At 38.3% G+C, this 144,179-nt stretch overlaps 4 protein-coding genes across 5 annotated transcripts in view; 2 read left to right on the forward strand and 2 right to left on the reverse strand.

The window, feature by feature from the left end:
• Positions 1–12,059: 12,059 nt before the first annotated feature.
• spsb4a (splA/ryanodine receptor domain and SOCS box containing 4a) lies at positions 12,060–83,487 on the forward strand. 2 transcript variants are annotated; one of them, XM_039654789.2, is made up of 3 exons: positions 12,060–12,533; positions 28,628–29,509; positions 82,400–83,487. In XM_039654789.2, exons 2-3 carry the CDS (start codon positions 28,804–28,806, stop codon positions 82,525–82,527), a joined length of 834 nt encoding a protein of 277 aa, XP_039510723.1. In that variant the 5' UTR covers positions 12,060–12,533; positions 28,628–28,803; the 3' UTR covers positions 82,528–83,487. The 2 variants fall into 2 exon arrangements, with proteins under 2 accessions (XP_039510723.1, XP_088987266.1); XM_089131140.1 differs by lacking the exon at positions 12,060–12,533 and adding an exon at positions 25,379–25,533.
• LOC120465157 (GTPase IMAP family member 4) lies at positions 45,396–47,500 on the reverse strand. Its single transcript, XM_039654790.2, has 2 exons — positions 47,348–47,500; positions 45,396–46,332 (listed from the first exon to the last, which is right to left on the reverse strand). The coding sequence occupies exons 1-2, from the start codon at positions 47,373–47,375 to the stop codon at positions 45,566–45,568; spliced, it is 795 nt and encodes a 264-aa protein (XP_039510724.2). The 5' UTR covers positions 47,376–47,500; the 3' UTR covers positions 45,396–45,565.
• Positions 83,488–91,930: 8,443 nt separating the features above from the next.
• Positions 91,931–103,210, forward strand: LOC120464935 (complement C1q-like protein 2). The gene is made up of 4 exons (XM_039654535.2): positions 91,931–92,041; positions 96,658–96,925; positions 102,403–102,528; positions 102,664–103,210. The coding sequence occupies exons 2-4, from the start codon at positions 96,664–96,666 to the stop codon at positions 102,942–102,944; spliced, it is 669 nt and encodes a 222-aa protein (XP_039510469.2). The 5' UTR covers positions 91,931–92,041; positions 96,658–96,663; the 3' UTR covers positions 102,945–103,210.
• Positions 103,211–104,002: 792 nt separating this feature from the next.
• Positions 104,003–144,179, reverse strand: part of clstn2a (calsyntenin 2a) — a 232,097-nt gene continuing 191,920 nt past the window's right edge. Inside the window, exons 8-17 of the mRNA XM_039654681.2 lie at positions 143,144–143,265; positions 123,342–123,504; positions 119,406–119,572; positions 119,006–119,154; positions 111,566–111,774; positions 110,932–111,099; positions 109,464–109,609; positions 108,737–108,860; positions 107,395–107,582; positions 104,003–106,457 (exon numbers count right to left, since the gene is read on the reverse strand). Of these exons, the coding sequence (XP_039510615.2) occupies positions 106,254–106,457; positions 107,395–107,582; positions 108,737–108,860; positions 109,464–109,609; positions 110,932–111,099; positions 111,566–111,774; positions 119,006–119,154; positions 119,406–119,572; positions 123,342–123,504; positions 143,144–143,265 (1,640 nt within the window). The 3' untranslated portion in view covers positions 104,003–106,253. The remainder of the gene's footprint in view (positions 106,458–107,394; positions 107,583–108,736; positions 108,861–109,463; positions 109,610–110,931; positions 111,100–111,565; positions 111,775–119,005; positions 119,155–119,405; positions 119,573–123,341; positions 123,505–143,143; positions 143,266–144,179) is intronic.

The following is a 144,179-nucleotide window of genomic DNA, read 5'->3' on the forward strand; positions in this document are numbered from 1 at the left end:
ATCTGCTGGCCCCCGTCTGCTGGCCAGGCAGGTAACAGGAGCCTGTGTGTCTCTGAATATTTCAGAGAAAGACAGCGAGAGAGAAGAAGCAGCAGATAGAATTAGCAAATCAGCCATCCCATCCGCTACTCTCTGTACGTGGGCCCAGGTTTGAATTACAAGGGGCCGGCACTCACAACACATGGCTGCTATTTGGCTTAAACAGAACAGAGCCTTTGTGGTGATAACACTAAAAGAAAGGAGAGTGGAATAACACGAACACACACATTCACCTAATTAGCCAGGTTCTGTTCTGCGGTCTGATAAGCCCTCAACAATGCCTGACTGGAACAGAAGGTTTGTTTCTGTTCCTCAGTCGAAGTAATGTTATTGCAAGGTTACGAAGGGGGCACAGAGTTGCTTTGTTCAAAACGTTGCAAGCTGCCTACTGAGCTTGCCATTTAATTGATTGTAGGCGCACTCCCAACACAAAACATATTCCAAAAGGTCATAAACACAAGTAAACTGTTTTCTAATGCATATAAAATGCAGTAAAACAGTCATGCTTTGAAATATTATCAATTTAAAATATTTCTTAATACATTTTATAAGTAATTAGTGTTCTTTTACTGAATTTTCAGCAGCCATTAGTACAGTCTCTAGTGTCACATGATCCTTCAGAAATCATTCTAATATGCTTATTTGATTCTCTAGAATCATTTCTTATTATCATCAAATACAGTTAAACTGCATTTGTTGTACTCCCATTAGTTTCTATGAAGCAGATTCCTAACCAGACAGATTTTATAGGGAGCTACTTTAGGTTGAGGAACACAGCTTGCTTGAGGTGTTTTTTTTATTTTTTATTAATGTATTATTATTCAGAAAAAGATGCGCATATAAACTAGAGCGAAAACCCATTTACTGAAAAAAATCTTAGATCAAAACTGTCATCAATCACAGAGATTGGCTACTGTTGACTGGCCTAAATGGTTTGCTAATATCACCTCCCAGGACTGTTTGACAAGTTGAATTGTTGACTTACATGTGTCTAAAGTTATTTATTACATTTAAAAATACAAAAGCCACAGTGTTTTCTCTAGTGGGTACTACTACCTTTTCAGTTTCTAGTTTAGTTTTCCCTGAAAGTGGTCAGTTGTTGTTGTTGTTGTTGTTGTTGTTTTTTTAAATATATGAACATCATGGAAGTGCTGATTTATTTGCAAATACTTTTTTTGTGATATTCAGTTCATTCACTTAAATTAAATTGGATGGAAACATAGTTACTGTTACTATATGCCAATCTCATCCATTCCATATGAGTGTCTGTGGAGCTTTGTAAGCGTTATTCTCATACAGTAATTAATACAAATGTGTGTCTTTTGAGGTATTGGGGGCAGTTGGGGTGGTAATATGGAGTGGCTAATTTTATTGTGGGTGGTTTTAGGGTCACTCACAGATCAACAGCTGCCATGGGGCTAACAGTGGTCAGAGTTTGGGGTCATCGGGAGAATAGAGATGAACGAGGAGCCATTAGGCTGATTAAACCCTGACCCCTTAGCCCTCCCCTGACCTCACAAACAGTCATGGAGACAGAGACCCCACTGCTTCTGTGTACTGTCACTGTTGTGCTTTAAGCCTGGACCTCAATATGAGATCAAGGACATTATGACACACAAAGATACTTAGATTAGACAGGACATGACCTCAAATGAAAGGGCATGTAGGGAACACTGGAACACTGTCTCTCTCTCTCTCGTGTGTGTGTGTGTGTGTGTGTGTGTGTGTGTGTGTGTGTGTGTGTGTGTGTGTGTGTACAGAAATACACCAAATCACCAGACCTCTGGCAGGAAGTGAAGAGTTAAAGAGCTAAATGTAACACACATTAAAAGACTAATACCTACAGTTTGGAAATTGTAGTATGTGATGATAGAATTGGGAATACAATTTTTATTTGGTGTTATCGTAATTCATTCTTGACTTTTTAACAAAAATAGTTTAAACTTTAAAAGTGCAACATTTTTACAATTAAATATTGCTTTAATTTTCAAGCCCTGTTAATTTTGCTAAATCTAAAGAGTTCAAATAATCTTTTGTTAGGGGTCCTTGCCCTAGTCCTTTTCTTTCTCAGAGCTCTGTCTGTTTCTCTGTCTATTGAATAGCAACTTCCTTATTTTAACACTTTATGTGGCAATGTTTTGGACTAATTAAGAATTAGTTAGTTAATAAGAATTGATTTAAAATGAAGAAACCCAAGCTACTAAAGCAGCCTTGTCTTAGCCAGGATGAGACTTCCATTCTTCCAGATGTCCAGATTGGCTTACCCAGAAAGGAATGGAGGAATGCTGAAAGACAGTGGAAGAAAGATAAGCACCTATAGACCATTCCATTTTGCAAGATCTAAACAAAACTGGTCCAGAAGCACTTCCTGTTTCAGTTTTTTAACACTACATAAAAGCTGGGATAAAATACAACCAACAGAACATATAAAACTGAATCAAAAAGTTAAACAAACATCTTTAAGATTTTTTCTTTACATGTGAAATAAAGAAAACAGTTACAAACTGACACAGGAAGTGTTTCTGGACCAGTTTTGTTTACATCTTGCAAAATGGTCTATATTATCCTATGAAATCATGAGATACTGCAAGGTGAGCTACCAGTACTCTGTTAAGGCTACTAGGGGGGAAAAAAATGATATATTTGCTTACTTTTTTGTGGATGTCTTACCTAAAATGAAGCTTTCCTTGTGCTCCGTGGATGTGGTGTCTTCTTATGAAATTTCTGGGCGTCATCAAACCTTTTGTCTAACAATAATAAATAGTAGCTTATCTCAAGGCACTGAAAAAAAATCTGTTTTATTATATTATCTAAAAAATCACCTATTTTATCCAATATATTGGAAAAGGTTGTCTTCTTATAATTGTCTGTATTTGTAAGTGCAAATAACTTATAAGACTAGTTTCAGTCTGGTTTTAAACAACATCACAGTACAGAATAAGCTTTGCTGAAGGTGTTGAATGAATCTTTGTTAGCTGTGATTTCAGGTGACTATGCAATTCTGGTCCCCCTGGACCTCAGTGCGGCCTTTGACACCTCTGACCATACTATCTTGCTTGAACGGCTGAGTAGGAATTCATGGTTCATGATTTTAATCTTACCTCTCAAAACATTTTCGGTTGAGATTGGGAATTTTTCTTTTTCTACGGTACCATTAACTTGGGGTGTGCCTCAGGGATCGATTTTGGGACCACTCTTGTTTTTGTTGTATTCGCTCCCTTTAGGCTTTTATCATCTCAGATTCATTGTGAAACTGAAAGTTTCAGTAAAGAATTCAGAGACAGAAATTCATGCTTTTGTTTCCTTTAAGGCTGGATTACTGTAATTTACTGTATCTTGGTGTGGTTCAGTCCTCTTTATTCCACTTTTGTTTGGTAAAAAAAAAAAAAAAAAAAAAATACTGCCAGGCTTCTTACTGTTCTGGCTTAAAAATACTGGGACTGGTTGCTGATTGCACCTTTTCTGTTGCTGCTCCACTGTTTTCTTGTCAGTTTATGTATTTTATTGTATTTTATACTCTTGTCAGTTTATGTAGTTTGCTCAATTTTGTTAGATTGTACAGGATTTTGGTCAGCAGTAGCTGTTTTAAACATGCATTCGAAAGAAAAGTGCCTTGCCTTGCCTTTCCTAGACTAAACACAAAAAGTTCACAAATTATTATTTTTTTTGCATGCACATCTTGCAACTGAGTAATCTAAAACCTGTCTGTGACAGAAACTAGTCTTTGTTAAAAATTAGTGTCTTCAAATCTACTGCACTTCTGCAATTTCTTCCCTCCATTAACTGCTGGGCATGTCATTTATCAAGCTAAATGTGTGTGTGTGTGTGTGTGTGTGTGTGTATAATATGTGTGTAAATGTGTATATGTGTATCTTAAATGTTTAAATTATGTCCTTGTGTCATTTCAATTATATATTGTTGGTCATTAGTGGTTTGGCCTATTCAGAATTCTTCTGCCCCCTTGTTTTCCTTGTTGTGAACAAGATTGACTCACATAGCGAACTGAACAAACAACATACCCCATCAGTCAGTCGGTCGGTGAGTCTTTGCTCATTAAATGGATGATTGATTTCAATGTGTTTGTTCACAAATAAAATGTCATAGTTATTTAGTGTTCACAAACCTGTTAAATGTCTCTCCTAGTGTTGTCTGGACGTTGAACAGTGAATTGCAGAATAGAAGTATTATAAAAAATAAAATAAAATAAAATGTAGTGGTAGTGTACCTCAACTAGTAAATATACCATTGAGGTGTTCATTTGCGCGTGTCTCATCATCGTTCTAACATCATTTGAAGGCTGTGTGTAAGATCTCAGGTGGCAGAGGTGGGAAATTTGAATTGAACGCCCTCATGTAGGAAAGAAACTTAACCTGAAATAGAAGATTAAAGTGAGACTGAAATATAAGGAACAGATGAAAGAGATGAAAAGATTTTGGCAGTGCGGAAGGCTGTGTTGCCAAATGAATCATTTAGTTTACCCCCTATCCTTCCATGCTCTTCGCCACTTCTCCACCACTTAGGGCATTGATTCTGTGCCCTTCCCAAATTTATAGCCTGATGCTGTACTCTGCGCATTCAGACGTCATTGATGAGAAGCTGCAGAATCATCACTCTCGGATCGAAACTAAGAGAGACATCAGATGGAACATTGCTGCTTGTTGCCAGATCTTTTCCACCAATGTTTGTATGAGCAGTTTTTAAGTCAGCTTGTTTCTCGCAATTGGAAGATGACGTCATGTCTTTAAGTGCAGTCTGTGGTTCGAGTGTGTCTGTCGTATTGGTTTCTGTGATTGTGTACTGAGAAGTTTTATTTGGAATGTCGTGTTTGTTGTTTGGAGAGTGTGTTTTGATGTCTGCTTTTAGGTACATATTTTGTACAGTGGTTGGCTTGTTGGCTGCCAATGTTGTGTATGTTTATCCTGTCAGATTTTTTTTTTGCCCACTTTTTGTCTACAGACACAACAGAAATGTTTATCCTTGTATCTCTGGGATTTCTGGGAATAAATCAACCAGCATAGACACATGGTTTTCCAGTGCAATATAAAAACTTTAAAAGGGGACGTTCACTTTTGAACATTGTTGTGTAAGCTGGACCCAGTTCACTTTAAGTTTGCTTTTAGCGGAACAAATTCATTTCGGGAACAAATCTGTGGTTTAGATTTGATTATTTTAGGTCAATTAATTATGAGTAATTATCGTGAGGATTGAAACTCTAATAGTAGGCTAATGTGGTTGCCTTTTCTCTGTAGCTTAATAAATGTCATGCTTAGTTGTATATAGAATGGAAAATGAGATACTGTTACTTTGCTTATGCATATGACTTACTTTTAAATATTAAAAGACTTGTTTTGGTCATGAATAGCTTGTTTTTCAAAGAGTTCAATTAATGATTCAGTGACTCACTAATGCTCAAAAAGATACTTAAAGGAGCCGTGTGTAAGATTGTGGCCAAAACTGGCACTGCAATCACTTTCAAATTACTGTAGAGCGGTGTATCCCCTCCCCCTCCCCCCTGACCTGAGGTTGCCAGATAGGCTGCATGATTCAACTTTTTTTTTTTTTTTTACCAACACGTTTGTAGCTGCAGCTGTGGTAACTAGAGAAGAGCTGGCAACCCGGATGCCGCAACACTACTGACTTTGTGATTGGTAGATCGGTGGAGGGTGGAGCATCAGACCAAAACACATGACAGCATTTTCTGATTATTTGAAATACATTTCTTACATACAGCTCCTTTAAGTAAACAGAATATGGTCAATCTGTTAAGTGAACTGATTCAAATGATTTGACTCTATGGAATTAATCAAAATCTCCTCCCCTACGAAAGATGACTTTCCAAACCCAAGTGTACATAACAGTACAACACTCAAGTCTACATAAAAGAGGGGATGGATGGAGGGGGGCTAAGGGGGGGGGGGGGGTATTTTATGTGTAAGCCATCTGGTTTGGATGTGAACCAATTTTGATGCATTTTTAAATGAACTACTATTGATTATACTCTGTATTTTGTCGGGTCAGCGGACATTTATCATTTCTAAATGTGTGGCAAGGGATTGCTTTTTTCAACGGGGAATACACTTTGTTCAATAGAAGGATGACTGATGAAAGCAGTAAGGTACAGACATCAATTTTTTTTAATTGTTTAGTCTGCAGCATAAATAGAGAGGAATTTAAGCTAGTTGGTAACAATTACAATAAGGTTAATTTGTTGACATTAGTTGCGTTAGGCATCATGAACTAACAATGAACACAATTTTTTACTGCATTATTAATCTAATAAATCATTTATACAATGAAAATTATTTTACATATATTTAAAAAGGTGTTGAAAGCAAATACTGAAAGCAACATTTTTTTTTTATCTGGAAAGGTGTGTGTGTGTGTTCTGAGTAAAATCTCTTTGTGCAGGTGTGTGTGTGTTTTGTTTTGTTTTTAGTGGTGAATGATATCAGTGTGGATCCAGCTGGTCTGTTTGCACCAGGTGCCTGAATAGAGGGGGGTTGCAGAGTTTTCCATGTGCCGCCACAGACTGATGTAAGCGGCTATTGTGTCATACACAAAGAGCAGGGCGAAACAGTTGCTTCCTCCTGGATCCATCCATCTGTGTGCGTGTGTGTTATACCTGTGATCTATAATTGTAATCTGAAGCTTGTGCGCTTGTTAATGACTGCTTTATGAATATGTGTCATCATATCTGTCACCACATGACCCAAACTCTTTCTTTCGTTCTCATTCTCTCATTCTCTACGCTTGCGTGTTTGCCATCTGTCCATGGGCAGTTTTGTAACTGCCAGATGAGCATGCTTTTTAACTCCCCTCTCGTCTCCTCTCCACCCCTCACCTCTCCGCCCTTCAGCACTGGTGCTCGGACAATTGCAGAGCTTTGTTTGTGACGCGTGTGTCGCCTGGAGGTGTCCCCCCTCCCACTCCAAAGCCCCTCTATTATACGAAGACCACTCAGATGGAGTCCCCCTCCTGGTCCTCTGGGCCATTATCTCTTTGTGGAAGGGGGTCTCCCCTATTGTCCAGTAGATTAACACAAGTCCCTCCCATCTCTCCTTTCCCCCACCACATGCTGACTCAAAAGTGTTAAAATGCCCTGAAGCAGAAAACGAGGAGGCAATTTACACTGCTGCCATCAACGTTGGGTCAAAGTAGATGGGTAATGGGTAGGAGATTGGTTGGAAACTTGCAATTTGGAGTGACACTTTACTATACAAATAACAATAATAAAAAACCTTTGCTAGATCAGTGCAATTCAATGGCAAGGCCAGACATTTTGAAGTAAGTGGACCTTGGTGAAAACGGGTGGACTTCAACACCTACTCTAAGGCCCTGTTTACAGGAGAACGCTCGCGGGTGAAAACGGATAATATTTTATCGAATGTGCCTTTCGTTTACATGGCGACAGCGTTTTGGGGGCTTAAAACGCAAAAAAGTGAAACCACCCTCCAGAGTGGAAATCTTAAAAACGCTCCACCGCCGCGTTCCCGTGTAAAGGGTAAAAACGCAAAAGTCTGTTTGACAGTGAAGGTTGTACGCAGGCGCGCAGACTTGGTGTTGTTGTGTGGCAGTGATTTACATCGCCACCTAGCTGCCTGGAGTGCATACTACATTGAATTTCACACACTTTTGCGTCACCATATGCACACGGATTTCCCACTCAAAACGTTCGTCTAAATGCAGAATAAAAAGTGATAACGCAACGCCACTTTTGCGTTTTCTCTTCAGAATCGTTTCCGTGTTAGATTAATCTGACTCATTGTCAGCCGACAGTTTCATGAAAACAACATCCATGACCAATAAACAGAACAATAAACAAAGGTAAATAATCATAGACAGAATGTGTGTAAGGCTGGGCAAGGCTCCACTGACACCAGAATCCACTGACCGCTCAGAGTTGGAGTTTTTGTCCAGTGCTGAGTTCTGCATGTGTGCAAATCCTCTCATTATAACAAAGTGTAGGAATTATGTAAATGAGATTAATTGTGCAGTGTAGACAGGCACCACTTGCGATTATAAAACAACTTAGATTGTGTCATCAGGATGCACTAAAATTGACAGCTTTTGAGTGATTATATATGGACAGCTTTTTGCACATATTTTGTAACTCTCTGTACCATGGTGTGGCTAAGTCCTCCGTATCCAAATGGTTGCCGCCAGGCTTCTTACTGGAACTATGTTATTGCCTCGCCTGTTCCGCGGTTCATTGGTTGCCGGTCGAATACCGTGTTAAGTTCAAGGTTTTGTTGTATGTGTGGTAGATGTGGTTAAATGGTCAGGCTCCTCACTACATTACAGATCTTCTTATCCACCGGAAATGTTCTGGGCCCTTAAGGTCTTCAAACAAGTTGATGCTGACCGTGCCATGATCTAGATTAACCTTCAAATGGTCTTCGTTTCCTGTTTACACCTCTGGGCTTCAGGGTCTATACGACCCTAACAATTGTTCAAGTAATTGAAAAAAATATACATTTTTAATCATACAAATAATATATCATTTTTTTGTTTGCTTCTCATATATTCATCATTAATGCTGTGTTTTTGGAGATATAAAGTACTTTTGTACCCATATACCACACAATTCCTCAACTCCACCATTAGCTTGCAAATGAAATATTATTTTTTATGATACTGCATTTATGCTCCTTCATTTCTGTGTAAAAAATTTCAGATTTATGCTGAATTTTTTTTTTTTTGACACATGAAGAATATATATATATATATATATATATATATATATATATATATATATTCACATTTCCCATTCATTTCAATGTGGGTTGGCCCTGAAGACCAGAAGTGTAAACATTTTTTTTTTTGTTTTTACATACCTTCAGAACAACCGAATCAAGCCCAGTTTTTTGTGTGTGTATAGATATATAATGTATGAAAAGTCACAAAATCTTATTCCACTCAGATGAAGGGAACCTTTTTTTATTTATTTATTTTTTATTTTTGTTAAGTCAAAGTCGATTGGGGTCGATTGGGACCCCATGACCCGATTGAGGACTACAGTTAAAGGGTTAGTTCACCCAAAACTTAAAATTCTCTTAGTATTTACTCACCCTCATGTTGCCCTAAACCTCCAATATGTAAACCTCTGTTTATTTGTTCCGCTATACACAAAAGAAGATATTTGGAAGAATGTTTTAATCAAACAGATCTCATTCCCCATTGACTACCATAGTATGTATTTAGTCAATGGGGAATGAGATCTGTTTGATTAAACCATTCTTCCAAATATCTTCTTTTGTGTATAGCGGAACAAATAAACACATAGAGGTTTGGAACAACATGAGGGTGAGTAAATACTGACAGAATTTTCATTTTTGGGTGAACTAACCCTTTAAAGGTTGATAATGCATTTTCTGTTGCTGCTCCACGTCTGTGGAAGGATTTGCCAAAATACTTAAGGCTGTCTTCAAATGTTGATAGCTTTAAGGCTTTTTGTTATACATAATTATGAATGTGTGTATGTTCCTGTTTGTTTATGTATTTTATTGTCTGAACTGATTGTACCCCACTTTGATCAGCACTGCAGTAGCTGTTTAAAATGTGCTTTCGAAATAAAAGTGCCTTGCCTGACCTTGCCTTTTTAGGTGATATATATATATATATATATATATATATATAATCATTTCAGATTTTTAATACATCTTTTGTTTTTCATACTTGACTTCGTGTCTTTTGAGCGACTATTGATTGCATGATTTTTCTCTACTCAACAACCATATTATCTAAAAAAAATAGATAGCCAGACAGACAGACAACGGGCCAATGCCCTGACCCTTATGTAACCTCTCCACTGGATGAATTTCTGATCTCCACTAATGACATTTGTATTTTTTTTTTCTGATAAGCCCTAGTGTTTTAATGATTTATTTAATTTTCATTTCTATGATAGTCAATGTTTTTCATACTTGACCAGCGGCCACATATACTTCATGTATTTTGAGCGACTATTTTTATGTATGCATGATTTTTCTCTCATATGATCGCAGTTTTCTTTCATATGTTTGAAGTGACTTATTTGGGGTTCTCTTTTTTTGTAAATGGCCTAGAAAAATGTAAAATGTAAACTAGAAATAACTATAATCCCATTATGCACTGCAAATGATGTAATTGAATTAAAAACAATGGACAAATGTATAATGATTTAAATATGATGAATCTGTATAGAGGCAATATATTTTACATTTACAAAATAGTTTGAAAGCATATGAGATGAGTAATGTAGTTTTCATCAGGAATTCTATGTTAAACACAATTGTTAGTGGGAGGGTCTTTCTCATTATTTTCTCAGTGCAGGTTGAGTCGTCAATATTTTTGGTGCATTTCCTGGTAGAGAAAGACTATACAGTTTATATTTTGTATTACTTTTCATAGTGAATGGATGTACACTTTGCTGATGATATCACATATACTTATAGAAAAGAGTAAAGAAGAGTCATTCCTATGGAAATATCGAGACTTGAGGGTTGGATCTTTTATCTTGGGCCAGTAGCCACCCAAAACACCTTAGCAACTGCATAGCAAAAGTCCATAATTTTTACGTATGTTCTTACAAAATTCAGCACTGCTCATTTATTATTATTATTATTTTATTATTATTATTATTTTTGCCAAGTCTATCATTTAGTCAATTTTGCAGTGTTTTTTTTTTTTTTTTTTTTTTTTTTTTTTGTCAAACAAGGTGGCTTGTATATTTAGAGGAAAGGTTAAATGGCCCTAAAGTATGTCTGGTACAGTCGATCCTACACGACTGTGTATGTTTTCACGGCCACTCTTGCTTCCTTCAGACTGAGCTTCCTCAGAGAGAGGTTCAGCACATTTGAAAAGGCTAATTGAGTTTTCAGCTAGAAGGCGAGAGGGGGTAGCGCAAGGCAACTCGCTCTCTCTTTACTGCCGCAGACCTTTCGTTTTGTGTGTGGCCTTTAAGGAAATGGTCAGGAAACTCGCGTCACCCTGAAAGACTGAGTACATTCAGGGTGTCTCAGAGGGATTTGAGTGCATTTCGGGTTTGACAGGGCTTGCAGGACGGAGGGAGAAGGTGTTTATTCAAGATCTGGAGCTTGACTGAGAAGTGTGCTTGTTAAATGTTTTGACCTAAAAGATGTGGGGTTAGTGTAGCACAGTGGGAAAAGATCAAGCCTGGATACCAAAATGTTGACTAAGAGTTATTCAGACCTTATTCAGACCAGCATACGCTAATCTAAGCAGTATTTTTCAGCAGTGCATATTCAGTTGATATCTATCAGGATTAAAATGCATCTGCTAAATGAATAAATGTAAATGAATGCTAAATAACTATTCATGTGAGGTTGTGTTATCATTTTGGTACATTTTTGGGATAGGCCAAAAGCACAATTTATTTTATTTTTTGTAGGTATAGTGACAAAAAAAGTCTCGTGTCTTGATGTGTGCATCCTGGAATGCATTAAAAAAAATCAAAAACCCATCATGGTTAAAATATGTGATTATAAATAAAACATTGTGCACAGTATATGATTTTAAGAAATTATTTATTCTCAGTTTATCTTAAAACAAAAATACTGCATGCTATCAGTATAGAACCACAGAAATTGGCAAAATACCATAATCATAGACATTCTTATCTAGAAAGGATTAGATTTCCCAAAGTTAGCCATACAATATTATATAATTTGCTCAATTTTACAGAGGCAAAGCCATTTTTTTTTATTTGAACAGAATTGAAATCACAAAGTAGGCTACATCTGTGAAACACAAACTGTCCTGACCTCTCTGAAACTAGTTAAAATTGAATATTTCATGTCAGCCGTAATAGAAATATCAAGATTACACCTCCTCGTTAGGTTGTTGCCACTCAAACTGGAGTCAGGTTATCTTTCCAAACAGATATCCGAGCACTGGAAGTAACAGGCTGGAGACTCGCAGCATGTGTGTTTATGAGTAGCTCTCGGCTGATTGGCTGAGCCTAAAGTGTGAAAGACCATAGGGAGGAGGATGCTTGAGTCGGGGGTTGGGTAAGGGGCGTGTTCTCCCTCTCTCTGTTTGCCTGGTGTCCCTGCTTGATGAGATCAGCGGATCGCCTTTCATCATGAGGCAGGTCTCACGCTGCTGCTCGCACTGCCGTCTGTCCTCTCTCTCTCCTCGTCCTCCTTCTTTCTCTCTCTCCTTCCCTTTCTCTCTCTTCCGGGCCGCCGAGCTGGAGTTTGAAGCCGGAGCCGCGACACAGGACAGAGTGCGGAGTGCGGAGCGGGACGGAGGCTGCCACGGCAGGGATTAACCTCAGGGAGGGGGTGGGGGGGTTACATCTCTGGGGAGAAGCTTCTTTTCTCCTTCCTCAGCAGGGAGACACAGAGAAAAGAGAAAGAACTAGTGTGCGCTCCTTGCTATACTTCTCACAACGAGAGGAGCTGCTTGGTCCTTTATGCCAGTGGGTTTCCTTTATTCTTTCCTTCACGGGTGCGAGGAGGGACGACTGGGGAGACCATCACAACCAGATCTGTGTAAGCAGCGTGCCTCTGTGTTTTGAGTGCAATGAAGAACTTGATGTGGCATGTTTAAGTGTTTACTTGTGTGAAGAAACTATCCTGTGACCTTTTATTCTTTCCCTTGTTGCTTTCGGCTGTTTGGGTTACCTCATGTACACTCTTTCTTTCTAGCTCCCACTTTCTGGCATTCCCCATTGTGTTTTATTCCTCTAATAGAGGTTTGATCCTCTAAGTGAGGTTTGATCCACCCTGGCAATGATACTCAGGAAGGATACAGTCTTTTCTTTGTGTTGGATGTTACAGCTGCCCGGGATGTTTCTAAACCTGGGATTTCCATGCATTTAATACTTTCTGAGCTCCAGGCAGCAGGTTCAAGACCCCAAATGCTGCGGTGGGGTTGTAGGAACGGCGCCCGGTCTTGCTCTTGAGGATCGTGCATTTGTGGGTTGAAAAGCGAAGTAATTCCACCTGAACTTGCAGCTCATGTTTTCTCAGCTGCCAGGCGTGATTAGATAAGGTGATTAGAGTGCGGTTGGATCTTCACCTCCCCATGTTGCGCGTCACGGCTAACGTTCGTCTTTCCTCTGGTTTGGTGTTCAAAGGAAGCGCTCCCACAGCGCTGGCTGATTCTTAGCCTGGGAAGCATATTTGAATGCTTTTCATTGTGTCCCTTGTGTTTGTGTGCACGCGCGGCTTATGGATTTGCATGCGTCTGTTTGCGCACGTGTGGCTGTGTGTTTCCAGTGGTGAAATGTTTATTGAACAGACTCTGTGTGTGTTTTGTGTTGAGGGCAGTGGGTCATCTCTTACAATGAAGTACTGTGGTAGTGTCATGGTACAGTAATTATATCAGATAACGTGGCACTTTTGTACATTGTTTATAAAAAAGTCCTGGTTGTACTGTGGCACTTTGATAGTTCTGAAAGATTACTAAACGAATTTACATTGTTGTAAGATTACTATATTCATTTACATCATTTACATTTATTGTAAGCAGCTTTCTCCTCTGTCATTTGAATGACCGTTTTATGAAACCACTCCCCCAGAAACAGGCAATGAGCTCAGATTGGTTACTTTGGGCCGGTGTGTTGTGTTGTGATTGGCTAAATTGTGTAGTGCACGTTGTCCGTAAACTTCACGCCCATTACCTTTACGGGCGAACTTGCATGTGTTCATGTCAAATGTAAATAATGGTGTCGATACTGCCGTATCAGACCCAGAAAGCGGCGATGAAGAGAGTAAAGCAGAACCTCCCCAAACACGGCTCTTACAAAACGTTTCTGAATGGTAATTTGCCTTTATTTATTTATTTTTTACTTTATACACGTTTGTCTTACACAAAATAGAATTGAACTAACTGGCTACTATATACACAAACAGCGTTGGCATTGGTTTACGTTCTTGATCAAATCAAAAATAACGTCATAAAGTATATATATATATATATATATATATATATATATATACATGAAAAATACAATTACAACATTAGTACATATACAAAATTCAGGTCCATTATGTTTGTACGCGTTTGTCGTAGACACAAAATAGCATAACTACTAGCCTAGTGGCTATAAAGCCAGTGATGGCATTTGATAAAATTAAAACATTAGGTCTGATATTATGCATGGAAATACATTTAAAATGATTAAGTCTTAGCCTACTTACCGGTTGTGGCCCAACAACTGCTGCCTCTGGTTTTAAAGTTAGAACTGCTTCATGTTTTAGTGACAGTTTCTTGTTGAATCCGGCTTTGAATTCGTGGAAGCTGTCTTTCGTAAAAAGTGCAGCACAGAGAGCTAAATTACGATTGTAATTTTCAGGAACATAATCAAACATAAATTGTATCCATTGTTGACGAACTACAACGTCCGTGAGAAGCCCGAACACAGAAGACCTGACAGCTAGATGAACATAACACACTTTCGACAAGCCGCAGAAATATGGCCATGCCCTTTTTTTGCATATTCCGGAGTGAGGGATGATGCAAATGTATGGGTTAGTTACGTATAAAACCCGTTGTAGTCCCATTTGAGTCGTTTTTGTAGGCATTAGACTTGATTTTTAAAAGATGATATCTCTGATACACAGCAACATTACACACTGTTTAAAATGAAAAAAGTGAAATCACAATCAACCCCCCCTTTAATATATACTATGGTATGTGTCCTGAAACATATGCTAATACCATGTACCTTAAATATTACAACCATGGTACCATGTCCAAAAAATCGAATAATACCATGTAACTTTAACATATTCCATATAGCGCTAAACGATTACCATGATGACATTTATTTACCATGATATTGTATAATGATATTTATGTGGTGCATATCCTAAAATACTGTGGTAGTACCACATTGTACTAGCATACGATTAGGGTTGGGTATCGAGAATCGAGTATCGATTGGAACTAACTTTTCGTTTTTCACGGAATCGTTCAAAAGTTAAAATTTCGATTCCTACACAGCAAATTTCAGGAGTTGAAAAATCATGAGTTAGGCAAAAAAGTGTGAAAGAGTTAATTTTTTGGAGTTATTTTTTTAACTCTGACTACGGTTTGTGTTATTGGATACTCCCCGGCTGTGTTGTATTTTGGAGTTCATTCATTGGTGTTCAGGATCGTGTTTTAACACTACACCTAGAGTTATTTTTGAGAAGTGCGCCACGACACGACCCTGCCGCTGCACAAATGAATAATGGACTTACGCTTCGTCGTGAGGTAGGTAAAAGTGTAACTTATATAAAACTATTTAAAAAATATATTTTCTGACAAACACGTTTGGTCATCGCGTAGCTGTTACGTTACAGGCTAGTTTGTTTACTAATTAACGTCAACGACCATGACAAACTTGCTGTTGAACGCATGTTTAAATGACTTGTTTCAAATTTTGAAATGGCTATTTGCGTGGGTTTTTTGTCGATGTAAACGAGTTAACATTAGCTAACCGTCTTTCCATTCACCGTGTTTCTGAAAATGAGTGTTTTGCCGTGAAATTGATGCATCAATGCATTACAGGCAATTGAATTGTAACAGCTATGTAACATTAGGCTATATTAGTGGTGACCCACGATGTGCGTGATTTTCAGCTTATATATTTTTGCATTCTCAATGAATGGTGCTAGATTATATTATGCCTCATGCTGTTGTTTTTGTGATCTTCAGACGACTGTCCTGCAGCAAGCGGTTGAAGGTTACTCCTCCTCAAGTCTGAACCAAATGGATTTGCTCAAATAAAGGCAGTAAATCAAGAGTATGGTGTCCAGTGTAGTAATTTCCACACAAAACATTATATTGTGTTAAATAAATGTTAACTCTAAGAAGTGTTAAACTAAACTGGTAACACTGGTAATGAGTTCATATAATTAATTTTAGAGTTACATTTACTCTCTGTAGGATTAGTATTTTAACTCCATTTTAACTCTGAAAAAAGTGTTAAAAATTCAACTCCAAGAGCAGAGTTATTTTAACTCTGCGCTGGAGTCTAATTGATGGTCTCACATGTACACTCAGATTGAGTTGATTTTAACTAACAGGGAGTTTATTCCAAAAACCAGAATTTGCTGTGTAGTTTCGATATTCACAGTCTGTCGAGCGGAAGAAGAAACCGCTGAACAACACCAACGCAGAAGCGTCTACCGGAAGTGTTGGCATAACCGCCCGAGTCGAACATGAGTAGCTTACGTCGGCGGTCCAAAGTGTGGCTTCACTTTTCTAAAAATAACGAAATCTCTGCAAAATTTGTGACAAAAGGAGTATTTGTGACAGAAGGAGTATTTCCTTCAGAAAGACCGTTGGTTAGCAAGGTTAGCTAAACTTTTTTGACCCTGCCTCTTAAAAGAATCGGAATCGAGAATCGTTAGGAACCGGAATTGAAACAAGGAATCGGAATCGGAATCGGAATCAGAATCGTTCAAACTCAAACGATACCCAACCCTACATACGATCATATTATTTTCCTATGGTACACAAACGATTTCATAGGACTCTTTGTAAGTGATCTCTGCACATGTGTCCGTGTGTAATTGTGTGAGTGTTGCGAGTGGTGTAGGACGGGGGCACAGGGTGTGTATATGTGGGACGGTGAGGGCAGTGAGACTGCTTTAATCACTGAGTGTGTTGTCTGAGAGCAGTGGGCTGGAAAGAGCTGACTGGAGCTGCTCTGTGGGGAGAGGCTCTTCTGGGAGAGCTTAGAGGTCAGCTGTTAGCCGTGTGAAGAGCTACACAACCATTTGCCTTGCCATTCAATGTCCCTCCTTTGGAGTGGACCAGTGGATAAATGCCAGAAGAGAGAGTGTGTGTGTGTGTGCGCGTGTGTGTGTGTGTGTGCGCGTGTGTAGCTTAAGGGTTTGAAAGGACAGGAGGTGGGTTCGCACATCTGCCACAAGGCTGTGTGTGTGTGATTACTGGTTTTGGGTTGGGGGTGGACTCTTTAGTCACAGTGATAAATGGCCTTTGGGCTGTCATAAAGCCTGGACCTCAATGGTTGTGTTTTATATTTACACTCTTCCTGCACATAGCTTGCATCGGATGTTCCCGCTACAATCCTGAAGACTTCTGAGCCTTTAGGCACAGGGAAATTGAATGGGAAATTATACTGTGGATATTTGGAACAGCTTATTAGTAGGTACACAGGAGAAAAAAAAAAGTAATTTAATGAAAATCATATTTAGCATAGCCCTATCATAAAGGTTTGGGACGTTTTATTGTTATTCTGGTGAATAGATGCTTGAAGTTGGTTGAATTGTGTTTTATTGTGGTATTTATTCAGCGCAGTCTCATCCCAACACGTCGTATAACTGACGTCTTGGGACGTCTTGTGACCATACGTCAACAACCGCCTTTTTAGGGTACCCTTAAACGTCGGTTAGATGACGTTATCGGATCCTAACCCTACCCCAGACCTAAACCTACCCCTAAACCTACCCCATCACCTAACTGACGTTAAAGGTAAAGCGTCAGTTGTATGACGTCCCAGGATCGTCATGTAACCGACGTTTAAGGGTACTCTAAAAAGGCAGATGTTGACGTATGGTCAAAAGACGTCCCAAGACGTCAGTTATATGACTTCTTGGGATGAGACTGCGTTAATTTATTACATAGTTATTTTTTTGGTAGTTGATTATTGAACATCAGAGATTTATTGCATATACTACCATTCAAAAATTCCAAATTCTACAATGTTTTTAAAGAAATTAATCATTTTAGATTCAGCAAGGCTGCATTATATGCATGATCAAATAGATGTAGTCTGGTTAAGCATAAGAGACTCAAAACCATAGACTGTAAAAAAAAAAATGTACAAAGTGTCGCATGTGACATCACCCATAGACTTTCTGAATAATGGTTTTGAGGCCGTTTATGGGGGTATGGGCGGCGCCATCTTTTGAAAATTTTGGAAAATCCTTACCCCGCCCACCTTCACAGATGTTCAGAAAGGATGCAGAGGTGGTATGTTTTGTTGTGTCAGATCATGGCTTAGACGTCAAATTTCAGGAATTCCAAAGGAATTTCAGTCAAGCTGTCAATCAAAGTTAACCACGCCCTTATTTGTCATACATTTTATATCTAAATATGATCTAAACTAACGAGGTAATTAAAAAAAAATTCACCCTCTTCACAGTTGTCAGGCACTCGGAACCTATCGAAAAATACAATACAAGTCCATGGTACGAACCTGTAAAAACATGAATTTATGCTGATATTTGCTCCCTTTTAGGACCTCCCTCTAGCGGATTTTCGATGTATTGCAGTTTTTCGCACTTCTGGGTAGGCTTCATTTTTTCAGATTAGATTGTTGCCGCTTGCTCAAAACATTTAAAAAAATCCTTACCAACCCTAAATGTTTGAAAAGTAGTGAATATGTCATAGCTTTTCTGGTAATGAAAAATGTAGTAGTTCATAATACAAACTTGTTTAGCAAGGCATAGAGAAATTGAATCGGGGTGTATGTTGGGATATTTGGAATACTGGGAAATATAGGCAAAATGGACACATCCAAAAACACATCCTTGTCACATAGGTTTGGATGTTTCAGCTTTTCTGGTAAAAAGCAACCTGCTCTCAGGGTCTGTGGTGGTTTATCACGTTGGCTTTTTTTGTTCCAGTAAAGAAAGTATACAGAGCATGAATGTGATATCTTTGTCGAAATCAATTAACCAGCAACAACCTCAACAGATGACTGACTGGACATTTTGTCAGGCTTTCTGTTCCTATGGAGGTGAGCTGGGTAGCCCGACCATCGTGAAATCCCAGTGGCCCACGTATGTTCTCACACCACGCCACATTTCAATAAGTATGTTTACATGTTACGTTATCTAGGTCTGGTAGTTCAACTTCACAAAAATGGTTACTGACTAAAGCATTTGCATGGCATTTTAAAAGGATGAATTGCTTTAGTCCGAATAAAATTTTCCTTTTAAAGTGTATGTTGACGCCCTTAGTGTTGACAGAATACAATACTTTTCTCTGGTTAGGAAATGTTGTCACACTTGATGTTACTCCTGTGACTAGAATTCTCCATTTCCTTTCTGTTCTCATTTGGGAATATTTTATAGTTATGCTATGTGACTGGTGATTTAGGGTGCAGATGAGACATGGGTTCAATTTAGTAAAGTGTTGTGGCACGTGCCCCTGACAAAACAATAGGGTTTTGTCGCTACGAGTAGCCGCACGTACGTTGTAAACAGATATCTGACTTCTAATTGAAAGCAGTGATGGCGTAAGGTTCGCATTTATGCTGTGCTGGCTGTATTCATAGTCTCTAGTTTCACTTTGATGTGACAGCCTCCAAGGGCGATCGCTGGATTCATCTGCTTGTGTGTCACTTCAGAACACATCTCACCCATCAGGACATGTCGTACAGATAACTCACTCTCTCTCACACACACACACACACACACACGCTGTACCCAATCTGCCAAAAGATCTCATAATTTTATTACTGAACCCACCGTCACTCTTGCCATCGGCTTCTCTATTTTCTAGAATGTTCTGAACATAAAAACAGCACAGCCGGCTTCAACAGATGCTTGTTGTGAGAACATTTCTCTCACGCCACATGCATGTGTGTCTCCATGGGCCAGGTCTGTTTAATTAGGACTGTGTAGGTGGACAGAGGCAGGGGGGACATGTGACCTTTTGGCAGTCTGTCCTGTGCCCTCTGAACCACGGAAATAATAGAGTACTGGACACCAGCTTTACTGATCTGCCGCATGTGTAAATGACAAAAAGAGAGGGGAAGGGAGATTGATGAGAGTGGGGATGGGAAGGAAGATGAGACAGAGAGAAAAGATGGACAAAAATGATATGTTAGCACTGCTGGGAAAAAAACAGGTCATACTCACTGATGGTATGCCGGGTTTTTGCCGTTCAATGAATAGAAAGAAAATGAATTTTGTTCTGACATTATTTCTTACATGGAGCAAAATGGGGAAATTTCAAAGAATTGTAACATATTGAATGTCTCTCCTCTCACTGCTGACCCATTTAATGAATCCTGGCTGAATAAAATTGCCTAACTCCGATATCTTTTGAATGGTACTATGTGTGCCATGACATCTAAAGCCAAAACAATAATTAGGTTGTTCTTCACTGAAAATCCACAGTGAGCTTTTAACTCCGTAACCAGATCATTAAGTCACTAACTTTGATCACTCCTATTAGAAGTAATTATTCAATCGATGCATAAAAAAAAAAAAAAACTTTAGACTGTAAAGAGTGATTAATTTGCAGATCTAAATGAACTCTCTGGAGCAAACAATGGGGAATTATAGCAGTTTTTCATTTCAATTTCACGTCTGTTTGTCACACAAATTTTATTCCGAAGATTTGTAAATTAAATTGGTAAGATGCAAAAGCTTTGTGAACTGCTTTTATGATGTTTATGGTACGTTTGCCTCCCATCCCTCATTCATCATACCGCCCAGTAGGCCTAAAATAATAATCTAAATATGAGACATAAGACATTCCATTTTGAAACGACATGAACATTTTAATTTTTGGGTGATCTAACATCTCTATTCAGATTGAATAAGATGATCCATCAGGTTTAAATTAAGGCTGGGAGATATAATTATAATCATTGTTGTCATATAATTTCTCAATAAAATTATAACAACAGTTTGATAAATGTTCAATATAATGTTTCTGCTTTATGCAAGACCGTGCAGAGTGAACGTGTTTACTCGTTGACGTCTCGATCACACCGCCACTAAACAGTGAGAGTGGTTCGAGTTTGGTGCAGAGTTCTCACTTACAAACCACAAATCAAATGCATTGTGATTTGAAACTAGTTTACAGCCAGATGAAACAGCACTGATATTCTCTCCAACACTGACGTGGTAAACACTGTGCCATGAACAATTCAAGTCTTTTCAATCTACAAATCTACAAATCATAAACATTTGCCATTTATTTACTTTAGTAGCACAAACTGCAACCATGATATTGTTGCAGAAATGTGGGGAATTCTTATTGAAGTTTGTTATATTATTAATGTAGACATTTAAAGTAGTACATTACAGTATTTTTTGTTATTAATCAGTTTTTTTTTATACTATATGACTTTATGCTACTGTTTTTCACAACAAATAACAGATAAACTTTTTACATGATCTAAATACAATGCAAGATCAATGGTTAATTTGAATCCTAACTAGAGGTCAACCGATATGTTTTTTTTTTCACGCCGATACCGATCTTTTTAAATCGGGGTCGGTCGATGGCCGATTAATGCTGCCGATTTATTTTGGCTGATATTTGCTTGGTTTTTAACCTCTATTTGAAAGATAAAATGTAAAAGAAATGATTACTTAACATAGACAAACTTTCTCAACAAAAACATTTTATCCTCTCAAAAAATATCCTGAAACATGTATTTTTGTTTTGTTTTGTTTGTTGACAGACCAAGACAAATAGACATAACCTAATTATCACAAAAAAGGAAACAAAAAACTTTAAATGATTTAAATTTTTATATATAAGATTTATTATATTTTATTTAATTTAACTTCTAACAATAACGTATTTCACTAGTAAATTGCTGTTGAACGACAAAAACAATCACCAGATGGGAAAATGATATTTTACAAAAACTTGAAATGCACCACAACGCATCCTGCTGTTGGACCTTTTAGTCTACAGTGAAACAAAGTCACACTTTACACTGTTTAACCAGCATTTTTACCATGTTTAATCCAGCTACTAACTAACAGTCAGTGTTGTGCCTGAACGCGTTCATATTTAGGTCTGCTGCTCACTCGGCTGGAAAATGACTCTAGCGGCATCGTGCGTCAAACACGTGTTCCACGACAACACTAGGCTGCCCACAGATGCGCCTGCCTAATAATCGGCTTGATATACTTGGATATTGGCCGATGCCGATTATGTTAAAAAATGCCAAAAATCGTCCGATTAATCGGTCTACCTCTAATCCTAACTCAAACAGTCAGAATATTTCAATTTCACCCTATACAAAAGAGGTTGTTAAAATGTTTGTAAATTAACTTAAGTTTACATCTGCTTCCCAATATCCTGCTACTGTCAACTCAAGCTACTGTCAAAAGTGCATTTCTAAAAGACAAAACGTCATTTTGATTTGTGTAATGTTCACGTTTGGCAAGTGTTTGTTATGCTCTGATGTCAAAGAGTTGTCTGATAATAAACCCACAATTAACTGGTTTCTACAACTTTCACTCAGGAACAAAAATATGCCTTTAAACCTGAAAGAAATAAAGAGTTGACATTTACTGTGATCATTATCGATATCGACTGATATGAAAAATGTTGTGATATTAATTTGGTCATATCTCCCAGGCCTAGTGAAACCAAGCGGCAACCTTCCGGTCTCTCTCTTGAATCCAAGACGTAAGTGACTAAGGCTCAATCCCAATTCACCCCTTGGCCTTACCCCTTGTTTTCGAGTGTACCTCTTGGCCCTTAAAACAGAGTTAGGGGTTGAAACATTCCCCTACGAAATGGAACAACCCTTCATGAACCCGATATGTCATCAGTCGCCGGCGATGGCTCTGCTGTTACAGGAGTTTTTACAGGATTTCTCCATGACAACGGCTGACAATCAGCGCAGCTGCTCTTAACTTTGAGGAAACATGATGATTAAAACATTCCTTCCTCGAAATCTATGCCTTTCTGATTCGGAAAGGTAATTTATTAAACCATATTATCTTAATGTAAATGACTATAGTATTATTATAAGGGTAAACAAAGTGCATGGTGATGTCATCTGGGGCTAAATTTAAATGTTTAACCGTTTGCGAAGCCATCTCGCCGGTGATTTGCGATGCATTCTGTGAACTTTCTCGTAGCCCTCCGTTTGGAGTGTGCCTTTGAAAAATCTCCATTTGGAGGGCTATGTAGCCCTACCCCTTCGCCCTACCCCTCGATCTCAACAAGAATCGGGACACCCTACCCAGTACCTGGGCAAGGGGTGAATCGGGATTGAGCCTTAAACTGCAATTCATCGACTGGCTGCTAGCAACGGGCTCCAAAAGAGAGTCAATCAAATATTTTTTTAAACAAGATTATCTAGGTGGGAGGTGAGTTAAGAAAAAAAAGAGACAGAAAGAGTGAGAATGAATGACACTAGCCACAAAGGAAAGAGAGATGTTCCTGATGAAATGGAGAGAGAGAGGGGATGCAAAGATAAACAACAGATGGTGAATGTTTGTTCCCACTCATCAAAGCTACTGGTGGCTAGAGGTGTGCACGTCCATTACATCTCAGGTGACCTGGGTAACACAGGCGAGGGACCAGGCACCAGGCGCTCTCTTTATCACAGACCCCCCCACCATCCTGAAGGGAAACGCAAGCCCCCTCGTGTGCCACAGAGCGTGCTAGAAAGAGGCCCTGTTGAGGCTCTGACGGGTGCTGAAGCATAAACAAATTTAGAGGAGGATGTACACAGTAAAGGCCAGTAGACTAAACAGTGTGAACACACACAAATGCGTCACATAGGGCCGACAACAGATTCAGATGTGTATTATTTAAGCAATTGGGATGAGAAGGATTGTGTTATCACATTTCAACATTGTGTTTTTTTTGTGATTTATTATTTTGTCAGTTTTACACAGTCATATATATACTGTTTATTATGTATATTTCCTCTTGGCCATTTTACGTGTAAATGTACCCCAAGATCAACTTTCGGCAAATCAGATTGTCTGGACAGACATAAGCAGCATTCAGGCCTTTTAAGTGGGCAGCCTAGGGTCTGCGATATTATCATTCTTCTACTCATGCAGAAGAGCTATAACAAGCACTTGATTCCTGGGGTGTTTGCCAAACACAGAATGTAGCGGTGGAAAATTCAATTACGCGGACCTGAAAACAAAGAATGTTATTTTTATGATGGGACCAGAAAAATAAATAGAGCCTCGAGTGTGGAATGGCAAATTGAGGAAGATGTTTATTACCCAAAAACGTTGCAGATTGAAGGCCGTGTCAAAAAAAAGAAATCCGACCTTCATCTTTATTTCAATAACCTAAAACGACTTCTAAGCACAGAGAAAAGGCACATTTGGCTTGATTGAAGACATTACACTGAAGAGCCATAGGGCCCAATTACGCCAGGGTTGTTTTGACTTTTTGACTTATAGCCATAACAGCCCCATCCCTGCGACACGCTCACCAGCAGAGTGCTTTTGTTTTTCTAATAGATAAGTCAGGGCAGATGGACATTTTCCCATGTTGAGATGTACGACCCTGGCAGACCACTTTTATATGTAGTCTGATCTCGCTTGGCTAAGCAGATGGAGGCAGCACATCAGTGGTCCATTAGAATGAGGTTTTTATAGTTACATTAGTCGTGTCTCATATGGTTCAGGATCATTTCCCCTGAGGAGAGTGAGTGTAATTGATGTAGTGCAGGTTTTTTTTTTATTTTTTATTTCTCAGCCTGACTTTGGCATTTTATATCAGTAGTGTAACGCCCAAAGACACGGTACAGTCATGCCATGCAGTCACCGTCTTGCAGTGTGATTCAGACACTCTGCTGTGACGCAGTGAAACAGATCAGCTGATTGTCTTTCTGTCATCTATCTGTCCGTCCGTCCATCCAATAAGCTTGTACAGTTGAAATTAAAAATCAAACTACTCTATGTTGGGTCGATAGTCAATACAAGAGGTATACTCTTATGTTTTATGTAAACATAAATATAGAAATATGTCATGAAGTGGACTTTTTTTAAGCATCCTAATGGAGTATCCGTTTTATACATTTTCAGAGTGCCTAATGGAATGAATTGATCTGCAAAAAATCATTTTGTTGTCTCATCAGTGTCTTTTTTTGTTTTCCTCAGACGTTCCCTTGTTTTACACGCCTTCATGTAATTACTTAATGTGAGAATGGTGTTTAAATGTCTGTCTACAACTCCCAGACTAACAGCGTAATTATGTTTGCATCGGTGTGTATTACAGTTATTAGTGACTACAGCGGTTTGAGTGAGGGAATGTTAGCTAAACTGACACGTGCGAACCAAACACAACCGGAATGAAACGCATTATTGTGGCTCTGCACGGCAGCAAGCCTTTGAAACCCCTTTTGCCTGCCACGGGTGACTCTCCAGCTCTGAAATACGATACAGAAAACCTAACACCTTAACTCTTACCACACGTTATGATAGCTGTGAGTGGCATGTTAGGGCAGCTGCCTCTCTCTTTCATTCATTCTCTCTCACACACACATACATTCCCATTCTATCATTCATGGCATGACCTCATTTATTTTTCCTTTAATATTAGTAACACTTACTCAGGAATCCGGGCACTGACTTGTCTGGCTGTCTGGCCACCCTCCTTCCTGTCGTCTGAATTCAGCTCTCTCTTTTTCCTGTCTCTCTTACTCTGTGACCTTAATGTGTATTGAGTTAGTCTGAGGTGTGTTTGTGTGCAGTACAGTATGTGTGATCTTTTTTCTTTTGTGTTAGTGACCTAAGTGCTTGGGTTGTCTGATGGCCGTTTGTCTGACAGAGTGTGGATGTGTTGTTTGGATATGTAAGTAAAAGCTTCTAACAAAACGACATATTTAAGAAGTGTAGCTGAGCTGTTTTCATAGTATTGTAGCTTGTCCAGTAATGATCTGTACTCCAACTGTAGTAGTAGTAGTGTAACATGAAACAACAATGTTTTGTCACACTGTATCGCGCAAACAGCCCAAATAATCTACAGTTTGGACTGAGGTAATAATACTCATTATACTCTGCTGTCTCCTATATATATATATATATATATATATATATATATATACATATACGTCTGTACTACTTTACCTTAAAGGGGTTATGCTTAATTGCACTGCCGAATGTTTATTTACAGTATCCACTGTTAATATATGCATTTTGTAAATATCATATTTTAACTTTAACAGGCAATCAGTTTTCACCGCACTTTTTACTCGGATAGCTTATGTCCATTTGCACTACTTTAAATGTATTGCTACATTGCTCATCTTAGCCTTATTTAATATTGTATAGATTTATCTATATTATGTTTATAAAGTCATTTGTACTAATGTATATTACACTTTCTGCTATTGCACTTCTGGTTAGACCTAAACTGTATTGCGTTGCCTTGTACTTTTACTTGTGTAATGACAATAAATTGAATCAGATCAGGTCTCTTATCCGATGTGATTCATGAATCGTTTTGTTTAGATGATTCGTATTCTTTGAAAGTTATTAAATTTACTGATTTATTTTAATATTCACTCAGTAAAATTCCTCAAACAACCACTGTATTTTATGTATTTTTGTAGTTTTTTTTTTTTTTTAAATAATGAAATAGCTAAATACTGTTGTTTATAATTGTGCTTTGTTTTTAAAAGTTTACCTTCTTGACGTCATCTTAGAAACGCTGCACTCATGCTGCTGAAAAAGCAGCGAGATACTTCGCATCTTTTAGATACTTCGCAAACAGCACAAATGCCACGGACACAATAACACATTTTATGTAAACTTTCCCCAACTGTCTTTTTTGTAGAGCTCCTTCCTGGGATGAGACTTTATTATTTTAGGAATAAACAATGTGCCACTTACTGTAGCAGGAAGTTACTGCTAGGGTTTCATACATCAGTATCGAATCTCCAGGCTCCAGCAGGCTCTTAACCCTTAAAGACCTATACAGCCGCCGGCGGCTAAAAATAACTGTTGTTCTTAAATGTTAAATAACTTTTGAACCGCTGCTCCAATCCGTATGCTTTAAAAAGTCCCATAAAGAGGAGATTCGCGGCTTTTCTGTGATATCGGGTTAATCGCATTTGGACATTCAGAAGCTCCGTAGTGAATGTGATTGCGTCATCAAGTTTTGATCAGCATTGATTCGTCAAAGAAACCCGTGCGTTTTTTTCCTCTGAGCCAATCATAAATGACTGTTAATGCTTAGTCCCACCCCATCCCCAGATTGGTTAAAACTATCATCTACTCAACCAATAAATATAGTTCTTGGTCTTTTGCACGACCAATTAGCATCTTTCTTTAGAAATTTGAACAGAGGTAAAGTCAAAGTAGTTCATATAGGCTATGTATGTAAGTGTGTGTGTGTGTTTATATATATATATATATAAGTTTTATTTATATATAAGTTTTTTTTTTTTTGCTTCATTGTTCTACTACAATGTTTCTATTTATGTAACTTCCTTAACTTTTTTGGACACATCTAAATTGTCAGTATGAAAAACACTGTTTTCACTGAAACAATGCTTTTCACTGAAAATCGCCTATCATAATGTTGTAATAAATGCCTATAACTTGCTTAGGGATTGTTGCATGTAGTCAAAATTACATCTGGAAATGTAAAATATCCAAGTACAGCTTTCTAAAGGAAAAAATCCAAACTTCAGGAGGATTTGTTTGAGTTGAGTAAAAAAAAATCACTACAAATATGCTGCCGTTTTTCTTAAATCTGGTAAATTCATCCATTCTAAGACATATTAAATGTAAAAATGGATTATTTAAATGAGATAAATTGAAACTTCAAGTTCTCCTGATAAAAATGATATATGGCACTTGATGCTGACTGCTATAATGGGTTAGAAAAACAAAGAAAAGAAAAAGCGGTGCAGGTGCTCCAAAAATGGTCTAGGTCTTTAAGGGTTAATGTGGAGGTATTTTTGTTACATTGAGGCTGGTGCAAACTGAATCTCTCTGAGGTGAAATTTTTCTCGTGCTATACTTAGGGTTGTTGATTTGAACAAACCTGAACATAAAGTATTAAACTTCAGCTCTTAACTTGTCCCATGTCATTTGTGTTAGACACTAATGATGCCTCTAAGGGTGCATCTCAATGAGAGTAGACAAATAACTACTTTTCTAAACAATCAAGACAAATTAACAAAACAATCCAATACCTGACCCATATTTAGAGATGAGAATATCATTGGGATATATGGTCTTTTGACTTGAGCTAGCTTGCAAACACCAAGCCACACCATAGAAACCACACACAAGACCCTAGCAACCGCAAAGAAAAATCACTTAAGTCAAGATAACTTGGCAATGCTCTGCCAGTCACCAACACGTTTTTCATAGCAAAGCACGACTCCAATTTTCTTCGAGTTATTGATTTATTGTTCTATTTATTAATCTATTTATTAATGTAAACATCTACTAAGTGAGTGAATCTCTAGAAATGCCAGAGAGTAGTAGACACGGTCATTCCATTTTCAGATGGTTTGTTTGTAGTAGAGGCTATATCTATTTTGAATGAATACCATTTTTAAGATTTTTAAAATGCAATATGTATGGATCTGTGTTGACATATTGAGCTAGAGGTGACATGTCATGTGTGTGTATATGTGCATGTTCTGTGTCTCTGGTTCTCACCTGTGGCCATAATTATTACATCCTTCCCCATGGCGGTCTCTCACAGGCTGTCAGGCTGCAGTTCCCTGCAGAGCCCTGATCCTTTCTTTCAGCTTATCTTCTTGTCTTATTTAAGCTGTTCCTTTATTTCTGTTTTCATTTTTTTCTTCAACACCTTTGAGATTCACACTTAGTAGTTTTAGAAACACTCATGACCAACCTGCAGGCTCTTTGGTCTCTCTGATATTACTTTTTTAATGACATGGTGTGTTTGGTGTGTTTTCTCCTAGGGCTTCAGTAAAGCTGGCACTTTCGCCACTGCCAGACGGTGACGTGAGTTTGGGGGCCTCAGGCTGACGTCTTGGTGCTTTGATGAGGTAACGGCGGACCCCGGAAACCCAGCCCCTGCGTCGTGCCCCCCCCTTTCCTTTCCCCTCCTCACTTCCCCTTTCCAACCAGTCAAGCCATGGGCCAGAAGATCTCAGGGAGCATCAAATCCGTAGATGCGCGTGGGGAGCCGTCCTTCAGGCCCCTGAGGAGGGAACTGAGAGGGCCGGATTTCTTCAAGCCAGCCCGACTGGACCTACTCCTGGACATGCCCCCTGCTCCAAATGAGCAGCAGCTCCGACATGCCTGGAACTCGGATGACCGCTCCCTTAACATTTTCATTAAGGACGACGACAAACTCACCTTCCATCGGCACCCTGTTGCTCAAAGTACCGATGGCATACGTGGACGAGTAGGATACACGCGAGGACTCCATGTTTGGAGGATCCATTGGCCTGCTAGGCAACGAGGCACACACGCTGTGGTGGGCGTGGCCACAGCAGACGCCCCATTGCACTCAGTGGGCTACACATCTTTAGTTGGCAGTGATGGTGAGTCCTGGGGCTGGGACCTGGGACGTAACAAGCTCTACCACAACAGTAAGAACCGTCCGGCTTCTTCTGCACCAACATACCCAAGTTTCCTAGAGCCAGAGGAGGCCTTTGTACTGCCGGATGCCTTGATGGTAGTGCTGGACATGGACGAGGGCACACTGAGCTTCATGGTTGATGGACAGTATCTCGGAGTGGCCTTCAGAGGCCTTAAGGGCAAAAAGCTGTACCCCATTGTCAGTGCAGTGTGGGGCCACTGTGAGATCACCATGCGCTACATCAATGGCCTAGATCGTAAGTATACACTTTCTTCAGAGTTGTGTTATTCCTGAAGTCTTATTTGACTTGAAAGTTTCAGCTTGGAGTTCTGGTAAACCTGCTTGAATTGGGTTGATGTGGTGTAGTGGTTAAGGCTCAGGAACTGTAAGATTATTTGTTCAATTCCATCACCATTTTAAACCACCTGAAACCAGTCTAAGCTGGTTTGTTGGTTACCCAGCCTGGCCAAACTGGTCTTCAGCTAGTCTAGCCAAGGGGTGTCCAATCCTGCTCCTGGAGGACCAGTGTCCTGCAGATTTCTAGCTCAAACTTGGCCAATGCTTTTATCGCTGTGTTTGTGTCCCCTGGTTATTGAAACCCTTACCTTGCTAGTGTCATCCTTTACTAGTTCAGCTGCAGCAACACTGTGTTCTGTGTCAGAACTGCTTGAATAGTATCCACAGATTATTTGAACATACAGTATCTTGTCCTGTTAGTTCAAGACCACAGTGTAAAGAGATGGAGTCTGGCTCTTCTCTCATGATATCCCTCAGGATGTTTGGACCTTGTTGCAGGCAAATATTCATTATTAATTTAAGAAACACGCAATGTGCATGTGTTTTGGAAACACTTTTTTCTCATCCACTCCTGCCATGCAGACACGCCAGGTAGACAGTATGTGTGTGTGTGTGTGTGTGTGTGTGTGTGTGTGAGAGAGAGTTTTGTGTGAAACGCATTTTAAAGCCAGAGGCATGTTTTTGTAACCCTCTGAGTTTTATTTGATAGCACAGTCTCAAAGGTGCCCAAACCCCACACCCCCCATCCTAACTTCTTAGAATAAACATTCAAAGAGTCATCTGTTAGATTTAGCTATGTTTCTCCATGAAAGAAACTCCAAACTTCCATGCCTGTAGAGTTTTTTTTCCATTTTTAACTTAAAGGGATAGTTCACAAAACTTTTGTCATCATTTACTCACCATCATGTTGTTCTAAATCTGTATGACACAAAAAAAAGAGGATATTTGAAGAACATTTTCATCCAAGTGAAATTAGACCCCATTGACGATTATGTGTACAAAACACTGAGACATTTTTTACAAATATCCTCTTTTGTGTTTCACAGAAGATTGGAATGACATGAAGGTGGGTAAATGTTGACAGAATGTTTATTTTTGGACAAGCTAAATAAAATGAAGCATTAAGGCACATCAAGAGGCTTTGTTTTACCATGGTTTTGAGTGCCATTGAGCAGCTTGTTTCATTGTAGAAGCAACAGCTGTATGATAAAAGGCACCAATGTTAATAAATAATTAAAATATTTATGATACAATTACATGCACAAATAATAATTCGCATTATAATTTGGGAACACTTTTTAATCACTTAACATACTCTTTGTCTGTAGACACTCCATTGTTTGAATTGCCAATGTAAGAGGAATAAAAGCGTGATATTCATTTTTAAAAGCGGTCATTGTTGATAAAGTAATATTTTAATAAGCAATAACCCCATGAGCAGAATCCTATCAGCCTAATTTCAGCCCTGTTATGGATTAGTCTGCTTTAGCCTCTGTCTCTCTCAATATACAGTCTTCTCTTCCCTGGCGTGTTTCCGTATCAGGGGACAGAGAGCAGTGTGGGACACTCTCAAAGCCCCCTCTCTGAAGTTGAAAGAGCCCTCTTTCTCTCTTTCAGATGGAAAGAGCAACTCAGTAAGTGGCCCTAAGTCCGTTTGACATCTTTTCAAAGCTTTTATTAAGCATGTCTTTATTTGCTGGAAAATTGTATGAAACGAGCAAAGCAACATTTAATGCTTGAAAGAGAGATAATTCTATGAATCTCGAGGTGTTTGGCAAAGCCAACTTTGGACCGGATTGCTGGGCTGCTCTTGAAAGCTCATGCTTTCCAAAGTAATGTTATGATTTGCGCCTAGGATTGTGAGTTTATATACACGTTTTAGGTGTATCGCACGTTCTAAGTCACGTGCAGGGGGTTAATAATCTTTCCTTGGTATGCAAGAGATTGAGAGCGACAATTAGGTTGAGAGAGAGAGAGAGAATCATGGGTAATAAATGCAGTAAGGAAGATGAGGTCAGAAAAATGTAAGCTGTGACATTTTTAAGATTTGTGCAGCACAGTCTAAACCCCAGGCTTAATTTTAATATATATGCAAGCATGCTTCCAAAACTGAATTATTACATATCTCAGCAGACAATAGCAATAGTTTCATTACACATACTCAGAGCTGTCTGACTGAATCAGACTCCTCTGAGGTAAATAGGTCTATGAGGTCTATGTGTATGAGTTTAAAGTGTCCATTGTTGGAGTGAGAGATGGAGATAAAATAAACGCAAGAGAAAGATACGACCGCAATACCTTGTGAGCTGCCTACTTAGACATTTGTTTTTTAAAATCATAAAAAGAGTTTTAAAATCTATTGAGCTGCCTAATTGGACAGCATATTTGAGCATTATAGGATCATAGTCTTTCATGACCGCACCCTTAACATTTTGGGCACTATTGGCTATTAGGCTTGGCATCTCAAAACCTACTCTCTTTGATAAAAATATTCTTACCTTAAAGGGTTCGGTCAGGCGCTGCATATATAGAACATTTTTTGGTTTCCCATCATGGGATCATTTTATGGAATTTGTTTTAATTCGTTTTAAATTTAACATAATTTAATTCATATTAATTAAATGAATTTATCACTAGGAAATAATGGAAATAACTAGTTAAACATGAACAAATTGTTTAAGACATTTCTCCATATACAGAACCTTAAAGGGTTCTTTAAAATTGCAAATCCAAATTGCACATGCTTGACATTAATTGCATTATATTAGTCGCATATAAATTGCAGAATGTTTCAGATTATATAAAAAAGTGACATATTCCAGACAATACGGTACTTAGACCGCATTTTTGAAAACCATACCATGTTGTGCCAACTTATTGAGCTGCTTAAAGGTGCTCTAAGCGATGTCAGGTGACGTGACTTCTTGTTGACTTTTAAAGTATTTTCAAACAAAACGACCCTCCCTCCTCCTCATCTGCACTGACCCCCCAAACCCCACCCCCCGGGCGTTATGTTTGTTATGTTTCGTGGAGCGGTTGCCGCAGTTTTTTTTTTTTTTGCCATTTGTGGAGGCTGGGTTGTCTGCATAGACCGTGTTTTTTTACAGTGTGTTTAGGGGACAGGCAGCTAGCGGAGATGTTTGTTGTATGTGACAAAAAAATGTTTGGGCCTAAAAAACGTGTGACATCACTTAGAGCACCTTTAATTATTAGACAACATATTTAAGAATTGCACTTTTGCAAATCCTACACAAATCCAGTGTTTTTGGACATCATATTGTTCCCAAAACCTAGTAAACTGCCTATGTAACGGAGGCCAGCTAGTAGTTGCTGTGCAAGTAAACCTCACTCCTCTGATCTCAATAGGCACTCTAGCGACGGACGCTAGAGGCTGCAGTCTTTAGTCTCCTTGTTAGAGCACCCGACTCTCATGCCGGAGACCTGGGTTTGAGGCCCCTCTCGGAGTGGGTTGAGTAGGACCCGTGTGGAGGGGTTACACCTACCTAGCATTTTTGGGGCATAATTAGCTTTTATAATTAATAATTAGCTATTTAATTGAACTGTGTTTAGATGTCTCAGAAATTGGTAAGCTGTCTACTTATGGCACTTTTCCAATGCACAGTACCAGTTCGACTCGACTTTGTTTGGTTTTTGACTGTGTAAAAGTTGTACCTGTACCTGCTTTCGGGTACTTTTTTTTGTATCACTTCTGGCAAGGTTCTGAGCGAGCTAAGGTGAGCTGAGGCGATACTAAAATGTCACGTAAAAACAATGCCGACTGCTGATTGGTCAGAGAGAATCGTCACCATTCACTGCGTCATCATTGCACTTGCCAGATGGAGTATTCAGAATAACCCCGCCATTTTTAAATAGTTTGGTCAGAGATAGTTACTAAACTTACTACTATTATTATGGCAACTCGGAAGAATACGCCATGGTCAAACGAGGAGATGCAGACTTTCCTTTGTTTGGTTGTCTAAGAGAGAATCCACGGGAGCTTGATGGGGCTACGAGGAACGAAAGGTGTCACTATGATGACCAGGTACTATTTGTGGCGGTACGGTCTGCTATGGCAAACATACTGAAAAGCAAGCCGAGGCGATCCGAGTCGAGTCGAGCTGGTACTGGTAATGGAAAAGCGCCATTAGACAGCATTTTGGGGCATCATGTGCACATTATTTTAAAACCTATTAAGTAAAAAGTACTTCTTCTTTAAAAGTAAATCCAGGTAGGCAGCTCTCTAGATTATAAGACACAATGCCGCTTTTCCACATATGATGTGTATGTCCAGTGACTGTGTTATAGAGGATGATCAGAAATTTCTTTTAATTTTATTATTAAATTTTACTTTTTAAAATTTGCTTCCCTCAAATAGGGCACTTGGCCAGCTCCAGCGAAACTGGCAGCAAGGCAACAGACAAGTGACCAATCCTGAGTGACGACGTCACACACGCATTGTGCCATTCTAAACAACTGTGCTGAAAACAGTTTGTAATCATGCCATGCCGAACCAAGCTCCAGTGTAAATACAACTGGAACCATTCCTTAGCATTCTTCCACTGCTTTTCCGCAGTGGAAAAGCGGCTCATGTCTGTGATGCCCAAAAACTGCATAGAGGGAAACTCAGTAGCTTAGTGAGAATAGCCTATCTGTGTTTGAGAGGAACTCTGTGAGAATACTTGAGTATCTCTGTAATGTGTGAATACAGGAACCCAGACAGTGTGAAAGTGTGGGAAAGGAAGTTATTTGTGTAGGATTATGGGTGTGTGTACAAATTGTGAGCAGGTGTGTGCAAGCTTTTGTGTGAGAGAGAGCAAGAAGACTGCAAGTAAGATGCTACTCTGCCTCGGTGGAGCCCACGTCTGTCTGTTCTGCTGCGTACCGTGTGTGTGTCTGTGTGAGTGAGTGACAGCACCCCGAGAAGTTATCTGCCCGGCAGTAGAATAGTGTTTATCACTGCCGCTATGATTCATCGCACTGCAAATAAAAAGCAGCAGGCAGGCCCTGATCAAGCCTCACCACCGCTCACTAGTGCACATGCTGGATGTGTCAGGATGGGCTCATTCGGTTTTGCTCTGTCCTTTCGTTTTTAACCCATCCTGTGTGCATGCACATCTCAAAATAATACCAGCATCCCAGCCTAATTATTCAGGGCTTTGTTTAAATCACATTGTTTAGACCACCTAGACTATTCGCTTAATATCAACATATTTATTTTGCACATTCACAAAAGAAACACATCCCAGCGCTTCCTCCACAGTGGCACGTGTACGCCTGGAATTCCACTCGAGCTTCTCCAGGTCAGGGGCTAGACTGTGACACTATACATGCTGTATCATTCAATGTCTGTGTTCTTTGCAATTATGAGGTCAGCCAGCCTGTCTGTCTGTTTCCAGCACATTTATGCAATCTGTAATGAGGAAGATGAACAGAGCACCTTTTGACTGCATGTAAACTTCCACTAATTGCCAGTGTCCAACAAAGGAATAAGCGGGAAATTGACATGTGCCGGCCTAATGTGAATGTGCTACACAGAGTAGATGTAATTGAGAGATGGAGGAGACCCTCTATCTGTTTGTGCTTTCTCTCTCTTTGGCTCATTTTCTGACTGGCAGAAGGCTGCTGTCACTGTGCCCTGTATTGTCAGTGATTAAAACACGAATTAGATCTAGCTATATGATTCATCACACAATAGCGTCTGATCTGTATTCCCACTGCAATTGCACAGTCTTTCAGTCTCAGCATCAGAGAGAGAGACAGAGAGGACGAGAACAGGGCAGGTGTACAGAGAATCTATAACGAGTGCTATGTAGATAATCACTGTGGGTCGACTGAACGACACGTTGTGTTTGCATGAATATATGCCCATGTAGAAAAAGAGGGAAAACTAAATGTAATTTAAGACTGTCAGTATCATTGAGTTAGTATCAGTTATTTGTTTAGTTAGTTCCAAGACTTCAAGAGTCTTTAGTGTGTCTGATAGGGCTGGACAACTTTGGCAAAAAATTAAGCTTTGATTTATTTTGACTAGTATTTGACATTTTTTGAATGTTAGAATGTTGTTTTTTTTATTATTATTAACATAATAATAATAATAATAATTTGTATTATTATATTAGTGAAACAGTGGATTAAGATATATTTTTGTCAGTTATTCTACTATAATATAATATAATATAATTTAATGTAATATAATATAAATACATTATATAAAAAGTGGAATAAGATCTCTTGTTGTCAGTTCTTATATAATAATAAAATACAAATTATTATTACTATTCACAACAATATATTCAGCTATACTTTTTGAGGTTTAAATAAAACTTGATTTAATTTCAATGAATTGTGCGGTCTTTTGTTTGTACGACACCGGTGTGTCTCACTGTCTGTGTAAGACTTTAGAGACAGGGTGGAGAGGGCTGCTGTAGGGGTCAGTAGCTTTTTTTACAGTCTATGGTCAGGAGGTTATTGTTGTATGGTGGCGCTAGCTGGTGGCACACTTGCCTAATGGACATGCCCCACTTTATCCATTTTTTAAATGTATTTATTGGTTTATTGAGTTTTTAATTATTACTATATGCTCTATAGCACTTTGAGATTGCTGTAATGTAAAGTGCAGTACAAATAAAATGTATTATTATAATTATTAATATTATTAATAAATCTGCAGGGTTGTCTGCATCTTATCAGAGAGATTACTGTTCTCTCAGCCTCTCTTGAGTGTGTGTGTGTGTGCATGTGTGGAGAGAGTGTGACTCAGTAGTTCTGTTTAGGCCACATCTGTTCCTTAAGACCTAAGCTGTGTTTGCTAAGCTGTATTATATTCTTCCCTTTGATGTTGGAGTCTCTTAAGACACCTACACTAAACGTTTTTACAGAGGAAGGCTGTAATACCCTGCTAAAAAACACACTTAATCCAGAATTTTCATGCTGGTCCAGACTGGTTTTGTCAGTGCTGGTCTAGCTGGTGGACCAGCATCGTCAAGATAATAATAATAAACAATATATGCCCAAAAATCATTAATGAATATCTAGGCATGTTTGACGTGACGTGCCATATCAATGACTCAAAACACAACATTATATCTAATCTTGAATATTGTTTGGGATAGTTAGTATGAATATTGGGATGAAGCCCAGTTAGACTGTTTATTTTCCTCTTCTGTCTCTATTCGGCAGATGACAGTAGCTGCCTCAGATTTTGTGTGTTAATCCAGAGGCTTGTGGGAAATTAGCATTTGGATAAGGGAGTTAAAGCAATTCTGTCATGCCTTTTAGTTGGTCCATCAGCATCTGTCAGTCAGCAGGAGAGGTGGGGCCACTTGCTGAGCTAACGGATGCAGTGTGGATCCTACATTATAAACGCATGTAAAATGGATACAAAATACCCCAGATATTAATGTTGTGTGGGGGCATCCTGTATATATTTTTTAATCTCTTATCCACCATATTATTTGTCCCCTTTTATCTATTATCTAACATTTCATAATAGCCTTTTTTTTGGCTTATATAGTTATGGGTTCAAACTGCCTCTGTAGATGCAGTATAGTGAACTTTTGCTGACAGATATGCTATCTATTCCCTCAGATGTAATACGGTGCCATTGTACTATCAGATAACATTGAACAATGATATACACCATGGTACTGAATGGTTATTATGTTCACAATCTCATTCCGTACTCCAGTGTACTTCAAGAAATACCAACAGGAATAGCAGCCCGTATTAATACTTTAACTACATTTAATGTTCAAACAAAAATAATTGTATTTCCTTAAGTCATGAAAATGATGTGATAGCATGTGTTTCCTTTATATTTAATATAGCATGTTGATATGGGGAATTTCTTTCACTTAATTGATTTAAATATTTTACATAAATGAACGACACTGTGTTTCTATATGATTAGAATATAAAAAAAGAGGGAAAACGTAATGTAAAATAAATGACTGTCAGTATCATTGAGTTAGTATCAGTTATTTTTTTAGTTAGTTCCAAGACTTCAAGACTCTTAGAAGGTAAATTTATGGCAGTATGCTGTATGTTTGTTAGTTAGTAAATTAGTTAGTGACAAGTTTCTTATAATGTAAACACATTTCTGAATCTGTTAGTTGTTCTAAGATTCTTACAATGTAAACGAATGTTATTATTTAGTTAGTTCCAGTACAATAATGTAAATGAATGTCATTAGTTAGTTGTTAGATAGTTAGTTAGTTAGTTAGTATAGTTAGCTAGTTAGCTAGTTAATTAGTTAGTTCCAATGGAAAAATATGATGTCATTTATAAACAGTGCTGTAAACATCTATCCACAATTCCATCTGGTATTGGGAGTGGTTGAAGAGCACCTGGCATAACTAACAGATGGATAAAGAGGTAAAGAGAGGAAGTGGTATTTTCTCTTTTCAGGACAAACAGCTTGGCTCCGTGTTAATTGAGAGCCAGTCATTAGAGGATTAGTTTGTTAGATCAAGTTTCAGCTAACGCCATAAGGCCACAGCCTCACCCACAGCTGTTACATTCATCCTTACAGTACAACAATCACACACACACACACACACACACACACAGTGAAGTCAAGGGGAGGTTAAGCACATGCACAGAATGCCTCCGTAATGCAATGAGAGAAGACGTTTGGAAACTGTTGAGAGGGTTTTTTTTTTTTTTTGTCTGTTTTTGTTTTTTGTTTTCACAGTCCAAGCTGGCAAGCTGCCCAACGTAGGTACTTTTTTTTCCCTGCCCTGGAAATATTAGGGTATGACAGATATGAAAATGTATTATTAAAGCATATCATTACCCAGCCATCCCTGCATAGGGCACCCAAGGTTGGCTCAGTACCTCAGACTCATAATATGTTGAAATGAGACTGCTGACCATGCAGTTTGTGGGACTTTTCGCCTGTGTGCGCACACAAAAACTAAACCATTGGCTTACTAAGCTTCTTGGGTAATCTCCTTGAAGGCTAATTTTCTTGAAAAACAAAGGGTTTATTTAGCGTATGGTTGCTGGGTCTTTTATCAAACTGAATAGTTTGACGGCTGCACTGTTACGTCAAACATTAATCATGCACACTTCTGGATCAAACCCCAAAAAATAACAGAGTAACTATTTATTATACCTACTCAAGGTCACAATAACCTTGTCAATCACATGCTATTGTGTATATAGACAGTTACAGTTTTATAAACTTTGACTTTTGATATTGTGACCGACCACTAACCTCAGCATAGGCGTTGTAACCAGTTAATGCTGCAATCAGCGCCGCCCTCTTGTGGAACGGATCCACGATTGACTCTTTGACTCCCAACCCCCCCTTTTCAGCACGTTTTGTCCTTTCCGCATCGCTCTGTGATATTTGCACACCTAATTGCCTGAAGGAGTTTCCGTGGAAACAGACATCATTCAGTCGCTGACAGAGACAAAGAGAATGAAGAGAGTGAGGAAGACAAAATAAAGAGAGACAGTATGTTCAGTGATTGAGCTGTGGAGGCAGTGGGCTCTGTTAATAAGCACGCCTGCTAGTTTCTGACTAACTCCAGCTCATCAGATTTGGCTGTTTCTCATCCTTACAGTTATCCAACAGCAAACCTAACCACACAAATCAGTGAACGAGGTGACCACAGACATGTAGACGTTTGGATTATGTTAAGCATTATTATCCACAGAGCCTAAAATACAGGTCTTGGCTTGCATTGTGTTCACTGTGTGTTCCCATATGTGTTTTTTGGCAACTTTTAAGAGCATTTTCTGTTTCAAGACCCTGATTTTACACTGGACGTTGGCTGGACGTATAACTTGGTATAAAAACAAACATTGTGGATTTTTTTTTTCCAGTTATTTAAAGGGCATGTCGTTAGTAGATCGCGCGCAGGAATTTCCACTTCCATTTTTTGTTTTACATTTTTTTTTTACTTCTTTAAAAAATGGATTTTAAAAATCCTTTAAACTTGAAAAATTTACTCGAGAAGCAACATTGCATGACATTTGTGAGATATGTAAATATTTTTACTTGTTATGGATGTATATTTTTGCATGGATATTTATACAAGTGTAATTTGTCTTAAGATTGATGACTCTCACTCAGGGCTATATGCAACGTTTTCTTCACAAATGCTTCCAAGAATTAGAGCTCACAGCCTCTCTGCAACCCCCTCTTAAAATAGATGTTGTTTTACATGAAAAATGTGTAATATCAGTTTTAACTTGGAAGTAATGTTTTAAAGTCCAGTTTTATTCCACTAGGTCACTTTAACGATATGCAGCTCTCTCTCTCTCTCTCTCTCTCTCTCTCTCTCTCTCTCTCTCTCTCTCTCTCTCTCTCTCTCTCTCTCTCTCTCTCTCTCTCTCTCTCTCTCTCTCTCTCTCTCTCTCTCTGCCTTTATTTTTGCTCTGATCTATCGATTCTTTCTCTGCCTCCTCAGTCCTCTTGTGCTATATGATCTAAAAATCCATGGGATCCATCTCTGTACAGCCATCACACATTCCTTTGTATATCATGTACACTTTCTGTCAGAGCCACTATCGTCAAAGATGATTGACAATTAGCATACAGTTTGGATTGGCGGTATGGTTCTGTTCTGGGCAAGAACTCCCTAGACAGCATGGATAAGAGCAGGGAGAGCATGATGACTCCCCTTAGCTTACTGAAGGAGAATATATATATATATGGATGCAGTGATAGGCGTCGTGTTCCTTTAGGTAGACGTGGATCTGCTGAGAGTCAGTTTGACTGACCTGCTAGAACTGACACTACAGTACGCATGACATCTTTTTTTTTTCTTTTTTTTTAATGCCATATGCATCTATATCTATTGAGGTTTATTGTGTATGTTCCTTTTTTTAAGGACTTGAGTGCTTGTATAAGATTGGTTAATTGTTGCACCACACCCATCTAGGCCTGTGGCCAATTTCTTGAATTATGACTCTTTAAAGTCTGTATGTTTTTGCCATTGACTGTTTGACTCTGAAGAAGATGCATGTGCGTCGAAACGTTAGTCATTTTATACCAATAAATATATTAAAAAGTTCTGTCCTCCGGTCCTGCTCCTTGGTCTTAGTTAGACCTTGGGTCCCTTTCCCATGATTTCTGTTTGCTTGACATATGTAAAAGCCATAATGACTACAATTTGTCTGTATTGTGTATTGTCAATTGCACAGAAACCCTCATACTCATTTCTGAACTGAACCTGTTGTTTAGCTGGACCACAGTGTTATAAATGCTGCCAACTGGAAAGGGCTCTTGAGCAGAGCTGGTGCCATGGTGGGGTATGGCAAAGGTTCAAATGCTGAGAGATGGTTTATTCTAATGATGGCTTAATTATCTACCTTCACCTACTTATGCAATGTCGTTATTTATCTACACAGCTCTTTGACTGCCTTTCTGAAAAAGAGCAGCCTAAGCTGATTTGCTAATCGCTCACTCTTGCCAGACTGAACATTTTGATAGATTTAAAGGGGTTGAGGCACCTTTCACCTGATCAAGCTGGGAGACCTTGAATTTGTAGCATAGTCACGTCACGATCCTTCAATCATGATAATTGTTATGTGGTTGAAGGAACGAACCCAAGCGCAGACAGCAAATAACTCAAAATGGGGTTTATTGATGACAAAACAGGCAACTTGGAGAGAGCACACCTTGACTCAGACAAGGTGACAAATTAAGACTCTGACTTGAAAGGAAACAAACAGCAAAAGTAACTTACAATTCTCCTTTTAGGCCAATGTTATATATTTTGCTTAGGTGATTACTTATAATATCCCAAATGTTTCCTACTATTTGTAAATCGCGAGAAAATTGATTTCTAGTGATTTTAGTGAAGTGATTTTTAACCAAGGAAACAGGATGTGTCAGCAGGGGTGAGGAGTCGCCAGTCAATGGCGTTATATCCGCGTTACCTCCGGTTTCCGCCAGGTTTGACCTCTTACTGCAACAGTAACCATGGCGACAGACGTGGACAACTGGGTCGGTTATGCCCGTTATGCGTGCTCAACAGTGTGAGCGTCCCTATTTGTTCAAACATTATGGACCATAGCAAGCAGACTTTGAGACAAAAAAGGACTAAAACGAAGATCAACATCTTTCGAGATGCCGAGAGCTCCACGTCCGCGACTAACTTCGTCTTGACACTGACAGAGTTGCATGTTACTTGAGCAAACAGTTGAGCAATTCAATGTATATAAAACTAATCAATGTTATATAGTTCAACATGATGAAAAGTCAAACAACCTAAGTTAACCAGAGCCGGACAGTATCGGAGTACATTTACTTGAGTTCAGTACTTAAGTACAATTTTGAGGGATCTGTACTTTACTCGAGTATCATTTTTGGGGAGTACTCATGGCTTTACTCAAGTACATTTGAGAGGGAAATATTGTACTCTTTACTCCAATACATTTCTATCCATAAGCATGAGTAAAAAGTAACTTCTAAAAAAAAAAACTAAAAAAAAATGGCAATAAGAAAAATCTCAGAAACCCTCAAATTGTTGTTTCCCTCTCAAACGTGATTGAATTGTGCAGGTGCCACTGATTGGGACAACCTATCAGCAATCACCTTCAGCTTTCCGCCAAAGTCAACTCCATGGTCAGATTTACAGCAGATAAGAGACCAAACCATGGACGAAACCATGGATAAAAACGCAGCAGGTCCATCCCGGGAATGTGCCAGCCCGTGGCCCCACCTCGCCAGACTATTTAAATTTTCTGAATTTTCTGAAATTTTCTTAAATGTTAAATGATGTAAAAAGATGAATATGACTTGATTTTACTTTCAATTCCTTTTACATTCTCCAAGGTATTAACTTTAACATTTTTCATAACTCCAAGTAAGACGTTTCTGTGCATAAATGTAAGCACTGTGGCAGTAGTAATGCAATATTTAGAAAATGTACTCTTGATACTCAAGTACTTTTAAAAACAAGTACTTCAGTACTTTTACTCAAGTAGACATCTGACTGTAGTACTTTTACTTGTACTTGAGTAAAATTTAGCAAGGGGTATCTGTACTTTTACTCAAGTAATAAAGCTGTGTACTCTGTCCGCCTCTGAAGTTAACTAACAACATTCAACACACTCAAATGTCGTTTAGTGTGATAGTGAAACTGTTAGAGCAAGTGAAACTGCGCTGCGTTACCTCAAGTTTAATTCCTCTACTAAACTGACCTGTGTGAGTAATTCAGCGTGTAGTTCGGTAGAATTAAATGTCCTTATTCCTTTTTTCCGCGGGACTCGCGTCGCGTGTGGCGCTGGTATAATCGCGCCCTGCTTCATATTATAGTCATGTTAAAAACATCACTGTATTCACTCATCCATAAAAGATCCATCAGCTTGACGACAAGATCCATAATTCCGCTTAATACGGAATATATGTCATTAATATACGCCTTTGTTATTGTAATAGGTTAGCGACCCCTGGTGGCGAAACAATCTTGCATATTGTACCTTTAACTGGATACAAATGAAACACTCACAGAGATTAACACGCAATGATTGACAAGAATCTTGACACATAGGGAGACACTAATGACAAGAACAGGTGAAACTGACCAAACAGTAATGACAAGACGAGGATAACAAAGGGGGCGGGGTTACGTAACGAGACAACACAAGCACATGGCCCAAGCAAAAGGCCATGTGCTTGTACTCAAAACACGGCTCTGCCATGATCCTGCCACAAGACCAGAGAAATCAAAGACATGATGGCAATAATGAGTGCAATGTAATGTACAAAAATCATGACAATAATGTACTGATTTAGAGCTCAAGAATCATTTCTTATTATTATGAATGTTGAAAACAGTCATGCATTTTTTTTGTGGAAACCCCTAACATTTTTTTTTTATTATTATTATTATTCTTTGATATATAAAAGGTTTAAAATGACAGAACTTATTTGAAATAGAAACCTTATATACACTTATATACTTATATACACATAAAAGACACTTTTGATCAATTTAATGCATCCTTGCTGAAAACAAGTACAAATTTTCATAATATACACTGACCTAATAATAATACTAAATTGTATTTTATTTAAAATCTTAAAATTATAAAGGTTTTGTATGAGGTTTATGGTTGGCATAGAAAATCACTTGCTTATAAAACAATAAAAGTCAATGGAAAGTCCTCACTGTGATAAACAGAGAGTGTGTGTGAGAGAGAATCTATCTCTGCAATTCTGGCTCCGTTACATGTTGCTGTTGGTTCGAGGTGCAGGTGGAAAAGGGTCAGTAAGTCACCCGCTTTAATGGGCAGAGTGTCTGTAAGAGAGCCCTGAAATGAAGACAGCCCGTCCAGATATAGAGTCTTCTCTGATAGCACGTCTCTACTGTTCCCAAACAGTACAACATGCCAGCGGGAGCGTTATATTTGCACATATAAATCAGCAACTATCAGCATATGTAAATGTGGGTGATTTGCTGAATCTGTGGCGATGGGGTACGTGTCTTTGTGTCTTCAAGAGACAGGCGATGACTGTTGGCAAAGTCTCTCTCACCATTCCACTCAGGCTTGTTTAACCAACCCCAAAAAGATGATGTTTGACACCGTGTGATGCCGAGAGAGAATTTTGCTTTGAAAGCAGGGCCTCTAATGTTACGCTCGCTCACCGGCTTTGATCTGTTAAATGAAATGCCTCATCCTGAGTAGCACATTAAAGGAACTCACCTCCTCAGATTAAGATGATCACGCAAATCACATATCAATTAAAGTGATTGCTCGGGGCTCAGCGCTGTGATGACATGGCCATCAGTCACTCATACATGAGGGGTGGGAAAACTTATGGATGTGATGATATGAAGAGGGGTAAATGTGAGAGATATGAGATCATACACGGAGAGAGTAATATAGACTAAATGAGAGACACGATGTGTTAAAATGTATCAATGAAATGAATGAATCACGATGTCCACGTCCTCACAACACGTGTCAGCAGTTGTGCTCATGAGGACACCGGATCTCTGTCCTCTTTTATATCTTTCTTATCTGTATCCTTCTTTATACTGTCCTGTAGAATCCAAGGGAAAAGCCCAAAATATGAATGGATAAGTAAAAAAAGGGAAAGTGGTTTGTGCCACAATATAACAAGCAAGTAATACAAAACACTTAGGAAGACACTTTGTTTAACATATTCACATTTATTGACAATCGTCTTAAAACGTCATTGGATAAGATAGGAATAAGACAGGATTTTGCTCCTCAGTACAATTGCCCTTCGTTGCATTATGTAAGATGTTGTAAAATATCGTCTTTGAGTTTGCCCTGCCTTATGAGTTTCCTTATTGATATTCTATAACCCTTAACTTAAAAAAGTTAAAAAAAAATCTTAAAAAAGTAAATATTTACAATAATATTTTTAATTTAACCACACTGACTCACATTAAGTTTTAAAGGGATACTCCACTTTTTTGGGGGAAATGGGCTCATTTTACCACTCCCCCAGAGTTAAACATTTGAGTTTTACCGTTTTCGAATGTATTCAGCCAATTTTTTGATATTTAGAAGAATATCAGTAACCAGACAGTTTCTGGTCTCATTGACTTCCAGAGTATATATTTTTACCTACTATGGAAGTCAATGAGACTAGAAACTGTCTGGTTACTGATTTTCTTCTAAATATCAAAAAATCTGCTCAATGGATTTGAAAACGGTAAAACTCAACTGTTTAACTCTGGAGGAGTTGTAAAATGAGCCTATTTCCAAAAAAAAAAGTGGAGTATCCCTTTAAATAACAATGTTTTAGTGAAAATGTGGGTAGTTGATATGGTTGAAGATGGTGTTGATCATTATTATATAACTTTGAACATTCATATATACTCTCGTAACTCTATACACTATACAATAAGGTCTTGTTTTTTTTTTTTTTTTTTTTTTTTTTTAACTTATGTTAACATATGAAACCTTATAGTAAAGTGTTACCGATATAAATTAAATGAAATCTTTGTACTTTTAATGGAGAACTAATTGAAAAGAAATGGTAGCTGTTGCACAACGGAGGACATACATTGTCCGGCAGAAGTTAGCCATGGTAAACTATTTTCAGTTGAGTATCGTTCACATGCAGACCACCTTGTCGACTGTAATTTGGAACCAGATCCAGCCCTTGATTGTTTGTTCCCCCTCTACCTTGCATCTCTAGTATCTTCTCTTTCATTTCCCTCTCCCTTCTACTCCATTCCTCCTCCAGCCTGCAGTACATGTGTAGGGAGAAGTGCCATCCCCCGTTCTCCATCACTATGTCTTCCGCTCGGTCCAGCAGACCAGAGACCTGCTGTCTGTCCTGCGGGTTCCTGTTGTTAAGAACATGGTACCTATACCTGCACCTCTCCAGCAGCCATTGGAGATCCTTCCCGGACGTCTGGATGTAGTCCTGCATGCTGCAGTCTCGCAGACGTTCGCCCAGCGTGAACACAACCATGGTGTGGCGCCACACGCCCTCTGTGAGGATATCCATGCGTTTCTGTATGTCTGCTTTCTCGGAGTGGCTGAAGTTCAGTAAGGGAATGACAAGGAGCAGAACGTGGGGTCCGGGTTCACACAGCGATAAGGCATTTAACAGCTCCAGTTTCTCCTGTTTAGGGACAGGCTTTTCGTTTGTGCCCCATCCACTGGCATCCACGACCATCAGGTGTCGGCCTTCAGATTCGCCGTGTGCTACAGCGCTGGCTGCTCCACCCCAAGTATCGAATGCATCCTTACCCAGCAGTGTGTTTCCCACTGAACTCCTTCCGGCCCGCTTCTGCCCTATGATTAGCAGCCTCAGAAATGGGGCACCATGACTAGGGCCTGTTAGAAGACATTTGTTGGATGGCAAATTAGATTTTAAAGAGGAAAATACTTTTTTTCAATATTGAAAAGCAGACTCTAACTGTATTTTCACACAAGAACGGCAAAATTCACTCTCGTTGCCCTGCCAGCGACGCCGTGGAAAGATTCGTGGTCGCTCTGATGCTCCGACATAGATCGAAGGCGCGTTTTTAAAGTTTTTAAAAAAGGGGCCGCAAAGCAAACAAGTATGTCAATCATTATTTTTGCAGAAAATTGATCGATGGAAAGAACTTAACAATTATAGTGACATGTTTGCTACTGAAATAAATGAAAAGCCATTTGTGTGGTGTGGCTTTTCGTGAGCTTAGAATTATAAGGTTCTATCTCCACTTTTGGTCGAAATTGAGTTTTTGACATAATCTGAACCATTAGGTGTTTATTAATGCCTGTGTGGTGTTATTTTTGTTAAAAAAAAGATTAATAGATAAAGCTATAATAGAAGATTATACTACATAACAGTTTTGCCAGCTGGGATGTAAAAACTTTGATGCTCAATATCTCCAGAACTACCCTAAAAGGAGATAGAACCTTATAATTCTAAGCTCACGTTTTGTGTTCATCGTTAAGTGCTATTATAATTTGCATTCCCGCTGAAAAAGTGTTCTAGCACGAAAATCTTGCCTATAAATAGTGATAAATAGTAGATTGACTTCCGGCCACTTACTCTCGCCGGCGACGATGTGAACACACAACGCACGTTACAAAACAAGGGTAATATTTTATTTTACTGCATATTTACACAGGAAAGCAATTTTAAAAGCACAACAGCTTGACAAATCTCGTGTAAACTGTTTTTTACTTTTTAACTGCATTTTAAGTTTATACTGGTTTGCAACTATTAAATTAAAAATATTTAACTCAAATTAAGTAGTATTTGTGCCATTAGAGTTCTGCACAGACAATATATATATATATATATATATATATATATATATATATATATAATAGAAAAAGATTATATATACTTTCTTACCATTATTGTTCACATTCGTTTTGTCCATTTATCCGATTTTCTAGTGTTTTTCAATACACGTGTAATGCAGTAATCCAAGCCCATCTGACTGACAGGCAGTCGCAAACCATATGTGCTGGTTATCACTGATCTGGCCATTTACAGTACAAGAGAAGGGAGTGACCGTAAGACTCCTCCCACTTCTGGTTTTATGATGAAAGATAAACTTTTTTTAGCTCCTCTCACCCTTGCCAGTAGTTTATTGTTTCCACTCTAAGCTATAAATGTAAAGACATTATATAAACGAAAGAAATGTTTTACTAACCATTTATTACTACAGTGTCATACAAAGCAGGAAAAACTGAGCGCTGTTTTTAGCAAGTGACTGAAAGTGAAGTGGTTGTTTTGGTTATAAAGTCACATGGCTGATATCAAGGCCACGAGTAAGTAATGTGCCAAAACGTGACTGAAACAACTTCTCTCTTCAGTCAAGTGAGATCATTTTTTGTTCTGCTGCTGTGTCATAATGAATAAGACATTTTTGTGCAAATTGCTGTGGCATTCAATTGATTGGGACAATTTATGGAAGAATGGATTTGTGAAGGATTTACGTAGGAATTCATTCTGCTCATGTTTCTTTAACAAGGTCCAGTGTGTGAAATCTCACAGCTAGAATAAGTTACCTTCACTTCCAGCACATTAAGTAAAAGTAATAATAAATGCAATATATTACATTTGGGTGTAAATATTAAATCATGTGAAAAGGTTGAAATGTTGCCATTGTACTTTGCCCTATAATAGAGCAGACTGTTGTTTTACTGTGTGTGGCTTTTATTCTTAATTATTAGATCACTATGACAGTCCCATACTTTGCCAAAATTAGGTGTGTAATAATAGTCTATTGATTGTTAATTAATGATATTATACACTCTAAAAAATGCTGGGTTGTTTTAACCCAATGTTGGGTCAAATATGGACAAACCCAGCAATTGGGTTACATTTTTAAATGACATTTTTAACCCAAAGTTTGAGTTTGTCCATATTTGACCCAAAGTTGGGTTAAAACAACCCAGCATTTTTTTTTTGAGTTTATGATACACAATTATTAGGTTAGTTTTTAAGAAGGTATAAAGGTAAGCGTACATTTTAGGTGTTGTAGCTGATCACCATTTTCTTTTCTTTTTTAACATTTTTCAATATTTTAATCAACTTCATTTTGCAGTTCCTTTAAATATTTAAATAAAACTGATTTTTTTTAAAGTGCATTATTCCATGTCTCTAAATTAAAAAAATGTGGTTTCAGAGTTTTACTGTAGATCAAGTATTGCCAAGTAATACAATATTTATGAGAAATGTGAAATGTAGCCTACCCCAAAAATCGAAATTTAAAATGTAATTGACAAATCCATATAAATGTAAATACCTAATTTAAATGCAATACTTAGATCAAATACTTGCTGATTATAATCGCAATACGCAAGTATGTACTCGCATCAATGTCCTTGCGACCTACACTGATGATGTCATCGTCATGCACTTATTTGCTAAAAATTGTGGTAAAGAAGGCATTTTTGGTAAATAAATAAACACATTTAAAAATCCAATACGTCCAAAGAAATGTGTTTTGCATTTGACACAAGTAGATTAACAAGTATATTGTCTATCATTATCTGTGCTGTTCATTGGGGTATATAAATGGTAAAATAACCACGGTTCTTTCAAATGATCAGAATAATGAGAATCGCATGTAAACGGGAGTGAAGAGGTTTGCTCATGTCATACTGCTATCAAGTCCTTACTCTGATTATCAGGAACAATCACGTTATTTGTGCACATGACATCTGTTTGTCTGTATGCAATTGTGCTTTACCGTTGAAGTCATTGGCTTTAAGGAACTAGAAGTAACAGCTTGCAACCACATATTTGTGTGCAATAACTACCTAGAACCGGTTTTAGGTTATAGTTGTGTTTTACAACCTTGTTGTGTTTTCAGGATTAATTTAACACATATTTCCGCTCGATGAGAATGTTCTCTCCCTCGTATCTGGTAAATGATTAGCTAACGGTCACCCTGTCTGGATGTACGAAAACGTGGCTTTTGTTTTATTTTTATTTATTATTTTTTTTATTTTTTATGGTGTTTTGTTCCTCGACTCACTTCCCTGTTTCTTTATAGTCACTTGCCTACAGTACTTATTTAAATTTACCCTAGGAGGACACCACGTGAAAGGCAAAGACTGAAGTGAACTGTAAACAGAGGCCTGGCGGAGGAGCGATGGCATCTGAGTTTGAATGACTCACATCTTAAGGAGGGAAAAATCTTTTTGGTTTGAGCTGAGGAGAGAACAGATGAAAAGAGGATATGAGAGGAATAAGGAAGGAATATCTGTGGGCTGTAGCTCTGAGCCAAGACACATGGCATTTATTTCCCAGCATGCAGTGTTCTCATTTTGCACTCTCTTTGGAGAGTTTTTTTTTTTTCCTACGGTATGATAAACTTTGAAGAAGTGCTGCTTTTTTGCTATGCTGAAGTGTTGCTCTACCCTACAGCTGTGTGTTTGAAAGTGAGACATTTATCCTTTAAGTATTTGAAAGTCTTCATTTCAGAGAGAAGAATTAATTTTGCACCCACCATTAACAGGGCATACTTTTTGACATGCTATTTGCATTGTTTTAGCACAGATGAAATATGCAAATTGGATAAAGGTACAAACACTTCCCAAAATTTCAAACTGAAAGCAATTTGCATGAAGCAGTTAGCTTTGTAAATTAGACACTTAAATAAAATGCCTAAGTGCAATTTATTAAATTCGTCCCAAACTGTTTTGCCAGTTCTTCTCCTGAGCGTATTGTGTGCATCAGGACTTGACTTGTTGATCTGTCCCCTTCATGCAATCTTGCTTACCAACACATTCTCACCCCAAGGCGTCACCTTTGACCATGCTTCAATATTTGACGTTTTAGGCGCCCTTTAGCGTCACTTACATGACGCGATCCTACGGCGTCATCTAACTGACGCTAAAGGAAAGCGTCTGTTAGAGGACGCGGTTAGGTTTAGGTGTGGGGTGGGGGTAGGGTACACGCGATCCTAGGGCGTCATCTTACTGACGCTAAAGGGCGCCTAAAGCGTCAGATATTGAAGCATGTCCAAATGCTTCCCAAGGCGTCAGTTAAGTGACGCCTTGGGGGTGAGAATGGGCTGTGCTTACATATGGCTATAGGTTTTCTATTTCTCAGTACGTCCCGCCATATTTATTTATTCTTATATGCTGGCGCAGTGTCTCGAGTTTCACGTCTTTGTGTTATTTCTACAGGGGGACCCAAATATGAGGCAGCATATCCTCTTCAAAAACAATATGGCTCACACAGTCACATACTCCTTGTGTTCCAGAACCATACTCGCGTATAAACACACACTGTCCTGTTTTGCGTCAGAACTCTGAGTTTCAGCGCAGTTTCCTGGATACTTCCCCAGACTGTTAACATCTGGTTTTTAAATCCGTCTTAGGTGATCAGATCATGAGGGTCCACAGGGTCCAAAATGTTCACATTTGTAATGTAAACTCTAATGGGTTCTGATGCATCCCGGACAGCAGTAAAGGACCTCCAACCACCGTGCCAATACAAGCACTTTAGACTTTGCTTGCTCTCTATGGATTTAACAATAAGTAGACGTTTTGCACTTTATTTTTAACATGCAGTGACACACTGACTTAGTAAGTCATAGATGCAGACACCACAACCTGCATACCAGGTTTAAGCGGCTCAATTGACCACTAATAATCGAATCAGACATAAATGTTAATACAACGTGGCCTTTTTGAAGCATCCCTTGCCTAATGGTACTCTCTCCTGCGGGCATCATGACTTTCTATAAATAGACTTGTATTCAATTTGTATACAGTTTACACTTTTTACAATTTGTTAATGGATAAACTGTCAAACCAGGTGCTTTATTATGGCAAGGTCACAGATAGCAGCTGCATCTACAAAGCTCCACTAGATTTAATGTGTAAGCCATTTGTCACTGTGAACGCCACTAAATGTCATGGCGGTAAGCGCTTGACAGCTTGTATGGGTTTTGTACAGGTTTTGTTCTTCATTTATCGTGTCTAATACTGCACAGGCCTTCTCTGCCAGTACCGGCGGGCTTTTGCTGATTGCTGCGTTATTTGGTCTAATGATCTGTATATGCACCAGACATTAGGTCTATTTCAGAACTTAGTGAGGGTTATAGACAGCTGACTTTAAAGGGAACATTCTAAACCTCATGGCACCTATTAAGTGGGTGATTCGGAGTGCTTTGTATTAGGAGCAACTTTATGCCAGTGTTATTTTAGTATTATTTATATACTATTATAGTATATATTAATGTATAACTAGCTTTTATTTTTAGATAAGTTTACGATTTTAAGGTTTTGGTCATTTTCTGATGTGCTTTTTAATATTTCTATTTAGTCACTTTTAATGGGTGTTTACACGACACAAAAAACGATGTATTTTGGCCATTCATTTACACAACAACAGCATTTTGGGGCCCGTCAAAAGAATTAATTACGTTAGCTTCCTTCTTAAAAGATATATACAGTGCTATTTCATAATTTGGCGTAATCTAATATTCCTTATTATCTTAAAAGACAGCGTAATTATGTTTTGGAGCAGAATATGAGTCATGAGTGCACACAATGTGATGTTATGGTTGTTTTCTGCTTTTTATGTTAAGCATAAAGCAATAAATCTTTGGTCTCCATTGTATTTGTATATAGTTTTATTGATAAATAAAACTTCAGACTATGATGCTTGCAAATGCAACGTAGGCAGTTCACTCGAGGCCAATAGTCAAAACGCAGACTAACTGTTTGAGTTATGCCGTTAGCTTAATTTGTCAAGTGCTCACCGAAGTTTTCGTTCAAGTGAGGTCAAAAACATGCTTGCAGCTTTAAACTTTCATGTGTGTATTATCTTGGTTTGGATAGTCTCTTTATGGTGAAAAGGTATTTGAACAGTGCAGATGTCAACAGCATGGCTCAGCAAATGAGGCATATGAGGGGTAGAGTGACTGTCCATCTCAGCCGGAGCCATCACCGCACTGAGGTTCACATGGGCATTCGTGTGCCGACCATATAAAACATGCATTAGTGCTGCATAATTCATGATTCAACAAAACTCTGCCCATTCTCTAATGGTCCAAAGTCATTGCTATTGTGCGATGTTGCATATGGGGTTCAGAAAAGCAAGTAAGTGAAGCGTTCAGTACAAAGTGGAAGAATCCACCCAGAACTTTAGTTATTTTGGTATTGATCTGATTTTAATGCTTTAAAGATTTTCTCCCTTGGTATTTGATGTACAATGTTTACCAAGGTTAATCATGCAGAGAGAAACACTCAAATGCAGCAATAAACGAACCGCAATGGTCCATTTATTAATTTATTAATATCTCTTTTTTTATCATTTTTCAACAAAATTGTTTATTAACATTTACATTGTAAAATGAATATATTAATATTTTTTTTTTAACTTTTATTTAATTTATTATTAATTTTAGTATTATTTATTTACATTTTGACAGAGCCAAATTGCTTTGGGCCTTGGAATTGTAGTTTGTGGGACTTCTTAATTCTCTTTAATTCAGATTGGGCCTTGGATAGTACAGAACTGTTGAGGGGAGATAGGATGGGAAGATGCGAAATTTTAAAGGCTTTTTGGAGACGCCTCAGACATATTTATCCCACAGTGAGGCAGAGAGACACAGCACACTCATAATCCTCTGAAGGTGACTCGTTTTGGTCCACATATTCATCACACACAATCCTAAAGCAAACAAACACGACTCTCTGTTCCCCTCTCTAAGCTCACACGCAGTGGGTGTTCCATACTCACCTCTCTTGCTCAGAGAGAAAGACTATTTTAAGTTCGCCCACCCCTCTCTGGAAGGAAGCAATACAATTGTAATGCTAATGAGAGAGGTGCAGAATTAATATGTGAATCATTCAGAGTTTCCTCATTTAGATTAATGAAAGTGGGAAGCTTTAAATTTTCCTTCTAGTTCTGTTCATTTATAGCCACAGGTCCACAGAGAGAGGACGCCCACTCTTCCCGCTGTGCCCCTTGATTCATTACCTGCGGCAGACTTTAGCATGTAATGACTCATTTCCGTCTTAGATTGACTGTTGTCTGAATCCATATTAACGGTTGCTGATCTGGAATATTTGAAGTTGTGAATTACATCTGTCATGGGCATTGGTGCTAATCTGTCCCTCATTAGGCAGTGAGATCAGGTCTGCTTGATTTATTACTGTTCACTTTACTCCATAGTAATGCTTTTTCAAAGTTATGCTTGGAAAAAGTGGAATAATCCAAGAAAAAAATTCAATAAGTTTTTACTTTCGAAACGTGAATTCTTCCGAGGAGCACAAAATGGAAAGTATATTGTTCTTTTAGATTTACAAATTTTGAGCCATTTTTAAAATGCTTCTAAGTCTGTTTATCACAGAAAGCTATCATATGACCTCAGATGGCTTGGGAAATAGTGCACATGATGCCTTTATGGTGCTTGCTTGTTATTTTTGAAGCTTTACACAACTTCTGGTCACCATCCACTTTCATTGTGGAAAATGGAAAAAGGCAACTCATAAAGGTCATAAAGGTTTGGAATGACATGAGGGTGAGTAAATGATGAAAGAATATTCATTTTTGGGCAAGCTATCTTTTTTTCAAATCAGCTCCAAATGATCTTATATGCCTTATTTTTCCATCATCTACATACACAGCCTTGTGGGTTTGTCATTGAAACTTTAGGATGCATTTGGATCTCTGTCTCTGTTTCTCTGTTGCTCAGAGGCTACTGGGAAATATAAACTTGTGCTTTCAAATCTGTCTAAGTGCTGTTGGGAATCTGTAGGCGGGTGGTGTGTCTCTGGCTCCTACACATATGCCTGTGTGTGCTTAAGCAATTCTCAGTTGATTTGTAATGTTTGTACTGTGCGTCTTTGATTAAAGTTCCAGTTTTAAACTTAACAGGCCCTGCTGACTAAAATGCATATCACACCTCATTTTGTAAAAAGGCCCTGTCAGTTTTCTAAGTCTGAATCCATTATATAAATCTGGATATTTTATTGGGCTCCCAAAGAGGAGGCTCTGCCTTCCATTTGGAGTCTATTACTACCCTATGATAAGTCTATCCATTACAAAACTATCTATTTCTGCTAGAGTTTCCTTTTCCCTGTGCCCTGCCCTCTGCACCCCCCTGTCACCGTGACAAAGCTGTTTACCTGGCCTTCCAAAACCCTGCTGCGTCCACTCGGCCATTCTCCAACTTTAATCTCATCCAAACTCCAACAGTGTTGAGCGGTGAATTCCGCCGGACAGATCCATGGAATGAGGCTAGGGATGGGCAGCATCTTCCACGATCAATATTCGTCTGCAGTCCATTTTGCTGACTGTGTAAAACTTGATGGTCATTCTGCATGCACATGAAGATCCGCACTGCCTTAAATGGATCCGAGTAGTGTGTCTTGGATTTGATCCTCTAATGGCTCTGTGAAATATTGTGAATAATAATAAAATAAATAAAATTAAATAAAAACCTTTTATATAAAATAACCGTTTTAATAATTGCAGCTCTTAACACTATAGGATGAAAAAATAAACCATGGTTCCCTATCGAGGGAACTCAAACTGCGTCTGCCACTTTGGGGGAACGCCCCTCAGCGTAGCGCCTCTGAAACTATGAATGAATCTATGCCAATCTCTGATTGGTGTTGCGTCATGACGTAATGTGTGACGGTACATAGGCGGAAGCTATATAAGGACCCGGCACACATGAGATGTCAGCTTTTTGTTCAAAGCGCTCTGTGTCAAACTGTCTGTCTTATTTGGTGTTGTTTGTCCCATAAGAATTGTCCTGAATTATTGCAATATGGAATCTAGTGGCTCGGATCTCGCGTTTGCCGAGGCAGCGTGTAGATTACGAGTCTACTCAGCAATAAAGATTCTGAGACTGGGATCTCGCGTTTGCCGAGGCAGCGCGTTGATTTAAGGTCTGCATTGCAATTCAGAATCGAGTGGCTCGGATCTCCCGGTTGCCGAGGCATGCGTGTAGAATACGAGTTTACTCTGCAATAAAGATTCTGTGACTGGGATATCGCGTTTGCCGAGGCAGCGCGTAGATTTAAGGTCTGCATTGCAATCAGAATCTAGTGGCTCGGATCTCGCGTGTGCCGAGGCAGCGAGCGTGTAGATTTTGAGTTTACTCTGCAAAAAAAAAAAAAAAAAGATTCTGTGACTGGGATCTCGCGTTTGCCGAGGCAGCGCGAAGATTTAAGGTCTGAATTGACCCTTCGCTAAGCCACGCCCGAAAACCGCCACTGCCCAATCATGTCTTAGCAACCGTAAATATGCGCGGGAGGTCTGACAAGCTTTCGAATGAGGGAACATGCTGAAGCAATTGTGCGTATGGATTGATGTGCAAATCTGATACTGGTATACTAAAAGTTTGGACGGGGGAGAGGAATTGTTTTCCTTCCAGAAAATCTAAAAGCCAAGGGGAGAAATGATTGGCGTGATCTAGCATCTATGTGCGAGACCCATTCTGGTAAATGACGACATGCTTAACAAAAACGCCTATTGCTTGGAAATATTGACGGTTCTTTGGTCATAATGATATAACGTAAAATAAGATGATTAAAGAGACAAGACAAAGACTCACTGACATACTTTAAAATATATTTCAGCATTTTGTTAATTGACGTCCTACTAACGTTAACTTACCCCTTAACTTAACCCAATCCGATCGCGGCTCTCCCTGTATTAGTGTTATTCCACAAGATTTATTGATAAGCTGTTTGATTTATAATTATTAAGATTATTTTCACATACCCTGCTGTGTATGAACATAGCTGTTCCTCAATTTGTGTTTTCCATTTGCGTATGAGGCGCTGCTGCTTGCTCTGGGACTATAACGTTAGGCTTTAACTTCAATTTTTAAGAAATTATTCTCTAATCGGTTGCATATAATGTCGTGAATATATCCCTCGAATGCATACTGTAGTCCCTTTTGTCTTGGTCTCTCAGATATTTCACTTGTTTGCCGAAAATTACTAATTATCTCATTGGGAATGTCTGACACCGGGTGCATCCACACTATAATAGATGGGCCAGCCGCGAAAGCTTGACCGGCGTAGCAACAGTAACTAGGGAGGGCGAGTCTTAGCAAAGGGTCAATTGCAATAAAGAATCTATCCACAAGTTTCCGAGGGGCGCTCCTGTAAAAAATAAAGTGGGTGAAACTTCCGGTGACGCGGTGGAAGTAGCATTCCAATGGTATTTTGTGTGTTAGTTAGCGAAGAGGCTAGCTGTTTTTCTGAGAATTATTTTACTATTTAAAGACGCAAATCTTTATGAGAGATGTCGTTACGGACCTCAGGGACAACATGTGCTGTTCGCGGTTGTATGTATAACTGGACTAAACTAATTCAGTGGCTTAAACGTGATTGTTTTGAACGTAAGCTGAAAACGAAATCTGAGTGATCTTACCAGATCCCGTCTCTGATCCTGCCAACGACTGTAGTTTCCATCACCTCCTAAAAGACGACGAATCTTCCTGTGTACATTTGTTTAAATTCTTAATATTCTATAAACTCTCTCAGCATGTGATTGGATGTTCGCTACTGATGTTGCACCTAAACTCAGGATCAAAGCCTGTGTTGACAGAATACCAAATGTGCCAGTTAATGTATTCAAGTAGCACATTCATTTATAATTTTGAATAAACTCCAAAGCACAATGACTAAGTGTGTGTTTTTTTATTTTAATTGTTTGTCAGCTCGCACAACTGTCTGTCACCATGCCTTGTCTTGATGAGTATTGATTATTAATAATGTTATTATAATACTCCCAATCAACTACTGCGGAGGGTAAAGGTACTGTTATTTCACCCTTTTGAATTTCGTTGAGGTTGTGTTCCCACATCGTTAGCTAGTTTGGATCGCTATAACTTGAATGACTGTCATGACTGATTTGGACTGTAGTCGACCCAGTGCAGGGTTGGGTATTGGAACAGGAAGTAAACTCCCTTCTAGAAAAAGAGGCCATAGAACATATTCCTCCACTAGACAGGGAGTCCGGGCTCTACAGCCGCTACTTCATAGTTCCCAAGAAGGATGGGGCGGTTGCGTCCGATAATAGATCTCAGGCACTTGAACCATTTTCTGAGGAGATTCAGATTCAAGATGCTCACCAACAATCGTGAACCAAATTCAATCCGAGGATTGGTTTGCCACGATAGATCTGAAGGACGCTTACTGTCATATATTCATCCTTCCATCTCACAGGAAGTTCCTGAGGTTCGCTTTCGGGGGCGAAGCGTACCAATATCGGGTTCTTCCGTTCGGCCTAGCACTCTCACCCCGCACATTTACCAAATGTGTGGATACAGCTCTAGCACCCCTGAGACTCGAGGGTATCAGGGTGCTCAATTTTATAGATGACTGGCTCATTCTGGCTCAGTCACAAGAGCAGGCGGTTCAGCATCGAGATGTTGTCCTCGCCCACATCCAAAAGTTGGGGTGGAGACTCAACACGAAGAACAGCGTGTTGACATCAGCCCAGAGAACGACGTTCCTGGGAGTGGTGTGGGATTCGGTCACGATGCGGGAGTAGTGATATGATGGACTATGTGTCAAAATGATTAATGGGTTTTTAATTAACCCATTAACCTTTGACCCGCCCCCTCCCCGTGCCCTGTGTTTGACCCGGCCCCTCCTCCCTGCGTCCTTGGGTGACCTTGACCTGTGGTGACCTTGTGTCATATGACCTGTCGTGTAATTGAATAATAGGCGTGGCATGCGTCAGTCCACGTGATTATAAGGGAATCATTGATATGATGTAAGATTTATGTTCGAAGGGGATCTCTGGTCCTTGTGATTATAAGGGAAACATTGATATGATGTAAGGTTTTATGTTTGAACGGGTTCGTCCCACCACATTCCAGAGGAGAGGGGGATTGGTGGGGAAGGAGAAAGTGAGAATATCATAAGTCTTACACTAAAGTTTAAAAACATTCAATAAAATTGTATAAATGAAATGGTTATTTACATTTAGTCAGTTGCAGATATTTCATACTAACTAGTTTGGAAAAACATTCTTTAAAATGGTATAAATATAATATATACTATTTCACAGTTGATAAACATTCTATGATATGAATTAAATGGTTTGAAAATATCTAATGTCTTTCTAAACATCTACAGATCCAATTATTTTAAACAAAAAATAAACTCATCTTACATTTTTCATATGCAATACATGCATACATACATGAATGGGTGTGCAAAATAAGTTGTAATACAAAATATCCCCAATGTGAAAGTGAGAATATCATATGTTTTACACTGAAGTTGGAAAAAACACCCTGTTTTTAAAAGTATATAACTGAAATGCTTATAAAATAAATGATATACGATAAATATCTTACTGAACCAATTAATTAAGCAATAAACAAACTTATCTTACATGTTTTAGAGATTTGAAGAAGTCCATACATGTCCAAATACAATTAATGAATGGGTTGTGTTTAATATTGTGAATGTAAGATCCTGACAGTCTTCCTCAAGCGTTCCTCACACACTCCCGTTTAACATGCTTGTGTGTGTGTGTGTGTGGATGTGGATGTGGGTGTGCTGTGTCTATTAGTGTGTGTGTGTGTGTGTGTGTGTGTGTGTTCGGGGATCAGAACGAGACGTGTTCGATTAGTGTTAATTCCATATCGTAGTAAAAAGCATAAATTAAATCATTAAAAATCATGTGGCTGTGATCCATGAATTAGTCATTGTTACATTTCCAACGCCTGCAGATAGTACAACATATTTTTATCGCAAAAGATAGGCAGCACGATGTTAACCCTGAAAATCAAATTTTTCCCTGATTTACCCTGAAAATCTAATTTGTTAAAATACACAATAGACAATGTGAAATAGCAGGTTGTTTTGGGGGTCTGTGTAAAAACTTGACTTGAACTTAAAGTATATCTTTTATTTATCAGGGTGCATTTAAAGAACTTTGAAGAACTTTGAAATTTGGTCATCTCATACGTCATCACACACATGTGAATATACATGTTCAATATATACTTAAGTTTTATCTGTAAGAAATTTGCCACATAGACCTGTCTATCTTCAGAGAGAGGGGGACAATGAAGACATTTAGAGTCTGTGATGCCTCAGGCCGACCCCATTGATATAGGCTGCTTATAAGGCCCTTCCGATCGCCAGTGCATCTTGTGAGAAAGAAGTTACTTAACAATCATTTACGATAGCTTCAGGATATAGGGTGACAGAGCAGATGAGCCTCTGTGCATCGTGTAGTGTTAGTCTGCAAACGCCTTTCCAGAGCTTTTTGTTCGTACTAAATTTATTTCAAAGCATAATCATAAAAGTTTAAATATGATATTTTAAAATGAAAGGTTTTAACACATTTGTATCTTTCAGAAGATTTATCTTTTTATCTTTCAGAAGATAAACTTATGATTTTTTAACGTAACCTAGAGTATAATTTTTATCAATATAGCCCTAATGATTTTTGTACTGTAACAGCATTCTATCCTGTACACCTAAAACACAACCGTCACAGAAAACTGCCTTTTCACATTCCCAAAATAAGAAAATAAAAATAAATAAATAATTTAATATAATTTCTAAGCTGTTTTGCATCCACAAACACACACTAAGTCGGTTCCATAAAACTAACTAATCTCTATTTTTAAATGAAATGATTATAAATAAAGTTTATAACTTGTTACTAAAATGTATTTAAACATAGTTTTTAGCTAAATTTATATATATATATATATATATATATATATATTCACATAAGTATTGATAAATAAACTATAAAAAACAACAAAAAATAAAAACAAATTTATCACAAACCAAGTTTAAGTTGGGATAATATACAGTGTGAGATGAAGCTTCACATCCTCCTCACAGAGGATGAGCCTCTGGGGGATAATGTCACAGTAAAGCTAGTCTGCTTTATTTTATTTGGAGTTTTATTCATACTATTTCATTTAAAAGCATAATAATAAAAGTTTAAATAGAATATTTTAAAATTAAAAGACTGTTTAACTTAAATTTTTAAAGATTTTATTAAAATAGTATCTTATATTTACCTTCTTAGAAGACTTCTGTATGATATGCATTAATTTAACCTAAGGTACTGTTTTTACTAAACGGCGTTTATTCAAAATAAAATAAAATAAAATGTTATAAATCAAGAACTGTGCTTTTGCGTCTTAGATCTTATTTCAAACAGTATTTTTGTCCATGTGACATGAAACATGTTCTCAGAATTTGACACAATGTTTTTGTTGTTGTTGTTGTTTTATAAAAATCCCAGGACTCTACATTTCTCTTATTTAGATTAAGTTGTATCATTTAGAAAATCATCACACATTTTCAGAGACGCGATGGGCCTCTGTGGCCCAAGACGCAGCATAAGTAAAGTTTGTCCCGAGTGAATATTTAATTTTACTTATCTTCATTCAAAGCATGATCTTACTTTTTCTACGATAGCTATGATCTATTGTATGTATAAGATATATTGTATTCACATGAATTGGTAAAAAAGATTTCTTGTTTTCCCCAAACTATCCTCATTAATTGTGGGAACACAGGGTGAAACTCTTCATCGAGAATATACTATCGGTTATCTACTCAGAATATATGTAGAATTTGAAAATGTTTTCATTTGTTGATGATCTGTCGGTAACATGAACTGACTGTGGCGGGAGAGCTGATAATACTATATTGCAGGAAACATGCCTTTTGACCTCCTCCATTTTGGAGGCTATTTGTTAAAGACCATACAAGTTAGTCCTTAAAGGTGCACTGGCTAGGAATTTCTCCCATCTAATTGTATTTTCAAACGAACAGTGCTCTCTAGCGCCTCACTTTTTCATTTTACTTCATCGAGTTTAACTATATACATGTTTTACAGTTATACTGCCTATATAATGAATTACACAACCACGGAAAGAAAAAGCTTGTAATTTAGGCCATAACATTGACGTTACCTGTCAAGAAGAAGAAAGTGGGCAACTTCGGCGTCCCTTTCAAAGTCTTCCTCATTCATTAGCATTTTTTTTAGCATTCATTTTGAATTTGTCGGTCACATTTCCCTTTCAATAAAACATTTATGCTTTTTTGGCTATGAGGATTGCATTATGAAGTACTGGGCAGTACGAAACGTTGTATCAACGTTATATACCTCCCTGGCCGCTTCAGCTGGTTTCAGTCAGTCAGCTCTGAACGAAAAGGCAGGCTAGTGCGTCTTGTCCCTCTCTGCTATTATAGTTTTTCAAGATGGCGGTACGACATGAAGGCATCCATGGACTTACCCGTACCATGTAAATAAAGGAGAGAAATTTTTTTCGCTTACAGGGAAAAGTCAGAACATTGGCAGAGCTAATTTTACACCAATGAGATCATATTTTTGAATAAAGACATTGATTTTAGCTATAAAAATACTTTTTAAAAAACTACTGTACCAGTAGTTTCAGATGTGTTTCAGATGTGTAAATTACAAAACAGCATTTTCAACTGAGGGAATCTACACATGAGAAATCTTCAGAAGTCATAACTTCAGGGGTTCCTGAGAATATTTAATTTTCTTTAAAACCAATGATGGAGTTTAATGACACTTGCTTGCGACGTACCCCCCAAAATCAAATACTCTAAATGATTTACATTGTAATGTGTACTTTTTCAAAGAATAATAATATATATCCCGCCAAATACATCTGATTTTACTAAACCATGCCGTCCATGCCAAACCATTTTTTTTTGACAGACCTACAGAAATGCATGTTGCTACAAGTTCCAGGCATAGTGCAAACAGGCAATGTTTGAGAACCCTAATATTGGTGTAATCTCTGCGCAGTCTCAACCACAAATGCACAACTTTGTGGTGGGTGATACGGTCATAGCTTAACTTAAGGAAAATATTATGGAAGTAATTTTCAAACTGTAATAGATTTTTTTTATACTTATTAATATCATGGTTTCATGTTGTATTTGTTTGTTGTTAATTAATACCTTTTATTTTGAACTAACACTTCAATATCCAGCACAAAATTAAAGAGATGAGTGTGCTAATGGTGTTGTCTGACCCCAAATAATCAGGTAAAAAAAATTTCTTTGATAGCTGTCAACATTCAGTGTTTATAGGAATAAATGACCATTACGATTTTAAGCGATAGTCTTTCTGAGAAAGTTAGACTAAATTGATACTGTGTTTAGTGCAACATTGTTTACTTAAGTTAATTACCAATTACTTATAAGTATTAATTACGAAAAGTAAGCGCATGCTGCTTCACAATTAAACTATTGCTTTGAGAGATGCATATTCATTAAAGCGTGAGGCTGTTGAACAAAGTTCGGTAAAATCGGCAGATAACATTGCACTAGAAGTAAATTCTAGTGATCAACATGCTAAAAAGTAAATACAACATGAGCCATACAGAAAAGCCACTTGTGATCAGTTTTGTATGTTTGTAATTGACATTTTATATACTAGTCGATTACGCCGTTAACATCAGGCTTCTTTTGTTTTTGTACAGTTGGGAAAAACTATAATCTCCGAGCGTGGTCAATCTTATAGGAATTTATGAAAAACATGAACAGATATTTCTACATGAGATATTTCTTTTAGAACATCTTTCAGCTATGTCTACGAAACATCGACATGCAAGATGAGTATTGCTGTATTTCTGTTACCTATGATCATAGCCAGATAGTAACGGAGTACATTTACTTGAGTACAGTACTAAGTGCAATTTTGAGGGATCTGTACTTTACTCGAGTATCATTTTTGGGGAGTACTCATGATTAGATTTGAGAGGGAAATATTTACTCCACTATATTTTCATCCATAACCATGAGTACCTGTTACTAAAAAAATAAAATAAAATAAAAAAATAAATAAAAAAATGGAAAAAAAGAAAAATATCGGAAACCCTCAATTTGTTGTTTCCCTCTCAAACGTGATTGGATAGTGCAGGCGCCACTGATTGAGACAGCCTATCAGCAATCACCTACAGCTTTCTGCCAAAGTCAACTCCATGGTCAGATTTACATAAAAGACGAAACCATGATGAAGGTCCATTCCGGGAATGTGCCGACCCGTGGCCCCACCTCGCCAGACTATTCCAATTTTATTAATTTTATGAAATTTTCTTTAATGTTAAATAAAGCAACAATTTACTTTCTCTAAGGTATTGCCATTAACATTTTTATAACTCAATGTAGGAGGTTTCTGTCCATAAATGTTAGTACTGTGGCAGTAGTAATGCAATATGTAGTACTTTTAAAAACAAGTACTTCAGTACTTTTACTCAAGTAGACATCTGACTGTAGTACTTTTACTTGAACTTGAGTAAATTTAGCAAGGGGTATTTGTACTTTTACTCAAGTAATAAAGCTGTGTACTATGTCCGCCTCTGCCTATGAAACTATTATACTTTCAAACTCGTCTAGCTATTGCCCATTTCACAGCACAGTCTTAGATACACAGTTATTTTGCATATGTGGTTGAACAACAGTTAAGCTAATGAATTACCGCTGATAAGCGACATTTTTATGCGAAAGGTGGGATGTGCACACCGATAACTTTGACACAAGAGTTATATTTAACAACGCTACATAACACTGATCGTATTTTGGATGTTCTTTTCTTTACACTTCCATACAGCTGTAGTTTTAGTGAACTCTAGGTCTTCTCTTTGTTCATATACGACAGTATTCACATGAATTGGCATGATTTAATAAAATGACGGTCTAAACCACATTATATTATTACCACCCTAGTTTTTAAATAGCGCTTAAATGTATATTTTATATTTTAACCCTTTATGCGAATATAGAATACCGCACAAGAATCTCTGAAATATTTTTTTTGTGTGTAAAACATTTATGTAGATCTATCAATATTTGTAAAAATACACCAAAACAAAGAATAAAGACATCTTTCTACCAGTGAGACTCAAAATCTGGGTATACAACAAAATAAAGTATCTCGAGCCTGCACTGATTCGCCAGCAAAATATGTAGCATGGTTTGAAGAAACACTTTAATCAGCTGGTGCTTGTTGACTAGTTATTAAACAACCCTCAATTCGGTAGTGATGTTTTTTACGCCATATTGATATAACGTTTCAATTTCAACTCAATACATTTGAATGCTCTAAAGGTCTATAACTGAACTTTAACGTCTTAATATTTGATAAAAGTGAACTTAAATCTAATATATCTTTTTTTTACTTCCTATAGAATAGGAAGTTGTGTAATACTGTTTTTATGAGCTTGGACATTACCACAAAATACATTTTTGTCTTTTTTTATTTCAACATAGTGAAGTAAAGCAATAGTAAGAAAATGTAAAACAACAATGACATTTACAGGTGATCGAGCCAGAATAAAAAGTCACGGCTCGCAATCATGTTTTTATCTAAGGCATAGGTGACCAGAGATTCAACAATTTCATTAACATCTGTTTTTGCATTTTTTGACAACAGTGACACACAGAGATCTGTTACAAACGTACACATGCAGAGTAGTCCGTCGACTTCGAATTCCTCACGAGTTTCAAGCATCACATCCAGAACTTTTCTGAGGATTACGCCGATCGGTTCTCTTCTGTTAAAAAACATGGGCGTAACATCTGTCCAAGATCCAACCAACCCTCTTATGACATCCATTTCTTTTTTAAGATTTTTTACACGTCTGGTATCCCGCGCACAATCGTTGTTCTCATCACACTCTGCCTTGATGATCCTGTGCATCAAGCTAACCATCGGGCCTCTAAAATTATCTCTAAACATAGAGTCTTGCGCATCTCTTAAATGACACTCTTTCCCCGTGGCGCACTCACACGCCGGATGATGTAGTACCCCCGCTTCGCCAGAACTCAACGGGAAGTCGTTCTCCATCAGCTTTTGCATCGCCATTTCAGAAGTTTTTAGATTTTTCTAATAGTCCCTTATTCAATGATGAAAGATTCTGTTAGTTTCTGTAATCTCCTGGAAGTCCTTACAGCACAATCGTCCAGGCCTTGTGCGTAAATAAAGTGTTTGGGTTAAAAGTGTGTGTCGAAGAAGTTTGTGTCAGACTAAGATTAACCAGAAGGTTGAAGCGGCCTTTGACAGTCCTTGTACCAACCAGACAATGCCCGATGATCAATGAGATGTTGCAGTAGCACAGTAGTACGCTGCTATTAGAGCTAAAGCCAATGGTTGTGTGCGATATCTGAGGATGGGCTCTGTGCATAGTTTATCAGGACAACTGATAGTGCTTAGCCCACCCCGGCTGGAGGGGTTGTAAAGGGGCGTCATCATCATGACGTCGTAAACGACTATATAGGATTAAAGCTGTGTTGTATCAGAAGTAGAGGAGATGTTATGCATATGCCGTCAGAGAGTATTCTATTAATTACACCAAAACATATATATATATATATATACACATATATATATTTATATATATGCAAAGAAAAAAAAAGATATATTAGAAAGTAGCTAGGATGTTTTTTATTTTGCGCAGGCTTTAAGTTCACATTTATCAAATATTAAGACGTTAAAGTTCAGTTATAGACCTTTAGAGCATTCAAATGTATTGAGTTGAAATTGAAACGTTATATCAATATGGCGTAAAAAACATCACTACCGAATTGAGGGTTGTTTAATAACTAGTCAACAAGCACCAGCTGATTAAAGTGTTTCTTCAAACCATGCTACATATTTTGCTGGCGAATCAGTGCAGGCTCGAGATACTTTATTTTGTTGTATACCCAGATTTTGAGTCTCACTGGTAGAAAGATGTCTTTATTCTTTGTTTTGGTGTATTTTTACAAATATTGATAGATCTACATAAATGTTTTACACACAAAAAAAAAAATATTTCAGAGATTCTTGTGCGGTATTCTATATTCGCATAAAGGGTTAAAATATAAAATATACATTTAAGCGCTATTTAAAAACTAGGGTGGTAATAATATAATGTGGTTTAGACCGTCATTTTATTAAATCATGCCAATTCATGTGAATACTGTCGTATATGAACAAAGAGAAGACCTAGAGTTCACTAAAACTACAGCTGTATGGAAGTGTAAAGAAAAGAACATCCAAAATACGATCAGTGTTATGTAGCGTTGTTAAATATAACTCTTGTGTCAAAGTTATCGGTGTGCACATCCCACCTTTCGCATAAAAATGTCGCTTATCAGCGGTAATTCATTAGCTTAACTGTTGTTCAACCACATATGCAAAATAACTGTGTATCTAAGACTGTGCTGTGAAATGGGCAATAGCTAGACGAGTTTGAAAGTATAATAGTTTCATAGGCAGAGGCGGACATAGTACACAGCTTTATTACTTGAGTAAAAGTACAAATACCCCTTGCTAAATTTACTCAAGTTCAAGTAAAAGTACTACAGTCAGATGTCTACTTGAGTAAAAGTACTGAAGTACTTGTTTTTAAAAGTACTACATATTGCATTACTACTGCCACAGTACTAACATTTATGGACAGAAACCTCCTACATTGAGTTATAAAAATGTTAATGGCAATACCTTAGAGAAAGTAAATTGTTGCTTTATTTAACATTAAAGAAAATTTCATAAAATTAATAAAATTGGAATAGTCTGGCGAGGTGGGGCCACGGGTCGGCACATTCCCGGAATGGACCTTCATCATGGTTTCGTCTTTTATGTAAATCTGACCATGGAGTTGACTTTGGCAGAAAGCTGTAGGTGATTGCTGATAGGCTGTCTCAATCAGTGGCGCCTGCACTATCCAATCACGTTTGAGAGGGAAACAACAAATTGAGGGTTTCCGATATTTTTCTTTTTTTCCATTTTTTTATTTATTTTTTTATTTTATTTTATTTTTTTAGTAACAGGTACTCATGGTTATGGATGAAAATATAGTGGAGTAAATATTTCCCTCTCAAATCTAATCATGAGTACTCCCCAAAAATGATACTCGAGTAAAGTACAGATCCCTCAAAATTGCACTTAGTACTGTACTCAAGTAAATGTACTCCGTTACTATCTGGCTATGATCATAGGTAACAGAAATACAGCAATACTCATCTTGCATGTCGATGTTTCGTAGACATAGCTGAAAGATGTTCTAAAAGAAATATCTCATGTAGAAATATCTGTTCATGTTTTTCATAAATTCCTATAAGATTGACCACGCTCGGAGATTATAGTTTTTCCCAACTGTACAAAAACAAAAGAAGCCTGATGTTAACGGCGTAATCGACTAGTATATAAAATGTCAATTACAAACATACAAAACTGATCACAAGTGGCTTTTCTGTATGGCTCATGTTGTATTTACTTTTTAGCATGTTGATCACTAGAATTTACTTCTAGTGCAATGTTATCTGCCGATTTTACCGAACTTTGTTCAACAGCCTCACGCTTTAATGAATATGCATCTCTCAAAGCAATAGTTTAATTGTGAAGCAGCATGCGCTTACTTTTCGTAATTAATACTTATAAGTAATTGGTAATTAACTTAAGTAAACAATGTTGCACTAAACACAGTATCAATTTAGTCTAACTTTCTCAGAAAGACTATCGCTTAAAATCGTAATGGTCATTTATTCCTATAAACACTGAATGTTGACAGCTATCAAAGAAATTTTTTTTACCTGATTATTTGGGGTCAGACAACACCATTAGCACACTCATCTCTTTAATTTTGTGCTGGATATTGAAGTGTTAGTTCAAAATAAAAGGTATTAATTAACAACAAACAAATACAACATGAAACCATGATATTAATAAGTATAAAAAAAATCTATTACAGTTTGAAAATTACTTCCATAATATTTTCCTTAAGTTAAGCTATGACCGTATCACCCACCACAAAGTTGTGCATTTGTGGTTGAGACTGCGCAGAGATTACACCAATATTAGGGTTCTCAAACATTGCCTGTTTGCACTATGCCTGGAACTTGTAGCAACATGCATTTCTGTAGGTCTGTCAAAAAAAAATGGTTTGGCATGGACGGCATGGTTTAGTAAAATCAGATGTATTTGGCGGGATATATATTATTATTCTTTGAAAAAGTACACATTACAATGTAAATCATTTAGAGTATTTGATTTTGGGGGGTACGTCGCAAGCAAGTGTCATTAAACTCCATCATTGGTTTTAAAGAAAATTAAATATTCTCAGGAACCCCTGAAGTTATGACTTCTGAAGATTTCTCATGTGTAGATTCCCTCAGTTGAAAATGCTGTTTTGTAATTTACACATCTGAAACACATCTGAAACTACTGGTACAGTAGTTTTTTAAAAAGTATTTTAATAGCTAAAATCAATGTCTTTATTCAAAAATATGATCTCATTGGTGTAAAATTAGCTCTGCCAATGTTCTGACTTTTCCCTGTAAGCGAAAAAAATTTCTCTCCTTTATTTACATGGTACGGGTAAGTCCATGGATGCCTTCATGTCGTACCGCCATCTTGAAAAACTATAATAGCAGAGAGGGACAAGACGCACTAGCCTGCCTTTTCGTTCAGAGCTGACTGACTGAAACCAGCTGAAGCGGCCAGGGAGGTATATAACGTTGATACAACGTTTCGTACTGCTCAGTACTTCATAATGCAATCCTCATAGCCAAAAAAGCATAAATGTTTTATTGAAAGGGAAATGTGACCGACAAATTCAAAATGAATGCTAAAAAAAATGCTAATGAATGAGGAAGACTTTGAAAGGGACGCCGAAGTTGCCCACTTTCTTCTTCTTGACAGGTAACGTCAATGTTATGGCCTAAATTACAAGCTTTTTCTTTCCGTGGTTGTGTAATTCATTATATAGGCAGTATAACTGTAAAACATGTATATAGTTAAACTCGATGAAGTAAAATGAAAAAGTGAGGCGCTAGAGAGCACTGTTCGTTTGAAAATACAATTAGATGGGAGAAATTCCTAGCCAGTGCACCTTTAAGGACTAACTTGTATGGTCTTTAACAAATAGCCTCCAAAATGGAGGAGGTCAAAAGGCATGTTTCCTGCAATATAGTATTATCAGCTCTCCCGCCACAGTCAGTTCATGTTACCGACAGATCATCAACAAATGAAAACATTTTCAAATTCTACATATATTCTGAGTAGATAACCGATAGTATATTCTCGATGAAGAGTTTCACCCTGTGTTCCCACAATTAATGAGGATAGTTTGGGGAAAACAAGAAATCTTTTTTACCAATTCATGTGAATACAATATATCTTATACATACAATAGATCATAGCTATCGTAGAAAAAGTAAGATCATGCTTTGAATGAAGATAAGTAAAATTAAATATTCACTCGGGACAAACTTTACTTATGCTGCGTCTTGGGCCACAGAGGCCCATCGCGTCTCTGAAAATGTGTGATGATTTTCTAAATGATACAACTTAATCTAAATAAGAGAAATGTAGAGTCCTGGGATTTTTATAAAACAACAACAACAACAAAAACATTGTGTCAAATTCTGAGAACATGTTTCATGTCACATGGACAAAAATACTGTTTGAAATAAGATCTAAGACGCAAAAGCACAGTTCTTGATTTATAACATTTTATTTTATTTTATTTTGAATAAACGCCGTTTAGTAAAAACAGTACCTTAGGTTAAATTAATGCATATCATACAGAAGTCTTCTAAGAAGGTAAATATAAGATACTATTTTAATAAAATCTTTAAAAATTTAAGTTAAACAGTCTTTTAATTTTAAAATATTCTATTTAAACTTTTATTATTATGCTTTTAAATGAAATAGTATGAATAAAACTCCAAATAAAATAAAGCAGACTAGCTTTACTGTGACATTATCCCCCAGAGGCTCATCCTCTGTGAGGAGGATGTGAAGCTTCATCTCACACTGTATATTATCCCAACTTAAACTTGGTTTGTGATAAATTTGTTTTTGTTTTTTGTTGTTTTTTATAGTTTATTTATCAATACTTATGTGATATATATATATATATATATATATATATAAATTTAGCTAAAAACTATGTTTAAATACATTTTAGTAACAAGTTATAAACTTTATTTATAATCATTTCATTTAAAAATAGAGATTAGTTAGTTTTATGGAACCGACTTAGTGTGTGTTTGTGGATGCAAAACAGCTTAGAAATTATATTAAATTATTTATTTATTTTTATTTTCTTATTTTGGGAATGTGAAAAGGCAGTTTTCTGTGACGGTTGTGTTTTAGGTGTACAGGATAGAATGCTGTTACAGTACAAAAATCATTAGGGCTATATTGATAAAAATTATACTCTAGGTTACGTTAAAAAATCATAAGTTTATCTTCTGAAAGATAAAAAGATAAATCTTCTGAAAGATACAAATGTGTTAAAACCTTTCATTTTAAAATATCATATTTAAACTTTTATGATTATGCTTTGAAATAAATTTAGTACGAACAAAAAGCTCTGGAAAGGCGTTTGCAGACTAACACTACACGATGCACAGAGGCTCATCTGCTCTGTCACCCTATATCCTGAAGCTATCGTAAATGATTGTTAAGTAACTTCTTTCTCACAAGATGCACTGGCGATCGGAAGGGCCTTATAAGCAGCCTATATCAATGGGGTCGGCCTGAGGCATCACAGACTCTAAATGTCTTCATTGTCCCCCTCTCTCTGAAGATAGACAGGTCTATGTGGCAAATTTCTTACAGATAAAACTTAAGTATATATTGAACATGTATATTCACATGTGTGTGATGACGTATGAGATGACCAAATTTCAAAGTTCTTCAAAGTTCTTTAAATGCACCCTGATAAATAAAAGATATACTTTAAGTTCAAGTCAAGTTTTTACACAGACCCCCAAAACAACCTGCTATTTCACATTGTCTATTGTGTATTTTAACAAATTAGATTTTCAGGGTAAATCAGGGAAAAATTTGATTTTCAGGGTTAACATCGTGCTGCCTATCTTTTGCGATAAAAATATGTTGTACTATCTGCAGGCGTTGGAAATGTAACAATGACTAATTCATGGATCACAGCCACATGATTTTTAATGATTTAATTTATGCTTTTTACTACGATATGGAATTAACACTAATCGAACACGTCTCGTTCTGATCCCCGAACACACACACACACACACACACACACACACACTAATAGACACAGCACACCCACATCCACATCCACACACACACACACACAAGCATGTTAAACGGGAGTGTGTGAGGAACGCTTGAGGAAGACTGTCAGGATCTTACATTCACAATATTAAACACAACCCATTCATTAATTGTATTTGGACATGTATGGACTTCTTCAAATCTCTAAAACATGTAAGATAAGTTTGTTTATTGCTTAATTAATTGGTTCAGTAAGATATTTATCGTATATCATTTATTTTATAAGCATTTCAGTTATATACTTTTAAAAACAGGGTGTTTTTTCCAACTTCAGTGTAAAACATATGATATTCTCACTTTCACATTGGGGATATTTTGTATTACAACTTATTTTGCACACCCATTCATGTATGTATGCATGTATTGCATATGAAAAATGTAAGATGAGTTTATTTTTTGTTTAAAATAATTGGATCTGTAGATGTTTAGAAAGACATTAGATATTTTCAAACCATTTAATTCATATCATAGAATGTTTATCAACTGTGAAATAGTATATATTATATTTATACCATTTTAAAGAATGTTTTTCCAAACTAGTTAGTATGAAATATCTGCAACTGACTAAATGTAAATAACCATTTCATTTATACAATTTTATTGAATGTTTTTAAACTTTAGTGTAAGACTTATGATATTCTCACTTTCTCCTTCCCCACCAATCCCCCTCTCCTCTGGAATGTGGTGGGACGAACCCGTTCAAACATAAAACCTTACATCATATCAATGTTTCCCTTATAATCACAAGGACCAGAGATCCCCTTCGAACATAAATCTTACATCATATCAATGATTCCCTTATAATCACGTGGACTGACGCATGCCACGCCTATTATTCAATTACACGACAGGTCATATGACACAAGGTCACCACAGGTCAAGGTCACCCAAGGACGCAGGGAGGAGGGGCCGGGTCAAACACAGGGCACGGGGAGGGGGCGGGTCAAAGGTTAATGGGTTAATTAAAAACCCATTAATCATTTTGACACATAGTCCATCATATCACTACTTGCGGGCACGGCTGTTTCCCCGCGTGAGTCGGATCCATCCTGGCCACAGTGGCTGGGATAAAGCTGGGCCAAGCCATCACTGTCAAACATTTCCATAGAGTGTTGGGGCTCAGGGCAGCAGCGTCCAACATCATTCCATTTGGCCTGCTGCTCATGAGGGCCCTTCAGTGGTGGTTTAAAACCAAGGGATTTTCCCTGAGGGGAAATCCGTTCCGCCGATCAGGGTTACGCGCAGATGTCTTCGTTCCCTATCTATGTGGAAGAAAGCTTGGTTTCTGTCCCAAGGTCCAGTGTTGGGAGCGTCATGTCGCCGGAAAACCGTCTCGTGAGACGCTTCCCTCACAGGCTGGGGCGCGGTCATGGACGGCCGCTTTACGACAGGCCTATGGCAGGACCATCATTCCTCCTGGCACATAACTGCCTGGAAATGTTGGCGGTTTCCCGGGCTCTGAGGAGCTTCCTGCCGGACCTCAGAGGTCACCATGTCCTCGTGAGGTCAGACAATATGTCAGTAGTGGCCTATATAAACCATCAGGGGGGTCTGAGGTCTCGCCCTCTATGCAGATTGGCGCATCAGATCCTCCTGTGGTCCCAGGAGAAATTGTTGTCTCTAAGAGCGACATTCATCCTGGGAAGTCAAAATCAGGGAGCAGACGTCCTGTCGAGACAGGGGCTGAGGCCCGGGGAGTGGTGACTCCACCCCGAGGTGGTGGAGTCAATATCTCAGAGGTTTGGCCCAGTGGAAGTGGACCTGTTTGCGTCTCGAGAAACAACCCACTCTCCACAGTGGTTTTCACCTCACTCCTCCACCCCCCCTGGCCGAGGCTACGTCTGTATGCATTTCCCCCGATCGCTCTGCTCCCTGGAGTTCTAGAGAGGGTCCGTCGCGACGCAATCAGTCTATTGTTGGTAGCCCATTGTGGCCGGCCCGAGTATGGTTCTCAGACATTATATTGCTCTAGACGGCCCTCCGTGGGAGATTCCCCTCAGGAGGGGCCTGCTGACACAGGCGGAGGGCTCAATATTTCACCCTCGGCCAAAGTTATGGAAACTGTGGGTCTGGCCCCTGAGGGGGCACAGTACCTAGAGGCCGGCCTATCAGCTGGAGTAATTAAGACCATATTCAGCTCTAGAGCTCCCTCCATGAGGAAACTGTACGGATTGAAGTGGAATGTTTTCACCATTTGGTGTAGGGAGTGTGAGGTTGACCCAGTTAACTGCCTAGTGGCTTCAGTGCTGGAGTTCCTCCAAGATCGCTTCTCCACTGGTCTTACCCCGTCCACACTCAAGGTGTACGTGGCTGCCATTGTGGCTTTCCACACTCCTCTGAGTGATGGACCTCTGGGGAGACATCAATTGATCGTACGTTTCCTCCGTGGGGGCTGGAGGATGAGACCTGCGGCTCGTACCAGGGTTCCCAGATGGGTCCTGGCAGTATTTCTTGAAGGTTTGGCTGAGGCCCCCTTCGAGCCACTGGAGTCGGCTGAGGCCAAGAACCTGACGCTGAAGGTCGCTTTTCTGTTGGCCATCACTTCTCTGAGGAGGGTTGGGAGATCTTCAGGCGCTCTCCATATCTAACGAGTGCCTGAAGTTTGCTCCAGGCAACATTAAAGCCATCCTTCACCCTAGGTCCGGCTATCTGCCTAAGGTGCCATCCAGTGTGGCACGGCCTATGGTTCTGCAGGTGATTCATCCTCCATCCCATGTGACGGCGGATGAAGAGAGACTTCACTTGCTCTGCCCTGTCAGAGCACTGAGGATCTACATTCAGAGGCTCTCTTCATGGCGGAAGGCGGACCAGTTGCTGGTGTGTTTTGGGTCCCCCAAGAAGGGGCTTCCCGCTTCTAAACAGACCATCAGCAACTGGATTGTCCATGGTATTTCTATGGCCTACTAGGTGCGCGGTATGCCTTCACCTGTGTGGCTGTGAGGGCTCATTCCACCAGAGGCTTGGCGTCCTCTAGAGCCCTTCTCACGGGGGCTCCCATCCAGGAGGTCTGCGATGCAGCTGGATGGGCCACCCCATATACCTTTATTAGGTTTACAGCTTGTACATTCCGTCGACACCCGGCTCTCTTGTGCTTGGGTCCTGAGTGTGCCTGTGAGCAGCTTCACATCAGGGCAGGCAGGGCGCGTTGTGGCGTAGTGGGTACTCGTTCCCCCAAAGTTTCATTTGACACAGTTTGAGTTCCCTCGATAGGGAACGTCCTCGGGTTACGACTGTAACCCTTGTTCCCTGAGAAGGGAACAAGAACTGCGTCTCGTGGCCACGCCTTCCCCTGCCTGGGAGCGCTTGCTTCATCACAGAAGCTGACATCTCATGTGTGCCGGGTCCTTTTATAGCTTCCGCCAATGTACCGTCACACATTACGTCATGACGCAACACCAATCAGAGATTGGCATACTTTCATTCATACTTCAGAGGCGCTACGCTGAGGGGCGTTCCCCCAAAGTGTCATTTGACGCAGTTCTCGTTCCCTTCTCAGGGAACAAGGGTTACAGTCGTAACCCGAGGACGTTTATGTTCATTTAATCAAAGGATGGTTCACCCAATAATGAAAGTTCTGAGGGAATATTCTTAAAATAATATATATATATATATTCTTTTAAGAAAACGAGTATATACTCAAAACGAGTGTATATATATATATATATATATATATATATATATATATATATATATATTAAGAAAGATATGAGTATGTTTCGGTCCATACAATGAAAGCCAAGGGGTTCCAAAACAACGTTGTATGGAAGGAAATTATTATTTTTTGTTGTTGTTGTTGTGTACAATGTACTTATTGTGTTCAAGTTGTATTGTAAAACACTGTTCCTGCTATTGAGGAGTGATACGGGTAAGGTTAGTGTCAGGTGTGGTGGCATGGGTAGGTTTAAGGGTAGGTTAAGGTGGAATGGAAGGGTCAACTGTGTAATAACAAATGTAATTACATAAATTAATTACAGCTCTTATTACATATAAGTACAATGTAAAAAAAAACATGTATGTACACAATAAGTCCATTGTATCAAATTATCAATATCAATGTAAGTACACAGTGCTTAAAGCCACTTAATATAAAGTGGGGCCAAACATTCTAAATAGAAGAAAAACAAATTTTCAATGACAGGGTGAGTAAATGATTAAAAAAAAAACATTTTTGGGTATGCTATCCGTATTTGGGGGTTTTAAACTGGTCTCCAAGCAGCTGTTATTCTGAGGATTTCTAGCTTTGTAAAATTTTGGCATTCTTGTCTTCGTAAAGATTCTGATCTGTAGCTCTCAGAGGGAATGTCTGAAACATTTGTATTTATGTTCGCTGTTATAAATTCCCTACAGCATCATCACTGGATGCAGTCAACTGGTTGATTGATTCAACTAATTGAATCATAATAGCTCAGTCGTCTGGTGGCTTCTGCAAACATTGGCCATCTTGCTTTTTATACATCTTTCGACATGTTAGTCTTGAGGTATTTGTTCTTTTCACTGCCCACCATTCCCATAGAGAGCGCACATCTTTTGAAGTGGCAGGGGTCAGGCATGCTGTCCTCACTGTGTATATATGTGCACAGATCACCGCCTCAGGGGAGGAACTGCAGACATAGCTGGTCAGAGAGAATGAGACTGCGATTTAAAAACTAGCCCACAGCATCTCATGAACTGCATCACCGCTGACCTTTCTAAGAGCACTTCCAGTGGAAAAATACAGCTTCTAGGACTAATGACCTCATCCAGCATATTCAGTTCATATTATCTGGGAAATAAAATGTTATTTACATTTTTAATCCGGTTTTGTTTAAAAATGTTAAAATCATGTTTGAAATCACTTTCAGTTCATCTGTAACATTAATGGGCGCTTAGCTGGGATCGTTTAGAGCCCTTTGAAGTACCACTGAAACTACAATTTTGACCTTCAACCAATTGGTTGCAATTGAACTCCAGTATGGCTAAAAATCCTGGGATGTTTTCCTCAAAAAACTTAATTTCTTTTTGACTGAAGAAAGAAAGATAAGCATCTTGGATGACATGGGGGTGACTAAATTATCAGGAATTGTAATTCTGAATCTGTGCATTGTCTTAAAGTGACAGCAGCCTAATGTCCATTACCTACAGAAACTGTGCATGATATACAAGTACTATGGATGTATTCTGTATTCACATTATTTGCTACACTGTTATTGTTACACAACCTTACTATGTTAATTTTTGTTCTGTTTAATTCAGTCAGTGGTATCAGCCATATTTAGTGATGTCGTCCTGGTATCAACTTTCACATTCACATCAAACCAAGAGTTAAGAAGGAGATACTGCATACTTTATTTTTAGTTTAAAAGTAGTAGTGCTTCATATTAATGGTTCAGCGTGTTTCACCAGATTTATTTTTTCCTCTCTCTGCTGTTCATACTATACTGTACAAAAAAACAAACAAAAAAAAACATGCAGTTCCCATTATTTAGCTGTTAAACTTCATGCTCTGAAGTATCACTAGCATTAGACTTTAGACACACTTGACCTGGCTAAGTATAGTAAAATCCCCATTTCATAACTGAATTATTAATGAACGGTAGTTTTATGAGTCACCACATTCAAGGGCAGTGAAGCCTCCATCATGACCGCAGCCACAAAATACAGCTTTTTAAATACAAGGTTGAGAGTACATCTACAGCTAATTTTCTGGGTGTTACAGCTGGTTTAGCTAACAGATCATTTACAGTTGAGCGTCATCATTGCCAAAGCAGCCTTTTTTTTTTTCGTTCAGTCATGAACTTGCTTTCATAATACATCCCAGATCTCATGCTAATGAAGCAATGCTCAGGGTGGGATGCTTGTGCCACAAAACCCACTGCAGAAAGTATTCATCCAGTTGGAGCTGCTGTTGTTCTGTTGTAATGAGCTTGTGTACTCTCTCATTCTGTGGGAGGATCACAGGCTCCTCGACGTGACCGCCGCAAATCTTTCAATTAATCAGCCATAGACATTAATCAGTTCACAATGATTTAATCGAATTACACTGCTGGGTTTGATCCCCATGTACGCTTCCTCCTCTGGCGCAAAGCTTTCCAGAAGGTTCCACCCTCCCCTTCCCGCCCTGGCGCAGGTCGTGGAGAGTGTCAGACCCCCCCCCCCTGTGTGAGGCTGCCTGCCACTACGGAGGGTGGATTAATTGGATTTTACAAAATGTGATGCTTTGATATTTACTGTACGAATTCCATTGCTTTTCTTGCAACCACAAGAAATTGCTTTTCGGAACAGCAATAATGATCAAAAAACTGTGTCTGACTTCTGCATCAGAGCTCATTTATTAGGAGATTAGAACATGGAAGTTTGAAAAAGGGCTCACACGTGTCCCATATTGCTAGTAAAGAAACGGGATGGTTTTCAAGGAGACAGTCACCGGAGAGCCTTCTCTCACAGTAGTTTTAGGCTCACAGATTGAAAATGTATTTTTTATTATTATTATTATTATTTTATGAGCACGTCCTGCAGACTTTTATAAAGTAAACTTCATTAGGTTTATTTTTTTTTTCACTGAACTGACATAAAAAAATCACTCAATCACTTATATCACTCAAATCAGCATTTATTCTGTGATGTATTTTTTTTTTTAAATGGTCACATCATTTTTGTTGTTCATTTTGAGCATTTTATATATATATATTAAATACAATTACATTTTTATTATAATGATCAAAGGAGATCGATCGATCAAAATCAAAGTCATTGACATTAGCTGTATTTCAAATGTTGTTTTTTTTTTCTCCAATTTACTTGAATTGTTATGCTGAAAATATTTGTTATTACCAATTCTGTATTAAAACTTTTCACATTTCCGGGGTTCTCAGAAGCAGAATTTGTCGACAACAAATAAAATGTTTGTATTTGCCTTTGCTCTAATAGCAAAAGGAAAAAAGAAAAATCTGAAATACCATCAAGAAAAGCAAAATGTATCAGCCATTTTATTAGGTTGTTCTGAGAGTCTGATAACACGCACAATGGAATCACAATGACATATCGGCGACATGTAATTGCATTTATTGTGTATAACTCACATCAATATGATTTGTTGTCATATGCAGCAAGTAGGCAGTGCCTTAATGTGATTGAGTAGCGGCGGGGAGGTTGTTGTGTATTTCACTGACATTATTACAGTCTTCAGACTGACCTTGAGCTTGCTGGCCTTTGCATCTTCGAATGTGGGCTGAAAATAATATTTATTCCATTTTACTGCAGCACCATGTTTCTGCTTTGAACCATCTGTCACTTATGACCCCGACTGTCAGTCACCTCTCTCATCCCCTCCCGCACCCGCCCACTGGGTACTGCTGGATCCCGTCTACACTTGCCATCTGGCTCTTTATGAATGTGCTGGACTTAATGTTGATGTGACTCTTAATTAATATATTTAGACAACGCATTCTCACCCCAAGGCGTCACCTTTGACCATGCTTCAATATTTGACGTTTTTGGCGCCCTTTAGCGTCACTTACATGACGCGATCCTACGGCGTCATCTAACTGACGCTAAAGGAAAGCGTCAGTTAGAGGACGCGGTTAGGTTTAGGTGTGGGGTGGGGGTAGGGTACACGCGATCCTAGGGCGTCATCTTACTGACGCTAAAGGGCGCCTAAAGCGTCAGATATTGAAGCATGTCCAAATGCTTCCCAAGGCGTCAGTTAAGTGACGCCTTGGGGGTGAGAATGGGCTGATTTAGAAGGAATGGTTTTACTGCTATCAGAAGGTTATGTTGTCATTCAGCTTTGGTTGTTTAGATAATTTGCTAAGATTTGAGTTAATCCATTTGCTCAATATTAGTACATAGATATTGTGGTGGCAACACAGTCAATGAAAATTATAAAATAAAATGAATATTTTATGTACTGTGGAGACTGTGAGCCAACCCTTTTTCTTCCGGTGGATAGTATTACTTTTGGTTTGTGCAGTGTAATTCACATAAGCATTTTTCTTAAGCAATCAGAAATCTGAGGGGGCAGGACATATTAATGAGCTACACCACTGCATGGGAGGATGTTTCAGGCTTTTCCGCAGAGTCATATATTTTAAATGACGGGGCAACCTATGCATCTCTGTAAAAAATGAAACCGTAATTTTTACGGTAAAAAAACTGCAGCTGTGGTTGTCAGAACTTATGGTAGTCTGTTTTGTACCATTGTAATACACTGAGAATCAATAATCATAGTGATGAAAATCATTCACACAAACAACCCCATCATGGTAACACACATGAAATTAAAAATGCAATAAACATTAATTTAGCAACATTAAATGTAACATAAAACCCTAATGTACATAACTAATTAGAAAAAGACTATGAGGAAACATAGTTATTTCAACAAAAAGGGAACACAGGGAATTATGGGAATGTCAATTTCCAGTTTTTCACTGTAAATTACACAATGAGTTGTTCTTTTTAACTTTCAAAACTGTAAATTTAACAGTATTTTACAGTAAAATTATATCACAGTTATTTACCGTATATAGTACGGAAACTTTCTGTTAACCAATTAACAGTTTTGTACTATAGCATTTTTACACGGTCTTTTACTGTTAAAATCACGATTATTTATATATATATATATATATATATATATATATATATATATATATATATATATATATATATATATATATATTGTTAAGAAAAAATGTTTGAATGTTCAACCTGAGATTTGTGAAATGTTCACCTGTTTGTCATATGTTCTGACAATAAAACCACAATTAACACTCTGGTTTCTACATTTAGGAGGTTTTCTTTCACTTAGAAGCAAAAATCTGCCTTTAAACTTGAAAGAAATAAACATTTGACATTTATCGTGATTATCGATATCGACTGATATAAAAAAACAAATTGTGATAATTGTTTGGCCATATCGCCCAGCCCTAATTATAATAACAATTATTATTATTATTAATTAATATATACAGTTTATCAGTCATTATACAACAGCAATACTACTACTAATAATAATAGTAATAATAATCACATCAATAATAAATATATTTATAATTATGAAAAAAAAAATATTGAAAAAAAATTAAACATTTGATCATTTTTAATGTCAAATGTCAATTTACACATTCGAAAATGATAATGTACAGTGTAAGAAAAAAAAACATTTATTTTGAGATTTGTGGAAGATTACATGCACCATCTTACAATATTAATAGCGAGTGTTAGACATTAGCAGTGTTTACAGGGTTTTTTGGGACAGCTGAATCTGAAACTTTTTTGCAATTCTGTTTGGTGACGCTGGAGCCACAGAAAATTTGCATCAAAACAAATTCACGCTCGCTGAGTGCAACACGAAATCTCAATTTGATAAGCAACTACTTAAGCATGAAAATCCATTGCTTTGTGCCATTACATCATGTCACTGTGAGTGAAGGGCTCCATTGGGATCCATTGTTTCATTTTAACTTGTTGTGATGGTGAAAATTTGCATTAAGTGAGGGCATTACAATAGTTATGCCTTCAGTTCAGCTGCCAGGATGGAGGAAGACATAACTCACGACATGTTCTGTGTGGGACTCCATCACAGCTATAAATATTCAGTGTGGGGGCTTGCATTGTGCCAGTGCAGCTGCATAACTATTCCTAACTATTGTTACTCTCACATACTTACTACTAACCTCAAGCCTGTCACAATCCCTTATTCCGATTGGTCAACAGAAGGAACGGGCTCTGACTCTTGCAGCCTTCCTTGTGATCGAATTAGTCATATCAGCACAGCACAGGTCCTGATAAAGACATGACGATCAGCGTCTTGTCCAGATGGAGCCGTGGCTGTTTTTGTGTTTGTCGGAATGAAATCTTGGCTGGAGCGGCGTCTGACTCAAAGCAGATGGGTGGAGGCAGACTCCTCTGTGAGGTAGCAGCTCTCTTGATGAGATACTGAGCTCTGGTGGCATGATACATCCATTATTGAACTGCTCTGTCAGCTTATGTAGAAGAGCTAGATGCCCAGTGCAGACAAACACTTGATTACGCACTGGGGCTTTTAAAGAAACAGCTTACCATAAAATGGAAATCCGGTTTTCATTTACTCACCTTCATGCTTTTCCAAACCTGCATCATTTTTTTCTGTGAAACACAAAAGGAGAAATTTTGAAGAATTGTACTAGTCACTCTTTACTGTTTAACTTGCATAAAGGAACTGTATCCAACTTGTGCCCAATTTTAAGTGTCTGAAAGCACACGATACATTTGTGTCAGACATCTTGACTTAAGAAATTAATAAGTTGTCATTTATTGAAAATATTCATTGGCGTCTGGAATGGAAACGTGAAGGTATAATAATTCAGATGAATCAGATCTTGTCAGTGAATCAATGAATTTTTTTTTTTGTTTGTTTTTTTTTTGAGCTGGATCTTTTTAAAGAACCAACTGATCTGTTTTACAGAATCAGTCTCAATAAGTTGTGTATGTATTTGTAGAACTTGTGAACAAATCATTCTTTTCATCTGGATCTTTTCAATGAATCAAATGATCTGTTCCACAAAATCTGTCTGAATTATTTGTTCGTGAATTGGTCTAATTCGTAAACGCATTATTCCTGTGAGTTGGATCTTTTTAATTAATCTATATATCTTGTTCATGCAATATGTCTGAATATTTGTTCATGGATTAGTCCTATTCTCAAATTGAACTCATTGTCTCAAAGCAGTTCTCGGGTTAACAGCTCCCACTTCTATGGAGTTGTATGGACCACTGATTTTGGTGAACCTTTGAACATGAGATTTATGAAAAAACTTGCTCATGTTTTGGCCTTAAATTTTCCCTTTATGAATACAATTCTAACAGATGCTTGTCTCCTTCATTTCTCTTCAGCGGAGCCTCTCCCTCTGATGGACCTGTGTCGGCGTGCGGCACGACTGGCTCTGGGACGAGAACGTCTACAGGAGATCGAGACGTTGCCTTTGCCCCAGTCTCTGAAGAATTACCTCCAGTACCAGTGAGAGCACTGGCTCTCACGTAGAAACACACACGGACACCGAGAGGAAGCCTGAGGCAGGATTATAGCGCCACCATCAGGCCACAGAGGGAAATGTTTACATTGTGGCTCACTGGTGGAATCTTAAGTTAGTTTTAATTTTATTTTGTATTTGTTTTTGTTCAGTTTTCATTTTCCTCTTTATGGGTTGTTTAAATTATTGATGGCTTTGGAAGAAGCAGCTCAACAGACCTGCAGCGCCTCCAGGTGTTCGTCTCGCCCTGGAGAATATGTCAGGAAGCGGCGTTTCAGAAAGCACATTAACCTTGGGATGCCTTTGAAAGCCCACAGTAATAACCGTTCCTCTTTCCCTGGGTGTAAAGCCTGCAGAGCACAGTCAGTGGACACAGGAGACCGAGGCGGCTGAAGGTCGGGCTCAGCCGCCTCTCGAGTCAAAACCCGCCAAACGGGAGCCTAGGGGAAGAAACAAGCCCTGGAAGGTGGGAAGCAGGTGCCAGTACTTGTGCACAACCACCAGGGGACAGTATGACTGACAGCAGCCATTTCCCCCCTTTTTCCTGGGAGTGTATTCCCGAGGACACACTCATGCGTACGCACGACCAACAATTATATACGGATTTCAATTCTTCTTTTTTTTTTTTTCTCTCTGTGGGGTTGAGTCACTTTTCTATCTGATTTTATTGTCAGTGTGAGAATTTCAGTTGATGATGATGATTTTATCAAGATGTTTGGCTATCTTTAAATTTATTTATCAGGTTCTAGTTCCTTTTTAATTGAAATGAGGATGTGCGAGCACATAGATATTGAACACTATCATACACTCGTCACATATGGCTTTCTATTTTAAACTGGAATGCTGCTTTTGCTCAGATAAAAGTCTGTTTTTTCAGAGGCACAGTGGAATGTAAAGATCTTGCTAGCGTTAGCATATTTGAAATGTGAATAAAAGCCAAGTGAATGAGAAGGGTGTCATTGATATTTTTTTTATTCTGAGACAGAATATGTGTTTCAACCTTCTTATTGAATCAAAATATGTGTGTTTTTCAGAACAGAAGGGCCTATTTACATAATACCACTTCTTTTTCTAACGTTCCACTGAGAGTTACCTTGCTTTCCTTCCTCTCTCTCTCTCTCTCTCTCTCTCTCTCTCTCTCTCTCTCTCTCTCTCTCTCTCTCTCTCTCTCTCTCTCTCTCTCTCTCTCTCTCTCTCTCTCTCTCTCTCTTTCTCTCCAGTCTGACTCCCACTCTATCACAGTCTGAGGCTGATCTAAAGTATTATCTAATCTAAATCTGTGAAGAATTGGATCACTCTTCTCATGCTTAAGTTCATGAGAGTTTTTTAACCAGCCACTAACTGCAAGTGCTTCAGTAATCCAAACCTCTCTTGTGTTGTCAATCACTTACAGTAGTTATTCACCTAAAAGAAAACGTTTTTTTGCGAAAATAAGGATAATTCAAAGATGCTGTTGGACAATGATTGAATAGACAAAAAGTTGCTGTAGGGCTCAGTATTTAACCTGACCTAAGGCAAAATAGTCAAATTCAAGTGAAGTAGCAGAAGTTATATAAGTTATATAAATAATATACTCTACTGTTCAAAAGCTGTGGAATATATATATATATATATATATATATATATATATATATAAAATATCTGGTTTAATATATATATTAAACCAGATATTTTAAACAGTAAGAATATTTCACAATACTGGATAACGCAGATGAACACAATGTTTGTGTCTGTCAGTCACCGCACTGGTGTGTCATTCAGAATCACAGATTATTCATTTTGGAAGAATGACCAACATAATAACTGTCATCTAAACAAGTAAGTAACATCCCCTTTTTTTTTTTGGTTCTGACATTGCAGTAAATCGCGCTGATTAAATCTAAAAATCGCTTATCATATGACGCAAAACCGTCCAAATTATACTTTGTTCTCAAAGTGTTAATGTTAACAACGTCAGCATTGCGTGACTACATGTAATGTCATTACGATGTTTATCCTTGTTTTCACGTGCGGTTTCAGTCTCTTTTTTTCTGCAATCTTTTGCATTTTACAACGGTTGAAACTGTTTTACTGGTGATGGTCGTTTCAACCTTTCTGGATCCGTCATCAAATTGATAAGTTTAATTATATGAAATGCTGTGAGAAAAGGCTATAAATCTCACCCTCAAACATCCTCACACGCAATATAGCCTACTAGCCGAGACTCCTTCTTTCTGTGTACAGATGTGACGTAATGACGCAAAGACAAACTCAAATCTCCCGCGGAAATCCACCAGTACCACTGGATTTTAAAAACATTATTGAATCGAGCTAAGGCAAGTTTTGAACACTGGCTGGTTATGTATTTTCTCAAGTATGTATTTTGGATAATTTTTAACCCTAAAAAAGCTGTGGACTGCATCTTTAAGAAACTCCATACTGTTTCTGCACTTCTTCCATTTAGGTCAACAAACTTTAAGTGGATTTTTTACTGTAGGTAATACTGATCTTTGCTTCAAATAGTGTGATATGGCTGTTTGGCTAGTATTACCCTGTTTTCGTGTATCTGGACATTTTTTTTCTTGGCTTCTCTCTTTCACATTAGGAATCAGCTCAAATGTAATTGAATATCACTGATCTGAAAGCAAGGGTACAAAGACAGGACCCTGATCAAAGCATTGAGATTGAGAACAAGGCACTATGGTTCATGCCAGGACATTGATCCTCCCTATCCTCTGTTTCCCCCCAATCTGGTCTTAAATCTCTAAAAAACATATTTAACCAAAGGGAACAGACTCTTCTGTGTATTCCAGCCTTGATAGAATGGCCAAAGTGTCTGTGTTTGTGTACAAATGCTTACGAAACACCTTGGGAATCACTGATTGTTTATGTTTTAAGTCCTTCATTATTAGCGGGCGATTGTTGAGCTCTTAGAAATGAGAATTGTTCTGACTTCCTCTCAGTGTGATTCTCCATATGCTGTGTAGACACGGGCCAGTGGCTATTTCCTTAACTTACCGGGGTGTAAATAGGAGGGCGAGAGCTCATCCACTACTGAGAGGCCTTGGGAGATGGGTGTAAAAAAAAAAGAAAAAAGCTTGACTTTTTTCCTTGATTTGCTTCCTTCCCTGTGGGTGTGTGGCTGTTGTGTGTGTGAGAGAGAATGAGGGTATAAATAGGGAGCCGGTGGCAGTGATGGTCTGGGGAAAAGATCTTTGTGTCCTAAACGACCTCAGCTTCCACATGCAGGTGCATCCTGGCCTGCGCTGGTCACAACATCACTGAGGGTCCAAGAAAACAGTGCCGGTAAATCTGTTCTGCTGAGAAAACACTGGAGATATGGAACCTTTTGTTGCTGTGTTCTCGCAGCAGATTTCCTGTTCATGTGCCAGTACTCAGACTTCTATTCTATTTAAAAAAACAAGTCCAGGAGAACAGATTGTTTTTTTTTGAGGGACAGTCTGGTTGGAAAATAAATACATAAAACCTTAAATTAATTAATGAATAAATGAATTGTGGTGATTTACAATCCAGCAAAAAATAATGAAAGGTTTCATTTATGCTACATTCCTTTTCTTGTATTTATTTAATGCTCTGTTGCTTAGGTTAATGTCCAGCCCGTTCTCATCCCAAGGCGTCATCTAGCTGACGCTTTTGACCATGCGTCAACATCCGACGCACATGGCACGCTTTAGCGTCAATATGAGACGCGTCTCCTAGTGGTCTAACCCTAACCCTATCCCAGACCTAAACCTATCCGCGTCATCTAACTGACGCTAAAGGTTACCATGTGCATCGTATTTAGACGCATGGTCAAAAGTACAGTTAGATAACACCCTAGGATGAGAATGCGTTGTTATGTCACATGCTCATCTTACCCCACACACACCATTTTAGGAAAAATGCTTCTTGAGGTCAGGCTCACTTTTATGTCTTTGTTATGAAAGCACTATTTAAACAGTAACATTTGAATTTTCTCCTTCTTCACATTTACTTTTTTGGAAAGATGTGTCATCAAGCACAGATTGAATGAAATGTTTGCTGCTTCTTGAAAATGCTATCACATTTTTTTTTTCTTGAAAATGTTGCGCTTTTATTTTTTTTATTTTTTATTTTTTTGACTATTCGTTTAAAAACCAGGGGTTGCACATTTTACAGTAGCCTACTCCCCTATTTGAAAATATTTTAGCCTAATATTTTGTTGTTCTGCAACATAAATTACATGAATACAGTAAATTACACAAAAATATAGTAAAAACAGAAATATTATGAAATATTATTACAATTTAAGATAACAGTTTTCTATAGACCTTATGTAGCCCCGCCCCTTTTCAGCGTTGCGCTCGTTGTCTTTTGACTTCCGGTCTGTATTTCCACAGCGATCTTGCATAGGTATGAATAAACTGCTCGTAAAAAAAAAATCCCGTTCGACATTTGTTAAGATATCTGCTTTACAATGATAAACATTACAATGCTCATGATAACTTTTGTTAACTCTACAATAAGTAAATCCACTTCACCAGCTAATGGGCTATATGCACGCATAAGTTCCGCATTTGACGTAAGGATGCTCATCCATTTCCGGTTGTGTAGATTAAAGCGGAGGAAAACCGGAGAAAACGGGATTATGGCAGAGTCTTCAATATTTACTGTCCTCCCGTCTTTGAAACGAAACGTACATAAGTTTAGATGTAATTTTATATATAGTTATGTTTATTTAATATAATTTTAAAAAGAACCATAAACACAATGAGGGGTGTCTGTTTTTGTGACTAACGTTTCATTAGTATAACCATGGAGTATAAAATTCAATATAAATTCTCGGTATTGCATTGGACTCTATGATCGGCGGAAGTTATCGAGCATCCTTAATCCTTCACCGGAAATAACGCCGCGCATAGAGCCCATTACTCCTCAACAGCAATGCCATAGAAATATACAGAACCGGAAGTTCAAAGACAATATTCTAAAGATGACGGCGCCCACGTTTCTCTGTTGCATAAGGTCTATTGGAATGTATCCCTGAGATGGTGAAGCTGAATTTTCAGCACCATTACTCTAGTCTTTAGTGTCACATGATCCTTCAGAAATCTTTCTAATATGCTGATTTGATGCTCAAATAACTTGTATTCTTATCATTAATGTTGAAAAACAGTTGTGCTTAATATTTTTGAAAAAAAAAAAACAGGATGTTTTTCAGGATCCTTAGATAAATAGAAAGTTGTACGAAGAGAATTGATTTAAAACATAACTTTAACAATGTGAATGTCTTTACACCTCAATGAAAGAATTATTTCTCAAAAAAAAACTTGTAAACACATATTTGTGGTATACTAGCAATTAAGAAAGTGTCTTCAAGTAGTGTTAACCATCTACCTCATTTTACTCATAAGTCCAAAACCATTGCCCTAAAAACCCATTAGAAATTCTTGTAGTGAATTGGTCTTCCAGGTTGGCCTACAAACTGACTTTTAATGACTGAACAGCTCTGTAATGTAATGCTAACATTGCAAATTCTGTTCGTCAGGGTGATTACTGCACCAGCTTCCAATAGGCTGAGGGGATTTGGGGTATTTGGACTCAACATGGCCCAATGTTGAACAGGTGATTGTAAGGATTTGATTGAATATGAGCTTGTGTGGTTTTCTCTTAAGCTGGAGTGTACAGAGAGATGAAACAGATTAGCACGAGTCAACATGTTCTCTTCCTCCTTCACTCCCCTTCATTTTCTCTCCTCTCACTCTCGGTTTTCCGAGCCAGCCTGTATAAATAGCATGTGATCTATCTATTATGTCTGTGCTTCTCCACTCTCCCTGGATCCTGTTTAGCTTCTCAGCTCTCCTTGAGAGCCCCATTGCAAAAGCAGCGTTAACGAGTTTCTGGAAGCGCCCAATTTCCCCATCATAGCCAGATTTAATGTCGTGCTTCCAGGAACATTCTAGAAGACTCAGTGCAAGCCTAAAAACATCACAAACTTGGGTCAACCTGAGCCATGTAGGTTGTTTAGCGCCATGATAAACACAACTGGAATGTGTAATATAAATATAAAATAGTATAATTTAAAAATTATGGAAATATTAGGAAAAACCTAAATATTAAATGTGTGTGTGTGTGTGTGTGTGTGTGTGTGTTTATTATTTACTTACATAAAGTAGTAGATTAAGTTGTGTATGCTTTCTTAGTAAGATTTAACAAGAAACAAAGCTCAGATTCATTCTTTAGTGACCAGCCACTAAGACCTCTGTCACCTTCCAACAAATGAATAAATGAGCAAATAAAAATAATTGAAAGAAAACCAAAGGAAATAGTGGTCGTAATGGCCATGGCACGCCAACATAATAATAATATGTTACATTCATATAGCGCTTTTTCTGGGACCTCAAAGCGCTTCACATATGGAAGGGGGAGTCTCTTCAACCACCACCTGGATGATGCGACAGCAGCCATATTGCGCCAGAACACCCACCACACTCCAGTTTATTGGTGGAGAGGAGACAGTGATGAAGCCAATCAATAATGGGGATGATTGGGAGGCCATGATGGACAGAGGCCAAGGGGCAAATTTGGCCAGGATGCCGGGGTTACACCTCTACTCTTTTTTGAAGGACAACCTGGGATTTTTAATGACCACGGAGAGTCAAGACCTCGTTTTAACATCTCATCCGAAGGACAGTGCTCTTTTTGACAGTATAGTGTCCCCATTACTACACTAGGCGTTAGGACCCACACAGACCACAGGAGAGCACCCCCTACTGGCCTCACTAACACCTCTTCCAGCAGCAAACTGGTTTTCTCAGGAGGTCTCCCATCCAGGTATTGACCAGATTCAGCTTCAATTTGTCGTGTTCTCAGAGATTCAAGTGAATTAGGGATGGGCTTTGATATGACTTGCTTGCTGTTCAATTTCTTTTTCCCTACAAACCCTTCCCCAAATGATTCCATGCAGATGCAGGAAAAAGTGAAGCCCTCTTAATTTGAAAAGCACAAAGCAGGCCCTCAGGTTCACCTGTCTGTGCTGGTGCTGCTCAAATTAGGTTAATTAGCTCTCACAGCCAGGAGAAATTCTTAATGAGGTCTAACATAACATCTTGAATGAGTGCACACAAAAAGCAATCAAAAACTGTTTTAAGCCCAAAGTACTTTATATAGTTTTTAAGCGTACATGAGGGTCCACGTATAGTGCGCGTGATGTGAATTCCGTCACTGGTATACACTCGTACTGTGTGTGTGCCGTCGCCGCCTGATTTAATTTTGTTACTTTGTACGCGCAGGTCGCACATGGACATTGAATTTATTTTGCAGTTATCAGTTGTTCCACAAGGTGGCAACACTGGCCCAGGCCATTGTTTCACAGTCTAGAGAGACTGAATAAAAACAAGAGCAACAAAATACAGAAGACCGCAACACCAACATACATCCACATTGACAAGCACATGTGTGAGGGGGTAATGTGATTGCAACAACTTTAGTTTAAAAAATACAAAGATATTTTTATCGGTCATAACTTCTGGAAGAAAATACCACAAACGCAAGTGTCAACCGTCTGCATTCGCACATGCTGAAATGGATTATTGAAACGTTAAGACTGTACTCATACACTCGCGTACACATACAAAACGATGTATACTTTTGGCTTTAGGCCCAGACAGCAACATAGTGTCGGCCCATATGGCCCGGATCTGGCTGTTCACACTGAATGTGTTTTTGCAGTTAAAAATTACGTTTCACTCCAGGGCAGTAATATTTGCTTCAGGCCTACTGTTATAAAATGCTGTTAAAGGTACAATATGCAGGATTTTTCACCACCAGGGGTCGCTAACCTCTTACAATAACAAAGGCGTATATTAATTAAGCTGAATTATGGATCTTGTCGTCAAGCTGATGGATATTTTATGGATGAATGAACACATTGACGCGAATCCCAACGTAAAAGAATAAGGACATTTATTTTACTGAACTACACGCAAGTGCTGAATTAATACTCACACAAGTCAGTTTGTTAGACGAATTAAACTTCAGGTAAAGCAGCGCTGTTTCACTTGCTCTAACAGTTACACTATCACACTAATTGTCATTTGAGTGTGTTGAATGTTGTTAGTTAGGTTGTGTGTTGGCTGTATGAGACTAAGTACGTTAAGCTAGATCAGCATTAGAATAACATGCAGATCATATTCTAACATTTCATCATCATGTCACAACTAAATAGCATTGATTAGTTTTATGTACATTTGCTCACCTGTCTAATAAAGAATATGCAACACTCGCGTCTCTGTCAAGTTGAAGTTTTTCGCTCTCTAATTGGAATTGTTACTAGTGAGAATTGAATTAGAAAGCTCTGCAATTGTAACTCTTACTAATAAAAATGTAATTACGACGAGTAAGGGTGGGTACAATTTAGGCTAAAACGAATTGCCATAACCCTGGAGGCTGAGACAATGTGACAGATTGGACTTTGGTCAGGAGTGTAGCAGGACTGGCATGTTGCAAACACGTGACATCACAAGCCCTATATACACCACTTTCTTCTTCATCATCCATTAATGTGCAAGAGCTATGCTTTACCATTATGTCATCAGTAGCATGCATTACACACCGTCATTAGCACAAATTGCTTTTCTTCCAGTATGATCAATAATATGATCCAGTTCTGACTCATGTCACGTGGATTGCAGCATGTGTTGAGTTGTTTGCTGTGTCACTATATTTCTTTCTCAACCCCAATTTATAGTGTCCTGTACTGTAAAGCATATGTGTAGACCACATTCATGGCATGCTTAAAAATAAAATGAAAATAAAATAACAAGTCGAAACCTAACACCTGCCTAATATTTTTATCTTTTAGATGAATCCATCAACTTTTCAACAAAAAGGAAAAAAATATATATTTTTTTTTTGATTTGCAATGCATTTATTTCACTGCATTGTGAAATGAATATGCACTGCAATTTCCAGCCAAAATAACCATATCAAGTTTTTTAAAGTGGTTTAAAAGTTTCTTGTTAATAGGCTATTTTAAGTCTTCTGAGGCATACAAGAGTCAACACATCCTCTTTTAACTGCTTATTTCCAACTACTGTAAGTACAATGCTGCCCTCTTCCAGCTGAATTTAATCATTACAAGTGATGTCATGTATAATCACATGATATATAATTTTATAAACACCTTTTTATAGATTTATCTTTTCCTCTCTTCTCTGCCAGTGTGTTTTGTGTTACCAGCCTTTTTTGGCATTATTTTGTTAATTATTATTTTTTTTCTCTTGCTTATGGTTTTGGACTCATCTGGATTTCTATTGCAGCCTGTTTGACTTTCCCTCCTCCTATTGCCCATAGTTGGTACGGAGCATGACCTTTACTCTAGCTGATTATATTGTGAATTAAAAATTAATCTACCTGTTCTAAAGTATCAAGTCAGTGTCAGCTGGCTTTCCTTTTTTTCTTGTAACAGTTGCACTACTCAGACATCTAATAAACCAAGTGAATACTGGTTTACAAAGACGCTCCAGCAAGGAAAATCCAACCATTGGTATGTTCTCTTATGTGGTCTGGCTTCTGTATCAATGTCTGTTTATATGACACAAATATTTAGGCTAAATTAACTGCAATTATCTGAGCATGTTAGCAATTATGATACAAGGCTGGTGTGAAATGTGTGAAATAAGAAAGACCTTTTAAAATTGTGTTTTTAAAAAGATGCTCGTCTTTATTGCATCAAAAAATAAGGTAAAAATGGTGATCGAAATGTTATTACAATATAAAAATAATGTTATCTGTTTTAATGTATTTTAAAATGTAATGCATTCATGTGATGGTAAAGCTGAATTTCCAGCAGCCATTACTCCAGTGTTAAGTTGCATACCTTTCAAGTAGGTATCTTAGGTTAATGACAAATTGATACTGCACAGTCGAGGAGAGTTCAATTTTCACTCTCATTTAGTCCACAGCTATTCAGGTTTATGTGATTGTGACAGGTAACAATATCCTGTAGCATAATGTATTCTTTTTTTAGCTGTGCTAGTATGGTTTGGTTTTATTTGTTGGAAAAATAAATATAGAAATATAATTTGACACAAGAGGGCAGTATAGCCCTATTTATGGTTTTGAGTTTAAACTAAACCGTGACATCTACACGTTTTACTCATTATAGGCTACTTCATGAAAAATATGACATTTATACGTTTTTTTCGGCGTGGATCAAGGCAAATGAATCCTTTTCACCTTGAAAATAATATTATTTTTTTTTTTTTGAATTTTAAATACTAGAACATTTCTCAGTGATCGTCAATAAAACAAAAAGCACATTTTTCTCGGTTTAATGAAAACCAGGCTGGTTGTTATGGCAGAGGCGAATAAACATCCGGATATCTCTCCAATGGAGCGTGTTAACGCAAACGTGTAAGTTTCACGTTTGAGGGGGTTAAACCGTGACATACACATTTTTTTCAGCGTGGATCCATGCAAATGAATCATTTTCACCTTGAAAATAATAAATGTTTTTTTTTTCCTTTTAAATATTAGACCATTTCTCAGTGATCGTCAATAAAACAAAATTCGATTTTTCTCAGTTTAATGAAAACCAATAGGTAGCCGTTTCAGTTTAAGTGTAAGTTTCACGTTTGAGGGGGTTTAAACCGTGACATCTACGCGTTTTCAAAAGTGCACCTAGTGATTATTTCACGTCTTGTCACGATACCGGGTTGAAGAAATATTGTTTAGGCCACTTTGTTTGACATAATCACAACAATTTAACAAGTATGGGAATTGAACTCAGGTCTTCTTGATTAAAGCCCAACGCTTTATCAACTGAGCCACTGAATGTAGATTTCAGGGGGTATTGGACAGGGGTTTATTGCGGGTTTGGTTTTATTTGTTGCAAAAATAAATATAGAAATATAATTTGACACAAGAGGGCAGTATAGCCCTAAGTTTCACGTTTGAGGGGGTTTAAACCGTGACTTCTACACATTTTCCAAAGTGGACCAACGTGATTATTTCACTTCTTGAGTGTTACATTTTTTTTTTTTTTTTTTTTTGTACAAAACATGATCAGACCAGATTATAAAGTGGCATTTGGTGTCGTTTTGGGATGAGACTGTGTTATGAAAACAAATCTCAGAGAACGGTCGACTAGGCAGGGTCGGCGCTGTGGTGGGGCATTCCCAGCGCTCATTGATGCCCCTCTAATACAATGCTAAATCATAAATCAGATGTATACAATACAAAATGTCCAGCAATCTATTGAAATAGTGCATTGTGTTTAATTTGTTGTCTAATCAGATCTAATATGTGTTTGTGCCAAGAATTTTCATGTGAAGACATAGATATCCAATCCGAAAATTGCTTGTAAGTGCTATAATGGTCCAGGGGCAGAACTTTAGACTAATGACTAGACTAGAAAAATTATTCTGGGTTCTAATCCACACTCGCATAGGTATTTTTTCCCTCATTAAAACCGATTATGTTTATCAGTGGTTGCAAGCAGGGACATGTTTGAGGCGTCTTTCTTCATGGTTTCTGGATTTAGTCGCTCATCTAAAGTTTTAAGATGGTAATTGTTTTCCATGATGCCCGTAATCAACTGTCAAGTTAAATTTCTTGGCATCTCATCATTCTCAAATGTTTAGGGCCCTGGTTAACTCAAGTCCCCTGACTTTTTTTCTCTGACAATCTTGCCTGATAAAGGTCATGAGTCCAAAACATTGTTAATAAAAATGTTTATATTACTTGCAAGTATTGATAGTGTGTGGGAGTTCCTTATTACCACACTATCTTAAAAATGAATTAAGTTCAATGTACTTTTCAAAATTAACTTAAAAAACATATAGGTTAAGTCCTGATTCACTTATGAGTTAAATAAAAACATTACAGAACTTTGTGGCAATAAAGCCTCGCTGTTCTTGTGATTTCATGCTTGTTTATTCATGAGCGAATAAATAGGCTAAAAAGGAATAAATACGCCAACCATACATGAACAAATAAACTAGGTCTCATTGCATGCTCTTATCAGAGAAAGAGTTAATGGCAGTATGGACTGACGGCAATATCAATGGACTTTTAAAGTATTCAGCCAACCTAGTTTGTTTTGTTGTTGCCGTTTTATTCGATTTAAACATAAATGTTAGTGAGAAGTTAGAAATAGAAAAAATAAAAAAATAGAAATCAATCTGCATTCGCGATCGGCTGTGTTCATCTTTGCCCTCTCCTTTGAAAGATTCTTGAGAAAAACAGCTCTGTATTTAACAAAGCACAGAGTACAAAAGACCCGAGCTGGAAGCAATGCGACCTGTTTTACAGAAAACGGAAATTTGCTCATAACCCCCATTGTTCTTATGTTTTATTACTTTTTTTTAGTACTGCCCTTCAAAAGCTATTTACACACTTGCCAAATGACATATTAATTTACACCATTCATCCTACTCAAATTTCTACATACCCAGTAGTGTTGCTGCCTACTACATGGTTATGTCTACATTTTTGAATTTCCAGATAAATATTTTTTTATGATATACTACTTATGTGATATAAGTTAAGTGGCCCTTTTTATAAGTTTCGTCAGCACTCCTTGGAGATGTCTAGAGGGATTGTTAGATCGATCAACACACCTCCAGCAGGCCCGTTTTTTGGCAGCTATAGGCTGGTGGGCTAGGTAATATGCAAGTTTTATGTTTTATATATCTGATATGGGAGTTTTATCATTTTTTTATTTCAAATAAACCTTCTTTATTTCTTTCAAGCTGAAAAAAGAGCCCATTCTCATCCCAAGACGTCATCTGACGCTTTTGACCATACGTCAACATCCAACGTTTTAGGGTACCCTTTAACGTCAGTTAGATGACGCTATCTAATCCTAACTTACCCCAGACCTAAACCTACCCGCGTCATCCAACTGACGCTAAAGGTCAGCTAAGCCTTGTTCACACTACATGATTTTAAAACATCAGGCTGAACTGTGCAGTTCACACTACATAATTGCTCTTGGTGAAATCAGGAGTGTTCAAGTTGTTTAGCTGTTCACACCACACAACACAACGTGATTGATCCGCAACAGGAGGTAACGCGCTACACGAGTTGACAATGCACTACATAGAGATACAACCACGATCGAATGATAAGAGCAAATCATTTGTGACTCAGAGCTGTTTCAGTACTATGGCTACAGTCTAAATCCTGAAAATAATCAAATAAATAATGAGTTGACAACACCACCGTCACCCAACAATTCTATCTTGTCTACAAACCACGTTTTGTCACGAAAAATCACGCAATAAAACAAACCAGAAATGATGCGAAACAGCACATGCGCCAATACCCAGTGAAGAAGAGAAGAACACAACACGCGAATCGGGCTTAAAATTCTGTGAACTTGGCTTTAGGTGATGCCCTAGGATAGCATTGTGTTGACGTATGGTCAAAAGCGTCAGTTAGATGACGTCTTGGGATGAGAGTGTTGGGATTTGGAATGTGTTGGGAAAACAAGTCTGCCCGTTTTCAAATGTGATCCCCGGAGGGTGCAGCCGTAAAGGAAAGCTCCAACTAGACATGGTGGTATACATTTTCTACATGTGACTGAAATATCAACCAAAATAGCAATTCATATTTTGTTTCCTCATTCATTTGCAGTTAAACATCAATGCACGTGTTTTATATCAAGAGTTGCACCAGAAGAAGAAACAATTAGGCAAAGTTAACAATGGCTTTAAATAATAAACCGCTGATATAATGTTTATATACTACTGTAAACCAATCTGACCTTTGGTCTTTTGTTATTTTTCCAATTGTGTGTCGTCGTGTTTTACACAATAACTACTTGATAAAAAAAATATATTGTTTTATTTTTATTTTATATTTATAAAATAAGTCTTTTTTAAATCAAAGATCAATGTTGCATAGAGTAAGTCTTGTTTGTCAGCATGGGCATGTGTATAAATGATGTTTTGCTGATAAATTGATCACGTTGTACACGTGATTATCTTCAATAAAAAAATAAAATAAAATAAAAAACTATATTTTCTTCCCTCATAAAATGTGTCATGAGTTAAACATCAATCCAGCAGGGTTATATCAAGAGCTGCAGGAACGAGAAGCCCAATAATATTAATTTCTTCACTGACAGTTGCAGTCTTCCACTTGTATTGTCTTTAGGTAAAGATGTCCAGCACTATTCTGTATCCGCTGCTGCTTCTGGCGATCATCTGTCACTGTATGTCTGAGGTCCCGCAGGAAGAGAAGGGATTGCAGAATGACAGGACTGAGCATTTGAATGTGGAGGACAGCGGTGCTGGTTTGACTTCTGCTGAGTTTCAGCAACGCTTTCTCACAGGGATCCACTCTGAGCTGGCAGAGCTGAGATCTACTGTGAGGTCTCTGAAGAACAGACTGGAGGTCACTGAGGAACATCTTAGGAAAAAAGGTAACATCTGTTCCCTTTCAAGGGAACTTCGAGCTGCGTTGTCAAGCGCAATGGGAACGCTCTGCGTGATTGCGTCGTGAAGCGTCTGTACAATCAGTCCAATGAGAGAGTAGGACGTCAGGTGACGTCATAGACCAGGAAACTATAAAGCACCCTTGAGATCAGACCGCGACAGCTTCTGTAGCCTTCAGCAAGCGATCTCTGTCTGTCCTTGTCTATTTATTGTTGTTTGTCAAAGCCAAGAAAAGAAATATATATCACTATCTATATTTATGGCAAGCAAGATTATAGACGCTGTGTGGTTCCCTGCCCTCGTTACATTACGGGTGGGGACACACATCAGCTATTTGTTTGGGAGTGGAGCATGCCAGCAGTCAGTTCTCGAGGGAGCTGATTGTGGGCATTGCGAGAAGCTGTCCGCGAGGACGCTCCGCTCCCGCCAGGCGTTCTCCGAGGAGGACTGTTCGGTTCGCGTTCCCCGCGCGGGTCTCTCTGTTGCCGAGGCACGGAGACGACTCGCATTTCGGGGTTCGCAAACGGATCTGACAGCGGGGGTTGGGACGAGCTCAGCTCTATCTCAGCTTTCACATGCCAGATGTGGACTCCGATTTCCAGTTCCGAGGAATTGGTATCGTAATTGTTTTAAAAAGAAACAGTACAAACAAATAAAAATGTTAAGAGAAAGGCAGATGTTTGACTTTTAAATGAATGAATAAATAAGTCAGCTCATATCTGCTGAATAAAGAGGAGCTTTTAAAAGGAGGTTTTATTTATGCTGAACATTATGAGATTGAAAAATAAATAAGAGTTTTTAGATTAAATTTATTTTAAAAACTAGAAAAACTCTGTTTCTCAGCCTCCTCGTCGGGGTTATATTATGTGTTTAATCCCCATATTATAGCAATGTTTGGGTATTTCAGTGCCTCGGGTTAAGAGACGCTTGCAAGCTTTCTCTCTCCCGAGTCGTTGTCATCGTTTTTAACCCCGACGTTACCCACCAGCCATCATAAATAATGAATAAATTTTTATTAGGCAGCCCTGGTGGGTATGGAATGTGTGTGAGGAGCGACTCTCTGAGGAGGGTCGCAGCGCTGCCAGTTCGGTTGTTCCCGCTGGTGGCCACAGAATTATATGTACATGTTTTTTCCGATATAAAGATAATGGGAAAATAAAAATATGTCTGTTCTTCTGGATGCTCCGCTTTCATGAAAACTATTAAATAATCCATTCAGCGGTGTTCCAGAGGTTTCTTCCTCACCAATGTTCCTGAGACTGCTGGACGAGAGCAGTCTCGGCCTATTAAGCTCCTCGCAGCACAAGGTGCAAACAAAACAGTCTATAGCCAGTTAGAGAAATGCAAGATCTGAGGACTGTTTTATCTCTAAAAAAGCTTGGACAAAGGAGAAGCCCTGACGCTGAGGTGGGCAGGCTTCTAAGGGTGGTCCCCTCTGGGGTAGGGAAGGTTTTGAGAAATCGTTTCTCCTCAGTGCCCTTTGGGGTGCGACTCTCTGAGGAGGGTTGCAGCACTGACGGTTTGGTTTCCCTGCTGGTTCGCCGTTTCAAGGCACCAAGGTCTCAGTGTCCCCAAACGAGCCTTAAAAAAGAGCAGTCAGTTCGGTTTCCCTGCCGGTTCACTGTTTCAGGGTGCCGAGGTGCCTGCTTTATCCAACGGTCCTCCGAGGAGGGTTGTAGGAACTAAGCTAGTGAAGAGATAGGTAGATCTGAGGACTGTCATCATCTCTAATAAAGCTTAGACAAGAAAATGAGGCTATCAGGCTTCTGAGGGCTCCTCCGGGGCAGGGACGATTTTGAGAAATCGTTTCTCCTCGGCAACCTCTGGGGTGCGACTCTCTGAGGAGGGTCGCAGCGCTGCCAGTTCGGTTGTTTCCTGCCGGTTCGCCGTTCAGGACACCGAGGTGTCCGCGTCCCCATACGATCCTCAGAGGAGGGTCGTAGAGCGGTCAGTTCGGTTGCTTCCTGTCGGTTCGCCGCTTAAGGGCACCGAAATGATTGTTCAAGCAAATCCAGAGGCCAGTCTTGAGAGACTGGTTCCCCTAGTAGAATTTCTGGCAGCGTGAGAACTACTGCCACACATTTCTCAGTGGGTCCTGCACACTATAGAAAAGGGTTTCAGAATTCAGTTCGGTTCTTGTCCGCCCAGATTTCTAGGCGTCCTCCTCGTAGTGGTGGACCCGAGCAGGCTTTGGTTATGGAGCAGGAAGTATTGACACTTCTGTAAAAGGAGCTGTAGAAGGGATTCCTCCTCCCAGCAGACAGCCATTACTTCATTGTTTCTGAAAGAGGATGAGGTGTTGCGTCCTACTCTGGACCTGTGTCAATTAAACAGCAGGATTCAGAATCTTAAGTTCAATATGCTTAAATATGATTGTGTCACAGATTCAGTCCGAGGACTGGTTTCTCTCAAAAAACTTAAGGGACGCTTAATTACTTATCTTTCCATCCTCATCACAGGAGGTTCCTGAGGTTTGCTTTCGGGGGCGAAGCATACCAATATCGGGTTCTCCTATTCAGCCATGGTTCACACCCCACACCTTTGTTTTCAATATGCGTCAATATGCAGGCTCCTCTGGACTCCAGGGCATTTGCGTATTATACTATCAATGATTTATTGATCCTAGCTCAATCTGAGCATGTGGCAGTTCGGCATTGAGATGTCGTTCTGTCTCATTTTAAGATGTTGGAGGTTGTTGCTCAACGCCAAGAAGAGTGTGCTCTGAGGACCACTTTTCTAGGTGTAGCCTTTTACAGCAGTGAATGGGGTATATATCATGGCAGCTGCCTCCAACGTAATTACTTTTGGCCTTCTGTACATGAGACCCATGCAGTGATGGCTCAGGACCAAGGGGTTTTCTCTGAGGAGAAAAATGTTTTTCGCATGATCAAGGTCACACGGCTTTGCCTTCGTGCTTCGGTCTTGAGGAAGAACCTTGGTTCCTCGCCCTGGCCTATTGTTGGGGGCTTCTTGTCGACGCATAATGTTATTGACGGATGCTTCCCTCACAAGTTGGGGGGGTATATCTAGGCCAGTTACTCACTGTCAAGCATTTTTTAGACTGGTGTCTCTCATGGCAGCTGTGTCCAACGTAGTTACTTTTGGCCTTTTGTACATGAGACCCATGCAGTGATGGCTCAGGACCAAGGGGTTTTCTCCGAGGAGAAAAACGTTTCGCATGATCAAGGTCACGCGGCTTTGCCTGCTTCGTCATGTCGAAGAGCCTTGGTCCCTCGCCCAAGCCCAGTTTTTGGGGCTTCTTGTCGACGCATAATGCTATCGACGGGTGCTTCCCTGACAAGATGGGGGAGATCATGAGTGGTTGCTCGGTGGATGGTACTTGGCAGGACCATCTACCTTTTAGCACATAATTGGCTAAACGTGATGGCGGTATTCCCGAAAATCTCAATACTTCCTGCCAGACCCTAGAGGTCACTATGTGTTTGTCCTTTCGGATAAAACACTGATGGTCTCGTATATCGGAGCAGATATCCTGTTGAGGCAGGGGCTGAGGCCCAGGGAATGGAGACTCACCCCCGAGGTGGTGGAGTTTCTTAGGGAGAACTAAAGTCAGTCGACATTTCACATCGTTGGTACAACACATTGCTCTATTTGGTTCTCCCTCACACATCCAGCTCTGCTTGGACTGGATGTGATGTATTAGGTGTGGTTAACACTACACCAGTACACATTTCCCGATATCTTTGCTCCTGGGAGTTCACCCTCATTTGGAGATTGGATACTGTGGCTTGGCCTCTAAGGGGGCCCGGCTCATAGAATCCCGTCTCTCGACTGAGGTCGTTGAGACCATTCTCCAATCCAGAGCTCCTTCCATGAGAGAAACTATATGCATTGAAATGGAAATTATTCTCCATCTGGTGTGGCGAACATCACCAAGATCCTGTTAACTGCCCTGTTGGTACAGTTCTTGATTTCTTGCAAGACCGTTTCTCTGCTGGATTATCTCCTTCTACCTTAAGGGTTTACGTGGCGGCTATATCGGCCTACCACACCCCTCTGGGGGGGTACTTCTATCGGGAGAGATCCTCTAATTACTAGTTTTTCTCGGTGGTACATGAGGTTGAAACCTGCACTGCACTTAGAGCACCGGCTTGGGATTTGGCCATTGTACTTGAGGGTCTGGCTTTGGCTCCCTTTGAGCCCATTGAAGAGGTTTCCGAAAAATTCCTCACTTTGAGAACATTTCTCTTTGCGGTTTCATTTACCTGAGATTAGGAGATTTGCATGCCCTGTCGGTTGCTCCTTTATGCCTGGAATCTGCACCGGGTATGGTGAAAGCATTTCTATACCCTAGACCGGGTTATACTCCTTAGGTCCCAGTTAATTTTTGGGGGCCTTATAGTGCTGCAGGCCTTTTATCCTCCACATTTTAATACCCCAGATCAGGAACGACTGAACCTGTTATGTCCAGTTCGGGCATTAGATGCCTACGTTCACAGAGCTGCCCTGTGGCGTAACTTTGAACAATTATTTGTCTGCTTTGGGTCACTCAAGAAAGAGTCCCCTGCATCTAAACAGGTTATGAGCAAATGGATAGTCGAGGCTATATCATTAGCTTATGAAGCGGCTGAACAGCTTTCACCTATGGCTGTTTGGGCCCATTCTACTAGAAGTATGGCGGCCTCTACGGCCTTTATTCCGAGTGTTTCCCTTCTCGATTTTTGTAATGCGGCAGGATGTCCTCTCTGCATACATTTCTCAGATTTTATGACCTTGGCCTCTCCACTCCTGGGGCTAGGTTGCTTGCTTCTTAGTGTGCGCAAGGACTTCACACAGAACGGGCATTTCTCAGCATGGCGTAGTGGGTATGGGGTTCCAGTTGCGTTTGACAACGCAGCTCGAAGTTCCCTTGAAAGGGAACGTCTCAGGTTACGTATGTAACCCTGAGAGCTGCGTTCGCCTGCCATACTTCCTGCATGCCCTGATCGACTTGCTTCAGGCCTTTCACAGAAGCTGTCGCGGTCTGATCTCAAGGGTGCTTTATAGTTTCCTGGTCGATGACGTCACCTGACGTCCTACTCTCTCATTGGACTGATTGTACAGACGCTTCACGACGCAATCACGCAGAGTGTTCCCATTGCGTTTGACAACGCAGCTCTCGTTCCCTCTCAGGGAACCAGGGTTACAGACGTAACCTGAGACGTTATTTCACTTGTGTCACGCTTACAGGTGGAAAATCAGTGAGAGAAAAAAAATCCTTTGTATGGATTAAAAAATGAAGTTGTATGAGTATCTTTGTGGCTCAATAAGCTTGTCAGATCAGCCCAAACTAATAACAAATTAGTTTATCATTAATAGCCAGCAATCGGAAACATCTTCAAACAGACGGACCATATAAATAACCAGGAGAAAGATAGGAAATATAGTTTGTGATCTGAGATGTGTTATACAGAAGTTTGCATGATTATCTTTTTAAACTAAATTTGATTTTTGATTCTCGCAGATTATAAAGTGGCATTTGCTGCCACACTTGGACCCATTGGCAACTTTGGACCTTTCAACACTGAGATCACTCTGGCTTACAAAGATGTATTTGTGAATGAGGGAAGAGCTTACAACCCAACCACTGGTGTGTTCTTATACTGAATCTGTATCTGTGTATTATAGAAATTTGAAAGCTACTGTATATCAGATAAACAGTGTAATTACTGTATATGATCATGAAAATCCTTGATAAATTATTAATTGTTACATACCATTACAGGTATCTTCACAGCACCTGTTAAAGGCGTCTATTTCTTCACTTTGTCTGGACATAACCACTCATCTAAACCCATGGGCCTAAGACTCTTTAAAAATGGAGAACAGATGGTGACGATTTACAATCATCCTCTAGGTAACCGCTTTGACACAGGAACTAATTCGATCTCTTTGACTCTCAAAGAAGGAGATCATGTCTATGTGCGTCTCCGGGAGAATACATGGGTCTTTGATAATGTAAATGATCATACTTCATTTGTTGGCCATTTACTTTTTCCTCTTTGATGGTCTTATTAAAATTCAAAATACTTGTCAAGAAGTCATAACTGCTAAACTCTGGATTCATTATGTGAGGCAAAAACCTTAATGTTTGTTGATTCATATTTCTTGTTACCACTTTGATACTTCTATTAAAATGAATTGCTTGTAAATATATAATCAAATTTGTACATGTAAATATTTGCAGAAATTTGTTAAATATCATTACTGTATATAAACATTTTACACACAGAATTCAACTTTGTCCTGAATAAACAAAACTGACACATTAAGTTCTCAGTTATTCAATGTGGAATAATTTGTCTGCGAAAAAAGCTCTGTGAAGAGAGTTTCAGAAAAAGTTCATCAACAACTTCATAAGTCATTAAATGTTGCCTTAAAAATGAATATGCCCTTTCTTCTGTAATTTCTTTCTTCATCTGTAAGCAAACAACATACTAACACTTCAGGAATCTAAAGCTTAAAAGGAGTGTGTATAGACCAATTTCCAGTTGATAAACACGTTTTATTATTTGAAACCTGAAACCTGCGTATGTCACGAAGTGTGGAACATCCAATAGGAAAATTCAACTGCAGTAGCCACCGTTCAACCTAAAGAGGGCAGCACTAAGACTTTTTACACCATAGAAATAAAACACTTTATACAAAAATGTCAAAAAAGTTACTCGAATCAACGACTGGTATTAATAAAGATCCATTCTTACAGATCATTAACTAAAAAAAGTTGGTTTAGGGTTTAATTACTCTTTAACAAAAGGGAAAACGCATGATAAAAGATCAGGGCCCATATTCAAGAATCTTAATGCAAAGAGTAGCTCCTAGTGACACAATTCTAAGAAAATTATTAGAAATACGGGCATTTACTCTTAAAATTAAAGAAAAAATCCCAGTAAAGAAAAAAAGTATTTCAGAAAGCATCTTAACCCTTAAAAGAGGTCAAGGCTGAATCATTTTCCAACAACAGAAACCGCTCAAAAAGATTTATCTATATGGTTTTGTCCTCAAACTAAGAATGTACACGAAGTAGAATAATCAGGATTTGAACGGGAAAGAAACACTTTCACTCATTCTAAAGAAAGTCTTTATTGGTCAATGTACAGAAAGTGCTGCAGTGACCATCAAAGTTAAACAAAACATACAAAAGAAGTCTTACATGATTTTACAGGGTTGATCTTTTTAAAAGTTTCTTTTTTTGTTCCTGTTCTATAACACATGGTAAAAAGGACAAGCGAAATATAGGAATGAAAGGTGTGGAAGGTGGACAGAGGGGGAACGGGATGTCTCACAAGGCTGACATCACAAGCACGTTTTGGCAGATGGGATGAGAAATCCTAACCACTGCAACAGACATTACATGAAACCCAATGCACATATTCATAAACGCACATGTTCAGGGGGAAAAACATAAGTGTCTTCTATAGTCGCTCAAGTATTAGGCTACTTCAACTCTTCTCTATAGGAAAACAAAACACCTCTGTGACTCTGCTAAATGATTTTACTCTGTCAAAAGCCTCTTTTCACAAAGACTTTGCTTTTGTTTGTACATTTCTTGCATTCCTTTTTTTTATTTCTTTAACCCTCGAAGATTTAATTGAACTGTACACTGCAGGGAGGTTAGTAAAGATCCTCAGAATATACCAAAATAGCCCCGGGCTAAAATCATTGAACACATTTCTTCTATTTCTTTCCTTTAATAGTTTAAAAGTGCCTTTGTCTACATAGGCTCAGACAAATCTATTTGAGGTGGAGTGAGGGAGAACCAATCCTCGTTTGGGGTGAGGAGGACACCATGAACGATAAAAGAGATCAACACAGACAGAGAGAGAGAGGAGGAGGAGAAGGATCCTTCCTCTTCAGCAAGCAAGTGTGGACACAAACAGGCCATGTGAGGGATGCAGGAGGATGTGAGGAGTCTGAGTCACCATTCAACTACTCTACAGTTCTCTATTTACAGAAGACAGGCATATAAAAATTAACAGACCTTCCTCCTATCTCCCCCCACCCCCACCCAAAAAATAAAAATAAAAATAGGAAGTTTAAATTTCACATTTCTTACTTTTTTCTCACAATTGCGTGTTTACGTCTCACATTTCTGACTTTTTCCCTCACAACTGAGAGTGTATATCTCACAATTCGTTTTGTCTTGCAATTTCAAACTCGCAATCACAAATTCTAAAGTCTCAATTGCAGAATAAACTTCTTAATTCTGCAAAATAAACTTGAAATTATTTTTTCATGCAATTTGAAATTTTTATTTCACAATTCTGACGTTTTCCGCAATTGCAAATTTATTTATCAGAATTGTGAGTATATAACCCTCAATTCCGTTTTCCCCCCTCAGAATTGCGAGTTTAGATTTTGCAATTCAGACTTAAGATTTTTTAAAGATTAATTACTAATATATATATATATATATATATATACCTGTATATATTAGCAATTGAGAAAAAAAGTCAGATTTGCAAGATGAAAATTTGCAATTGTGAGGAGAAAAAAGTTAGAACTGTGCGATTAAAGTCACAATTACCTTTTGTATATATTTTTTTTATTCCATGGCGGAGCAAAGCTTCCATAAATTACTATATAACTTTTGTTTAAAGAGAACCGTCTCAATCAAAATCTCTCTGAGGATCTAAAATAAACCTATTTGCTTAATTTCAAATGAAGAAAATATAATTATTATATACTTTCATTGAAAAAACAACTTTTGGGTATTTACTATTGCACATCAATGCAATATTAAATGTTACTTTGAAGACAACAAATGGTGAAGGCATAGCCGTACTGTCAAATATTACAGTTTAGTATTTTTAAAAAAGGGAGAACGCATCATGATGTTAGACTACAATCTGATTAATCAACACAAAACACGCAAAAAAAACGTAAACATAAAAAAAAAAAAAAAAAAAAAAAAAACATCCCAGAGATGTAGATTCACACTTTATTCCATTGTGTTAATTTATCTTTCATTTTCGTGGATCTACTGAGACACTGCAGCTTATACACTACAGAAGTACATACAGGCTTTGCAGCGTTTGGACTGAAGAGTGCACGTCCAAATATTGACCAGCAGATGGCGGTACAGGATGCTTTTTGTGGCTGTTGGAAAGAGTCTAAATCAGGTTGATATGTTACCGATTATTCAGGCAATAAATTCTGGCTTCTGTAAGTGTGAGAGGGCATTAAATGCGAGTGTTTTATGTATATATGTGTACGTGTGTGTCCACAAGTCTATGTCGGCATGTGAATCTTGCTTGTGTGAAAGTGTATGTATGTTTGTGTATGTGTGTGAGAGAGACTGTGTTTGTTTGTGTTTTAATAGGGTAACGTAGATGGGTCCCACTCCAGCTTTCCTTTCACTTTTCCCTTCTGAATGCTAGTCTCTTCCTCTTCATCACTGTCCTCGGATTCAGCACTAGAGAGATCTCCTGACAGTTCATCATCCTCTTCGTCTTCATCCTCCTCTTCCTCTGGCTCCTCCTCTCTCATCTCCTCAGCAATCTGAGTCCCATCAATGCTCTAGAACCAAAAGAATTATGCTATTTATCTTTAGACCATCATCAGGGTAAAAAAACAGTAAAACTCCTCATGCTATAGAGCCGTGTTGTTGTTAACTAAAATTAAAATATAATTTACCATTTTTTTAGATTACTTAGTTACATTGTACTTAAGTACTGAGTTGTAATGATAAACTACATGTACTTACTATAGAGTTACGGTTATTGTTTGGTTTAGGGTTGGTTACTTGTAATTATGCATAATTTACCGTACTATAAAAATAGTACATGAAGTAACGTCACATGTAACAACCTTACTTTAAAATAAAGTGTTACCAAAATGAATTAATTCAAATCAAGGTAATATAAAAAAAATAAATATTAGATTAAAACCTATATTGGTCCATCATAAACTAATTTAAATTATAAATCTACCTTTGGAAGTTTTTTTTTTTTTTCTTCATTTATAAAAAATAAAAATAAATGTTGCCCTCTTAACTTCAAGACAGTGCAAGGTATTTTTGTTTATAACTTGTAACTACTTCAAACTATAAGTTTAACAACCTTCAATGTCAAAATTGCTTCCCCAACATTTGTCTTTACCAATGAGGCACTTACTCACTTTTTATTACAGAATTCTGACGTTTTCCACAATTGCAAATTTATTTATCAGAATTGTGAGTATGTAGCCCGCAATTCCATTTTTTTTGTGAGTTTAGATTTTGCAATTCAGACTTAAGAATGAAGACTTGCAATTCAGAATAAGAATATGCAATTTTGAGTCGTTTGTGATGAATTGTTTGTTTTTCTAAGATTAATTCTCAGATGTATATATATATATATATATATATATATATTCAAAAATAGTCTCAATTCTGATAAATGAAGAATTCAGATATAGAAACTCTCAATTCCGACTTCTTTCTTGCAATTGCGAGTTTATTTGCTCACTTACTGACCTCCATGGGATTAACAGTGATGTTAAGATTGGAGTCATCCCAGTCCATCTCTGGGTCTTTTCTTCCCTCTTCATCCTCTTTTGAACCGTCCTGGTGGGTGGTGTGGATGCGGTAGATGCCGAAGACTACAATGACCACCAGGGCAGCGATGCACATTACAATTACCACTGTAGCCGCAGGAGGGGTACCTAATGACACATAGGTAAAGACATCTATGAATGCTATACATTATGTTGCTACAAACCATTCAAATGGTTAACACTGATTACATTGTATGTTGTGATAATAATGTTAAATGTGATTAAAAAAAAAAAAAAGATAAATATAATTTACTGAACATTGACATATATTGCATTTGTCAGGCTTTCATACAGTACAACCCAGAACATCCTTTCCATGTTATATGCATCTATTTCCCAGTCTTTTTCACCATCAACACATTGAGACGCCCATTCTAAGTAAGGTTCACTAGATCCTGTCATACCTAGTTTCACCTCTGACCTGCTGTCAGACCCACACCTGTGCCCCATCTGCCATCTGAAAGTCTTAGAGGCGTATTGCTTTAGTCTCTCTATTCTGCAATTATGTTGCGCAATTGTTATGACTCACTCAGCCATGCAAAAATCTATACAATCCTGGAAAACAGTCTTTTAGTGTTTTTCTAATGGAGGTCGGTACTAGGTTATTTAGCCGTGTTGACAGAGGAAGACAGTTTGGCACAGTTCACTTAAAGAACATTGTCGCTAACTAAGACCTTGCAGTCAGCAAGAGAAGGATTGGGAGCATGAGGTCACAGTGCCACCTGCTGTTTTTCCATGTCTCTCCAAAAGCAGCATGTCTCGTATCCTATCATCTCTTTTTCTCTTCAGTCCAGAGAGTCGAGTGCTCCATCTCGCTGCAGTCAGCTGTGATCTGTGTGCCCTTGGGGAGATCACTGGTGTCCCTGGTGTGTGTGCGTGAGCTGGTAGAGTAAGTGTAATTTTCCAAACTCCTTCAAACCAACAACAATACAGTCTCAAGAGCCTGTCATCCGCTTAGACCAGTGTGCAGAGGTTTATATGCATGCGTGTGTGTGTGTGTGTGTGTGTGCATATCTGCTTTTTTTGGAAGCTGAATTCTCCCATGAATAGTTTTTTTTTATGACACATTTACTGTCCTCCTTAAAGCCACTTGTTTACAATTTAATGAGATTGTATGACAAAGCAACAACACATTTTATTAATCACAAGGTAAACCAACTTATTTGTCAGATATTATTTACACAATATCATCACCCAGGGTAAAATGACTGCATGATTAGGTTTAGACAAACATCATTAAGAGGCATCAGGGCTGACTTTACCTGAGATGTGATCAGAGTCTGCCGTATGAACCACCAGTGGATGATGCACAGGTCTCATGTACTGGGATTGGACGGCCATGTGATTGGCATGCTCCACAGACTCTGAGCTGTGAACTACTCCAATCTGAGGGGTGGGGCAAACAGAAAATAGTTTAGAGAGAAAACAGCTTGCTTCTTCTGTTTTGAATGCATAATATCTTGGCCAGGTCAAGTTATTTCAGCAAATGAAGCTTTTTTTATGCCATACTATATATATATATATATATATATATATATATATATATATATATATATATATATATATATAATAATAATTTAGTTTCAATCACATTTTGTCTCCTATACAAGAGCAAACATCATAAACTCAAAATAGCTAAAAAAAAAAAAAGGTTTCCTCACAAATTAAATAAATAATAATAATAATACATTTCAGATTTATGCTAAAGGTAAAAAGTAAAAAAAAACAAACAAACAAAAAAAACTGGTTGGCCATTTTACAATTCAGTCAGATGGTCTCTTTCTGTCTTAGCGGACAGCTCTTAGTCAGAAATCAAGAGTTAAAAGTCAAGAGTCTGGCTCTGCAAGAGCAGTTTTCGGTAACTTTAAAGCATCAAAAGTCAAAAAGTGCAAAAAGCTGAAAGAAAAGCTGGAATTGAAAGAGAGGATAAAGTAAATGGATGATACAAATAATAAAAAAGCCATGCCCAGTATGAAGGCAGTCTCTGACCTCGAAGTTGAACTCATTGCTTGTGTAGCGTCCATTCAGTTCAGAGCAACTGAGCCGGAACCTTCTCTCAGACAGACCGCCAGGCTTCCAGTTACGGTACCTCACCTGCCTGATGGCCTGTTCATAATGCGCCATGGAGTCAACACCTGAGACAAGAAAGACCAGTGTCAGGAACTCGGTCTACTCAGACAAAAGAGCTCCACAGCCCTGAGAGATCCTCAGCGTGGATTCCCTGAACAAGTAGGTTTTCTAATAAATGTACCCGATACTCAAACCACTTCAAAAAATGTCAAGGTGATTTGAATCTGCTTGCAAAAAGCCAAATGGTACAGTGTGATAGAGGCAGAGGTCTGTTCAAATCTGAGCAGGATCTGGGTTTAAGGATTTTAAGCACAATCGAGAGTGACTTTTAAAGATCAAAACTTTTTTTGAAAAGCATAAAAGCATTTCAATTTGACCTACCAGATATCTAAAAAGTGCACAACCTCTCTTTAGAACTGACATCCGCTGGAAAAAAATGTTACTGATTATTTTTCTCATATTAATTCTTTTTAAAGGGGTAGCAAATCGGGATATTAGAATGATTTCTAAAGGGTCAGAGACACTGAAGACTAGTCAATGGCTGAAATGGCTGCTGAAAATTTAGCTTTGCCATCACAGGAACAAATTACATTTTGAAATTTATTGAAATATATATATATATCTATATATACAGAGCCCAAATGTATTTGGTGATGTTTTCCAAATCTTTTGAAACCATACAATGGGCTTTGTGCAATGTAAAAACAGACTGAAATTGTATTCCCTTAAAGTTATTCACTTAAAATTCCCCTCTGCTGTAGGCTTCACCTTATTGAATTATTCCAACATATGTGATGTAACCTGCCATTTTGTATTTTAAGGTGACATATAAATGGAACACTATTGTGTGGCTTAGGAAGACATTGAATATAGCACAAAGGTCAAATGGAGCTCTTTTATGATGCTTTCATGGTTTTGTGTTTGTCATTTTGGAGCCTGATCTCCATTCACTGTCATTATATGCAAAAGAGGGGCCAGAATGTGCTTCAACATATCTCCATTTTTTTTTGTACCATAAAGGAAAGAAACAGGTTTGGATGACATGAGTGTGAGTAAATAATAACATATTTCCCAATTTTGGGCTTTTTCCTTTAACCAATTTATTGCTTATCCACAGCTTTAGACTTTACATTTTTTCTAGCTGCTTCATTTTTGCATGAGCTCTCCATGTATCTGTAGATGTTCAACTGATTGTACTACAAGGCAATCAACAGTTTTTACATATTTAGTTTGTATATACATACTAACTCATGCTAAATGAAGCAACTGGAAGATGCAATAAATAAGCAATAAATGAAGTCACTGTAATACAAAGTAAAACAGAGATAATGAGAAACATTCTGGCAGCAGATGGCTGTATAGATTCGAGACATGTGGTCGACCATACCGTAGATGGAGATGCCAGAGGTAGAGTTGGTGGCGTCCAGATGTTTGCCTAAGAGAGAGCTGTGGTGGATCTCCAGACTCTCCTGCTCCGGGTCCAGCTCCTCTCCGATCACCAACACATCACAATAATCTAGGTTATGCATCAACTCCAGAATACCAGGCCTCCGGGCTACACAAACACACAAATACACACACTGGTAGGCTACACAGGCAGAGGTATGCAGCCGCAAATATATGACCTTGCGCTGTATCCACAAACAACCATTGATTGTGTATGAATTTAATTTCGATGATTTATTGTTTCACTACCCCTGGCACTGCATTCGATAAAAGAAGCCGGACACTTTTGTTGAACTTTTAAATGAAAAAAGACACTAATAAAAAAACAATTGACTTAAGGTCAGTGTAATAACCAGAAGGCAGCGTTTATAATCTTGATAATAATAGACTAAACCATTATATATATATATATATATAAAACCACATCCGTGGGAAGAAACTTCAGTAAATATACTAAAACGTTTGTATGGTTACATTGCAGGGAAAATGTGCAACTGTGGCACCTGTGAAATGGATGAATGCAAAGGAGTGAGATTATGTTAATATATGAGCTGTGAAAGTGAGTCATCTATCACCTATGCTGAGGGTGTTGTCGGCCTTGGTGACGGTACTAATGATGTGTATGTCCTTGAAAAGGGCCACCCCGACAGGGGCTCGGAGCTGAGCTGCGGGCCAAACCAACCGCTCCACTCCAGCAATGGTGATCCGAGGTTCGCTGGGCGGCATTACCATCACCATCGCCTTGATGTCTGGAATGGAGATGCACGTATCTTCACCGAAACACCTACAAGTTTCAAAATGGAGAGGAGGGAAACAAGAGACTTAACATTGGATGTGTAATAAATACAAAAAATAAGTATGTTAAAAACAGATTTTTAGACCTAACGGGATTACCCATGTTCAAAATATGTGTCCTGTCAATACCTATCTGTACGCTGCTTATTTATTTTAATATAGGCCTACAGGTCATTTGATTAATCAAAGAAAAATTTACCTTTTTATGGATTTAAACACACTTAATTAAACATTGGAATCACCTAAACAAACTTGCTTCCCAAAATAAAGTCTGTGTCTCACTTTGAGTAACAGCTTGACATGCACTGGTGCTCACAAACTCTTTTTCAAGCGAGTGTTTGGACAGGTGACGACTGCAGTGTCTAACTATTGTTCTAGACTGTCACCACCAACTTCAGCACAGTCGTACCTCACAGGTGAAATCCACCACGGACCAATTAATGATGCCGCAATAGTTTTAAAGCAGCGAGTCGACAAAAAATATTTTTAAGAACGCGAGCAGTGGTGCCACCTCCACCTCAAGTTGATATGGCAGTCAGAAGCAGTGTTGATTAAGACAGAGGCGCTGAAGCATGGACTGAAACAGACTCGCACACCGACCTGCTGGGGAAATTGGAGTCCCTCCAGCTTCATTACAGCTAGTATGCGAGGAGAAAGGGGGAAATAAAGTGTCTTAGGATTAACAGGCCTCCCTTTCTCACGATGCACCCAGTAATTACTCTTTTTCAAGGGTGAGCCCTTGTTGGTTTACTAATTGATTTATATATTTGCCCACTAATTAAGAACTATCTGTTTGTTCGAGACAACAACCAGCTTTCTGCCACCGTCGCGGGTGGAGTGATGTTTAGCCGTGCTCGAGCGATGGTGCGCTATCTCCCTGAGGCAATTCCTCTGTACGTGTCGCCTAAACGCTTTCCCTCAAACGGCCACGGAGAATAGCCTTGAATGAGAAGGAAAGGGAGCGCAAAATTGTGTGGAACCAACAAAACAATTACATCTAATGACTGCAGTAAAAATGACGGTGGAAAGTTTGTGAAGTGTAAAAGTGTCTCCCTTCAGTAGACGCGCTGAAGTAAAATAGTCGAGAGCATGCTCGCTCATTAAGAAGGCTTTGTGAAAAAGGGCAACAATCTTGCTTTATTTACAGGGCTGATTTAAGGATATTGGGAGCTGGTCTAAGACGGACTCTGGCTATTACAAGAGCCACGGCTCACTCCACTATCGACCAGGGAAGTCTGTTCTCATTTAGGCAATCCTCTTCACCAATGCACACCAGACAAGTTCAGAAGCCTCCGTCGTCTTTTCATTCTCTCCTGCTCTCACTTTCTCCACGGTAAAGTTTCATTTGGGCACATATCAGCCGGGTGCAAATGGATCCAATAGGTTTCATTAGATGACACACACGATTCCTTCCACTCTTGACAATTAAATGAGTATCTCTAAAGGGAAAAGGACACCCACAAAAATACTGTGAATGTAACTGGAGGTGTTTCAAAAATGTTGGGTTGGCAAGGTTTTTTTTTATTGTTTTTGAAAGAAGTCTTAAACAAGGCTGCATTTATTTTCTATTTCAATATATTTCAAGCAGAAAACTGTTTTCGACTGATCATAATAAGAAAATGTTCCACTAAATCAGCATTTTAGAATTATATATCATCAGTTTATTTATTAAAAGGACCACCTGAACATACTGACTCAATAAAATGATCCCAAAGTGTCTTAAGAGGCAGAATTCAGTTTAGTTCAGTCTTCTGCAAGCTGTGTCGGAAATATTTACGGGTAACTGGTTACTGGTAACCATATAAAAATATGCAGCTTTAATCACAATTATTTATTAGAGGAAGGTGAAAACTATACAACAAATCAATTCTAAAATTATAGCCATACTAAAATGCTGGGCATGAAAGATAGCCTGGGTAATAATCAATAAACAAGAACTATCAAACCATAATTTTCCCCACTTATTGACCTGAAGTGATAGTAAAGCCTCTGAGAAATGTATTCTGCTAGAGGATGATGGCAATACGATATAGTGAGACAAAAGAGATGAAGAGAAAAACAGAACGCAAGATCACAATTAAAATAAGACAGGAAGTAACTCCTGTAAAGTCTTTGTAAATTATTACAGTGCTGTAGGTTAACAGCAGGAAATCCCCTTTCAGCTCTGCTGTGCAATTATAGGCCCTACTGTAGTTCCCTATCGAGGGAACTCAAACTGCGTCAAATGACACTTTGGGGGAACGCCCCTCAGCGTAGCGCCTCTGAAGTATGAATGAAACTATGCCAATCTCTGATTGGTGTTGCGTCATGACGTAATGTGTGACGGCACATAGGCGGAAGCTATATAAAGACCCGGCACACATGAGATGTCAGCTTTTTGTTGTTCAGCAAAGCGCTCTGTGTCAAACTGTCTGTCTTATTTGGTGTTGTTTGTCCCATAAGAACTGTCCTGAATTATTGCAATATGGAATCTGGTGGCTCGGATCTCGCGTTTGCCGAGGCAGCGAGTTGATAAAGTCTGCATTGCAATTCAGAATCTAGTGGCTCGGATCTCGCGTTTGCCTAGGCAGCGCGTTGATTTAAGGACTGCATTGCAATTCAGAATCTAGTGGCTGGGATCTCGCGTGTGCCGAGGCAGCGCGTAGATTTGAGGTCTGAATTGCAATAAAAAATCTATAGTGGCTCGGATCTCGCGTTGTCAAGGCAGCGCGCAGATTCGGTCTACTCTGCAATAAAGATTCTGTGTGGGGGCGAGGCATGCACAGTCGGCTCCTGAGGGCGCTGGCTGTGTTCATTGAAAAAATCTGGACGCACACAGCCGTGCGTTCGGGTGTTTTCAGCCTCGTGCCTATTGACTTTTTTCTCGAGAGATGAAAGCCAAATATATTGTGAATGACTCGAATCTCGCCGTTGCCGAGGCAGCGCGTATATGAGTCTACAATAATAAGGACACATAATCTGTAAATAACAATTTTAAATAGTAAAAATAAATAATACTGTTTTGTGTGAGGCGTTCACAGTCAGCTCCTGAGGGTGCTGGCAGTGTTCATTGAGAAATATCTCGACGCATAGGCCTACAAATTAGTACATGCGCTGTCGGATATTTCAGCCTCACATCTGTTGACTCTCACTGTTCCTTTAAGTCATGTTTTGCAGTGTTGTTTTCATTCTCTGACCTGTGCTGTGTCATGCTGTTTGACGGCATCTGTAATTGTGTTGTGCTGTACTGTAGTGGATGGCTCTCTGACACAACAGAATCTCTTTTATCATGGCCTTTCATGTGCTCATCAGCTCATCTCACTGTAGTCATCACCACTAGCAGGCCTGTCCATTATCCAGAGGCACACTATAACTGCCAGAACACTACATGAACACTCCCCTGCTGAAAACAACAGCTTCAGCACAAGCTGATTTGATATCATCTCTGTAGCTCAAACAGTACATGACATTTGCAACAACAAGGTCATGGGTTCAACTCCTAAGGAATACATGAACTGATAAAATGCATGCATTAAGTGTAACGTAAAATCTTCTGCCAGATGCATAATGGTTGTAACCTGGTTTAAGAGGTTCTATCTGATGATGTTCAGCTGGTTTAGGCACTTTCAAGTACCTAAACCAGACCAATTTGAGTAGGCTGGGAGACCAGCTAAGACCAGCAAAACATAGTATTATGATTAAACTGATAATCATGATTATTAACCACAATTGTTCTGAGCTGGGAAATATCTTAGGACTTTTATTATTGGACTTTCACATGAGCACAAATCAAGAGAACCTCAACTCATATGCAAGGCTGATTTTACATGATATAGTTTCCTGATTTATTATATTAATATACACATTATATACGCTTCCTTCTATATAGGGTTTCGCACCAGAGGAACCTTTTCATATTTCCTAGAACTATTGGTAGAAGTTCTCAGATTTTGGAGTCTTCATACCGCAGGAACTAGGAACTAGCCAATTGGCACACTTCATGTGGACTCACGGTCTCGTGGCCTTAAATTGCGCGTGCTCGCCAAGTGTACGAGTCCGTAGGGTGTCCCTTTCGGCATTTCAGTCAGTCTAAACCAGCACTATAGGAACTATCCATGCCATGTACGCTGATTTGCCGAACGCACAGAAAACACCAGCATCCGCCATTTTTAAAAAGACTGAGTATAAACACAGAGATAATAGGCCTCCAGAAACTAACTCTACGAACATAGAAAACAGTGATGGGCCTCTTAACCTTTACGTTGAGGAGAAAATCCAACACAACTTTGAGGAGACCAAGCAAAACATGATTATGAATTTCTGCTCAGCTAGCAACACTGGACATCAACCACACGGCATGCGCTACTAACTTTTCATTACTGTCTAATTTCTACGAAGAACATATTAGACAAGACTATTAGACAGATCGTAAACTGACAGCGTTCTCTGCACCATATAAAGGTCCGCCGCGCAATCAAAATAAAAGTCACAACAAAGCGCGTACAATGTAAGTGCGGCTTACATCACTTTAGAGTTCCTACTGGTGGTGAGAATGCAACCAGAACACTTTCCCAGGGAAACCATTAGTTCTCGGGGAACCCTGATGGTTAGTTTCTAGAACTATCTGGTGCGAAAGCACGATTACGTTCACATTTAGCCTCAGTGACCACCACAACTTCCGGTGCAGTGCAGTGTATGGATATTGTGAAATAATTCTAAGTAAAATCTTAAGGAAGAGTTACATGACTGGACAAAGCAATATCAATACAATCCACCTTCACACTAAAGGTCTTTAAAGCTTCTGGAACTTATTACTAAAATGTTATTATTTAATATAATATACTAAAATATTATGTTTACTATAATAATCACACTTTAATTTAATTTTAATTTAATTTAATTATGTTGGCTATAAGTAAAGTTGCTGTCACGATTCCTGTCTTGTGTTTTCCTTGTCTTGTGTGGACTTTATGTTCCGTTCCAGGCAGGTTTTTGAACACGTAAATCACGACTTCAAACCACGACTTACGACATTACGACATAGCATTCCAGGTCATTCACGCCAAACTACCTAGATGTAAACAAACCAGCATGGCGGACCTTACGGGGCTCACGCTCGTTTGTAATATTTTCTAATGCCAAAGGTGCTTACTCCTTGTTTATTTGTGGGAAAGTGAGGAGGAAAAATAGCGCATTAGGCAAGATAAGCTGTTATACTCTTTATTTTACTTTATTTGTATATTTGGAAATGTATTTGGTATACATTTATCGTTGCACTCAATGGACTGAAAACTAGTTGACGTTATAATGTCCTAAAGTGTATTCTCACCGTGTACCGCCTGCAGAAAAAACTGCATAAGTAGGGGCTTTCATTGGTTCGCGGGCTATGTGACGTCAGAACTCGTAACTGGGAGTATATCGATCTAGTACGAGTTCACGGGTGGGAAGTCACGAGTTTGACTGCCGTTCCAGTGCATTTTCACGGGTATAAGGTTGGAAAAACACGAGTTACAGGTTGCCTGGAACGCGGCATTAGTTATTTCCTGTTCTGTGCCATGTTTTGTAGTCCTTTGTAGTTTTTCTTGTTGATTAGTTTCCCCAGGTGTTTCTGATTTGCCACGCCCCATTGTTCCCTTGTTTAGCTTGTTTGTCTGTGTATTTAAACCTCTGTGCTTCAGTTGTTGGGTGTCGGTCGTTGTTTCAATGTTTGCTGTTTCTAAGTTCCTGTAGTACTGAATTCCTGTTCTTGTTTTTCCCTGGATTCCCTGTTTGTTTTGTTATTATTAAAAGTGCTTGCATATGGATCCATTCTTCGCTTTATTCCTGCCTGCAGCGTAACAGTTGCACTAACATGTCAACTAATTATCAAGAGATAGCAGAGAGATTGCATAAGTGCATTTATTCAGCAACCACAATCAACAATAAAGTTGAGATTCTTGTTTGAATTTATAACAATTTGTCACTGAGAAAGTTTGCTGGCAGATATTGACGCATGCAAGGAAACAGACTGGTTGTATTAATCATATAAGTAGAAGTCCAACATGTGTTGTGTTTTCAGATCTCTCTCTTTTTTTCAGTGAAGAGAACTCATGCGTTTGAGAGAAAAGTTATGATTGGGATATTTTAACATTTGGCATCAAGCAACCCAAAGCATGAAAGCTTGTGAAGGCTTGTTACAATTGCAAGACATCAATTACACCAATTACACCATTAATTGTGCAGCCCTAGTTTAAGCTGTACTGTTTTTTTAGCAGGGCAACACGTTTAACACTTTTCTCAAAATTGTCTGGGTAAGTTTCTGCTGGATACGTAAGAATGAGTTAATGGTAGATCCAGATTGAATCCAGGTACTCGAGAGAGAGTCATGCAGTGCAAGACAGATGTTATCAGTAGCCAAGACAACCCTGCAGACTCCTCCCTTAGCTCTGTAGTATTGATCAGAGAGACAGCCTTCTGCTACTGTTCATCCTACTCTCAAAAACACCTAGCCTAGCTTTTATTAACACCACTTTCTTTTGAGATTAAACAAAATAAAATGATCATCACACTTTTATAGCACTCAACTCTTAAAAAGAACCCCTATGCAAACTATACTTACAAATATTCATTCGCTCGAATATTTACTCCTACACCTGCAGCTTAATCAATCTATTAACTCTTTCCCCGCCAGCGTTTTAAAAAAAAGTTGCCAGCCACCGCCAGGGTTTTTGACGATTTTCGTCAAATAATTTGACAATTACACCTTCATATTTAGACAGCCACACATAAATGCCTGCACACACACATACATATTATAGTGTCATAATATTATACGATCTATCTGCGGCACGTCCATGGCTAGAACTTTCTGTGACAACATGTGCATCTCTCTCACTGACTACTTCGTCCCGATCAGATTCAGAATTATCAAATAAAGAGTGATCGGACTCCGAGTCCATTAACCTCCAGTACTTCAGCCATATACCTCTGCATTGTCTGTCTGATACATTCTCACTACTCCACTGTTTGAGACGATTGCAATCTGTTTCTCTGATCAAAGAGTTGCGCACTCATTCAGAACATGCGCGCGGGTCTTCCTTACCATATACCACCTAAAACACGGATACCCGGAAAATTCTGTGTTTGGCGGAGATGCGTTTTTTCATTAAACCCGGAAAATTCTGTGTTTGGCGGGGAAAGAGTTAAACACCTTATGAGCTGATGTTGTAATGTGTTTGACCTTTAGAGCGGTATATACTCACTGGACTGTGGTGGTTATGTGGAGTTTGCGCAGACCGGGCGTGGGAAACTGCCGAGAGTTGATGTAGGAAACTTTTGTCATGGCTGTGTTGATGCTCTCCAAGTCATCTGCCTCCATGACCAGTACTGACTGAGCCGGGTTGAAGTGGAACTGAGAGGGATCAAGAGAGTGTGAGAATTTTCATAATCAAGAGAGAGAGAAAAAAACTTAAAAGCAAAGGAGCGAATGAACAAGTCAACACATTTACATATAGATGAATAAATGAGGGCTGGGAGTGACTGATGTCAAAGGATCCTCAATATATAGTCAGATGATATTATAGAGATGGACAAATAATGGAATGCCTATAATCTTTCCATCCAAGGCTTTGCATGTGTGAGTGCGTGTGTGTGCGCATGTACCTTTATGCCTTTTCCCAGACTTTCAAGTGAGCTAATGTCCAGGCCCTCCTTGCAAGCCTGTAGGCAGGAGATCACCTTTTGGGTTGCAATCTTCCCAGGTCGGATAGTCAAGCCTGAGAGGCTTCCCCGGAAATACTGTGTGAACCGTGGAGTAGTCACCTCTCCTCCTGTAAACAAACACACTCAAATTAAGGCACACACATACTCTTGGTAGCTGGTAACAAAATATAGTGTACAAAAGCAAAAGACATCTGGAAAGTGACACTCTGTTTTTTCATGTGTGTCAACATGTCAAAAACATCTTATCTGGCGCAATACTGACTTCAGAGGTACAAAGACAAGCCTGTCTACTGAAATACCTCCATCTGCTCGGTAAACCACAATCCTGTGTGAATGTGATTCAACAGTTTATCAAAAGAACAAAATTAGATCTGATGGACGAGTTGCATAAAGTCAGTTAATTTATAAATTGTCTATATAAATGTATATAAATGTTTTGTGTTATCTTATGTTTTGTTCGGATCATTTGGAATCGGATTAGGATTTTCTTTTCCCAAAAATAGTAGTTGATGTTGTCACATTAGACTAAACATTACCAATTTTTCTCACACTGGGTATAATAACTTCCCAAAATTGTTTGGGTAATTACTGTACTTTTCCCCCCAGCTTGTTACAAGCAATCAATTGACAATTGCAATTGACAAAAAAGATTAAATTCAATATTTGGTGATAACATATATAGCAACAATATAATTCATACTTTTTGTTTGTTTGTAGGCTGGTCAAAAAGCATCACAAGTTATTTTGAACAAAATAAAAAACACTTCAAAACAAACTTCCTTGTTAAACATTAAAGCACACTAGAATGATAAACTTTTTTTTTTTTTTTTTTTTTTTTACATATTTACATACAATTTTTAAAAGGCAGGTCATTTTTGACTGGGAAATCAAAGGTGTCACAGGGTTTTCAACACTGCACAAGGGTTCAATTGTTTTTACAGTTCTTGCAAGCTAGTGCTATATTAATATCCCTCAAATATTGTTTTGTTCAACACTTAAATTAAGATCATTTCAGCCTTAGGTGTTGTTGGTTGTTAACATTTACCTCAATTTGTAATGTTATAAAAATATCATAACTCTCTCTGGTGCAATACATTTAGTTCACTTCAAAGACTGCAGGCTCCATTCAGATCTGCCTCCGTCCAATCAACAAACAAACAACAGGTAGAACCAAGTCCCCACTCCCCAACCTACTTTTCTTTTCTTCCGATAATCTGTTTCATTTGAATCTACGTCACAATATAGACTAAACAAATCTGTTGCTACCTTCCACTACATTGCAACTTAAAGAATTTTCAAACTACAGTTTGACAACCATGCCTTAATATTACAATACATAATAGGATAAAGAATACTATTTGATAAATACATCATGTCATATTTTCATAGTGAATTGCTACTTGTCTTGCATTTATTTGCATTACAGACGGTGATATGTCTTTTCTTGTCTTATAATATATATATATATATATATATATATATATATATATATATATATATATTATAATAACTGGTCACATTGACCGTCTTAATAGGTTCCTCGATAAAAATGGGAGGGTGTTTAACACATGCTGTTTTCCCTCCCATACATCCCTCACTGAGCTGGCAGATTTGGAGAGTCTAATAGCTCCAGATGTAGTGAATTCTGTCACTCGTAAAGCCTCACAATGAGGGTCTGTGCTTGCAATCCTTAATTGCTTCCGTTTTAAATTATTTAGTTGACAGATGTTATCAATTAAATGTTATTCCACAGATGAAACAGCAGAGGAACATTTGCATTCTCGTCCGTGCTCCCCCTAAAGGACAAAAGCTCTAATGAGACTGCAGTCATCGCATGGCATATAAGAGCTGTCACCGTCACATCTGTATCGATCAGTAGTGGCATAACAGACAATAACAAGCAGAACGCATCCTAAGCACAGTGTAAAAGACACAGTCATGACCTTGCATTTAGATAAGCACATCTGATCTCATAAATAATCATATGCAACTGAGACTGTGCAGCCTTATTTCTCACTTTATACACACTTATTATAGGGCAGCATTTCTTTTTAATTCATGAAATTAACATGAATCATTTACTGAATTGGATTATAGTGCTTTTATGGTGCTTTTGAACACAACTTTAACAAAAAAGAAGAATTTCCATTTATGGAAGAAACATTTATCTTTTCTTTCTTAAAACAACTGTTTAAAATTTTAGGATGTGGGGGATTTTCTTTTTCTTTCTTTCTTTCTTTCTTTTTTTAAGAAAGAGGTATTTTTATTCAACAACCAGCATTAATTAAATTAATACTTTATATTGATACTTAAGATTACATTTTCAAACAAATGCTGTTCTTTCTAACTTTTTATCCATCAAAGAATCCTGAAAAAGACACCATCACAGTTTTCACACTTCATTAGCGGCATACAATTCTTGAGCTCCAAATCAGCATTTTAGATGAATTTATTAAAGAGTGTGTGACTCCTGAAGTAATGGCTGATAAAAATCTTTAAAAATAAAATGTTATTATATTTTTAAAATGCAAATACGTTTTTGATCAATTAAAATGCAGAATTGGTAAACACACTGCAAAATCTAATATTGTTCTTACTATGAATTTTTTATTAACTTTCTATTTCTTCAATTGATTAATTTCTTCATGCCGCAATGCACTCTGGGAGTATACACTTCCTCGGATCACAGACAGAATTAAGTTGACGAAACTTAAATGGATTAAGTAAATGTAACTTGAAGCAATTAAGTTACACTTACTTAATGAAATTAAGGCAACGAGTTTGCAAAATAAAATTAAGTAAACTAAACTAATTGGTTTTTACAGTGCATAAGAAACTTTAAAAAAATCGTAATAATCCCAAAGCTCCAAACAGTAGTGTATAACTTCACTCCTATTGCCGAAAAAGTATGTTTAGAACATTATTATATTCAACATAAATTACAAGAGGCATCAGTCAATGTCCCAATGAAGCTCTAGAAAAAACAAAGAAAATGTCTCATGAACATGCGTCTCATGAAGACAATGGCCACCAAACCCCATTTCTACCTCGAAGAAGACAATGATCTCAATTGGGCCTGAACAAAAACTATCCTCACTTTCCATTATAAGGTGGTTCGTTGTTACATTGTTGATTGCACAGAGTGAAAACGGACAGGGTGCGACAAGCAATCTGGACCGCTAATAACTTGAAAAGTTATCAGTTGTGGTTTAGTGGAGCTTAGGCCAGCTTCATTGGGATGTAATAGCAAGTGAACTTGTCCTCCATTCAGGGTCTCTTAATCCTCACTATGGGTCTCTTGTAAAAGAAAGAAAAAAACCTTCACAATTCAAAGCCAGAAAAGAAGAGGAAATAATCCGCAATCAGCACGGATGAAAAGAAATGTAAAATGGTGTTGAACGTCAGAATTTTTGGACCTCGCCGCCTAAAACAATGATTTAGCCGTGACTTCATTCCCTCCGAGCCTTGTTTAATTATTTAGCTCATGAAAGCGATGGTAAGGACAGTCTCTCCATTCAAATGCGATCATTAGCTCCATTTCAAAAGGGCTGAAATTGACAGGTCGTGTTTCTCTTTTGATGTTTTCATGCTTGAATCTCTTTGATTAAATGAGGAATCAGGATAGCCTGGGGCCAAACACATCACCTCTCTCTTGGTATTCGAACCACCACTGCCGTGCTCACGCTGTCATATCAATAATGTAGATATGTCTTAGTCACACCCTCTCAGTCTCACTCTCAAGCATGAAACTATCTGATGCCAATTCATCAATTCCTGCATCCGGGCTGTCCAAACCACAGTTATGCCATCTTATTTCATTTTATCGATCCTCCTTTTCAAATGGTAATCAAAACAACAGCTCTTTCATAGACTCACCTTGCCAACAGGCACCTACGGTTAGCTGGACATCGATCTCGGAAGGGTGGATGGGCCAGTCGTCTGTCACAAGGTAGGGTTCGTACGTCACTCCGTCTACGAAGAGCGTCACTGAAGGAAACTCCACATTGATGACGTAGTAATGCCACTCTTTGTCACAAATCTGGAGACGAGAAATAGAGCAAGTTTAGCATGTTTGTTCATGTCGTTAAAAGGGAAAATTTTCATAATCACTACCTGACCAATTGGTCGACCTATAATTGGTTAAACCTGAACCGATGTTTTTGTCTACATACAAAATGGAAAAATAAAACAGGATTCTAAATGTGTTGTATAAAGTTCCTTTTTTTTATTAAATGAACACGTCATCTTCGTGAGGGTCACCTGAAACATCATCTAAAATAATCTTGAAATAATAAAATGAATAAATGATACCTTGATAAACAAACAACCTCTTTTCAGCTTTGATTGATTCATCATGACTTACTAGAAAACATTCAAAGAAAAACTTTCCCAGAATCCTGTCTGGGTCACTCCAAGCTACAAACTAGAAACAGGCCACACTGTTCTATATAGAAGGAACATTTATAGTCCATCATTTTGTGTTCCTATCTGAACGATATCTGTGCTTCTATAGCTTAATCTATAGTAATCAACATGAGGTTTTCAGTTCACGTTTACATGTCCGTAATGACCCTGAAATTGAATTTAATTTGCCTTCATTAGCTATACTATTCATCATTTGTCATATGCCCTATTAAATGAATTAGGCATAATTATGAGCAGACGCTAATATAGGAACAAAGATTTCAGTACGAGAAACATCAGATCACTTTACTTATCAATGCAAACCAATCAGAGACATTTAACCTTCCTACACTTCATTATTTAATTATTTTAGCATTTACACAGTTAACACCTTTAGGCATTGTTAACAGACAATCCCTTACTTTTTTTTTTTTTTTTTTTTTTTTGCATCCGCGCCACATTAAAATCCCAAATAAAAAACAAATTAACTTTTTCTTGAGACATTTTATTCCGTTTCGTTCCATCCCCTAAGAAACAAAAATGAGTGACATTTCGAAAAATCAATGAAATCTGAATTTCATTAATATTACATCTGCCAAATATTCATACTTACAGGCAATGAATGTTGATTATCAGTGCACACATAATTTCATAATGATATTTTTCTAGTATCGTGCCGTAAACATGCTTATGCTCCCCACATGTGTGCGTTGTAATGAAGAGAACCATATGGAACTGAAGATGCCTGGGTGGATATTGCTGAGCTACTGAGTTAATTGAGAGATGAGCCAGGTCTCCAGAGAGAAGGTCTCTCTCTCTCCCCCTCTCTCCCTCTCTCTCTCTCCTGCCTCTGGGGACAGATCTCACTCCACACCTCTATTCCCCTCTTTCTCTTATCTCTCCTTTTCTAGAATAGAAATTCTCTTTATCTCCATCTCACAAGACTCTTCAAAAAGCTCTCTATTTTCTCCATTCTTGTGGCAGCAATCTTACTCTATCAGCCTAACCTTTGTCTGCCCTTTCCAATTTCACACACATGCACACAACAGACACACACACACATACTCAGATACATTCAGTGCCAAATTTTCTCATTTGGGCATGTGATCTGAAATCCAGTCTTGGGAATTAATAAATGAAAACTATCAATTAAATAAAATTTATTGGTCAATACTGGCTGTCATTGTCAGTTGTCTTAAAAAAAAAATAGGCCGGGATTCAAACCCCTTGCACTTACAATTCAGTTTTATATCTGAACTAGGTATACTGAAAGTAATACCTATAAAATATAATATAATATAATATAATATAATATGATATTCAACCCTTGTACACATTAACACCCATTTTTATGTTTATGTGATTGACTGTTTTAACTAAAGATGGTTGTAATTGATCCTTCACATGGAGCTTGTTTGACAGGTAATCTGACCAATCATACTTCACCATCCGCCATTCTGTCCGACAAAGCAGTCAGGAGACGTAGAAGATTAACATGGGAGGATTTGAACTCGAAAAACAGTGTACTGACGCCTTTCCGTGATTAAAACAACATTCATTCTTATGTTCATTCAAATGAACTAGATGGAAGACATGATTGGATCACAAGCAGCTTTAACTGATGCTCTTCAGTCTACAGCGATCTTTCACGACACATTAAAGAGCCACAAAACGGTATTTATTGTTTAAATTTCTTTTAAAAATGATGAAATTTGAAAGGTGAGACTTCAAAAGTAACTGAAAAATAACCTGATCTGCCCTGTCTGTCAGAGTGTTGTCAGTCTCCTCTATTCTCCGCAATGTATTTTTCACTGAGTGTGAACATGGTGCATGAGAGAGCGGCGTACTGTAGCTTGTCGGACATAGTAACAGTAACTAAGGGGGGCGGGTCATTGCGAAGGGTCAATTGGGATGCAAAACAAATGAGAAACCTTTAAAAAAGAGTCTCTGCATGTGAAAAGTAATTGCATTTCGTTCATATTTTTTATATGAGGGGTCTCACTAACTTATTGGTTGTTGGCCAGCTACAGTAGTTGACCACTTTACCCATATCTATTTTAATCAGATTGATATTGTTTTCGACTGCCATTTACAACAGCGTTGATAGAATGTCACCCTCTACAGATTCTATCCGGTCTCGTCCTCATTACATGTCCGTCGAGGAACAAACAGAACACGGCTATGTGTAAGAGTGTGCATGCTTTGCTGCTAATGAAAAACACACATGAAGCATTAATCTTAGCCTGACAGGAGATGATTTTGGCTGGTTCAGCACACAAAGGCACACGCCGCCAAGGATTAAAACATGCTTACATTTGGCCTCCTTCTCCACCCCCAACCCTCGCCAATTTTGCATTTTGCTGCAAAAATTTTTTAATCTGTTCCCTTGTCAACAAACTGCATCCATGACCTTCACAGCAAACAAATAAATGCGAGTGTTACAATAAGCGAGAGCAGGAACACAAATCACACCTAGAAAATATATGTCTCTCTACATGCACAGACATCATTGTGTCATGTTGACTGCAGGAGAGAAATGCCTTGCGGGCTGCGGCGGTACAGGCCTGCTCCTCATTCAACATTAATGCATTGTGTTCACAGGCTTGTGCTGTTGCCTCAGATAAGGGTTGTAATAGAGAGACGCTGGTCTCTGAGAAAGGTTGATACTATATATATATATATATATATATATAATCTCAGATATGCGATCATGCTCAACAAGGCAACCCGGTCCATGTAAACCTTGTGGATCATTTAGGTAATGACAAACATATTAAGAATCAGGGGTACATGAAACTTTTCAATGGGGTCATTTTTATACATTCAGCTATTTTTTTTTCACCTTGTGGACTTTATGTAAACATCTTTCATGTAAAATATTTTATTCAGGACAGTACTAAATAAAAAAATAGCACACCTTTTGTATGAACCCTCTTGTTTTGTTAAAATTATTCATAAATTCTGCAAGATGTTCACAAACTTTCAAGCAGCACTGTGTATAAATGAAACACCCAGCACTGGCCGTACTTTCCAGTATTTTTTCAATAATATATAGAATCTATAGAAATCCTGATATCACATAGCAAATTATGGCCCTTCAAAATGTCACATCCCATCCCATGTGACAAGAAAAACTGCAATCATTTCAGGGAAAATGCATATCAAGACACCTTGTATATGGTCACAAGGATGTTATAAATTCCATATTATCACTCATTATTTCACCCATGTCTACCTCTAAAACTAACAGTCTCACAGTGTATAATAACGCTCTCTCGCAGCTCCTGGAATGCCGCCATGTCCTTCTTCAAAGGGAGAGAGGCGGCCAAGACATTTTTAAAGAATAAATGGCTACCGCAAAAAAAACTTTTCAGCTGTGGCATTTAATCATGGAGTCCAGGGACTCTCACTGTGAGCTGACTAGGGAAGTGCAATTCAAGGTTTAATTATTTCTTTGATTGAACAGCAGATTAGACTAATTTTAGGTGCTGCTTTATCTGTTCCATCATCTGCTCCCTTGTGGGAGGGATGATTTGTTCTATATATGGAATGGCAAAAATAAAAGTGAAGAAGTTCTTTTTCTCTCCTCTATTTTTTGGAGGTGTAGATATACACCTCATAATTGATTACTAGAAAGAAACGTTTGCAAATCGGTAGACAGAGATAAAGCTCATAGAGTGCCGGGTGGGGAAAGATCTTCAGATAGTAGTACTGCTGTTCCCATTGCCCTCATGCATGTCAGCTAAGGGCATTCTGGGTAATTGATTAGGGCAGTTTGTTGCTGTTCCAACTAGCACATACTTGGCATGTACATCCATACACCTGCCTCTTCATCACCAGGAATGCTACCATTGGAACCATAAGGAGATATTCGAGACACCTGTGCAATGATTCTCTCTTACAGGCGTTATTCACCACAACAGATGGAGCTCAGCCAGACGCTCATACCTGACGGGGACATCCCTATAGAATTCAATTTGAAGCTGAGACACTTTTATCCACCCACTTTCAAATCAAGGTCTAGCCTCGTTGGGCTGTGACAAGGAAGACAAACACTGCAATTTGCTGATTGCAACCATACAAATGACAGTTATTTGGCCAAGATGATATGAGAGAGATTGGTGACAAATCCGAGTTTATGATTGGCCGTGGGCCGTGACATTGGTTGTGCTATGTAAGTGGCTTCTAATGTATATGTGGATGGAGGGTCTGAATGTGGTTTCAGTCGCAGCAGGGAGAGAGCGTTTAGTAAGGGTAAGAGATTTCAATAGGAATCCAGGTGAACAGGAACTGTGTGAGTGCTAAAATTTTCCCCATGCAGAATTTGTAATGGGTTCAAGTTGGTCACATGAAGTCACCGGTCTGACCAACAAAAAGTGGTGAAGTGGTGCTTCATTTTCTACACTATTGACAATAGACATTGGATCTTTTTATCAAAGAAATTGTGCTAATGAAACTGCATGCATCTTAAGACTATTAAACACTATAGTTAATTTAGTAGCTTTACAAAGGCACAATGAAGAGTGACAATTCAATTTCCTCCTTCTCTCCAGTGCCACCTAAAACACACACTATACACACACACATACAAAAACAGTGAGAGGACAATAGCAAATCACTAGCCTACTGACAATGTTTTCTAGTATATCCAATATTCATTACAACTACTACTAATGATAATAATAATATTAATATTAATTTAATACCTTGGATAAGGCAAACAATTATGTCATTTAAATGAAAATTATAGTTATGAATAATAAAGTAATTTTACAGTACATATTAACAATAAAAAATAGTAAAAAAAAAATGAAACCAGAAAATGTAACCAGAAATTATATAAAAGCATAAGTCAGTTAAATTTAGAACAACTAAATTAGCTTGGTTATATCTGTGAGTACAATCAAAAAGTGTAATAGTAAGATGTGCATAAATGCATAAATGTTTTCACAATTCATTATGAAGAATGCAATGTTGGAAATATCACATCCCTGAGCTGAACTATTCCACTTGAAACGGGCTGTTTTATCAACTGTGTGACAGAAAATCCAAATATACTATTTTGCAAATAAATAAAACCCATAACCCACTCAAAAAGTGATAGGGCAGCATCCCAGTAGTTTGGGCGTTTATTTATGCCATCAACTGATCTACATTTCAGAGTTTCTGATACTCCACCGGAGCTGTAAATCCCTGAGAAACACGTCTTTCTTTTGACTCTATGACTTTCTCAGTATTCATCAGGTCGGTTGGAGCAAGATTGCTATTCTACTCTTAAACCTTGTTTATCAAGTCAATTTAGTTCACGCAGAGGTCACAATTCAACAATGAAAACAACCAAGCACCACAAACACAGACTTAATGAGCCAATTACCTAAAACACGTCGATCACGGAAAATATGGCGACCAGCGTGGCGGCATTAGATCATGATTAAGACGCAAAAGTGTTGTGACTGAAATCTGACACATCTTGCTGAGTGCAGCAGCGGATATTTTTTTGTGGTTGTTGTTTGTTCAGCGGCAGGCGTGCTAACAGGGGTGGCGATGGGCCTGCGGTACTCTGGAAGGTGACTATAAATTACAGGCTGACAGAGTGAGTAATTAGAGCAGGAATTAGACCGTGCCCTCCGGGGACAAAAGTCAACGAAAGAGTGACCTCTCCCAAGCTTCCCAATTTGGAGCCTACGCTAAGTAAATTAATCTATCTGCAGCCCAGAGCAGGAGCAAATTGTTTTTACAGTAAGAGATATGAGGAAATTGGACAATAGTAATGCGGGTTCACACACTTAAACATAAGCATGCAGGACAAAACCCTCATAAAACATAATTATCCATGTACTAAAAAATGGTGGTATTAGCATGTTACCACATCCAAAAAAAAAAAAAAAATGGTATTACCATGGTACAGTAGGTGAATGATAAATAAATGGTATTGTGTTGGTACCATGTACCACTTTGACACACACAAACACAATGTGTGTGTGTTTGTATACTGTATACATACGGTACATAAACTGATGATTCATAGTATTTTTATATATAGAACACTATTGTTTTGGTCAATGGTCAATGTCCAAAATAACATGGTACTATGTTGTAAGTGTATACCATGGTTTTATCATAGTACTTCAAAGATTACATGACAAAAATGTACATATTAGATGGTAATAGTACTGTACTGGTAAACATACCATGATAATGAAATGTATGTACCATGGTATTAATAAGTTACTCCTAAGAATACCATTGTACATGTCCCAATCACAATGCTACTTTTTGTTATGTTTTGTAAAATCACCATCCTACTTACAGTGTGTAATTGAATGATCCCCCTATAAATTTATTCTAGTCACCTTCACATATAGCGCTTTTAACAATTTAGATTGTTTAAAGGATCTTTACAGTGAGTGATGATTATTTTGGCTTTACAGCAGCTCTAGAATAAAGCTATTGTCCAGCTAAAGTTAGTTTTGATTGATTGTGTTGTAGAAAATGTTTGACTTTCAATGCTTTTCAGTTGAGATTACAAAGGAATGTCATTTGTTTTTATCATTTTCAGTCTGATGTGAGAAGGATGAACTTCTCTGAAATGTTTGTATGTGTATACACCTGAAGTCACACTCTAGAACCGGATGGGCAAGGACCTCTGACCCCTGAGGTCAGAAGGTCATCTAGTTAAGGGTTAGTTAGAGATAAATCAAAGCTAGCAGTAAAGGGCCTTTTGTCTGGGGAAAACTACTGGCAAGCTCTGCAGGGAAAAGGACCTTGAAGAGCAGTATAAAGATTGCCCTTTTCATCCTGTCTGTGTCTCACTCCCTCCACAGGGTAACTGCTGTGTTGGCGACTGGGCCTATTCTTGCAAGAATAAATGAATAAATGTCTTTTAACAATTTGATTCAGAGTTGTCTCTTAAGCAATGATGATGTTTAACTGAATTTTTGACACAACAATTATTTATTCTTGCAAGAATAGGAAGTTACGCTGTGCATGAGAGTGACAGAATTTTTGCCACAACAATTGATTCACTTCCATTGCAAAGATCATTAGTTATTAACTTAACACAGCTAACACGACATCGTTCTAACAGAAAACACTTCAACGCACTCCAGCCCGATCATCCGCACAAAACAGTGCCTGGTGGCTCAAGAACGCAAACCCTGAAATATATTCCAAGGTGCGAGCCTCGGAAAATGTTGAAAAAAAGGTTCTCTGCGCAAACCTCAAAAACGCAAACCCGCGAAAACACTGACGGCGTGCACATGCGCATCACGTATTTAGTCTATAGGTATGCACGTTTGAATATATGTGCGCAGGCTTGTAGTCCTCCTTCAAAAACCAACCCTCAACAAACTACTTGTCTGGCCTTAAAAATGTATAATACAGAATTATTTATCATGTTATCTGTACAGGTGAAGGGAAGGAGGCGTTCACAGGGGAGAGACTACTGTAGTTGACACTGGAATTTACAATGTAATTACATGGCACTTCAAAGAATACCATGGAATTATCATAGTACATATCCAAATAACAGAAATACCACAGTATTATAATACCCCAGTAACACATATATGAACATATAACTGTATATGTCTGAGTAATATGCTTAAATACATTTGTATTTAAGCAAATTACTCACAAATATAAAATTATATATGTGTTACTGGCATGGTGCATATATATATATATATATATATATATATATAAACATTAATATTGTGCTTTATGTAATGGACACATTTTTGTCCATTACATATGAGAGAGATTTTAAAGAAAAGCAATTTCATTTCACTTGCAAGCACATTTCAATTTGCTGACATCGAAAGGCAGTCAGGTTAGGTTGCTCGCTGTGGGTGTAAAGTAGTGAGTCTCCCACTGGGCTGTTTAATAAAAAAAGCAGATATTTTCCCCACACAGTGGTGGGCAACACGGCTGCTCATTAGTATGTCAATAATGACACACTGGGGTCTGTGTGTCTCCTCTGTTTCCCCAGGGGGAGTGAGTGAGTGAGGGGGAATCTTTGAGCGAGTTGATATTTCACGGTGCATCACTGTGACAATACGTGCATGTGTGTGCGGATGTGTACGCACTTCTGTGTGTTTTTTCATCTCGTAAACAATGTAATGAGACAATAAAATACCCAGCTAATGAGCCTGGAACCGTCTCAAAGGCACATGCCTGTTTAGAATGCAACCCTGTTGGACACAAAGACACACACAAGGGTCTCTGAAGGAACATTCAAGCTCATTCATTGGTGAATGCACACATTAAAACTCCAGTTTTCAATTATAGAATGTGATTCATGAGTTGTTCTCCTGTGCAGTTTTTCAAACGCAAAAAGAGAAATCTAAGAGTGTCAATGTACGTAAAACAAACAATCCTGTTTCTGATACCATCATATAAAATTTTAAAGGACAGAAAAATCTATTTTTTTTCCTAACCCTCAGCCATTTTAGCTTTCTGATGAGGCGTTTCATTCCGAGCCAAATCCACACACCAGAAATGGTGCTGTTGACCTCACACACTGGCTGCTTTATCAAAGATGCTCGTTTGACAACTCCTGCTCTGACGTGCTCCACATGCTTTTGAGTGGAGAGAGAGTGAAAGGCTATAGAGCAAGGAGGATGGGAATGGATGGGGGTAATCGAAAGTGTGGGGGCGAAAGCTGGGAAAATAACTCACTGGAAGTCATCAGAGGAATAGAGCAGCGAATCTCTCCAGCTACTCAGTCCAGGACTGATGGGGGCCACTAAGTTCAGCTTCATGAAGGCATTCACACTTTCATATCCACATGTGTGCCGATTCAAACCCCGGTTCATCCGCCCTGCTCTCTAAAGCAATACGCAAATCTATGCACACTACATCTATCACTCCCTATCTTCCCTCAAACATGTACACGCACTCTTTCAGCATGACTTTTTTGCCTCTCGCCCCTGCATTATTAATGCAAATCCATTACACTGGCATGGCACTGGGACCGAGGTGGGCCAAAAGTGGTTCAGATGCAGGGTTCCTGGATGAGGACATGCAGCAGCACTAAGCCAATCAAAATGTAAAGCAACCACTTCAAGTTAAAGGGGCCACATACTGCATTGTTTTATGCTGTTTCCTAGGGTGCACTTATAACATTAGTATGATTTTTACATCAAAAGTTGTCATAATTTAGATATGAGAGGCATTTTCCTAACCTGATTTTAGATTTAGTCCTAGATTTGAATGCCCTGCTGTGCAACTTCAGTGTAAACTTTTTCAACATTTTTACTATTACAGCTATCAAGGTTAACTAATCCTGAAAAATGGCTGATTATAGCATTATATTTAGACCGTGGCATGAAAGATTGAGGTGATGAGCTTTGTAGCTAATCACAGACATTGAACGCATGAATGCAGTGATCTCATCATTGTAGCTCGATCTGTGCACTCTCATTAACTCTTTCATCAAAACTAACAGTGCAAACACAATGGGTCTCAACATTCGTAAATATACGAGTAAAAATGAGAGTGATTTGCGCGTAAAGAGACCTTCCTGATTTACAAGTACTTTGTAAATGTCAGATGTGATAGTGAAATGTGTGTGTGTGTGTTAACGGTCACCAGCTGGAGTGCCCTTTTGAGCCAGCAGAGGGCACTCCAGATAAGACTATCACTCACAAACTACATTTCCCAGAACTCACTGCCCGGACTCATCATCACTGATCACATTCACCTGTACCTCATTCACTGATTCCATTCACCTGTGTCTCATCCTGTTAGTCTGTCTACATACTGTATACCTTGTGTTCATATTCACTGTTTGCGAAGTCTTGTTGTACTGTATTGCCTGCATTTCTGAGCGGTTTCCCGTGTTTGTTTTTCTGTTTTTGACTTTGGATTGTTCTTGGACTTTGATTATTGCTGCCTGCCCTGACCTCTGCCTGTTTCTTGGATTCCCACTGTTTATTCTCAATTGTCCTGTCTGCTGATTCTCGACCCTGCCCGTATGACTATTCTTAAATAACGCTGCATTTGTATCTTCATCTCCAAGCCTCAGAGCAGTTCATTACAGAGTTAATGAATTCCAACCAGTCGTAAATGGGATGCGCGTGCACGTTCATTCTCAATTACCATAAATCCCGCCCATTATATCTGACTGACATCTATATATAGGCAAATAATAACATGAATGCGAATGAAAAAGAAAGATTTCTCGGATGCAGAAATTGAAGTTTTATTATCAGAAGTTCATTCAAAACGCCACATTTTATGTCAAGCGTACATAGTGGCATCTGTTAATCGAACAGTCCCAGAAGTGAGAAGAAAATGGTTCGACATTAAGCTTGACAGCAAAAAACACTTTGGAAAAATCGTATTCAAACTGGAGAAGGACCGCCATCGATCAACAGATCTGCTTTTTCTGGCTCTCATAATAAAAGTAAAAAGTAAAACCGTATGTAATTACTATATAAAATATTTTTTTCAAAATGCTGTTTAAATTTGTACACGAATTAAGGCGAATTAATGCAGCCTTATTAATGCGCACCATTTACGCCTGGCTGGGAGCACGTGTAGATTTCTTGCGTACCAACTAACATTTGGAAAATACAAACATTTTAATGAATACACCAGACTTTACACACTATTTACACACAAATCGTTCTGCTCGTGTTTCATGAATGAGACCCAGTGCAAATAAGAGTTTCATTAATTATAAAGGGAGTTTAGACAAGAGTTCAGAACTCAGTCACTGATAAACTCTTTGATTAACAGCTCCAGTGATTGTAAAGGGAGCATTCTTTGATTGCTTTCAATATATAATTGAATCACATTAAATGATAGTATGAGGTATGACTTACTGACACAGACCAAATCTGACTGTAGCAACATGAATCATTACATATCAGAAATCACCGGTCACAGATCAGTCATTAGAATTAACACAGTTTTTTACTTACATGTTGTCACATGCGCTGAAATTGTGACTGATTTACCAAAGAATCCACATTGAAATGTACAGGATACAAATAAATAATGCTCAACTGAGACAGAACATATCCCAAGCATTAGGATACTTTGGTCCAGTGATCGTGTTTCGCTCTTCTCTTCTTCGCTCTTCATGCAATGATGAACTAGAAGTTGGTTTTCTCCAGCAGAGGTGGTCTTTCACCTATCTATGATATAGATAAGCACATTCCATAACCAGTTCTGACACTTACAGGATATTCTTATAGTATGGTGATCTCTTAAATGTCAGAAGCTCAAGATTTGATATGAAAAAAAAAAAAGAATTCTCAATTTATGACCCCTTTAACGCAACATACTGTATGTGTGCAAACTTCAAAGATTCAACATGTGCATCAGAAGCCACTGAAATTGAGATCAGATAGTTCTAACGAAAAGAGAATTGGTATTCGTTTTGTGTCTCCAGAGCTCTAGGCAAAGTATTCCTGGTGGAGTGGGGAACAAAATTTACTTTGAAGCAAAACATGGTAGGAGGGAGAGAGAATACAAAGAACACCTCCCTCCATCACCAAAAAGAACATCAGACTGGGAATATTTTGGTGCTACTATATTTGGAATGTCAAAAATAAAAAAAGAAGCAAAAGAAGAAATGGTGTAGATTAAAGTCAGGCGATGTGATGTTTTCGCTCTCTCTACCTCTCTGATGACCAGCTTTTGGTGAAAGCAATGGAAGGGTGTACGGTCGTAAGAAGAGGCGGTGGTGCCTGGCGCTGATAGATGAGCAAAATTTGTTCAGCTAATGTGGAAACAGAGCTGTAGAGATGCATTATTCAGAGGTTCATGATTATTTCACAGTGCAAAGCTGCCTTCAGGTACATCACAATAGGCTTTGATTATGGCAAGACGCAAGGCATGAAAAGAAAAAGAATACAAATTCAGGCTTAGAGCTAATACAAAACACAATCGTTTTGCAACTTTCCTGACTTCCCGCTTTCCTTCCCCTATTCTTTATATGCATAATAGGAACATGGTAACAAGTGAATGACATTTCAATTCATTTAAATTCTAATCGAAAGTATTTCACATTTCGAGTTTCATTTATCTCTCCATTGTGTTTTTGTGGCCATATAAGTAAAGATATAAAAAGAACTGCGGCCATACAAATATAATATAATGCGATACGTGTTTGTGATATGTCATAACAAAGTAGCTTTCAAAATCATGTTTTTTTTCCTACAGCCTTTGGAAGCAACAATACAGACATTATAATACAATAATTGTGATTTTTACATTTGTTTTCACATTCTTGACAAGCAGCAGACAAGCATTGGGTGTATTTGCTGTACATCTATGTAAGCACCTGGAAAATCACACAACTTGAGTTCCTCCCCGATTTAAATGAGCTTTAAGCACCAGTGGGACTCATCTGTTTGTATATAGTTAAAGTTGTACAGCATTCGATAAGCTGCAAGCTCTCCTCTGTGAGATCTCATTATAAGTCTTCATGTATTCATTAAAGCAAGCAAGCGGTCATGCATGGAGCGCAATCCATCTAACACAAAACAATACAGGTTCTTAAATGCATCGCCGAAGGAAGCCACAGATGTGGTGCATGTAATTGTGAGTAGATAAGCGTACAATGAATGTCATATTGACAGGACGGGGTGTAATTTTCTGCCGCAGCAGTGCGGGTCGATGATCTGAGCGAGACGTGGATAAATGACACGCCTGCTCAGGCTTTTCTGCGCCCGTACCGATTGGCCGAGGTGTGCCACGCAGAGACCCTTGGTGCAAGCGCACACCTCCGATCAATGAGCAGAAGAGTGGATGCAAACAAATCTTTGACCGCATTGATTTAGGGCAGCATTTGAAGAGCCATTAACAGATGATTTGCCTTGTGTCTTAATGTTTTCATAGATCTGCTAAGAGCTCATGGAGGGCTTTCATAAGTCTCTGTTTAATGACCATTGTGGGAAAAAAAGGCTTATTTTTATTGCTCTAGTTCAAAGCAACTGTCGGGGTGCATTGCTAATTTTAAGTCTTGCCTGTCTGAAAATACCAGATGAACCATGTGCACTGACACTAAGGAGAGGGTAACACAGTCTCATCCCAAATCGTCATATAACTGACGTTTTGGGACGTATTTTGACCATACGTCAATATCCGCCTTTTTAGGGCCCCCTTAAACGTCGGTAGATGGCGATCCCGGGCCGTCATACAACTGACGCTTTACCTTTAACGTCAGTTAGGTGACGGGTTAGGTTTAGGGTTAAGTTTAGGTATGGGGTAGAGTTAGGATCCCATAACCTCATCTACCGACGTTTAAGGGGGCCCTTAAAAGGCGAATATTGACGTATGGTCAAAAGACGTCCCAAAACGTCAGTTATATGACGATTTGGGATGAGACCGGGTTGGAGAGGGGATGACCTTTGGTTTTGCCTGCCATACCATATCACAATCATGCCATTGAATCATCTCTTCATTTTTTTATTTATCTTTTTGGCATTGAATTTAGAAATGTAAAGAATTAACTAAATAATGTTAATACAATAGAATTGGATATAAATCAACAAATTACTTTGAAATTACTTTCAAAATTTGATTTTAGATTTTTATAGTAAAAAGTTTGGCCAACTCTGGTCTATACAGATAATTATTATTATTTTTGTGTCTTTCATTTTCTTCTTTTGAGTTTAACAGAAGAAAGGCATGCAGATTTGGAATGAAGTGAGGGTGAAAAAAAATGATGAGAGAATCTTAAATTTTGATCTGTTCCTCAAACAAACCTATTGTAAGAACTTAAAATGAACAGGTCATATGAATTACTGCTATTTTATGGTGCTTTTCTTTGGAGCTTTACAGATGCGCACCATGGATGGCAAAAAGCTGTATAAAATATTTGAAAAGAAAGTCTAACAACAGCATACAGGTTTGGAACAACATAAATGACAAAATTGTATAAAATGCATTACTCTGAAACTCTTACATCTAATCCACCTGATTATATAAGGAGAGACAAAGAGAAACAAAGTTAGTAAGTGAGCAAGTGAGCAATAAAAATGACTAATAGTACAGAATAAGCCCCATCAAGTATTTCCCTCCTCTTACTTGGCATCACTCCCTCCCTCTCCATCATTATTTTCCTCTCAACGAAAAGAGGGGGAAAAAAGCTAAAGAGGCAGGTGTGAGGAAGATTGCAAAATCAATAGGGCTAAATGGAGTTGCAGCGGAAGCCATTGAGTGTCCTCCCAGAGTGCTGATGAGACTGCAAAGAGCAGCATTTGGATGAGATGCCCAACAGCCGACACTCAGTGTGTTTTTTCCCCTCTTCCTCTCTTCTCCAACTTAAAGCGCGTCTTCTGCTCTATCACCGCAAAGCTATTTTACTAGATCAATGTCAGGTCCTTAATAGAACACGGCGCTCACATTGCCGCTGGCCGCTATAGGCTGGGGTGGAGACCGTAGCGTCAATCAAACAGTCTACAGGTGCCTTAGATCAACTGTCTGCTACAGTGACAAAAATACCACAGCACCTGCGGCCCTTCCCTCACTTCACCACAACAGACTGACACAAACACATTCACGTCCTTTCGCTCAGTTGACAAGCATCTTGTGCAATGTGACTTTCTCACATTACAGTATTAGCAAGCTGTGCGTCTGTGGGAAAAAAAAAAAAAAAACCTGACACAACGTTAAAAATATTCATGTTAACATGATCGTAGCCTATAACACTGCTTCTAATGGACCATTTACTGAACAAAACTAGTCAAAATCACAAGCAGCAACTGAGTTCCTGCTTTTAAAGAGCGCTGGTAAGGATGGGCTAATCACTGAATATTGAAGTTTGTGGCATTGAATAAAATTGTGTCAAAAAACTGGGTTGATACAGTGGGTGCTTTAGTGGAAGAATTAGTCTCTGGATTTGCTATAATCAGGTCAGTGGCATTAGAAGCACTTGGTATCAAGTAAAATAGTTATATTTGACCAGGAAAACCTTTAAAAAATATACTGAAAATGTATCTTCATTTTCTGAGTATTATTTTTGTGAAATAATTACCTATTACTTTTTATTAATTTGATGCAAATACTACACTTGGTTGTTCTCAGCATCTATCCATATTTTCATGGCAGGTACAGTTAAAATAAATAATTAAATAAAAATAAAAAAAAATTAAAAGTATTTCTCCACCAATAAACTGGTGTGTGGTGAGCGTTCTGGCGCAATATGGCTGCTGTCACATTATCCAGGTGGATGCTCACATCACATTGGTGGTGGTTGAGGAGATTTCCTCTTCCATATGTGAAGCGCTTTGAGTGCCGAGAAAAATAAATATATACACTATATAAATGTAATGAACTATTATTATTAAAATAGATAAATAAACAAATTAATTTTAAAAAAAGTTTAAAAAGTCTAAAAATATATTGTAAAATATTTGTTTTAATGTAATCTATTTCTGACATTGTAATGCTTAATTTTCAGCATCATTACTTCAGTCTTCAGAGCCACATGATCCTTCAGAAATCATTTTAATATGCTGATTTGGTGCTCAAAAACATTTATTTTTTATCATCATCATCATTGAAAACAGTTGCTTTGTGTGTGTGTGTGTGTGTGTCATGCAGTTTTGTTTTGTTTTCAGGATTCCTTGATGAATAGAATGTTAAAAAGAACAGCACTTCTTTAAAATAGAAATATTTTGTAACATTATTAATGTCTTTAATGTCCCTTTTGATCAATTTAATGTAAACGTAAAGGTATTGAAAATCGTAATAAAATCGTACTAACCCTAAACTTTTTTTGTTTGTTTACATTTACTAAACACATCCTTACGGGAACGGTGTCTCTTAATAGTGTCTTCTGACGTCCGATAACATAAAAGTATGTACAGTACAATAAAATATATTCCACTGATTTTAGAATTTTTTTATTTTTTATTTGACCTTTCATTTACCAGGTAAGCCAATTGAGAACAAAATTCAGATGCGACCTGGCCAAGATAAGGCGAAAAATGTGCAAGACAACATAAAATTACATAATAAGTACACAAAACGCAGGAGTGCAAATTTACAAATTACAGTGAAACACAATAAGGCGATACAGGGTCAAGAGACCAGGTTAAGGTATATGTAATTCTATTGAGTAACCTATTAACGAATGACTAACGAATGTATTTTAAGATAAATCATTTTACAGGATATATCTTATTAAAGTGTATCTAGCTGATAAATCCATTAAGAGCATGGATTATATGACCGTAAATGTATAAGGTAAATGTCACATAGAACAACAAACTTGTCACTCTACCCTTTCTTCCTTTCAAATTAGGGTTTTCTTGGCCAGAATAATCGGCAAAGTGGACAAGACGTTACACCAAGAGTCAAAAGTTTGTTTGTTGGGATTAAAGAAAAAGCCAAATGACATTTAAAATAGGATAATCTGTTGTTTAGGTATCAATGGGGAGTAGTCAGAGGTAGGGCAGAGAGAAAAGAAAGAAAAATAGATGCGTCTCATGTTGCGAACAGAGCTGTGCTGTGCTCCGAGATCAAGGCGAGCATATTCTGTTTACCGCCTCCAAACTGGAGAGACACCATTATCAAACCATTCTGGAGAAGGAGTACATGGCAGGAAAAACAGGAAGAGAGAAAATGCACTGAAGTGTAAACAAGCTCTTTCACACCTTTTCTCGCTCTCTCTTTTTCACGCGCTTTCCTTTTACAAGCAGATATCAGATGGGAAGAAATACCCTTTCCTAAAAAAAAAAAACAAAGTGGCCATGAAAGATAAATGCACAAAAAAAAAAAAGATATACAGAGAATATCACAGCATATATGTGAGAATCAAACCAACAGCTGTGTGGAGTCAGACATTTTTGCCTACAGTGTTTTATGTGGTGGATGTTGACAGGATTGTAGGTATAGCGCGGCTCCTTCTGCAGCTGACATTGTTTTAGGGCAGCCTGTCTACACTGACCCCATATTGTTTACTTGTGTTCCTCATCACCTGCTGAGCTCTGCCTGGCCCTGGGAAAGGAGCCGAAGCTTTGAAAGGAGCACATTTTCTCTGACCTGTAACAAACTAAGTACAGCCATCAAGAACACTGAGGCAGAACCAGTTGTCTATCTGAGCTGTTTATTGTCATTATAACTGCAGTGAACATTGACTTTACGCCTCCCTAGAATAATCGTATGCTGGTTAAAAAAAGAAAAAGAAAAAACACATACACAAATTATGGTTTATATAGCTTAAAATATATAAAAAACTGTTGTCTTACATTATTCTATTAAAAAATGTTTTTGAAAGAAGTGTCACCTAGGCATGTATTTAATGAAAAATATTTTGTGAAATATCTTAATTTAACATAACTGTTATCTTGTAATGATGTTGAAAATTTAGATTTGCCATCAAAGGAATACATTTTATATAATTTATTCCCTTGATGGAAAATCAGAATTTTCAGCATCATTACTCTAGTCTTTATTGCCACATGATCCTAAAGAAATAATTCTAATATATGCTGATTTGGGGCTCAAATAACATTTCTTATTGATATCAATGTTTCAATATATTTTATATTTCGGTGGAAATCCCCTAGGATTGTTTGACGAATAGAACATGTTTAACAGGATTTATTTGAAATAGAAATATTTTGTTACATTATAAATGTCTTTACTGACCCCAACCTTTTGCGCAGTTATGTATATCGGATCAAACCAATATTGGAAGCAACAAATATCAATAAATAGGAGCAAATAATATTAAGACCAATTAAGTTTGTTGCATACTGTCCTGTGTAGTCAAACCAGACAACAATATGACAATAATATTGCGGCTTAATCTGGCCAAGAACCACCAACTTAGACAGGAAGATACTGTCTAAGTGACATGTAAAGCGACCAATCACATTTCTTTTTGATATACATTTTAAGGGCTGGATTACCAAAAAAAAAAAAAAAAAAAAAATGCCACCAACCTCCCTTTTATCCAAAGTGATTTACAATTTACTTATTAAAGTTTGCTCACACAATTTTAAATAAGATTTGCCAAGTAGCTGTTCTGTTGGTTGCTAGTGGCTAGAAACGGCTAAACTGTATAATGAGGCAAATCGCATTGCAGCATATTTGGATAATGTTGAACATCAGTATCTCGGTTTTTATGTAGCCTCCAATCGGCAACTGAAAGTTGAGTGCCTTCCAATAGCTTTATCACTGCAATTCACTGTCAGTGTGAACGCCCCTTTTTCAGGGTCACTTCTCCCGGAGCGACCTGAGGTTAAGTGCCTCGCTCAAGGGCACAGAAGCGAAAGCTCATGTCTTGTCCTATGAGGGATTTAGATGTATGAGCTTCGAAAACCAGCCCAGATCTTTAACCACAACTGCCACAGAGAGGAAACAAGTGCAGCTCAAGAGGCCAAATTCTTCGCATCATAGTTCGGCTGATCAAAAACACTGCGAAAAATTGCGGCACTAGCATGAATTTGGACTTTGACCAAAACCTGCTTTGCTGGTGCACTCCAGAGTTTTACTTACAGTAATCAATCTGAAATATTGATCAAAGGCCTCTCAGACATCGACCTGTTTTGTGTATTTGAAAAGAACAAAAAAAATCTTTCAACAGCATATACGGGTGTTTACTGAACAAATGTGCATCTAACTTATTGTTCATTTACTAAAGCTCAAAAAGGTTTGAGAAGCTGCATGTGTGCTAGTGCACGTCTGGATGTGAGAATGTGTATGTGCGTGTAATTTGTGGTTAAGGATTGGCGTGGGCGAAGGACTATCATTATGTTCCCTGTGAGAGGTCATTGCTGTGGAGAGCTTTTCATACTGATTACACGTGTCACACCTCGGCTCTCTGTTCCCCTTGGCAGACGTTGACAGGCATGGTGTCACATACACACACACACACACACACACACAGTCCATTTAGTGCTCTCAATCAAAAGATTAGTCCGTACTCCGCACTCAACATTAGCCAAGGGAAATGTTGAACATTTGAGAAAATCAAGGTTTCCAAACACAAACAAGCCACAAACGAGCCAAATAAGCACTAGGAGAGAAAACGCGAGTGCTGTCTTTGCGTCAGCTTTCCAATTTGTCCTTCTGATAATAATCATTTTACCAGTGACAGATCACTCGTCGCAATGGAAAGATCAGCCATACGGATAATGAATAATTCAAAAACAGGTAATTGAAAATTATACAGAGCGAACTTCACATCACAAGTGATTACTATAAATGGAGCCCGATCAGTGTGGCATTTTTCCTATCCTGTTGATCAAAATGCTGGTTGTGATGTTGTGAAGGGCATGTGTGACAGGCACCCGGGGGCCCCTCACCTGTTCCAGTCGCCAGTGGAACTCTGCTGGCCTGAAGGAGTCCAGCTGAATAAAGTCTCGCCTCAGCAGAAACACCAGACGGCAGTTGTGCACGTACAGGGAGTAATGATGCCTGTTCATCTCTGCAAAAAAGCAAAACACAGAGAAGGTTTACTGTATGCATTACGTATCACTGGGACACAGGGCATATATATATATATATATATATATATATATATATATATATATATATATATATATATATATATATATATTTAAACATCACTCTCAAGAAATAACTCACAATGCTTGTCAAAGTAAGAAATTCATGTTGATTTACTTTTCTAGATTTCCATGTCTAGCGCCGAGAGCTTGTCTAAAACTGCATAGTCATGTTCGAAAAACTAATCCAGGCTGTTACATTTGATTAGACTTCAGATGAGGAGAAAAGTCTTGACATTGAGAGAAATCAAAATAAATTGTGGCTCTGCAGAAACGGTAAAGGGAATAGAGTGGGACGGACTGACTGAAAGGATAGATTCCCTGAAACCTACTCAAAAATCCAGGTATGACGAGCTTAAAATGTGCACTTTTTACACATTTAAGTAATTAATGAATAGTACGTTTGACAAATCACAGTCAAATAAATTGCTATATACACACAGATCTGACACACATCCGATCTTCGTACAAACGTTTATGTTTATTTAAGACTTTTCAACTCATTTTAGATTTTGACATTGGTTGATTTTTTTTTTTTCTCGTTAAAAAGCGTCTAGACTCAAAAGAGAACTCAAATTGGTACAGGCAGGCTGTCTAAGAAGTGGCTCTCTATGTATGTGTTCACTGAGAGCTGCTTCACAGACATTGTGCCAGTACATATTAGAGTTCTCTTTTGCATCTTTATCATGCTTAAATGGTTTAAAATCACTTCAATTTAAGACTGGGTGATCATAGGATAGCCCTACATGCGGACCATCCTTGATCGGCCACGCTGTCTTGCTTTTCAACATAATTGCATTCAAAAAAATGTATGCATTAAACAGAAAATATTAAT

This window comes from Pimephales promelas, chromosome 5, assembly GCF_988280905.1.
Source record: "Pimephales promelas chromosome 5, fPimPro1.hap1.1, whole genome shotgun sequence".
Lineage (NCBI taxonomy): Eukaryota > Metazoa > Chordata > Actinopteri > Cypriniformes > Leuciscidae > Pimephales > Pimephales promelas.

What these genes read in the sequence shown, in the direction of transcription:
- spsb4a (XM_039654789.2), top strand. Translation starts at nt 28,804, where the DNA reads ATGGGCCAGAAGATCTCAGGGAGCATCAAATCCGTAGATGCGCGTGGG. An exon ending in CTACATCAATGGCCTAGATC is followed by an intron (nt 29,510 to 82,399) that starts GTAAGTATACAC and finishes ATTTCTCTTCAG; the next exon opens with CGGAGCCTCTCCCTCTGATG.
- LOC120465157 (XM_039654790.2), bottom strand. Translation starts at nt 47,375, where the DNA reads ATGGACAAAACGAATGTGAACAATAATG. An exon ending in AACGAATGTGAACAATAATG is followed by an intron (nt 46,333 to 47,347) that starts GTAAGAAAGTAT and finishes GTCTTCTAACAG; the next exon opens with GCCCTAGTCATGGTGCCCCA.
- LOC120464935 (XM_039654535.2), top strand. Translation starts at nt 96,664, where the DNA reads ATGTCCAGCACTATTCTGTATCCGCTGCTGCTTCTGGCGATCATCTGT. An exon ending in GGAACATCTTAGGAAAAAAG is followed by an intron (nt 96,926 to 102,402) that starts GTAACATCTGTT and finishes TGATTCTCGCAG; the next exon opens with ATTATAAAGTGGCATTTGCT. An exon ending in AGCTTACAACCCAACCACTG is followed by an intron (nt 102,529 to 102,663) that starts GTGTGTTCTTAT and finishes ATACCATTACAG; the next exon opens with GTATCTTCACAGCACCTGTT.